The 132,252-nt window shown below is 54.2% G+C and overlaps 11 protein-coding genes across 27 annotated transcripts; 8 read left to right on the top strand and 3 right to left on the bottom strand.

Annotated features, from left to right (window-relative positions):
• Positions 1 to 6,425: 6,425 nt before the first annotated feature.
• On the top strand, positions 6,426 to 15,541 carry MANBAL (mannosidase beta like). 2 transcript variants are annotated; one of them, XM_069871661.1, is made up of 4 exons: positions 6,426 to 6,441; positions 9,913 to 9,969; positions 10,313 to 10,507; positions 13,062 to 15,541. In XM_069871661.1, the coding sequence occupies exons 3-4, from the start codon at positions 10,358 to 10,360 to the stop codon at positions 13,167 to 13,169; spliced, it is 258 nt and encodes an 85-aa protein (XP_069727762.1). In that variant the 5' UTR covers positions 6,426 to 6,441; positions 9,913 to 9,969; positions 10,313 to 10,357; the 3' UTR covers positions 13,170 to 15,541. The 2 variants fall into 2 exon arrangements, with proteins under 2 accessions (XP_069727762.1, XP_069727761.1); XM_069871660.1 differs by lacking the exon at positions 6,426 to 6,441 and having other exon boundaries at positions 8,468 to 9,969.
• An 8,065-nt stretch (positions 15,542 to 23,606) lies between these two features.
• On the top strand, positions 23,607 to 57,208 carry SRC (SRC proto-oncogene, non-receptor tyrosine kinase). 4 transcript variants are annotated; one of them, XM_069871469.1, is made up of 14 exons: positions 23,607 to 23,692; positions 40,308 to 40,382; positions 44,725 to 44,974; positions 45,228 to 45,327; positions 45,785 to 45,802; positions 49,036 to 49,134; positions 49,869 to 49,972; positions 51,287 to 51,436; positions 51,711 to 51,866; positions 52,023 to 52,202; positions 52,283 to 52,359; positions 52,716 to 52,869; positions 53,063 to 53,194; positions 54,039 to 57,208. In XM_069871469.1, exons 3-14 carry the CDS (start codon positions 44,734 to 44,736, stop codon positions 54,245 to 54,247), a joined length of 1,620 nt encoding a protein of 539 aa, XP_069727570.1. In that variant the 5' UTR covers positions 23,607 to 23,692; positions 40,308 to 40,382; positions 44,725 to 44,733; the 3' UTR covers positions 54,248 to 57,208. The 4 variants fall into 4 exon arrangements, with proteins under 4 accessions (XP_069727570.1, XP_069727573.1, XP_069727571.1 ...); XM_069871470.1 differs by lacking the exon at positions 23,607 to 23,692 and adding an exon at positions 33,950 to 33,972; XM_069871471.1 differs by lacking the exon at positions 23,607 to 23,692 and adding an exon at positions 37,966 to 37,989.
• A 4,706-nt stretch (positions 57,209 to 61,914) lies between these two features.
• Positions 61,915 to 70,037, bottom strand: BLCAP (BLCAP apoptosis inducing factor). 4 transcript variants are annotated; one of them, XM_069871806.1, is made up of 2 exons: positions 69,881 to 70,037; positions 61,915 to 63,595 (listed from the first exon to the last, which is right to left on the bottom strand). In XM_069871806.1, exons 1-2 carry the CDS (start codon positions 70,027 to 70,029, stop codon positions 63,235 to 63,237), a joined length of 510 nt encoding a protein of 169 aa, XP_069727907.1. In that variant the 5' UTR covers positions 70,030 to 70,037; the 3' UTR covers positions 61,915 to 63,234. The 4 variants fall into 4 exon arrangements, with proteins under 4 accessions (XP_069727907.1, XP_069727908.1, XP_069727910.1 ...); XM_069871807.1 differs by having other exon boundaries at positions 69,894 to 70,032; XM_069871809.1 differs by having other exon boundaries at positions 69,877 to 70,028.
• A 2,385-nt stretch (positions 70,038 to 72,422) lies between these two features.
• Positions 72,423 to 78,448, bottom strand: PIGT (phosphatidylinositol glycan anchor biosynthesis class T). The gene is made up of 12 exons (XM_069871843.1): positions 78,277 to 78,448; positions 77,042 to 77,219; positions 76,089 to 76,216; positions 75,509 to 75,609; positions 75,265 to 75,351; positions 74,915 to 75,002; positions 74,741 to 74,838; positions 74,295 to 74,460; positions 73,996 to 74,196; positions 73,320 to 73,485; positions 73,100 to 73,183; positions 72,423 to 72,965 (listed from the first exon to the last, which is right to left on the bottom strand). The coding sequence occupies exons 1-12, from the start codon at positions 78,446 to 78,448 to the stop codon at positions 72,713 to 72,715; spliced, it is 1,722 nt and encodes a 573-aa protein (XP_069727944.1). The 3' UTR covers positions 72,423 to 72,712.
• Positions 78,449 to 80,217: 1,769 nt separating this feature from the next.
• On the bottom strand, positions 80,218 to 87,212 carry DBNDD2 (dysbindin domain containing 2). The gene is made up of 4 exons (XM_069872127.1): positions 87,005 to 87,212; positions 82,146 to 82,301; positions 81,541 to 81,684; positions 80,218 to 80,808 (listed from the first exon to the last, which is right to left on the bottom strand). Exons 1-4 carry the CDS (start codon positions 87,210 to 87,212, stop codon positions 80,600 to 80,602), a joined length of 717 nt encoding a protein of 238 aa, XP_069728228.1. The 3' UTR covers positions 80,218 to 80,599.
• Positions 87,213 to 91,488: 4,276 nt separating this feature from the next.
• Positions 91,489 to 94,918, top strand: LOC138728360 (nucleolin-like). 3 transcript variants are annotated; one of them, XM_069871658.1, is made up of 6 exons: positions 91,491 to 92,661; positions 93,143 to 93,202; positions 93,539 to 93,604; positions 93,712 to 93,797; positions 93,991 to 94,168; positions 94,527 to 94,918. In XM_069871658.1, the coding sequence occupies exons 2-6, from the start codon at positions 93,161 to 93,163 to the stop codon at positions 94,854 to 94,856; spliced, it is 702 nt and encodes a 233-aa protein (XP_069727759.1). In that variant the 5' UTR covers positions 91,491 to 92,661; positions 93,143 to 93,160; the 3' UTR covers positions 94,857 to 94,918. The 3 variants fall into 3 exon arrangements, with proteins under 3 accessions (XP_069727758.1, XP_069727759.1, XP_069727760.1); XM_069871657.1 differs by having other exon boundaries at positions 91,489 to 93,202; XM_069871659.1 differs by lacking the exon at positions 93,143 to 93,202 and having other exon boundaries at positions 91,494 to 92,661.
• A 1,581-nt stretch (positions 94,919 to 96,499) lies between these two features.
• Positions 96,500 to 101,817, top strand: LOC138728495 (neuritin-like). 2 transcript variants are annotated; one of them, XM_069871902.1, is made up of 4 exons: positions 96,500 to 96,542; positions 97,797 to 97,944; positions 101,226 to 101,462; positions 101,733 to 101,817. In XM_069871902.1, exons 1-3 carry the CDS (start codon positions 96,503 to 96,505, stop codon positions 101,449 to 101,451), a joined length of 414 nt encoding a protein of 137 aa, XP_069728003.1. In that variant the 5' UTR covers positions 96,500 to 96,502; the 3' UTR covers positions 101,452 to 101,462; positions 101,733 to 101,817. The 2 variants fall into 2 exon arrangements, with proteins under 2 accessions (XP_069728003.1, XP_069728002.1); XM_069871901.1 differs by lacking the exon at positions 101,733 to 101,817 and having other exon boundaries at positions 101,226 to 101,658.
• Positions 101,818 to 101,842: 25 nt separating this feature from the next.
• Positions 101,843 to 107,841, top strand: LOC138728494 (nucleolin-like). Of its 4 annotated transcripts, none has more exons than XM_069871900.1 (5): positions 101,843 to 101,913; positions 106,480 to 106,545; positions 106,653 to 106,738; positions 106,932 to 107,109; positions 107,468 to 107,841. In XM_069871900.1, exons 2-5 carry the CDS (start codon positions 106,519 to 106,521, stop codon positions 107,777 to 107,779), a joined length of 603 nt encoding a protein of 200 aa, XP_069728001.1. In that variant the 5' UTR covers positions 101,843 to 101,913; positions 106,480 to 106,518; the 3' UTR covers positions 107,780 to 107,841. The 4 variants fall into 4 exon arrangements, with proteins under 4 accessions (XP_069728001.1, XP_069728000.1, XP_069727999.1 ...); XM_069871899.1 differs by lacking the exon at positions 101,843 to 101,913 and adding an exon at positions 105,281 to 105,602; XM_069871898.1 differs by lacking the exon at positions 101,843 to 101,913 and adding an exon at positions 105,281 to 106,143.
• A 1,581-nt stretch (positions 107,842 to 109,422) lies between these two features.
• Positions 109,423 to 115,447, top strand: LOC138728496 (neuritin-like). Its single transcript, XM_069871903.1, has 3 exons — positions 109,423 to 109,465; positions 110,446 to 110,593; positions 113,880 to 115,447. The coding sequence occupies exons 1-3, from the start codon at positions 109,426 to 109,428 to the stop codon at positions 114,103 to 114,105; spliced, it is 414 nt and encodes a 137-aa protein (XP_069728004.1). The 5' UTR covers positions 109,423 to 109,425; the 3' UTR covers positions 114,106 to 115,447.
• Positions 115,448 to 119,780: 4,333 nt separating this feature from the next.
• LOC138728387 (probable DNA-directed RNA polymerase subunit delta) lies at positions 119,781 to 122,936 on the top strand. Of its 3 annotated transcripts, XM_069871696.1 has the most exons (6): positions 119,783 to 120,649; positions 121,131 to 121,190; positions 121,527 to 121,592; positions 121,700 to 121,785; positions 121,979 to 122,156; positions 122,515 to 122,936. In XM_069871696.1, the coding sequence occupies exons 2-6, from the start codon at positions 121,149 to 121,151 to the stop codon at positions 122,872 to 122,874; spliced, it is 732 nt and encodes a 243-aa protein (XP_069727797.1). In that variant the 5' UTR covers positions 119,783 to 120,649; positions 121,131 to 121,148; the 3' UTR covers positions 122,875 to 122,936. The 3 variants fall into 3 exon arrangements, with proteins under 3 accessions (XP_069727796.1, XP_069727797.1, XP_069727799.1); XM_069871695.1 differs by having other exon boundaries at positions 119,781 to 121,190; XM_069871698.1 differs by lacking the exon at positions 121,131 to 121,190 and having other exon boundaries at positions 119,786 to 120,649.
• A 1,581-nt stretch (positions 122,937 to 124,517) lies between these two features.
• On the top strand, positions 124,518 to 130,149 carry LOC138728446 (neuritin-like). 2 transcript variants are annotated; one of them, XM_069871814.1, is made up of 4 exons: positions 124,518 to 124,560; positions 125,747 to 125,894; positions 129,182 to 129,418; positions 129,624 to 130,149. In XM_069871814.1, the coding sequence occupies exons 1-3, from the start codon at positions 124,521 to 124,523 to the stop codon at positions 129,405 to 129,407; spliced, it is 414 nt and encodes a 137-aa protein (XP_069727915.1). In that variant the 5' UTR covers positions 124,518 to 124,520; the 3' UTR covers positions 129,408 to 129,418; positions 129,624 to 130,149. The 2 variants fall into 2 exon arrangements, with proteins under 2 accessions (XP_069727915.1, XP_069727914.1); XM_069871813.1 differs by having other exon boundaries at positions 129,182 to 130,125.
• The last annotated feature ends 2,103 nt before the right edge of the window (positions 130,150 to 132,252 follow it).

The following is a 132,252-nucleotide window of genomic DNA, read 5'->3' as shown; positions in this document are numbered from 1 at the left end:
GTTTCAGCAGGCGAGATGACTCATGTCTGCCTGCTGCAGAATACCCTCACCTTGCACCAGAGCACTCATCGCAGCTATTGATGGCAGAGATGGATTGCAGGGAAGGACAGTGCATCTGGTGTACGTGGGGGTGAGTGTGTGTGTGCGGTGGGTCACAAGCATTCAGCTCTGGTTTGACTCTCTGCCTTTGTGCCTTTGTTTCTTGACAAGGTAAGAAATCAGCACTGATTATGGCTCACTTCTTAGTGAAGCAATATTCTCCTTCTAAACTGTGGGCCCTTGGTAGGCAGTACCCAAGCAGTCAGAAAGGCTTGAGTGAGCTCAGCACGCCAAATGGCTCTGTGGGATTAAATAACAGTGGCTCTATGCCTAGATGGATGTGCACTGATGCCTTTGGGCTCTCCCTGCTTTGAGGGCTCCAAGGGCTCACGCTCCCATTGGTATCAAATCAGGACCAGACCACTTCACAGAGAAATCATGAAAAAGGATTGAATGGACTAAAGCCAGAACTCAAGCAGCCCCTGAACTGAGCAGCTCACCAAAGGCGTTGTGGTGTGATCCAGAAACAGAACGATAACGTGAAGAGAAGTAAGAACTACTCCCCTCCTCCAGCATTACAAAGAAATGGCATCAGCCTGTTCCTGGGGAGAGGAGCTGCTGTGCAAATCGTGAAGGTATATCATGTGTATCATCTACTCACTGGAGAAGGGGATTTATGGGTAGCAGGTTTTCCATTTTGGAAAACACCATCTCTGCAAACTGGCAAGGGATTTTTGTTTCTTTTTTTGAAACAATCTGTGTTCTCTCATGTGTGAGGCCAGTTGCACCAATGTTGCAGGATGACTTATGTTTCTTCCACTGTCTTGGTGCTACACTGGCTGAACAGATGAATCAGACCATGTTGCTAAACCAGTCGAAAGCCAGCGCTCTATCAAGGTATTATCCAATAGTGCAGTTTTGATCTCATTCTCTACCCACCCAGCCCATCGCCTTACACAGAGCTGCTGGAAGATACTGGGAAATGTCACTCAGATCAAGGGGAATCAGCCTATAATTGACTTGTTTATAGTTGCCCGCTGCCCAGCCTGCATTATGAGGGCTGTGATCTGCACTCGTATCTCCAGTGAGCTGCTTTCAAAGAAGGCTTGTGTAAAGCCCCATCGTCCAAGGGGTTTCCTTGCTCTGCCTAGGCTGGGTTCCTGTCATGCACAGCTGGACCCAGCAGGACTCACGCAACAACAAGCTCTCTTTATGACTGCAGATTAATTGCAGGAGGCAGCAGCAATTTCTATACCCCCTCCAGGCTCTGTAGGATGTATACAGCTTAGGAACTCTGCAAGAGCATAAATAGAGCAGCTTTTCTGTCCCCGCGATTTCCTGTCCCAGCTTTAGTCAAAACTTTTGTATCTTCCCAGGACCCAGAAGGGTCATTTGTGGAGTTCCTCCACCAGGCTTCTTGAGCTCTCCCTCTGGCTATCGAGACCACTTCCCCTGTAGCAGGAATGGCTGTGATCCCCACGGCTGCCAGCAGTTCAGCCTCAGCTTAAGTCCCATAATGAGTGCCTGGCTGCTAATGTTCTGGACATAGATGCTACCAACTGTGAGAGGATGTTGTTCAAAGCCAGTTTTGCATCCATCTGTGTTGCAGTGTATATTTAAGCTGGAAACTATGGTCTGTGTTCTCCTGGCCATTTCTCCAGGAGCAAGATCACGCAGGTAGAGCTGGTATCTACAGATGCAGGAGGCGACATTGGCTGTTGTGCTCCACTTCTCGCAGCATGAGAGCTGCTCCATGTGGATCAGTGGCACTCAAAGTCTAAATGTACTGGTTGTATGACAGCAACTCTCACAGGAACTGCATTTTAGGGGTAGTATCAATAATAATTTGTCACAATAGATGAGAAACTTGCTTCACAAAATGAGAGGCTTTTTTTCTCATAAGAATATCTCTTTATTTGTCCCTAGAACTTTCCCTGTTTCTCCCCACCTCTCCTCCCTGCTGCAGCTAGTGTTGTCAGCATCTGCTGGCTTCCAAAACAGGTGTGTAACCCTCAAACTGCCTCCCACAGATCATCGCTGCAGGTTAACAGTGCACAGTGGGTAACTGTCAATTTGCCCCCAAACCCCAAATCTATAATAATGCAGCCCAATGGACTCTACAGCCAGGTACAAGCTGCCACAGGTACCTTCTGCAGCTGGAACTGCTGGATTTTGGAGTCACATCCATGCAGACCTAACCTCCTTAACTAAGGTCCTTGGTGAAATACATGCCAGCTAGTTTTATTTCGGTCCTCATCCTTCTCTGACAGAGTGATAGGATCCTGCAGCTGTTTTCCAGACACCGACTTCCTCTTAGCTTTACCTCCTCCGGTCTCCATGCCATACTTTAAAAAATTGTCCCTGTCTGTTCCAGCTCCACAACACATAGCTTCGGATAAGCCGAGCAGCATGTGAAATGGTCCTGCTCACCTTGTGAGGTTGAAACTAATGACAGCAAGAAGTAACTCATAAAATAGCTGAGAATACGGGATATTTGTTTTGCCATCAAAAGCTTTTCTCCACTTCTCCAAAGGCACAGACGGTGGCTGTTGGTCCTCAGCTTCTTCAGAACCTACCACTTCTGAGAAAGCCCATCACAACAGTTTCCTCTGGTTTGCTTTTACTTGTGAGATGTGGTGGTGACTACCTGATATATTTTTTGCCTAGGTTTGCCATCTTAGAGGTAGGATGGGACACATTTCAGCACAGATGTCTTATCGCAGGTGACAGAACTAAGGTACATTATAAATAAGTTGATCATCAATCACTTAACTACTTTGTGCATTACTGGTGTGTACACAGTAATGTTCATTTCTGAGTTCTCTGCAAAAATGCAGTCCTTTCTGTGAAAGGCAAGCAAACAAAAATGCGATGAGAAAGACAAGATTTGGCTGACGTTGCCGGCTTCTTCTGAGGACTCAAAACTTAAACCCAGCAGGTCTGGTGAGATTTGGTCTCCCCACCTTGGATGGATAAAGTGCTGGGATTTGGGTCTTCAGATCCTCCAGACTGAATCATTTGAACATCAATAGATTTCCTGGGAAGAGTTTTCCCTTGAGGGATTCAGACTGGGAGGAAGCTGAATACAAATATTTATCAAAATAATCTCAAAGAAGGAGTCCCTCTGGACAAGAGCATAGTTTGCACTGTGAGAATGAGTCTGAAGCAAGAGATCAGATTAAAAATAGACAAAATACATCAGTTATTCAATATGTGCAAGGAAGCACTATCAGAAAGAACTTTCGCATAGAGTTAAAAGCCTGCTAGAAAAGCCTACTTAATCTTCAAACATTAACGTATTGCCGAGATGACAATGGAACAAATGGCAGCAGCCTGCAAGATGTGTATGTGTCAGGAGGCCTGAGGAGCGCTGCGGGTGAGATCCATTTATAGACCCTGTACCTGTCTGGCTCTGTTTGTTTCCAAGCGGAGCTGCTGGAGTGTTTCAGCATCGCCCAAGTGAACTGCCAAGAGTTTCAGCCAGATGTCAGCATGTTACACTCTGTAGGCTTGAAGAGTTACTGGTTCCTGAATTTCTGGCTCCCTAAATACCATCTCCTTCCTCTTCCAACCCCAGCAGACACCTCTTGGGTGGCAGCACTGAATCTCAGTAATTGAGAAGTTCATCTTTGGTCTCACCACTCTCATTTCATCTTGGAAAGGAGCCTTGGCTAGGAGGTTACATGGCAGTTACAGCCAGATCAAAGAACGGGGTTTCAGTCCCAACCCTGCCGACTCGTGGTGACCAGGCTCACAAAGGTCTTTTAGCTGTCCTGCTCCTGGTTTTTGGAAGCACTGAGACCTTTATGCTCTGGGATGGAGAAGCAGTGTAGGAGAGGGTCTGCAGACACTCACCCACTGTTCAGAGGGCTCTAGTGACTCCCCAACAACACCTCATCCTCACAGGGCAGGCTGGGTGTGGGTTGATATATTTCTTGCAGCTTGGTTTCCCATCACAATCCAAACACTGCCATTCCTGCTTGCTTTGGGAAAGTGCTTTGAAAGCTCTGATAACAAAGAGAATTGGAGTGAGCTGTGTTACCACGTGTGGAAAGGGAGTGAGCAAGGCCATGGTCCAGTAAGCCCTGATAAACAAACCCAGTTATTACTAATTTTTCCTGGCTGAATAAGAATCTGCAACCTGAGAATGAGATCTTGATGTACAAGGATATGGCACATGCCCAAGGAATGGCAGCAAACAGGACTCACCACTGCGGCACGCAGGAAACACTGCAATGCAAACCATGGCAGGAATGCAGAAAGAGCTAAAAAAGCTACGGATGATTTGGATTTGGAGTCAGAATTCACGCCTCTGTTACTACTTAGAATCTGCTGCTGACAAAATAGCCATTTCCGCTTGTTGAACCAATTTTAGCTTTGAAACCCACTCACATCTCACAGGCTTTGGAAAAACGTTCCTTTTTTTTAGAAATAGCTTCCTTTTTATGGTTTCACCATCAGACAAAAGCAGTGGGTGCGTGGGTGCGGGGCTGTCAAAAGGCAGGCAGCCTGATAAATGAGGCGTGGATGAGGTGCTGAGGGACATGGTTTAGGGATTGATGGGAATGGTTGGACTCCATGATCCAATGGGTCTTTTCCAACCTAGTGATTCTGCGATCGCAGTTCCAAGGCCGAGTGCCTCTCCCGGGCAGCACCTGGCTTTGCTGTGGAAGTGTTGGGCAGCCTCTGGGGACCTGTCTTCCCACCCGCCTGTTTCTGCTGAGAACAAGCGGTGCTGATTCTGCTGGGGAGAGAAGGAGAAAGGAAGAAAGCAGACAGGACTGGTTGTGATTTACGCCTGCATTTTCACCTGCAAACAGAGCCCGTGGGAAGTGTGTGTGGACAGCAGCACCACCAAATCCAGCGTACTGGTACCACTTGGAAGAATTTAATCCATACTGGTGGAATCTCTCCTGGCATTCACTTTCCCAAAATTACTTGACCTTCTCAGTGTTTTTGTCCTAAATAGTCAGCATTTTGGAGTTGGAAAGTCTTCACTGCCTTCCTGAGCACCGGGTTTCCCCCTGAGCCACTGCAGCCACTCACCAGGGGCAGTGAAAGCTGTGCTCATTATTGAAGAGAAATGTTTTCCTTGGGATTTTTGTGCTAAAACAATGTATTTGTTCAAGTGTCTCTGCACTTCACAGCCATGCACATTCTCCAGTTGTCTGCAAAGCCTTCTGCACTAAGAAGATGAAACGTTTTTAAACCAATTGCTCAAAACCTTTGAAGTTGTTTTCATTAATACACATTTAATTCAAATGCTCAGTAACAGACTAGAAAATCCTTTCATTACAAATGCCAACCCTTACTCTCTCGGTCAATAAGTAACCGTTTGGGTTTTACCCAAAGTATTTAAGTTCTCCAATAAAAAAGCTTCACAGCAAAACTAACCTGGTACTGCTGATATTTTAGGGTTAGGAAAAGGGCAAAACAAATCAGATTCTTTAAATACCACAAAGCAGCAAAACAGAGCCATTTTTCCCTTTGCAGGTTATCTCATCGAGACATCTCCATTTCAGAGCTGGATAGTGAATCAGGGTGTTAAAAATAAAAATAAATCCCAACAAGAGCAAAGCCAGAAGTGCTGTTTACTGCCCGGAGCACTTATAGGGAGCAAATTAAAACCTCACACAGCAGAATCGTGAAACCATTGAGGTTGGAAAGGACCCCTGAGCTCCAACACTGCTGTGCCTGCTGAACCATGTCCTGAGGTGCCATGTCCACACGCTTTTTTGAACCCCTCCAGGGACGGGGTGTCCACCACTACCTTTTTTTCCTCTTTTTTTTCCCCAAATTTTCCTAACTTTTCCTATTTTTTGCCTATTTTAATCTATTTTTCCTATTTTTTCCTATTTCGTCCTATTATTCCTATTTTTTCTTTTCCTAATTTTTGCTTTTTTCCCTATTTTCCTATTTTTACTACTTTTTCCTATTTTTCCCTAATTTTTTCCTATTTCCTAATTTTTGCCTTTTTCCCCTATATTTTGCTTTTTTCCCTAATTTCTCCTATCTTTTCCCAATTTTTCCTATTCTTCCCTATTTTTTCCCTTTTCTTCTCTTTTTTTCCTGTTTTTCCCTTTTTCTTTTCTACTTTTCCCTACTTTTTTCCCTAACGTTTCCTAACACCCACACTAACCCTGCCCTGGTTCAACCTGAGGCCACCTCCTCTCGCCCTATCGCTCGCTCCCTGGGAGAAGGCAAAGAGGACCCCTCGGGGACCGAGGTCCGGCCGGGGGTCCCCACCCCGCGGAGCGAGGCCGAGGCGGCCCTCGCGGAGGAGAGGCCCGCAGGCCGCCCTTAGCAACGCGGCCACACGGGTGGTTGCTAGGGGCGGGGCGGGAGCGCTTCCGGCCGCGCGGGGAGCACTTCCGGTGCGGCGGGGCCAGGCGGAGCGGGGCGGTGAGCGGGGATGCGGCCCGGGGGGGCGGCGGCGGTTTCTCCGGTTCCTTCGGCTTCGCCGCGGGCGGCTCCGGGGTGGGAGGAGCGCGCGGGGCCGGGCCTGGACCTGGGGGCGGCAGCAGTAGCGGCCTCGCCGCCCCTGAGGCCGTGGCCGGGCTCCTCGGCCTCGCCCGCGGGCGTTTTCGGCGGCCGGGTGCCCCTCGGGGCGGTAGGAATTGGCCGCTCTGCATCCCAGCACCTCCTCGGGCACCTCAGAAACCCCGCGTGAGGTTTTTATAGAACCACAGAGTGGTTTGGACGTGAAGGGATCTCGAAACCCATCCACTTCCATCCCCGGTGCCGTGGGTCAGGGGCTCCCAGCCCCATTCAACCTGGCCTTGAACCCCTCCAGGGATGGGGCAGCCACAGCTTCTCTGGACAACCTGGGCCAGGGCCTCCCTACCCTCATGGGAAAATACTTCTTCCTAGTATCTCATCTCAGTCTCCCCTTTTCCAGCTTCAGACCGGTTCCCCTTGTCCTGTTCCTGCACTCCCTGATAAACAGCCCCTCCTCAACTTTCCTATAGCTCAGTACTGGGAAGCTGCTGTAAGATGTCCCTGGAACCTTCTCCAGGCTGAACAACCCCAACTGTGTGAACCTTGTCTTGTATGGAAGGTGCTCCAGCCATCTGGTCATCTTCATGGCCTCCTCTGGACTCGCTCTAACAGATCCATGTCCTTCCTGTGCCTTATCCTTTGACAGAAGCTTTCATGTTCTGCACCAATACTGTTGCTCTTTATTTCTACCACAGGAAGCAGCTCATATATATTACTTGAAGTGTTCTGTGGCTTTGTCCTGCTCTAATTACTTACATAGTGCTCAGTCTTGAAGATGCCTACTGGGAACCACAGGACAACAAGATAAAAGGTTTGAGTCTGTCCTGGATCTGCTGGGCTGGTTGGCTTATGGCCCTTGTCCTGAAAACACATGGTTATTTATCACAGGGCCTGATCCTGCACCAGGAGCAGAACCGCGTCGGCTTCCTGTCATGTCAGTGACCACAGAGCCCGAGTGGCCTCTCACAGGATCTGTGCTGCAGCTCTGGCCTTGCTACAGGATCAGATCCTCTCTCTGGGGGACCCAGCTTGCTGTAAAGACCCAAGAGAGGCAAGACTGAATGTTTTTAAACAGAGAGTGAAAATTAACTCCTGTAGTGCAGCACAACTGTTTGTGACTTATTTGTGCTTTAGGTTCCAGTGAGGCGGCCAGGCTTGTGGGGACAGGCAGTAGCTGCTGTTAGACCAGATGAGTAAGCTGGAATGATGGGGAGAAGCTTCCTCTCAGGGTCTGAAATAGGAGCACCAGTCTTCAAATGCAATTTAAGAACAGCTTCAAGCGTAGCCACATTAATAGGTGAGGGGTGTGAGGAAAAAGGTGTTTTATACCTGAGGAGGAGAAGAAATGTTAGCACAGGAAGAGGTGATGAAACTGTTAGCTTCTCAGGAACAGGGAGGAAGGCTTCATTATCACCCAGGTAACCTGTTGAATTAGCTGCAAGGTGGTGTGAAAGTAGTTGGTGCTCTCAGTGAGAAAACTCATTGCTGGGTTTGGGGCTGAGCCTTCCTTCCCCACTGTTCTACTTTGACCTGCTCATTTGTGTAAGGGTTCACCTCCTTGCTTGTGCAGGTTTCAGCTTTTGTTAATCACAGAGTGTTTTAAAACAGGGAAGGGTTTTGCTAATATTTGTTCAGATCCAGTGATAGCAGGAAAACAAACAGACCAAACTTGGTTTGCCTGCTGTGTAAGCGTGGACATACTGCCATGACTAGTTGGAGCACAATGTCAGTTTTTATCTGAGCATATTTCATGGGATGGTGATTAAAAAGGTAGTGGCAACTGCTGCCAGCCTGCATGAGAGCTCTTGATGCTGGTTTTACCACCTGGGATGTGTTAGAAAATTCAGAATGCCCTCGAGGGAGGCAAAATGGAAAGGGGAGGGGAGGGCAGACTTGGGGAACATGAGGATGGAGAGCTTTTGTTTTCATTGTTTCAGTTTCCTTTTCTGGTTTATTTTTCTGTGTTGTGTCTCAGGGGTATGAATCAGAATTATCAGTAGGAGTTTGTCTTGAGAAAACTCTGGGTTGGGAATGAAGCAACATCCCTTCCTGCTCTGTTTGAGGTGGGGGGAGGGCAAGGATAAGGTTTCCAAAAGATATCCTAGTTGAGATAAAATGCAGCTCAGAGGTGAAGTGTCTTATGATTTGGCGTCTTCCTTAGGAACCTTACTGGATGAGGGGAGAGGGCATTTTAAAAGTTGAAAGCAGGTGGGAAGGAGGCAGTTTCATGCGTGCTTTGTTGACACCTTTGTGTGTCTGGTGCAACCTTTGGGTCTCCATTGGGATCTGCTGAGCCTGAGTGGCCCAGCGACTATTCCAGCGTTGTTTGTAGGGCCTGTGTAGCTCTTGCTCATTGAATTTTAGTAAGAATTTGAAAAAATTTCTTTCACTAAAGTACAAGCCTGGAAAAGACCACGCGAGGTCACTTATTCTTAACTCCTGATTCAAAGATGGGATTAAATACACCCACACCCCATCCCAGGCAAATGCTTATCTGACCTGCTCTTCTGAGTCACCAGTAACAGGGATTTCTCTCTGTATTCCAGTGGCTGGCAGTCTGCACAGATGGGATTTTTTTCCTGTCTCTTAAAACTCAAATTAAGAACCCATACTTCAGCTGAATTAAAACAAAATAACTACTTCTTGTATTTTGTATGTCACGCCTTTTAGCTTGTCCTCAAACGAGATCTGCCTCTCATGCAACAGCACTGAGCTGTTGATTCGTTCTCAAATTTACCAGCTGTAACTTTACTCAAATTATACTCTGTTTTCCATCTTTCTGAAGTGGTCACATCTGCAGGTTCTAGAAATCTCCTTCTGGCCTGAGATATACAGAGCCTGGTTTGTGGACCTTTTCTAGGAGGGAGATTGCTGTCATTCAGCTGAGACATGCATGCAGCACAGTCTCACACCCAGGCTTCAGCTCTGTAGAGAGCTGTAGGTATTGATAAGCAGTGCCGATTCAATAAGTGCACACCAGGATCACGCGGGTCAGGAAAACTGAGCGAGACAGTAATCACAGCTGAGTTCTGATGGCATCTCAGACTAATTGGATTTCCCTTTTGGGACTTTCTGTGGCGTGCTCCAGCAATTCTGGCAGGAGAGTTCTCTGTTACTGTAGAAAGCCATTAGTCATTCATAGAATGAATTGACAACTCCATTAGCAAAAGATAAAGGAAGGAAGGAAGGATGGGCTGGTGGCTGAGGAACTGGCTTGGGACCCAGAGGATCGATACTTAACTCTGCCACAAACTACCTGTGTAACCGTCACGCAGGGTATGGGATGTAACCAGCCACTAAACCCATTCTCAGCTTTAAACACGTAACTCATTCCTCTGTCTTCAACAGATCTGCTTGTTGTGTGGTTTGTTTCAGGAGCAGTTGGTTTCGTTACAGCATCGCAAGCAACAAGGCTGTGGGCACAGATACAATGTAAGTGAAAATGAATAGTAGTCATCTTGCACTCACAATTGACTTCAGGGAGTAGTCCTGCTTATTAAGCCTTTCCCTTATTGTTTCATGACTATTGTTCATATTTCATTGCCTTCCCCTCACCTGAAAGTGGACTAACAGTGGCAGTTGAGGGCTGCTTTTGTAGGCAAGTGGTAAAGACAAGGATCCAAATAAGACAACTTTTATTTCCCTCTGTTATTGGTTCTGTAGATCAAGGATATCTGCAAAGTCCCACATGTGGTAGTCTGTCATTTTTTGGTAATGGAAAGTGAATACCAGGAATCATGATGCAAATTAATTGCTCTTTTTCACCTCCTTTTAGTAACCAGTCTTCTTGAGAGCGTTAGAGAAGAAGGAAGCACTCATAATGGCTGCAGAGCTGGATTTCTCCCCACCTGAAATCCCTGAGCCCACATTCATGGAGAACGTGCTACGCTACGGACTCTTCTTTGGAGCCATTTTCCAGCTTATCTGTGTGCTAGCCATAATCCTACCAGTTTCCAAGTCCCATAAGACAGTAAGCAGCACTATTAATATTGTTACAGATGGGCAGAGTCGGAGAAAATAGTATGGGAGGGAACTTTAAGTAGCTAATGGCGACACAGTGGTCTGCCGCTGAGATTAGTAACAGTTCCATTGTTTGTTTTCTTTCCTTCCTTCTAGCTTTCCCACCTCCCGCTTTTGTCTTGTGATTTACCTCCAGATTAGAAAGTCAGGAGCAAATACCTGAGCTGGGGTCTCCTTATATCAGGAAAAAACGTGACCTGAAGCACTGGCAAGGTGTGCTAAATGTACGTGCTGTTCCTGACCCCATGTTGTCAGCCTGCTGCTGATGTGCCAGGGAGGGTGGCCCCATTGCAGGGGAAATTATTTTGGGCTCTAGTTTGTTTCCAGTTTTTGGAAACAAGTTGCAAGTGAAATTCTTAGTATATTCTAATGTGAGGAACACCGTTTTCAGTGCTCGGTCATGCCTGTGGTGCTGAGGACAGATGTTACAGTGCTGGTCATCAGGCTGTGAGTGTGCTGGTTTGATACAGATTTTATCTGTATGGCTATGGTATATTTTCAGTAGCAGCTCAGCACGGGAAGATTTGTTTTCAGGCTGTCTTTATTGCTGTGATTCTTCCCTCTAGTGTGGAGGAAGCATGGAAATAATCAGCCTATCTGGAGAGGGGAATGAATAAGGGTGAGGTACGGTGGGAAGGATGCAGCTGGTGACCCACCTCATCCCTGTCAGTTTTAGCTGTTGGTGGGTGAGATGCACTGGGTTGGTGCTGCTGCCCCGGCACGGGCTCATCCTCCCTCCTGCTAGTCCTGCCTGGGAGCTGTGGCTGTCAGCAGGGACATGGAGCAGGTGGCTGCTGCTCATAATCAGAGCCATTGCAAGGCTTGCACCGTTATTCTGCAGCCCCATCTGTCAGAGTCCACAGGTTCCCCTAATAAATTTTTTAGAACTACTGAGTAGCCTGATTCTTCAAAGCTGAAAAATGTGAGAGCTTTAGTGGGAAACCAAAGACCAGGCTCACAATTAAAATTATAAAGCTAAAGAACCTGTTATTGTTAAAGTTTGCAAGCATGCTTTGATCTTTCCATGCCCTGCTTTTTATTTTCTCCATATTTTTACTGTCCTCTAGATTTACTGTCCATATAACTAATTTACAGGACTGTAAACACTAGAGGCTACCCCTCCAGGTCTTGGGAATGATGCTTGGGTAGGATATTGAGGAGCTCCTCTGTCTTGGAGGCTTCAGGCTTTGAAGTCTACCTTGGTTTGAACATTAGAAGGCAGCAGTGTTCACGGTACAACAGCAGCACACTGCATGCCCTGAGTAATAACTTCATAGTGCTCCATTTCTCCAGAGCCTGCCAGCTCCCCATGTGCCCATTACAGCCTTTGGAAAGCCAGCCAAGTCTCCTTCCTTGGAAAGCCACACAGATGTGAACTGTAATGGCCCAGTAAATTGGGAGACGTTTGAACCAAGCTCCTTGATTAAAAGGATACTGTCAGATGCTCGCCTCCCCCTCCATTATCTGGAGCGTTGTCTTGGAAGCTTGAAACTAGCATGTCTTGCTCAGCCATTTTTTGTGTGTCCTTTTCCAGTTGGCACGCTCTGACTGATAGAACCCAAGATGCGAAAGCAATATTTATACTCAAATGCATTTAATGAAAGGAGGCAATCTGCATGTGTGTGCTTTCTCAGATGAGACTGGCGCTGTTCCCTTGTGTTTTTACAAGACAACTAGGCTTTATTTCCCACGGCTGAAATATTATCTGTCATCTCCCCTGAAGGAAACAGGCAGGATATCTAAACTTTCCTTGTTAGTCCAGGTGAAGAAAGCTTTGCTTGCAGTTCCCTCCCTGGATTTTCAGCTTGGTTTAGAGGCTCTGAACTTTACGTTCTTACTGCTGGTTTGGGGTATATTTTTTTTGTTACCTGTAGAAGCATAGAATTGTGGAATGGTTTGGGTTGGAAGGGATATTAAAGATCATGCAGTTCCAACATCCCTGCCACGGGCACAGACACCTCCCACTGGATCAGGCTGCTCAAAGCCTCATCCAACCTGACCTTGAACACCTCCAAGGATGGAGCATCCACAGCTTCTCTGGGCAACTTGTTCCAGTGTTACAGATAACATGATATAATACGTGATAATGATTAATGTTTGGCAATATCTGCTGAATGTTTCCACGCACGCTGGTGATTACATGATATCTTCTCCTTTTCCTAATCTGAATAGTTCTCATTTAGTGTTGATTTTCTTCTTGCCTTTAAAATTGGCTTTGTTTTTCTTCTCCAAAGCCTGTTTTAAACACTTAAGCTTTTAACAGCTTCTCTGGTAACAAGCTGTTTCTGTGCATAAACTCACACTCATCAAAAAGCACATGCAGAAGAAGCAGAGATTGGTGCTGCTCAAGTCTCATTAAATGTGGACTCAGTTTGATATAGATGTGTTCCAACAGAGATACCCAGCATTTGCTTCCTTTGGGTTATACTCAAATTCCCAAAGTGAGCTGTCAGCAAATTGTAATAAAAAAATGTTACTGACTGTTTCTTAATTGATTCTTGTAGGACGCGGACAGTTTTGAGCCTAAGAATTCAGAGACAGTGAAGAAGCCAAAGGCAACTGCTCCACAGATAAGCAAGAAACCCAAGAAGGAAACAAAAAAGAAACGATAAAGCCATGACCGATGAGCCTCAAAGGACAAAATAATCAGCTATAATCATGCTTCCTCGGAGACTGCATCAAAGGCAACTAACTGTATTAACTGGTTTTCTGGCATTGCCATGCTTTACCTTTTGGGGACAAGGGAGAAGGAACTTAGAAGAGCAGAAGGGGCAGGGTTCTGCCATAGATTTCTTACAAGCAACGAGGACTTTCCATATACAGGACTTTATTTGACATGATTAATGTGTCAGTTACCACTGAAGTGACTTCTGTCATTTCTGACAGGTAGAGAGGGCTGTTGTCCTTGCTCCTTGTTGTCCATGCTGGCTAGGATTTGTAGTAAAGTCCCTGTGGAAGGTGGAGCGTGGGTTTGCTATTTTGGATACCGGTTTGTGTTGTATTTTTTGAAGGCAGAGGGATCAAATGGATCAAGGATACCACACTACACAGCTTTGTATTCATCTCTGTTGTCATCTAGTCTGAAATACATAGCTGCATATTATGGCTTAATAATAATGTCTTTGTCATATTCTTTAATTCTTTAGGTAATAACTCATCAGATTCCAGACTGCCGTAGATGAAAGCTTTCATTTCCCTAGCGTAGCTACCTCTTCCGTATTCCCCACCCATACGCTTTTCCTTTCTGTTCCCACCCTTGAAAGCTGGTCCGTTTCAGGGAGTTGAGGCTGTGGTGGGGACTGCAATGACTGCAAAGCTCGGGGACCAATTTCATTGTGGAAGGTGCAGAACTCAATACCTGTGCTAATGGGGTGTTCTTGGGAACACCAGGTACTGCATTTTGGAGAAAAGCTGCTCGGAGGCAGGAGTCTCGGAGTGCTACGTTGGTCGTGTATTGAACAGCACTGCCTCTCTGTACCTTCGATAAACCCTCCTGCCAGTGAGCTGAGTCTGGAGTGCTCTGTTTCAACACAGCTGGGGGTTGTTGCATTTGCAAACTCCCTCCCAGCCTTACCTGCTGTTGTCTGCCGCATCTCCTCTTGCTGAATTCTTCCTGAAGGGGAATATGATCTCAGCCTGAGGAGATGTGGTATTTTAAGATCCAAGGGGTGGCAGGCTGGCTGTGTAGCATGACTATATGGCAAGAGACATACGCACTGTGTTCCTTCAGGCTCCGGCTCTCCAGGCCCAGGGACAATCTGGTGCTAGATTTAAATATGGCTAGACAGGACTGGGAAGAGATAGGTGGTGACGTAGCCACAGAGTCTCTGTAGGGCAGCTCAAGCTTCCTGATGCCAGCTCACATCTTGGTTTGTTTGATCACGAATGAGTCAATGGGAGGAGAACCTGCTCTTTTAGGCGCACCCAGGGTTCAGAGCAGCTTTGAAGGAAAGGGTTCTCTGGCAGGACTGCAAGTCTGAGATCCTTTTTGCATATATAGACTCCCATCCTCAATTCACGAATGCCCTGTGAGCCCAGATACGGCAGCAGTGTTGTGCTGTGGCTTCCCTAACAGGAGTCGAGCAGCACGTTTACAGGAATCATCAGTGCTGAGAATGGCCACGTTTTCTGCACACTCTTGCTTTTGGTGGGTGAGACAGATGGATCCCGGTACCAGTTCGATTCTAACCTCTCACTGCTTCCCTGCTCTGGGCTCTCTGCTTCTCTTAACCAAAATGCTGACACCAAGTTGCACTGCTAAAGATCCAGCTTAGAGTTCTGCTTTAAATTAGCATTTTCTCATTCCTCTCTTTTTATTTTGAGCTACGTAAAAGCAATACTAGGAGGACAGAACAAAGCATGGGAGACAGGAGCACTCTGACGTCGCTCTGAGTTCTCAGTACAATTAAACATTAAAAAAATTTCCCACACATATAGCAAAGAACAACTTTGTCCTGTGAGTTTCCATTACAGACCTGTGCTCCTGTCTGTGTTGTGCAAGGGAAAGAAAAGCATTGCTACTGCCCTAGGTAGGTACAGCAGATCACTTCTTCCATTTTAATGAATGAGGATGGTAGTGGCTTTATCTAACAACTCTGGCTTTCTGCAAGTTACCTAAAGGAGGGATTTAGTGCTTTAGTGGAATTGAAACTATTGAAAGAGTAGCACACCCGTTACCCAAAATGCAGCAGTGCTTCTACAGCTGAGAACCAGTTGGCAGTGGGCACGGTGTGGTTGTCACCTGGAAAAGCAGGCTGCCACATCAACATCTACATCTGGAGATTTGCAGGCTGGCTTACTCATTGCTAAGTAGAAATTGTGGATATTGAGCTTTGTTTTTGTTGCAGGGGAAGAAAGATTAAGATAGATTTCCCAGTCTGTTCCTAACAGCTTTGTACCTATTTGAAAGCTTTTGTTACCTGGACTTAGAGTATGCTTTTAGAGATTACTGATATCCCATGTATTTTAGTTGCTCCTGAAGGCTGTAATAAAAGCAATTAGAAACTCTTTGTTTAAAAAGGATCTTTTTCAACTTGTGCTGCCTCTTTCCATGCATTCATTGAGAAAGCTGCCAGAGTTCTCAGACAGTAGGAACACAGGGACAGAAGTAACCTCTTCATAAAAATGATCCATTAAGGAAAAGCCTTTCAGATCCTTTAGTCTGTGAGAAATTGGTTAGTTATTACTGTCAGGCATGTGTGTATCTGACTTGGAAGTAGGAAACTATCTCCTGGCACAGCTTCATCTTCCTGGAGGAAGGAGGAAACAGTGTGATGACTAGATAAACTTGCCTCTCATGAGAGCTTTTGGCTCCATGAAGGCAGCAATAATAAAGGCATCATGTGTTCATAATACGAGTAGGGGATGAGAGGAGATGTGCAGTCAGTAGACTGATACTGGGGATTTTCAGTGGCCTTTCGGTATGTGATGGTAGCTCTGGTTTACGTGGCTGGAGCGTGGAGCTGTCTGGTGGCTCTTTGTGGCTTTGGCAAGACTGGTGTGGTAGCCAAGCTCTGGCAAGCTCTGTTGGTTCCCTCTCCAGAAAACCAAAACAAGAGGACTAGTGTGGTGACTCCTTTAATTGCCAAGCAATTTTCTCCAGGCTGTTTTGTGATTAACATCCCAAAGGGAGCTGAAGACTTCATTAAGTCACTGTTATTGAAGGGAAGATTTTCCAAGGCAGACCTCAGGATAACCAGCCAGCAGGCAGCACCTTGCTCTGCCACCCCAAGCTCAGGAGCTGGGCCCTGAGATGGGTTTCCTTTGCTTGTGTTTGTTAGAAAGTTCCTTCCTCTCAACAGGCCAAGCCTCAGTTCTGAAAATGAGGATTCCTTGCTTCATTTTTGATCATGCTCAGGTAGCTCTGCCTCTCTGGACACACTCAGCTCGAGAGCTGTGGCCATCACTGTTCCCTTGAGCTGTCCCACACTCACAATGCATCCTTGTGCCCCTCCAGTGCAAGCAGCGCAATCCCTTGAGACGGGCTAATAACTAGCTCATGACTGGAGTTCCAGTTCACATAGTTCAATTAAATCCCTGTTAATCTTGTTCAGACCTCATTTACTTTCATTCTTATACACACACTTCTCTCTACTTCAGAGAGGTTGTGGTGAGGTTCCCCACTGACAGGAACCGAAGAGCCCGAGGCCATCTTTGAAGAGGCCTGATGTTTGTAGAGCAGAGCCCTGGTCGAGTCAATAAGATAAGATTATCTCCCAGCCTGTCATGAGGAATGTGAAAATATTCCTTCAGTGACTGGATTTCAGGGTGGGTCAAGGCTAGATCTAACGATGCTTAAGGAGAAAAGAAAAAAGCTGTAGGAGGGGGGCCTGCTCAGTATCTGTGTTTCCCAGGGCACTGTAGACCTGTTCCCTTGTGTGCGTGTGTTACTTTTTGGGCAGCTGAGAGCTGCAGAGCTGGACTTCTCTCCTGGGAACCTCTCTCATACACTGATACTCCTTTCAGGCAGAAGTTATGTGGTTCACAGCCTGTGGCCTGCAGGGATCGAGATGACTGTATTGATTTAGTTGTTTGTTTATTAATCTCATGAGGCATCAGAGACTGACTGCAGCGAGAAAATGGGATGATGAATGGAGAGCGCTGGAGTACAGAGCATGGCTGCTTGTTTGGTGATTAGCTTGATTACCAGCTTTGGCAATGGGAAGAGATCTGACCCTCCTCCTCTTCCTCATCCAACCAGAAGGGATGGTTTGGTTGGGGAGCATTCCCTTTCTCTCTGGTAAGAGACATGGGCTGTAATCAAGGTTTGCATTTCTTCTTAAATTGGCAGTTTCTGCAGGTCCGAGGTCCTGCTCTTCTCCTTTGGGAGTTTGTGGCTTTTGAGCGGTTGGTTGTGGGGTGTTTGCTGGCTTTTGGTACCCAGGCCAGTGTGCAGCAGCTAGTCAAAATGTCTCGTGCTCAGAACAGGCAATTGCAGGGCAATGAAATCAGCTTCCTGCCTCTCCCTTGAAATTCAGCAGATTCTCCCAGTTCGTGTTGATTCTTCCCAATTTGTGGCTTTTCTGTCGCTGTAAATCACCCTCATGCCTCCTCTTGTTGCTTCCACCCTGTAGACTTGTGTCCACTGCGGTTCTTCTGTCCTTGCAATCAAATTCTCCTGCCAGTGAGAGACAATTGGCATCACTCGCTGTGACAAGGACTGATACAAAGAAAGAACACATGGATAAGTATCCAGGATGGAGAAAGTGTAATCAGCCCTGTCAGCATGTTTCTGTTCCATGATGATTACTTCAACCAGCAGATGTAAGTGCTGGGGAAGGACAGGTCTCCACATTGGGACCCCCAGGTATCCCCAGGAAGCTGTGCCGCGCACATCACTCTACCTCTGAGCCATGAGGAGTAAAAATTATTAAATATTACTCTTCAAGCTCTTGCAATAAGTGAGCGCTAAGGTGCTGTGCATGCTTCGCACCACCTGTTCAGATCCTGCTACTCCCCAGCACATTCGTCTTGTGCAATTCCAAACCTCTCACAGTGCTCTCTTCCCCCCTCCCATCTTCCCTGGTTTCATTTAGCACCTGGAGGCCCCAGTGTGGCTTTGATGTTCACCGTGCTTTGCTGGAGGCGTGAGGAGCCATCCCCCAGCAAACCACGGTCCCACCGAGGACCGCAGCAACGCAGCGCAGGTGGTTGGAGCAGGGAGGCTGACAGGTTCCTCCATGGCTTGAGTCCAGGCTTGTGGGCTGGTAGGTACAAGGTAAAGCTGCTGTGGATCACATCTGCTTTGCTTTTTAAAAACATCTGTCCTGTAGTTGATAGCTCTTGCCACACTTGAAGAGCTCAGCTCCCAAATAGAGGATGCTGTGGATGGAGGGCATTGAAGGGTTCTCACTTCTTCCTACCCTCAACTCTAGGCTATGTCCTCAGTACCATGCTCTACTGAAAGTCTCTTTATATGCTAAATGCAGCATTCCTTGCCTGTGAAACCTGCCTCTGGACCATCCCCTTGTTTCTGACAGAAGGCTCTCTGAGAGAGCCTTCTGCAAAAACCATCCCAACCTTGCAAATTCACCCTGCCAAAAGCCAAAGCCCAGAGTATGACAGGCACCAGCGAGGTCTCACAGGGCAAAGCCGCTCCCTTCACTCAGGGAATCAGCTTCAGACATTTCCTGCTGTTATTTGTGCCTCTGCTCCACCAGTGCAGGCAGGAGCCATGCTAAAGCCCTGCTCCCTTGGGTATCTGAAGCAGATATCCTGAGTGTCAGGGCTCTTTGGTGAAAGGAATCACAGGGGGAACAGGTTTTGAGAGAAGGGGAGAAGCTACAAACATTTCTACTTCTTACCTCCCCCCTTATTTAGTTCGCTTTAAACTGAGCACAGATCCAAACATCATATGGTTTAAATTTTTCAGATTCAGACTCTGGCCTCCTTAGCACATCCCTCACTCGAAGGACCAGGGCTGGATGATTAAGGGGAAACACCCTTGTGTCTGCTCTGGCTCCACTTGGTGCAGGCTGCAGCTGGGTGCTGGCTGGGAGGCTGCTAGAACTCTAGCGGAGGGAACGCCGTGGACCCCAGGGCAGGGTCGCCCGGATGTGGCTACCAGAGCTTTGCACTAGCCAGCCATCCCTCTGCTGCTCTCTGAGCAAAGCAAGTCAAAACCAGAGCTATAAATCTCCTCCGGATGAGTTTCTGTGGGGTTTTCTGAACTGCTCTTTTCTGCTGATGCTAAGACTGGCCAAAAAGCAGAATTTCCACCACTGGGAAATGCTAACATTTTGTGTGCAGCTTGTCTGCTGAGCTGAGTCAAGAAGCAGAAAGTGTCAGATTTTTGCTGGAACGAGCTATTCCAAGATACCTAATTGAGTTTGTATCAAAACATCATACTTTGTCAGTCAGAAACCTGACTGGAAATGCTGTGCCTCTATTGAACGCGCAGATAATTTCCTCTCTCAGCTGTTGGACTTGGTGCCTCCTTGTCAAACATCTGCACGTCACCCAAAGTCAGCGGTTTCCCCGCGGTCTTTTCTCCCAGGGAACTTTGCACTGACGCTTCCTGGCTGGGGCCAGCTCTGTGCTGGGGGTGAAAGTCCCTTTTGCACAGCAGATTGTCACTGCACTGAGGGACACGATGGGTCCTGAGCTGCCCTGAGCCCTGCTGGCGATTTCTTCTCGGCTGCCCCTTCTCATCCTCGCAGCCTGCAGGATCCTGGTGTTTGCTGCTCAACTCCTACAGCCCTGATGCTCAGTGTGGGAGACAATGTCCAGAATTAGCATTTCTACCATGAAATATTGCCAAATGGCTCGTGCTGTGGGAATGATTTGGTCAATTCCCCCCTAGTAAATCAGCTCATAGCCGTAGCTTCCCTAATGGGACTGGTGGTGCCAATCATTCGCCATCACACACTCCCTATTTGCAGGGCTATAAAGCTCAATGATCATCAAATCTCAGGGCAAAAGCCGTGGCTGCTTCAGCGTCTGTCCAGCATCTCAAACACAACCATTATGTTATTAATAGTAATAACTCGTGCAAATATATTTGGAACTCGCAGTGAACACAACGCAGCCTAAGGAACAGAATCCATTAGGCAAAATTTATTCACGCTTGCCAAGGGGATGCTTAAAAATAAATCTGGCTGGTGATGAATAGATGTTTTGTTGTAAATCCACAGTTACGTTAGAGAGGTCGGGACTCAGATCAATTACTGGACCCAAAAAGCACCCTCTTGCTTCACAGGAAGATTTCAGGAGCCTCATGGAGAAGTTTGCGCACCTGGAGGGGGAAGGAGCCACGTACTTACTTACTCATGCCAGCAGCAACTCTCTTTTTTCCTGATGAAACTTGCATAAAGGTCAGCAAGAAAGCACAGAAATACCTGAGCACGTCTTGAAATGATATTCTAACAAGAAATCAAGATATGTTGTAATAACTGAGCCACCAGAAATATTCAGTGCTACTGTGTTTAAATTTGAACACCTGGTTTTCTGTTTCTGTAACCCTTACCGGGGTGGATTTTTTCGCACTATTTAAAAGTGAAGAGAAAGAATCTTTGCAAGAGCAGGGAAGAAATCAAAATCCTAATAGGGTAAAACAAAATTTATCGTGGATTCGACTGCTTAAAGGTAAGAACTCAGAGTGGAGCAGGAGGGAAGGGAAAGCAGGTGGCTGGGGGTGTTGGCAGGCTGAGCACCTCACAGCTGAGTCAGGGACGCACTCAGGTGTGCTGGTTGCTTCAACTTAAATGGTCTTAATTCACATTCTCACCAGCGCTGCATGTTTAATGTCAGAGTCCTCTGAGGTCACATTCCTGAATCGGAGCCCAAAAGATAAGAGGCTGGGTTTAGAGAGGATCTATTTGCCATTTTAAATTTGCATGTTGCCACCTTCTTCGAAGAAGAGATTATGTCGTGGACTCAGTCTGGCGTGCTAAAAGCCTTTGCTGTTTGCCTTCCAGCACCAGGCTGGCACCGCCGGAGATGAAAACTGCGCTTGTAGGACAGGCTGTAGAAAAGGAGTTGATTGCAAAAGAGGAAAACAAAATTCAAATATTTATAAGTCGTAATTGCATCTTAGATTTGGGTCTGGATCCTGTAGAGGCTGAGTCATCCTAACCAGCTCACCCAGGGCCAGGTCCCCGTTCCCCCCAGGGTGCTCTCCCCTCCGGCAGCAGCTCCTGACGCCTGCTCCGGGACTGCGGAGTGAGTGCTCCTGGGATCCGGAGGGAGAGGAAAACATCGCTATGTCCCTGTGCAGGGATGATGAGGAGAAAATGTGTGAGGGACCCTAGGTTCTCCTCATCATCCTGTGATGTGACCGAAGTATCAGCCTATGAGCCAGCAGAGCGGTGCCCTGGGAATGCCCCGTGCCTTGTTGTTAATCCCTTAATCCCACTCCCTACATCACCCCACGCCAACCAGACAGTGGAGTGGGTGGCTGTGAATTAACACCCCCAGAGAGCCGCAGCACAAACCGAGCTGCGGTTTGATGCTGCAGCAAGAAACAAGCAGGGCTGCTACCCCCAAACCAGCAACTCTCCGGCACCAGCTGCACTTTGGGTGTGCGAGAAGCCCAGCCACTCTCTTCCAGCCCTGGGAGGAATCCAAGAAGCAGGAGGGAAAGCGTCAGCCTTGGCTGGCTCAGCTGTAGGGACCTTATCAGCAAGCAGCTCCTCCCAGGGAAGGGCCCCTGCGCGATGTGCTGGCCAGGGGTGATGGATCCGTGTGTGCGTGACTCCTCGTTCCTGGTGACTCATGGATTCGCTGGCCTTCGCCAGTGTCATGGGAAATATTTTTTTAATAACTCAAAAGAAGAAGGCGGGGGTGGTGGTGGTGGTGGGGGAAACAGAAAGAAAAACTCTGCCACTTCGTTCTCTGCAACTTGTTAACTTCCTAAATCGTTTCTGAAGTGTCAGGTCTTGCTCAGGGTTAATGGGGTTTTCAGAAACCCCCGCTGCGTGGCGGCAGGGGTTGGTTGAGGGATGGACAGGGGGTGATGGAGGAGATGCAGCCCCATAGGTCATCGCAGCCAGCCAGCAGCCAAGCGCACCTCATAAACCAGCTGAATGGGGGCTTAAGGAGCAGACTGCTTCACCCCATTTCTTCCTGGAGGGTAAAGTGACAGGGAACACCTTAGTGGATTGCTAATGGGGGAAGGTGGGAGGGCTGGAAGCGCCGCTGAGCTGGTCTGGCAGCCCTGACGGGCTTGGCGCAGGCGTCGGGGCGCCTGGCCGAGCCCTGAGCCCACGTCTGCACCCCAGCTCTGCTCTGGGTTGGGGGGAAAGCTGGGCATGTCCCAATGCTCCCAGCGCTGGAAAGAGAAAGTGCTGAGGAGTGGGAGGAGGGATGGCTGGAACTGTCCCCATGCGCTCACCTGCCTGAGCGAGACCTGGGGGACTTACGTCTCACCTGGTTCTACACGGGGTGATGCTGCCAGCCAGCAACACCCACAGCTCCCTTTGCTCGTTCTGGCTGCTGGGGGAATCTGGGGACGTATCAACCCAAAGATGGGGCAGAATCCCCAGCAGGGCACAGCCCCAGCTCCTCACCAGCGCTGCCTCCAGAGGGCCTCCCAGCTACCTGGGCTTCCCCGGGAACACGGTTTATCTTTCCCCACTTTTCCTCAAAGCTCAAGTTTTGCCTCCTTGTGACTTCAGAGATGGGAGGAATGAGGATTGCAGCCCCCTGCGACGTGGCCAGGTGTCCCTCCTGGGGGCCGAGATGCACAGGTCCAGGTGTGGAATCGGACAAAGCAGCGTTTCTCCCTGCTAGAATCAGACAAAACAGGGGTTCTCCCTGCTAGAATCCAGCACAACAGGGGTTCTCATTGCTAGAATCCAGCAAAACAGGATTCTCCCTGCTAGAATCTGGCAAAATAAGAGTTGTCCCTGCTAAAATCCAGCAAAACAGAGGTTATCCTTGCTAGAATCTGGCAAAACAGGGGTACTCCCTGCTATAATCAGACAGAGTAGGGGTTCTCCCTGCTAGAATCTGGCAAAACAAGGGTTTTCCCTGCTAGAATCCAGCAAAACAGGGGTTCTCATTGCTAGAATGTGGCAAAACAGGGGTTCTCCTTGCTGGAATCTGGCAAAACAAGGGTTCTCCCTGCTAGAATCCAGCAAAACAAGGGTTCTCCCTGCTATAATCAGACAGAATAGGGGTTCTCCCTGCTAGAATCCAGCAAAACAGGGGTTGTCCCTGCTAGAATCCGACAAAGCAGCGGTTCTCCCAGCCATCCCCCGTGGGTTCGATCACTTTAATAAACCAAACCCCCAACCAGTCGGGCTTTAACCTTCTGAAAACCCCTTTCCACGTTACCGGCCCCCAGTCCCCCCGGGGCCGCGGGGCTCGGCCCGGAGCCCCCCGGGCAGCGAGGGGGCCGGGCGGCCGCTCCCTTAAAAAAAAAAAACAACCCAACCCGAAACCCCCGGAGAGGAGGGGCCGCGGGTTTTTTTTCCGCCGTTTCCGGTTTGCTGCCATATGCCATATTCCCTTTTTTTTTTTTTTTTCCCCCCCCTCTCCCCTCCCCGCGGCTCCGGCCGGGGCTGCGCGGGGGCGGGCGCTGCGCGGGGCTGCGGGCGCAGCCCTGAGCGCCCGGGAGCGGGGAGGGGGCGGCCGCGCCCCCCGCACCGACACACCGAGACACCGAGACACCGAGACAAAGCCCCGAGCGGCGGAGGTGAGCGGCGGCGGCCGGGGGGCCGGGGGAGGGGGCTGGGGGGGGGCGCAGGGGGGGATGCGCGGGGACCGGCTGGGGGTCTAGTTATGGGGCTCGTAAGGGATGCTCAGGGGCCGGTTGTAGGGCGCAAGGGGGATGCGCGGGGGCTGGTTGGGGGGCTTGGGGGGGATGCTCAGCGTCCGGCTGTGGGGCTCAAGTGGATCTGGTTGGGGGGCGCAAGGGGGATGCGCGGGGGCTGGTTGGGGGGGATGCGTGGGGTCCGGCTCTGAGGCTCAAGGGGGTCTGGTTGGGGGGCTCGTGGGGGATGCTCAGAGTCCGGCTGTGGGGTCGGGCTGTGGGGCTCCTGGGGATGCTCAGGGTCTGGTAGTGGGGCTCAAGGGGGTCTGGCTGTGGGGCTCGTGGGGGATGCTCAGGGTCTGGTAGTGGGGCTCAAGGGGGTCTGGTTGTGGGGCTCGTGGGGGATGCTCAGAGTCCGGCTGTGGGATCTGGCTGTGGGGCTCCTGGGGATGCTCGGGGTCTGGTAGTGGGGCTCGTGGGGGATGCATGGGGTCCGGCTATGGGGTTCAAGGGGGTCCGTTTGTGGGGTGCAAGGGGGATGCGTAGGGTTCAGACGCAGGGTTCGTGGGGGATGCTCAGGGTCCGGTTGTGGGGCTCAAGGGGGTCCAGTTGTGGGGCTCAAGGGAGTCTGGTTGTGGGGCTCGTGGGGGATGCTCAGGGTCCGGTTGTGGGTCCGGTTGTGGGGTTAAGGTGGATACACGGGGTCTGGCTATGGGGCTCGTGGGGGATGCACAGGGTTCAGTCGTGGGGGATACTCAGAATCTGGTTGTGGGACTCAAGGGGCAGGGTTCAGACGCAGGGTTCATGGGGGACGTGCAAGGTCTGGTTGTGGGGCTCGTTGGGGATGCTCAGGGTCCGGCTATGGGGCTCAAGGGGGTCTGGTTGTGGGGCTCAAGGGGTATGCACGGGGTTCAGCCATGGGGTCCGATTGTGGGGCTCGTGGTGGATGCATCGGGTCCAGTTGTGGGTCCAGCCAGGGATGCGTAGGGTCCGGCTGTGGGGCTCGGGGGGGATACGCAGGGTTCAGCCATGGGGCTTGTGGGGGATGCTCAGGGTCCAGCTGTGGGGTTCAGTCATAGGGCCAGCGGAGGATGCGCGGGGTCTGGTTGTGGGGCTTGTTGGGGGGTGCTCAGAGTCTGGCTGTAGGGTTTGTGGGGGATGCGCGAGGGTCCACCTGTGGGGCTCGTGAGGGCTGGGATGCTCAGAGTCCGGCTGTGGGGTCTGGCTGTGGGGCTTCTGGGGAGTGCGCAGGGTTTAGCTGTGGGGTCCCGTTGTGGGGCTGGTGGAGGATGCTTAGGGTCCAGCTGTGGGGCTCAAGAAGGATGCACAGGGTTCAGCCACGGGGTCCACCCATGGGTCGGGTGGGGGATGCTCAGGGTTCAGCTGTGGGGTTTGCGGGGGATGCGCAGGGTCCACCCGTGGGGCTCGTGGGGGGTGCCTGAGGTTCAGCTGTGGATTCCGGTCGTGGGGCTTGAGGAGGTTGCTCAGGTTCCGGCTATGGGGCTGGCAGGAGATGCCTGGGGTTCAGCCATGGGGTCCAGCTGTGGGTCCAGCGGGGGATGCATGGAGTCTGGTTGTGGGACTCAAGGGGAATGCGTGGGGGTTCAGCCATGGGCTCTGGCTGTGGGGCAGGTGAGGGATGCTTGGGGTCCAGCCATGGGGCTGGTGAGGGATGCTCAGGGTCCAGCCGTGGAGCCTGACTGTGGGGCTGGTAGGAGAAGTGTGGGTCCAGCTGTGGGTCCAGCAGGAGTTGCCCAGGGTCTGGCCATGGGGCCAGTGGGGAACGCCTGGTGTCCGCCCCTGGCTCTGCCGGGCATGGCCCGTGGGGTCCAGCAGAGCAGCGGGGCGATGCCCGCAGTCCAGTGAGGTGGTTGTGGGTCCGGCCAGGGGTGCTGGCAGCTTGGTGAGGTGGCTGTGGGTCCAGACAACGATGCCTGGGGCACCGGTGGGACAGTTATAGGTCCAGCAGCAGGGGATGCCTGTAGTCCGGTGAGCTGGCTGTGGGTCCCGGCAGGGATGCTGATGGTCTGGCTGTGGGTTTCAGTGGGGTGGCTGTGGGTCCAGCAGTGGATGCGCATGGTTTGGTGGGTCAGCTATGGGTCTGGCCGGTGATGCCGCTGTTCAGCGGGGCAGATACGGGCCCGTGTGGGGATGCTGAGGGTCCAGCGGTGCGGCCGTGGGGTCTGGCGAGCGGCACCGCCTGCCCGCAACTCCCCTTTGTTGTGATCAGGGGCTGCGGGGACCCCCGGGAGCGCGGGGCGGGGAGAACCGGGCCGTATGTAGGCCAGGACATGAAATATTCATCGCCCCCCCTGCTTTGATGTCTCCTGTTCCGCTTCCCTTGTCGTGTTTGCTCACCGGTAATTCTGGGGCTCGTGTCCAGCCCTGGTGGGCTGTGTCCAGCCAGGCTTCTGGCTGGGGCTCCATCCTGCTGGGGGGCTGCAGAGCCCCACCTTGCCCGGTTGAAGGATTTTATCCATCCGGGAAGCTCCCCCATCGCAGCCCGAGTGATGCAGCCTCCGTGCGTGGCTGCGAGTGGTGGCACTGGCTTGTCCCACTGTCCCTGTCACGGAAGAACATCATGTGTTTTGCTTTGCGCCGCGCTAGGGCTGGGGTGGACTTTTATTTCCCTGCTTGCTGCTTGGAGACGGTGTCACAAGCTCCGCTGCATGCTGGTGCCGTTTGGGGTGGGCACGGGGGGCAGCCCGTGGGGCTGGGACCCATCGCACAGGAGTACAGGGGCTGGAGGAGGGCTGGCATCTTGCAGCACTGACCCTGGTGTGTTCCTGTCTCGTGCCGAGCATCGTCTCGAGGAGCTGCGCAGCTGGAAGTGAGAAGGTTTCTGCTACATCTCCTCATGTTTTGTTGGCCCCGTGCAGTGCGTGCCTCCCCCTGGCTCTTCCCCACCCTGCCCACTGCTGCTGAGACGTGCCAGGGCTCAGTCACGAAGATTTAGGAAAAAATTCTTCACAGAAAGGGTCATTGGGCACTGGCAGAGGCTGTCCAGGGAGGGGGTTGAGTCACCTTCCCTGGAGGGGTTTAAGGCACAGGTGGACGAGGTGCTGAGGGACATGGTTTAGTGATTGATGGGAATGGTTGGACTCGATGATCCGGTGGGTCTCTTCCAACCTGGTTATTCTGTGATTCTGTGATTTGGGGCTGGAGGGTGACTGTGGTCCTGCTCCTGGTCCCAATGCTGTTGAGCAGTAAAGGTCGTAGGTGGAAGGGAGTGGGTTGTGTTACCCTGGAGCGATGCGAAGGAAGGGATGCAATGTGGCTGCTCAGCACAGGAGACCCAAGGTGGGTCCCACCACCCCATGGCGTTAGGAGCTGGGGACAGTGGATGATGCTGAGCCTGGAGGGTTTCTGGGGTGAGTTCTTGCCTGGGGACAGGACAGCACAGCACGTTCCCAGCAGTGCTGTATGCAAACTGAGCTGCAGGAAGGTGGCAACAAAATACTTGATTTTTCTTCCTCGTGCCAGACTGGTGCTCCGGGGAGGAGGAGATGTATGGCAGGAGGGAGCTGGAGAGCTTTGTCTCTCTCCTCTCAGCCGAGGAGATACTCACTGCTAGCAGGCTCCAGTGTGTGGGTGGGAGAGCCCAGTCATGACAACGTCTCCCAAGGTCCAGGTGGTGGTGGTGGGAAGCTGTTGATCCCTGTTGGGCTCGGGAATAACCCCCCTCAACATCCGCAGGGATAACCCCCCTCAGCATCCGATGCTCAACATGCTTATGGTTGGACTCGATGATCCGGTGGGTCTTTTCCAGCCTGGTGATTCTATGATTCTATGCTCCCAGCCCCGCTGTGCAGCACGTGTTGGCCACACCAGGGTGGGGGGACTGGCAGAGCTCTCTGGGAAGGCGTGAGGATGGGGATGTGCAGGGGCACATGGGCAATCTTGTGCGTTAAAGCAATATCCTTTTGGGTGTTTCTGCTGTGGGGCTGCTCCTGGCACCTTCGCAGCCGGAGAGGCTGATCCTGGTGCGAAGCCAGCCGTTCTGCACCACTTGGTGCTGGCTCAGGATCCAATCCCTTAGTAGAACCTTGGCTGTTCGGTGTCTCTGAGCTGAGGCTCCTGTGCTGGCTCCCTGGGGAGCTGCAGCTCTGTAATCATTAGCCAGTTAGTGCTCGCTTGTCACAAGAAGGCACCTTTGCTTGAAAGATCGAGGGTCGGTTCCCGGTTCCAAGCTTTGACCCAGGCAGGCAGGGCAGAGGCTCCTCTGAACACCTCGTCCCGGCGGCTCTGCCAAAACGCAGCCCGAGGATTTAGTTATTTTTTTTTTTTTCTTTTGGAGACGGTGTTATTTATGGGCTGGCGCAGCAGCAGCTAAGGGAAGTCCAGTGTTGCCTGTCTCGATCGTTAGTGTCCTTGCTGTGTTCTCTGTGTGATAGAGGTGCCCGAACAGTAGCTCTGCCCTTTAATGACTTTGTGCTGGAGTGATGGAAAATCCTGGAGGTAGAGGGGAGGCAGAAAGGGCCATCCAAGCCCCCAGCCAGGGAGCAGAGGGACGAGACAAGGAAAAGAGTGTGGTTCATGGTGACTGACTAACGCGGAGGCCCTGCTGCTGAGACAAGAGGCTCCTTTGCTGCCTTGGTGGCACAGAGGGGACCTCAGCAGACCCCACAGCAGCGTGTGCAGCTCCTGGGAAGCAACAGCATTTTGCTGGGCTCGCCAAGGTGAGGAGGGGATGGACCATGGGGCTCCTGAGCCTCCAAAACCCCACCTGCCTCTCCCTGCCGCTGGTGCCAGGATCATTTATAGAGCTAAAACTGTTATCTAATGAGACCTGAAGGACGTGGCCCATAATGTCTCTTTTTAACGACCAGCAAATAACTTGAAAGAGAAAAGGCAGGAGCGAGGGAAAAGCCTGCGCCTCCTCCCAGCATGGGCAACCCCAGAGCATCACTGAGACAAAGCGCTGTGCTCTTGGCATCGCTGGGGGAAATATGAAAGCCTATCTGAAGCACTATTGTTTCCTGTACTGTCTATTTTGCAGCTCGGTTTCCAACTTGTTCTTTTATCTCTCGGAACAATTTCCCATCTGAGCTCACTTCCGCAGCGCTCCACATCTCGCCCCGGAGCCCGAGACGTGTCCAGCACGCATCCCGTCGGCTGCGGGAAGCGGCCTCGGCAGACAGCGGCGTGTTCCTGCAGCGCTCTGCGCAGGAGAGATCGCTTTAATCCGATGCCCCAAGAACAGCTCAGATCTTTGGATGGAAATAACCATCCTTGCGCAGCTCTTCCTGGGATAAGAGTGCGGATTGTTGCTGTTTCCAGTCCAAACTCCTCTTTTTGACCCCCTGTAGCTGGGGGTGGTGTGGACTAACTCCCCTGGGGCTCACATTTGACCTTCCCACCCATCGACAAACAATGTGCAGTGTGTTGCGAGGCTATTTCAGAGAAAAATAGGTCTTTTGGTCCTTCCTCTTTTAAATGGGCAGCAAGCTGTGAGATAGTCCGGTATTGCTCTCTCCAACTACCTGAAAGGAGGTTGTGGAGAGGAGGGAGCTGGGCTCTTCTCCCAAGGGACAGGGGACAGGATGAGAGGGAATGGCCTCAAGCTCTGCCAGGGGAGGTTCAGGCTGGACATTAGGAAAAAATTTTTCCCGGAAAGGGTCATTGGGCACTGGCAGAGGCTGCCCAGGGAGGGGGTTGAGTCCCCTTCCCTGGAGGGGTTTAAGGGACGGGTGGACGAGGTGCTGAGGGACATGGTTTAGTGTTTGAGAGGAATGGTTGGACTTGATGATCCGGTGGGTCTTTTCCAACCTGGTGATTCTATGATTCTATGATTGTGTGCTTAGGAGGGAAAAATATAATATAATGAATTGGCTGAGCACGGCTGCATTGGTGTAGGCTGCGGTTGGTGTTTAGGAGCACCCAAGCCCCTGTCTTGGCCTCATGTTGGCACAGGCGACCTCGGTGCTGGCTGCAGCAGGAGCCGGTGCTGCTTTGCACGTGCCTGTGCACATGCACACTTTCAAAATAAAGCCCTGAAACAGATTTCAGGAACAAATGTGGTTTGAACCTGGGCCAGGAACCAGGACCTGTAAATCTGCGTCTTGCACTGACTTCCCTTCAGGCTACGGATCTCCTGGCTGCCCTCGCTGCGGAGCGGGGAGGTGTTTGGGAGGGCAGAGGGCTGGCAGGGCTGCCATGGGACATGGACTGCTGGGCAAGGCAGGTACTGATTGTGGATTTTGATTCAAACCTTAAAGAAGTGTGCCCGAGCCCCTTGGCTCCAGGTGGTCTCAGCAGGGATGCAGTGGCTGAAGTATCTGTAGGGTGGTGTGAAGAGTCATCAGGGTCATCTGGAGGGAATTGGGGAATCATGGAATGGTTTGAGCTGGGAGAAACCTCAAAACCCATCCAGTTCCATCCCTGCCATGGGTAGGGACACCTCCCACTGGATCAGGTTGCTCCAAGCCCCATCCAACCTGGCCTTGAACACCTCCAGGGATGGGGCAGCCACGGCTTCTCTGGACAAATATATATTGAATGGGGCACGTGCGGAGTGACGTAGGTTTGGGCAGGGCATGTAGGCTTTGGTGTCCACGGCAAAGGGCGAGAGGGCTTTGCTGGGTCAGCGCCTCTGCCCACACGTGATCTAGGGACACTTGTGACTCGGGCTGCACTGCACTCCCTTCCCAGCACTGCAAGTCTCGGGGGCCGATTCTGAGTTTCCCAGCGCCAAGTTTCCCAGCCCCATCCCACGCTTGACCTGTTGCTGTCTCACTCCTGTGACTGTGAGGTTTCAGCTGGCCCCGAGCCTACCGTGCTAGGGCTGGATGAGCTGAGAAAAAACTGACTGCGTGCTGCAAAAATAGCTTCCACCTGGCATGGCTGCTCCTTCCCTGTGGTGTTTGGCAATCTTGGCCACCAAAAACCTGGGAAATGAGGGTAAAAGCTCGCTGGTGCATTGCCCCCTCTGCAGTGTGTGATGCTAACAAGTCCAACCTATCCCAAGCCACGTGCCCAGCTCCCACACAGTGTTCCCCATCCCACACTGTGCCCTGGTTTGGGGGCAGCATGATGGGGTTGGGGCTGTGCTAAATCGATCCTAGAAATGTCTCACCTTGGAACTGGAGCTTGGAGGTGTCAGGGTTTCACTACACCTCCTTACTTCCCCAGTTAGTAAGGAGCATCACATGGCTCAGTTTCCTACAGGAGGAACCGGGAAGCTGTTCTTTGTTGGAGGTTGGTGAGGCTTTACACCAAGTGTATGCCTCAGTTTCCCCTTCACCAGTCCCAGCTGCACTGCCCTGCGCTGTGCACAAGCGATGAGCAAAGCTTTTCTTTACATGGAGCAAATATGATGTATTCTTCATGAAGCACCACCGTCTTCCTCACCCACAGCCTCTGAAGTGGTGTTTTCCAGGGCTTCCTTCCCCAGACTATGGCTCAGCTGTGCACCAGCTTCCCCAGATGAAACCAGCCCTCTCAGCTTGGTGGTGTTTAGGCTGAACATTAGGAAAAAAATTTTCACGGAAAGGGTCATTGGGCACTGGCAGAGGCTGCCCAGGGAGGGGATTGAGTCCCCTTCCCTGGAGGGGTTTAAAGGCACGGGTGGACGAGGCGCTGAGGGACATGGTTTAGTGTTTGATAGGAATGGTTGGACTCAATGACCCAGTGGGTCTCTTCCAACCTGGTGATTCTATGATTCTATGGTTTCATGGTGCTGCCAGGCTGCAGCCAGTGCTGTCAGGGGCTCTGGATGCTCCCAGGGACGGAAATGCAGGCTTGCTCACTTCTGCAAAAAAACAAACACAGAAAGGCTGTTGGAGTCACTCCCTGCTCAGCCAGGCTCTTTCCTTCCCCTGCCCGTAGAGTGAGTGTTGCCAGGGCCGTGCTGTGCCGGGAAAGGCTCTGGGAAACTCCGCAGGGCTGGGGGGTGAATGCTGAGGAGGGAGGCTGTGGTGACACCTGGGAGAAGGAAGGATGCGTGTGCAGCTGCAGAAGTCACCGTGACTGGGGTGAGTTTCATGCTCTAGTATCATGGATGCTTGAGCTTGGGAGCGTGTGGGGTGGAAAGGCTCACGGTGCCAAGTGTTGGGGGTGTGTGGCTGTGACTGGACCAGGAGAGCCGCGCGTGGGGCAGCTGCAGGGAGCTGCCTGCTCCCCCCACCTGCCCGCACACCCCACACCACAGTGTGGATGTGCCTGTGTGTGTAAAGGGTAGTCTGAGCCCTTCTTGCCGCTTTGGGATGGGGATATGGATGGCGCTGGTGCCGTGGACCAGAGATGCTCTTCATCCCTTCATCCCATCCCCGCAGGTTCTGCCCAAGGTGGAGAGGGGGCAGCTCCATCCTGGGATGCTCATTTTGGGTAGGGAAAGCCTCACAAGCAAGGGCTGGAGAGATGTCACAGGAGGGTGCAAGGTCCATGTGCAGCTCGTTCCACACCTCTGGCTGGTGTCAGCAGCTCAGGGCAGGTCACATCTACCTCATCCACAGCCCATCTCTACTCCTCACCACTGCTGCAGCGAGCGGTGCGGGGACGGGAGGTGTGCGGAGCCTGGTTCTCCCCTCCAAGAGCAGCAGGGATAAAAGACACCAGCTCAGCGTTTTTCTTTGTTTTTTCATGTGCTCAGGCTGTTTGTAGTGAACACCGTCTGGGCTGCACCTTCCTGAAAGCTCCAGCAGAGCTGCTGAGCATCCCACTCACACCAGGAGCGGTTGGGGAATCCAACGCGGCTTTTTGGGTATGGAAATGCTGTCCAGGGCTAGCAGATGGATCCGTTTACCCCTCAAGACCCTCCCTGGTTTCTTCCTCTGACACATTCTGAGCGAGTTGCTTTGTTTTGGTGGTGCGGATAGGGGTGGCCGTGGGGACAGCATCTCTTGGGGCTCTCCAGGCACGCCTCGACGCTGGGACTGACAGTGCTGAGACCAGAGCCACAGTCCTGGGCTGTGCCTACTGCTGCAGGAACCACTCCCAGTCCCATCCATGCCAAAAGAGGCGAAAGCAGGAGTCGAGCTTGCGTTGCTGGAGGCTAATCCTGTCCTCATGGTCCCATCAGCCTTGACACTCAACCACCCACTGCCCCTGTTTCACGCATGCGGTCGGGCTGGTGGCCCCATGGTTCCTTGGAGCACATGGTTTGTCAGGCAGATGCCTCCGAGTCCCGAAGTAACCTGGGAAAATAAGTCAATAATCAGCATAAATTTGCTGCCTGGGGATACTGCTTATTCCTATGAAACTGTTCAGTAGTCTGCAAAGTGGGAAGTGTTGGAAATGAGCGATGGAAGATTGTTGGCCTCTGCTTGGCTTCTCCTTCATACCCTCCTCTTGCGTTGAGCCCCAGCACGTGTCCTGCCAAGTCCCCGTGCTCCAGCCCAGGAGCAGGGTGATGCCAGCCCCGCAGGGTTTGTGTTGAGGGTGCAAATGCCTCCCTTGCGTTTTCCCTTTTTTAGCAGTGAATGTTTCAGTTCTTGTTGCATGTTGGAGACTGTCGAGAGGGTTGGTGTGCTGTGGAGGTCCTGCAGGACCTCTCTGGTGGGCTGGCAGGACTGCAGCCTGTGCCAGAGGGACACTGGAGCCCCGGGAGCTCCTCTCCTCGCTGGACTGGATGGGCTGGTTTCTCTGAAAGTGGAAATGTTTTAGCAGTGACGCCACCACCGTGGCCAGGGGTGGTTGTAACTTGCTCACATCAGGAGCTTTTCTGCCTCCTGCGTGTTCCTTGCCCCCTTCCTCCCCCTGCCCCAGAGATCTGCCACCTGCCTGCGCTGCCATCCTCAGCCTGGAGTGAAATTGCTGCGGTGCTGGTGGATGCGGCCGCCCTCGAGCTGGGGCACGTGCTGGTGGCAGCACCGTTTTGGCCACTCTTGACTCACAGCAGCCTCTCAGTCCTACCAGCCCTTTTCCAGGAGCCAAGCACGGAGCAGGCTGGGTGCTGTGCCCTGGCCATCCCCAGCGAGCACCCGGACGGATGTCTCATTCCAGAAAGCAGAAGCAAACTCTGTTTCCTGGAGTCCGAGGCTGGCCACAAAGAGAGAGGCGCAGCTGAAATGGGGAACAGAAATCCTCCCTCCTCCTCAAGAGGCCAGCTCATGTCACTGCTTCTCCATCAGCCCTCCAGCAGAGCCCGTCCCTTATCGTGGTGCTTCACCTGGAAGAGGACAGGAGTGGTGTTGATGTGCTGGGGCTGTGGGAAACTGGAGAACTGGGTGGCAGGCACTGGGAGCCCATGGATGCCCGCGTGCCCAGGTGCTAATATTAAAAAAGTACATTCTAGGGGGCACTGAACTCCCCTTGCTGAGCTACAGGGCTCTTTTGGGGAAGCATCACCCCCTGGCTCCAGGCAGTCCCAGTGGCTAGGAGCTCCAGAGATCCTAGTGCCAACCTGGCTTGGTGCTTCCCAGCCCCATGGGCCCTCTCACCCTTGGAAGCCTTTTATTTCTGTTTCCTTCTCCTAGAGTTGTCAGGAGGGAGGGCATTGCCCTCATCACCTGTCTGGGAGAAGCCGGCTTCAGGTTAACGTAGGCCAAAGGCTTTGTGTGCCTTTGGAAAGCATTTGTTGGAGCTGTTTGGGCAATTCCTGGATTTGGCTGGTGTCCTGGTGGAGGTGCTGGAAGCACAGGCTGAGTCGGGCTGGGAGGCACCAGTCAGCATCCCTGCTCTGACCTGGAGCAAAGCCAGTGAGGTCAGGCTGCCCAGCACCCAGCCGGCTTTGAGCTCCTGCTGGAGATCCCACCACCTCTCCAGCCCCTGTTCCTGTGCTGGACCACCCTTGTGGTGAAAAAAGCTTATTTTTCCATCTCTAATCGCCAAGATGCCCTTGCAGTGCAGGAAGGGATGGGGGATGTGTGCTGACTGGGAAGCAAGGTGGCCCCTTGCCCCCGTGCCTCCCCTTTCCTCTGTGTGTGCAGGCAGCAGACTCAGGCTGGCTTTGCAGGACCTGCGTGTGTGTTCTCTCTGTCCCAAAAACACTCATACATGGGTATCAGGGGACAGAGTGGGCTCCAGGAGCCTTCAATCAACTTTCATTTCCTCTCTGACCCCAAACAGTTCCTGAATCTGGTGGGTTTCCTTTGGACCAGGGCACGAGGCTGGTGGAGCTGCAGGAACGCTGATTTTTGGGGTGTCTTTGTTGCTGCTCAGAGGTGGAAAGGGGTGATGGGCCACCGCTGTCTGCCTGTGCTCTCTTCTTGCAGCAGCTGCTCCCCGTGGAGCCCTTTGCAAGGGGCTGCAGCTCCCAGCACCCACCACACAGCACGACTCTGAGTGTAAAGTTGGATACTGGCGTGCCAGGTGCTCCTTAGTGACATGCTGGTCAGGAAAGGCGGCTACCAGCTCCATCCAGAGCCTTCCACACCACTCAGTGATGTACATTAACAACCCACTGCCTCGGAGGAAGCGTTGAGTGAGCAAAGTTTTGCTGGCTCCCAGGGACTCGTGCAGGGCTGTGGGTGAGCATCGTTGTGGGTGAGCCCAGGGTGCCTGCATCCGCATCCTGGGGCACCTGAAGATGCGTCCCTGAGGGTACCCAGGTCTGCTGCGGTGCGGTGATGGGGATGTGACGTGGCATGGCAATGGCCACCTTCCCTTCTCCCATCTCTTGGGGGAGAAAATGCCCTAAAACCTGGGGCTCAGGGCTCAGCACCAGTGAGCACAACATTCCACACACTCTGGGCAGCCACTTGAATTATTTCAGGGAGGTAAGGCCTGTAGCTTTTTCTTGCCAGCCTTAGGCAAGACAATGTTTATGAGGGAGCTCATCAGGTGTCCTCTGCCTTCGCCCAGCTCTGGGGGCAGCAGGGGCACCACAGCTCTGCAGCCTCTGGAGCTAGTGGAGCTGCTGCCCATCACCCTGACAAGCTGAAAACTCCCTTTTGAGGGGCCAGAGCTGTACAGCGGGGAGAGCTTGAGCTCCCTGTGCACCTCCCAATTTGTGTTTGGTGTTTCCTAGTTTCTTGGCCCATTCAGAACCTGCTTTTGTGCTTCTCAGAGCTTTGGTTTTTAAAATTCCTTGTTTTGACATGTCTTTTCAGAGTCGTTTTGCATCACTCCTGACCGTGACTCTCCCCCGTGCCTGGGTGGGTGATTTTGGATGGTTGATTTAATTATCCTTTCCCCTTTCGTGACCCACTGGCCCCTGCTTGCTTGGGCTGTGGAGCTTTAATTAAGATGGTTTTAAATTTAACGGGAGTTGACAGGGTTGTATGGGAGAGGCTGGGACTTACGTATGTGGGGAGCGTGTAGATGGGCCCCAGTGCAGCAGCCGTGCTTCCCTCCCCTCTCCTCCACCAGTGATTCCTTTCATCTGGGAGAGTTTTCCTTCAGCCAAGGGGAGCCAGGGAAGGACTAGGGTGCCTTAACTCAGGTGCCTTCAACATGCACTCGCTGGGTGAAGCTGACTTTGGCATTGGGGGCACCTGCTTACAGCTTTCCTGCTTCCCAAATTGGAGCCAAGAGACGAAGCGAGCATCTCCTCATCTCTCCTTGTTTTAGGAATTGGTGCAGGTGAGAAAGGAGTGTTCCTGCAGACAAGAAAGGCTGGAGGTGCAACCCAGGCATGCAAAGTGGTGTCAGCTAAGCAGGGAGAGGATCTGCAACGTCAAATCTTGTTTTGTGGGGCTGGGGGAGCAGCTCCCGCTTTCCAGCAGCACCTGGGATGCATTGGAGTGGGGCTGCTCCAGCCTGGCAGAGGTGTGTCTGTGTTCCCTCCTTGTACCAAGCAAAGCCTGATGGCACAGGGCAGGGGACAGGAATTGCTTTTCCCATGGGGGACACAGTGACCTGGTGTATTCAGGTGGCTGGCTGAGCTGGGCAGCAAGGCTCTCCCCAAAACCCTGGGGGCTGTTGCTGTCATTCGCTGCCCCCCAGCCCAGGGAAAAGGCAAAACTTCAGTAGCATCCCCTGGGCTGGAGGGGGAAATCACTGTGCGAGTGTGTCTAGGACTGTGTTTCCTACTAAAATACAGGAAGGGAGCAGGGGGTGATGCAGGGAAGGGGTCAGGGTGTCAGGGTGCTGGCTGTTTGGGTACCACCCTCCAGTGGTTATGGCAGCACTCACCAAACAGCAATTAATTCTTTGTGCCTGGGATGGGGGCTGCCGCCTCGCCGTGTGGTCAGCTGGACGCTGACCCTGCTCTCTGGGTGCTGTGATTGGGGCGGATCTGCCACCTTTTCACGCTACCTGCGCAGGGGAGAATGAGGGACAGCAACCTGCCCTTTGGCTCCTGCCTTCCTCCAGCCTGGGATCTCGTAGGTGGCTTCTGTTCGTCCTCCATGAACCTGCCCTGGCTGGACCCTGGTCCTGCTGGGAGAATCATAGAATCACCAGCTTGGAAAAGACCCATCGGATCATTGAGTCCAACCATTCCTATCAAACACTAAACCGTGCCCCTCAGTGCCTCGTCCACCCATCCCTTAAATACCTCCAGGGAAGGTGACTCAGCCTGTTCCAGTGCCCAATGACCCTTTCCATGAAATTTTTTTTCCTAATGTTCAGCCTGAGCCTCCCCTGGCAGAGCTTGAGGCCATTCCCTCTCGTCCTGTCCCCTGTCCCTTGGGAGAAGAGCCCAGCTCCCTCCTCTCCACAACCTCCTTTCAGGTAGTTGGAGAGAGCAATGAGGTCTCCCCTCAGCCTCCTCTTCTCCAGGCTAAACACCCCCAGCTCTCTCAGCTGCTTCTCATAAGGCCTGTTCTCCAGCCCCTTCACCAGCTTCGAGAGGGTCAGGCTGGGCGCCGCGAGGCTGCTTTGTCTCGCCTGCCGTCCCGCACGCTTCATTTTTCAGTCTGGCATGAGACAGTTGCTGTTATTAATCTCACCAGGGCTTTGCGAGCTGGGAATGCGGCTCGGCTCGCTCCGGCAACGGGCGGGCACTGGTGCCCCCGGCTCCTCACCCACCTCTCCCCCAGAACCCACCCCATCGCGACTCCTGGAGGGGCTGCTCGCCCACCCAGCTCCCTCGCAGCCCCAAGGTCGGAGCCTGTTTTGCAGGCCATGTCTCCCTCCCCAAGGCACGCTGTCTGGTGTCGGGCCCCGTCACGGCATTTCTCAAGGTTTCTGCTTCTGCCTCGTGCCGCTGTGTTTTGTCTGCTCCCAATCAGTGCCTTTTGTTAGTGTCTTTGAAAAGAAGATAAGATCATTTTCCCCTCTGCCGCCAGCCCCTCTCTCAGCCTGGCGCTACCACCGCCATTGTATCCTTGAGCGAGGAGCAGCCAGAGCCAGACTTGCCAGAGAGCAGCCGGTTCCCCTTGCTGTTGTCTTTCCGAGAGCATCTCTGCCTCGAGGAGGTAGGGCAGGGGATCGAGCCTTTCCCTGCATCCCAACTTGCCACTTCGTTTTGATGGGGGAGAATCCGCGGGCACGGGGACGCTGGGCAGGTCGGGCGGCATTTGCAGCGCCGGCGGGGGAGGACGGGGATGCCGCTGTCTCGCTCGCCGTGATCTGATCCGAGCTGAGTTGTGCAGCTGAGTGTGCTTCATTTTTAATTGCTTTTGGAGAGAGGAGGGCGGGGGTGGCCTCTCGCTGTGGATCTCTCCTTGCTGTGGCCTCTGCCCCGGGCAGGGTGTGCGGCTGGGCTCAGCCCCAGCATCCTCCCCTCCAGCTGTGGCTCTCGGGGGGGCTCAGAGGGATGGGAAGACCCTGGAATGGAGAACCCATCAGCACATGGGGGTGGGAGTGCAGGAGGGTACCCGAGCCCAGCCACAGCCGTCCCAGCATCGCTGGAGCAGCCACTTGCAGCCAGCAAATACCCAACGCTGGGAGCATGAGGGATGCAAGTGAATCCACCTGCCTGCGGCCACGCGAGGACCCATCCCTTCCCCTTTGGGGAGCTTGCACCTTGCTGCCCTGGAGCGTGGCTGATCTCACACTGAGGCACATTTAGGTTTCTCTGGTGGGTTTTTTGGCCCTTTTTTGTCTAAACACAGCCTCGCAGCGTGTGCCCAGGAGCCCAAGGGGCACAGCTTGCGCAGGCAAAGGGGACACAGGCACCGTGTGCGTACGTGGCGCAGCCTTATTTGTATGTGCTGCAGCCTGGAGTTGAGACTGCAGCCTCCCCCACCTTCCATCCCGCTGTGCAATTATTGCCAGTGAATATTAGTCAAGTACAAATTACAAACCATTCAAAGTCGTAAAGAACCGTCAATCAGCTGCTGCATATTATCCTAATCAAATGCACTAAAAATAGTGACAAAATTTATTGGCAGGGGGAAGGAGAGGTCATCAAAATAAACCTGCAGCGTGGCACATCCTCGGCGTGGCGGCCACTACCACGGGCGCCCACCCAGTGAAAGGAACGCAGGCTGGCTGCCTGCCCTTACGCAGACCCCACGGAGGCTTGCTCGCTGTTTTCCACCATCCTGCTATGGTGTTTGCAAATAGAACCAGCCCAGAGTGCCGTGCTGTGGGTCTGCGTGCCGTGCCCCTGGTGATGCACGTGCTGAGCGGGTAGGTGGGGCAGGGGAGGCCAGCAGCTCTTTCTACTTTGCTGCCATCTCTCTAGGAGCTCTCCCCTTGCTGCACCTTGGTGGCTGAGGGCTCTTGGATAAAGGCAGGAGGCTGTGGCTGGTCTCCCTCCCAAGCTCACAGGGTTAGATGGCAGCGCAACAAAAGCTTGCCTGCCCTGTCCCCATCCATGTGGGAGGTGTTCTCCTTGGATGAGATGTGAAAACTGGGCTCCAGCCTTGGAGCAAGACAGAGCCCCTTGGGGTGCTGCTCGGGGCTGTGAGGTTGAGGGTGCTGCTGGGGCTGAATCCCCTTCGTGCTGGGCAAGTAGGAGCCCCTCGTGGGGAACCTGAAGTCTCTGCCTGGCACTGGGTGAGCAGGGCTGGCTGAAGAGAGATTTTGCTTTCAGAAGGAGAATGGGGAGAATGGGCAGTCCCTGCAGAATTTGGGTGCAGGAGGGGATGGCAGAGCCAGGCGAGTGACTATTCAAGCTCTGCGGGCCCTGCTCTGCTTTCAGCCCAAAGCTCTGCCCCAAGCTGCCGCTGCTGACAAGTGTCCCCCTCACCACACACTTGCAGCAGGAAACTGTCCTTTTTGGAAAAATTTGCTATAATGTGCATTTCTGGCTGAGTTGGGGCTTGAGCAGCACAAAGCGCCTCCAAACCTTGTGCCTGGTTCGTGCTGTGGCAACTGTCTGTGCTGCTGGGGATGGAGAAGGCGACTCTCACCCCTGGGGACAAGGTCCGTGGTTGGTGGCTGACTCTCTCTGCCGTTGGTCCACGCGCTGATGGAACAGCAGGGCTGGAAACGCTGGTGTGTTCAGAGGAACCAATTCTGTTTCTCCCCTGAAAAGTCTCTTGGTGGGCTGGGGGTGCCTGTGCTCCCCTCTCGCCCTGGGGCATCATTCAGAGCAGCCCCAGCCACCTCCTCTCCTATCCCTGGGTGGGTTTGATGAAGTGGAGCAGAGAATCGTCCCCTCTTCACACATGAGAGATCAGAGCAAGCGGGAGGGAGCTGCTGCCCTCGCGCTGGAGGGATGGCGAGGAGGAGGAGGAAGAGAGCGGCAGCCCTGGGCGCTGGGCCGTGGCGTGGGGGGAGAGGGTGGCAGGGCACGGGGACGGCGGCGGCTGCTGCGGGTGCTGACGTCCCTTCTGTTTCGCAGACTGCGACGGGAGCTGAGCTGACTTCGCCGGCGGCCCCTCCCCACCTTGCAGCAAGGCTGTAGCTGAAAGCGCTGGTAAGACATCTCGGACGGCTCGGGGAGGGGGCACCAGGCTGCTTTGCTGAATGAACCCACCCAAGAAAAGGGAAACCCTCCCGTCCCCCTGGCGGGGGGCTCGTATCTCGGGTGCCATGTGCTCTGCAGCAGCCGGATCGGGCCCTTGCACATCCATGGGTGGGTGGGGTGCTGGGTGCAAGAGCAGAAGGCAGAGCCCTCGCTTTGTCCTTCCCACCCGGGGATGCTCCCCGCGGCGTGGCCGGCCCGTGGGTGCGGAGCTGAGGCCTTGCAACTCAGCACCGCGGTGGTTTGCCATTCGCTGCTGGCGCTGACCCCTCCGGAGCGGAAAGCAGAGGAGTTCCTGCAGGCTGCGACGTGCCCGGGGTGCTAATCCCCGCCGCAGGAAAGCTGATTCTGTACGCCGCCTCGCATCAGTCAGAGGTGAGCGCCGGGAACGCTGGCCACGCTCCAGCCTGCCGCCGCCGTACAAACCTTGGGAGGGGAAACCAAGCCCCGCTGGAAGCCGAGGCATCAACCAGAATGGGGAGCGATGCTGAGCCCCCCGCGCTGCCGGCTGCACAAAGCATGGGAGCAGGGAATGCGCTGCCAGGCATCAGGCAGGCTGCCCTGGCTTGGGTGTTGGTGGCTCTGAGCATGCCTGCCGCCTGTTACACGTAGAGATGCCATTCACTAGACATAAACACAGCGTAGCCGTAGGTGGTGGGGTATTTTTTTGCAATCTGGCCGCTGCGATGCTGCCCCACAGCTCGCAGTGATGCTGCTGGGCTGCTTCTCTGCCCCTTGGCTCCGGAGAGGTTTCGTTGCTGGCTTTGCCGGAGGCAGGGCGGTCTCTCCTCTCTTTCCCCTGGGGACCTGAGTGCACAGCACATTCCTGCCATCATTAATAACTCCTCTGCCAGGCTCTTGCACAACCCCCTCCGTCCTCCCTGGGGAAGCTGCACCCTTTCCTCACCGGCTGCCAAGGCAGCGATGTGGCGATTTCTTGGGGCCGCCGCTGCCCCTGGGTGCAGGTGGGGAACGCTCCCTCCGGGGCAGCTACAGAGCTAAAGCCACATGGCCACCTTGGCTGAGTTACCTGGGGCTCAGGGTGGTGCTACCAGTGCCTCAGGGCACATTTTGGGGTTGCGTCTACCTGTCGCGTTAGCCAAATCAAAGCAAGTGGGTGCAGGCGTTTAGGTGCAAAGGTGTTTGCAACAGGAGAGCTTGGGGTGGGACTCGCTGCTCTGCAGCCCCATCCCCAGAGGACTGCAGACTCTCGCCGCCTCCTCCGCTCCCATCAGAGCAGCAGGTCCTGGTGACCAGCACAGACCCAGCAAAGCCCTTGATGAGGAGGGTTTGCACCCAGGCACAAGCTGGGAGCTTGCCATGTGTGATGGAGAGCTCTCCCTCCCCAAAACCACTGCACAGGGAGGGATCAGCTCACGATCCTCAGCGTCTCTGGCTGGGATGTGCCTGGAAGATGCTAATGGGTGTGAAGGCGCAGACACCCCTCCTGCTCTGGGGACACTGGGGAAGTGCCTGGAGGATCAACTCTCCCCTTTCTGGCTCTGCTTCTGGCTAATCTCTAGGTGCATTGACTACTTTATACTCTGATTTTTCTCAGTGTGCTGATAATTAAGTTGCCAGCCTAGGCTGGCAGCCCCAGAGGGTGCTCATGGGGGACACTTGTGTCCTAAGTGCTGCTAAATTCACCGCCCTGGCTTGGGTGTTTTCCTGCCTGGGGAAGTGCTGCTTCCAGGGGAAACTCTGAGCGGCCGTGGCCCTTGCTCACGGTCGCGTGGGTAGTCACAAGCCACATGGTCACAGCCTTGCCATGCCCCCTCTTTCCTCCTCATGCTCCCACTGCCATCCTGGGAACGCCAGTGGGTGCCCCAGTTGGAGGTGAGTGCAGGGCTGGCTGGGAGATGGGGAGGTTCACTTTCCTTAGCGACGGGGGCTTTTTTGCGTTTCTAAGGTTCTGCTTTCCCCTGCAGTTCTGCTTGAGCATCTTCTGCACCAGACTTTTAAAAGTGCGTTTATTTATGGGGCAGGCCGTGGGTTCTGCCTCTGGATTGCCAGTGGTGATGATTTGCAAGCAGAAAGCTTGTATTTGACCTTCCTTTGCTCGAAGGCCCCCAAAGCCCGGCACAGGTACGCGTGGGCTGAGTCCCATGGCATGGAGAGGCACCGGTCCCTCCTTGTTGCTGCACGTGTAGGAGGGTGGACCGCTCTGCTCCCCGCTGGAGCTGCTGCTGTAGCCTTTCCCAGCCCAAGAAATCAGTTTATTTCGATTCCCAAGCGCTGTCAGGGTCTGATCCCACCAGCACAATTGCAGCTGGAGCAAACCTACATGGAAGCAGGGCAGGGGCTGCTGCTGGTCGTCTGTGCAGTTTGGGAGCTGGAAATTGGTAAATGGAAATGTGACCTTTTGAAAAAGAAGTTCCAGTTGTCAGACAAAGCTCTTGGTCTGGGGAGGGGAGCTGCAAGGGGAGCAGAGCTTGTGCCTGGCACCCCTAAGCTCACCTGTGGCACGAGCCGAGGGCTCTGCCCCACTGATTCCAGGGCTGTGTTGGCTGCTGTAGCGGCCCGTGGCTCTGGACCTGCTCATGGGGGCTCGGCCCGAGCTTCTCTCGAAAGCTGGGTTAGAAACAAACATCTGATGGGTGAGGCTGAGCCCTTGGCCGAGCCTGGCAGGTGGCTGCATCCAGGTCCGCACCCTGTGGGCAGTGGCTGCCTCCTGCTTATTTTTTCTTATCAGAGATACTCTCCTCCCTGGTTGTCTCCACCCCCCTTTTCCCTCCTGCCATGTGTGATCTAAAATATTTCCTTCCATAGCTCCAGGACACTGCTGGATATCCTGCCATCTTTGGAGACTGCAAATAATTCCCTTCCTTCATTTATATCATTACCTTGAAGGTATTTATAGAGCGTGATCTTGAGTGGAAAGGAAGGCGTGACTATATATAAAGCTGAGATCCCTTGGTCTTTACTTCTAACTGCCTGGAACTACTCCTCATTTAAACTTTTCTTGCATTTACTGCACGTTTTGGACTTCACAGAAATATCACGACCATTCAAATCCCCATCCTGAGCAAGGAGGGAGATGCAGCTATGGGTTCTCCAAATTTCTGCTGTCAGAGTAATCCAAACTTGGGAATATTTGTCTGGGTCTTGGCTTCTCCTGTCTGTGCCCTGGTAGAAACCCTTCTGTAGGAGGAAATATGACTCTGGAGGGCTGAGCTACATCCCAGGGCAGGTCCCTCGCCCTGGGACACCTACAGCCGCGCTCCTGAGCACCAGTCCAGGCTCTGTACTCAGCATCCTCACTCCACAATCCCACAGCTGAGTGTGCCTCCCTCTACTCCCATGCCCTGGCAGCTCTATCCCTAGCATTTCGCTGGCTGCTACGGCGAGGCGGGAGGTGGCTTGGTGTTAATGAGGGGCGATGCTATCCCAGGGCAAGGGCAGGATGGCCAGACTTCCCAGCAGCTGATGCTTGAATGGACTCCAGAGGTTGTTTTGTTTCCTGGTGGGCAGGCATCTGTCGTGCAAGCCCTGGGAAGCAGCTTAATAACAGCAACCGTCACCACTACCACTGCCACAAAAATAATAATAATCATAGAATCACCAGGTTGGAAAAGACCCATCAGATCATCAAGTCCAACCATTCCTATCAAATACTAAACCATGACCCTCAGCACCTCATCCACCCGTCCCTTAAACCCCTCCAGGGAAGGTGACTCAACCCCCTCCCTGGGCAGCCTGTTCCAGTGCCCAATGACCCTTTCCGTGAAATATTTTTTCCTAATGTCCAGCCTGAACCTCCCCTGGTGGAGCTTGAGGCCATTCCCTCTTGTCCTGTCCCCTGTCACTTGGGAGAAGAGCCCGGCTCCCTCCTCTCCACAACCTCCTTTCAGGTAGTTGTAGAGAGCAATGAGGTCTCCCCTCAGCCTCCTCTTCTCCAGGCTAAACACCCCCAGCTCTCTCAGCCGTTCCTCATAAGGCCTGTTCTCCAGCCCCCTCACCAGCTTCGTTGCTCTTCTCTGGACTCGCGCCAGAGCCTCAACATCCTTCTTGTGGTGAGGGGCCCGGAACTGAACACAGGATTCGAGGAGCGGTCTCACCAGTGCCAAGTCCAGAGGGAGAATAACCTCCCTGGACCTGCTGGTCACGCCGTTTCTGATACAAGCCAAGATGCCATTGGCCTTCTTGGCCACCTGGGCCACTACTGGCTCATGTTCAGACACTGTCAACCAACACCCCCAGGTCTTTCTCCTCCACGCTGCTGCTGCTGATAATAATAATAATAATAATAATAATAATAATAGAACCCCTATGCACCTGTGTCTGTCTCCTCCAGCCCAGGACCATGGGGAGCAGCAAGAGCAAGCCCAAAGACCCCAGCCAGCGCCGGCGCAGCCTGGAGCCCACGGACAACGCCCACCACGGGGGCTACCCAGCCTCACAGACGCCCAGCAAAGCGGCTGCTCCCGATGCCCATCGGACCCCCAGCCGCAACTTCGGGCCCATGGCTGCTGAGTCCAAGCTTTTCGGAGGCTTCAACAGCTCTGACACGGTCACCTCGCCGCAGCGGGCTGGCGCGCTTGCTGGTCAGTGTGGGCTGGGGCTCATCGGGGCAGAGAGGTCTTGGTTGGGTCTTTGTGGGTTTGTTTCCAGCTGCTTCCTGTGATGAGGGGGTCTCCTGCTTTTGAGGGACTGTTCTTTCAGCTGGAGGGGGAGCAGATCTGTGTCTTACTGGCTGGTGGGGGTGTGATGGGAAAGGAGGATCCCTCTGTGGGTCACCCTGCACTGTGCGAGGGCAGCACTGGCAGCCGTCCCTGTATTGAGTGGTCTCTGTCGCAGGTGGAGTCACCACCTTCGTGGCCCTCTACGACTACGAGTCCCGCACTGAAACAGACTTGTCCTTCAAGAAAGGAGAGCGGCTGCAGATCGTCAACAACACGTGAGTGTCCCTGTCCCTGCAGCCAAGCCTAGATGGGTGAGCTGACACCTTTGTCCCTCCTGCGGAGCCCCAAGCCCAGCTCTCCCCGGGGATGGGTGCTTGAGGAGGGATGCCCTGAGTGATCCCTGCCTGTGGTTGTGGAGCTGCTCTGCCCAGGCGCACAGGGGCTTGTCTGAGGGCACCAGTGCTGGATGCAATCATTAACCTGTTCTCAGCCCTGTTGCTGGTCACCCTTCCTTGCAGCCTTGTCCCCAAGCTACCTCCTCTCCTTGTGGGCCAGTCCGTGCCCTCCAACCCCGGGCCACATCCCTCCTGTCCATATTAGCACTCAGCTCCCTCTTTTGCCTGGGATCTCCTCAGCTTCGTGGGTGCTTTCCCCTGTGCTTGCACGGTGTCTGTGATCTCAGCTTCTCTCTTGACTCTTTTTTTCTTTCTTCCGTGCCATGCTGCCGTTTAGGAGAAAAGTGGACGTCAGGTGTGTATTGCAGATGATTGCTGTTATTAACATTAACAATCTTAAATGGTAAAAGCCCCCCTGCTGCCCACATTAGGGTGAAGTGGGACTGGGAGGAGATGGTTGCCCACCGGCTTTGTGGTCAGTTGGGTTTGTCCTCCCTGAGCAGCTGTGCCAGGAAACCGCTCCATCCAGAGCTGTGTCTGTACCCAGGAACCTGCTTTCCTTGTCTGCACCGCACACCCCTCCACAGTCCCATTTTGGCTGGCTCTCTGCTCCCTGGTGGCCTTCTTCGCATTTTTTAATCTAGTTTTTATTTTTTTGTGAGTGGCTCAGGGACTTGAGTGCTTCCTTAGGGTCCGGCTCCTGTTTGTTTGCTCTCCATCACGGTCGTAGCAGCACACCCATCCCCTGGTGCGTAGAGCAGGGCTGTATGACCAGCTGGAAGATGCTCCCAAACATGATCCTGGATTAAACCCACGTATGGTCTGTCCTGACGTGCGCGATCTGCATCATTCAGCTGCACTGCTGGAGGTCTGGCTGCCAGATCCGCTGTCCCCAGCGCTGCCATGGGGTCCCTGGGGTCTGCAGCTCCCTCTGGACCCTCCGGTGCTGCCTTCCAGCCTGGGCTTTGCAGAGTCAAAGGGTGGAAAGATGAGGGAATGTCCTGGGGCTGTTAATTCTCCTGCAAGGGTCAGGCAGTGTTGCACAAACGTGGTTTCAATTTGATCGTTGTTCTCCTTGTTCCAAAGCTGTTTATTAATTGTGGTTCATTTAATCCATGAAGTCCAGGATGTGCAGAGCTTCAATACTACTGGAAAAGCCTGAATTTGTGGGGCTTGGTGCTTCTTGCATTAGCAGTGTCCTGGCCCCAGGCTGGGGTTCTGGTCTGGGTTGTTAAAAAGTGAGCTCTCCCCACTGGGGATCCAGATTATGCCCATGTATGGGCACAGAATCACTAGGTTGGGAAGGACCTGCTGGATCATCGAGTCCAACCGTTCCCATCAATCACTAAACCATGGCCCTCAGCACCTCATCAACCCGTCTTTTAAACACCTCCAGGGAAAGTGACTCAACCACCTCCCTGGGCAGCCTCTGCCAGTGCCCAATGACCCTTTCTGTGAAATATTTTTTCCTGATGTTAAGTCTGAACCTCCCCTGGCGGAGCTTGAGGCCATTCCCTCTCGTCCTGTCCCCTGTCACTTGGGAGAAGAGCCCAGCTCCCTCCTCTCCACACGCTCCTTTCAGGTAGTTGGAGAGAGCAATGAGGTCTCCCCTCAGCCTCCTCTTCTCCAGGCTAAACACCCCCAGTGCTCTCAGCCGCCTTATTTTCTTTCTTATGCCTTATTTCACTTTTGGGGTTTCCATACTTTTATTTTTGCTCACGGTGCTGGGGTCATGCAGGGTGAGAGGAGAATCCTCCACATCACCCACCTCCTTGCCCCTCATCCTGGCAAAGCCCAGGCTGCCTGCGGTGACCTTCAGCCTCCAAGCCAGACCAAATCCATCCGCCCCAGTGCAGAAAGGCTCTCGGGTACCATTTCCAGCAGCAGGAGGTCTCCTCCCAGCCTGCTGGCAGTCAGCAGGGATGTGGTGGGGTATTTTGGGTAAGATTGTGCAGGGAATTGTTGAAATGCTTTGTTTTGATGATGATGATTATTATTATTATTCTCCCCACTGAGACATTTTTGAAATAGTTTGTTTTTGCTGAATTCCCAGCTTGCAGCCCAAGCTGGAGTAAAGCCACAAGGCAAAAGCTGGGCATTTCTCAAGTGGATGTTTTCTTTGGTCCCGTGGGAAAGGAGCCCGACCAGCCTCCTGTGCCTTTCAGTCGCCCCAGTAAAGGTGCCCAGGGTAGCAGCTCTGCCTGGGGAGCCCAACTTACCTACTATGAGATGCACGAGGACCTGGAGAAGTTAAAACGCTGTGTGCAGCTGCTGAAGGCTGGGAACGGGCTCTGGGCAGGCAGCAGGGCCTGGCTGTGTGATTGGGAGGAGAACCCTGGAGGGTCCCTGCATTCCCCAGCCCTGCTGGCACCAGTGCAGGGAGCTGGCAGCCGTGTCTGGCTTCTCCCAGCCACTTCAAAGCACTGCTGGCTTAGCTGGGACAAGCAAAAGTCACAAGCTGCTGGTGTGTCTGGAGCAAGGATGGAGGTTTACGTATCTGCAGGGGTCAGAGGTGGGTCTGGATGTGGTCTGAGCGGTGTTTTAGTGGTGACTGAGGTTATTAAGGTTTTTCTGTCAAGTGTTTGCGGACGTCATCCTGCTGAGTACTCGCATCCTTGCAGTGCTGTTCCCATGAATCTGCAGTTTTCCTGTAGCCTCATCTCCCGAGCGGTCAGGATAAATTCAGTGACTCCATCTCTGATGGGCAAGAAGATGCGGGTGGTAGGAGGAAGCCCTGCTGTCTGCAGGGAAGGGGAAGCCGCCTCCCGCTGTCCTCTTGTTCTCTCTATTTATTGTCCTTTCCTGCCCCGTCCAGGGAGGAGGATGGAGCAGTGAGAAGGCTCCTGCGCCCTGCCAGCTCCTGGGGCGCTGCTGGGGCCGCTGTGCCCGGGGCAGGAGGGACGGCGGGTCAGCCCTGGGTTTCTGGGGGCAGTGTGGAGGCAGAGCCGTGGGGCCAGCACAGTGGGTTTGCGTGGCCCCTACAGGGAAGCTCATAGTCAGGGGCTGTAGCCATGCAGGTTGCCCATCCCCAGGCTGGATGGACCCTGCTGCATCCAGGTCGGGCTTCCCTGCAGGGCGAGTCTCGCACCCCCTGCCCAAATCTCAGCCTCGTCCTGTTGCTTTTCTGCAGCCTGTGTTTAACAAATGCCGTCTCTTGGGGTTTCCTGGTGCTTTTTTGAATCCCTGCCATCATTCTGTTGCTTTCCCCTGCTTCCCCTCCCACCCCCTTGCCTGTTGCTCCCTGCTGCCTTGGATCCCCAATGCCCTTCACCCTCCAGCCAGACCCCGTTCACGTTCAGGTGGCTCAGAGGGTCGGGTGCCTCACTGCCTGCCTTGCTCAATTTAAGTTTCAAGCATCCCACATGTGGAAGGGTGGCTCCCATACCAAGAGCTCGCCCAAACAGAGCCACGGGCAGGGTTTGCTGGCAAGATCCCTGCTGGCTGGGGTCCGGCTGGGGGCTGCGGGGGCTGCACCCCTTCCTGCAGAGCTCTGCGCTGGCTCAGCCCCCCGATCCCAGCGCCTGCAGGCGGGTGAGGGGCTGGGTGGGCTCCTGGCTTCACACTGAGTGTGTTTTGGTTCTCTTGCAGGGAAGGTGACTGGTGGTTGGCTCATTCCCTCACTACAGGACAGACGGGCTACATCCCCAGTAACTATGTCGCGCCCTCAGACTCCATCCAGGCTGAAGAGTAATTGCCATCTTTCAGACAGTTTAAAGATGAGGGATAGCAAATGCACCCTGATCCCCTGCCTCTCTCCTGGGCAAAGCCTGCAAGGCCTCGGGTTTTTCCTTTTTTTGTTATTTTTCCCCTTGGAATTTGCAAACCCCGTAAACGTTTCCCAGCCTTTCTTTACGGCCCATCAAGTGTGGAGGTGTGACATGCTTGCACGGTGGAGGGGCGAGCGGTGGCGTGGCAGGGGCTGTGGTGGACTTGATGCTTTTGGTTTGGGTTTTATTCTTCTGCACAGATACACGGCCACGCGTAAGGATGCTGCTGGCTCTGCCTGTGTGGATCGGGCTGAGCACAGAAGCGCCAGTCACACAGGGAGAGCAGGCAGGGGCAAGGCTGGCCATAAATCCATGAGCAGTAGGTGCCAGCCACGTCCTCACAGCCCAGCCCCGGCCAGCAGCGTGGCACTGCCCCTCAGCAAGAGCTCAGGGGGCTTCATGGGTCTCCAGAGCCCCTCATCTCCAGAGGTTTTTGGAGTGGAAGTGTTTCATGGTCCATGGTGCAGGCTTGCTCTTGAGGAGATGCCCACCGCGGAGTGTGTGGGGCTCACCCTGGGTTGCCCAAGCCTGGAGACACAGCCCATGGTGTCCAAAACCTGCAGCAGGAGGGGGTGGGACTGAGCCCGCTGCTTGGATGGGCAACGGAGGGGCTGGGCGAGTGCTGGGCGCTGAGCTGCTGCCTTGTTTGTGCAGGTGGTATTTTGGGAAGATCACTCGCCGGGAGTCCGAGCGGCTGCTGCTCAACCCTGAAAACCCCCGAGGGACCTTCCTGGTTCGGGAGAGTGAGACAACAAAAGGTGAGTGGGGTTGGAGGGTGGGCAGCTTTGGGGAGCCTTTCTCCAGAGTTGAGGGACACCCACATGGGAACCTTAGTGCCCTCGGTCGCTCTGCGTGGTCCTGGTTCCCCCAGCTTAGGCATACAGGGTAGAGGAAAAGAGTTGTACCTTGCAGACAGGAGCTCGTGTGTGAGGTCGCAGCCTCCTACCATCCCCAGGGAGCCAGTGCTGATGCACCCATTAAATCACCAGTGACACCTCTATGCTGAACACACCGTTACACCAACGAGCCTCCCAACTCGTGCAGAGATGCGGCCGCTTCTCTCCTGTGCTCCCTGCTCAGCAGTCACCCTCCTAAACAATGGTTCAGCTCATGGCCGGGTGGGAGCCAGGTGCCCCACCAGCTCCAGCAGGACCACTAGGCACAAGGCTATTTTTCCTGGTTTGTTTTTTTTTACACCCCCAAGGAGATGTTTTTTCGGTTTTTCCTGATCCCTATATACTGGCAAAATCTTGAACCTGTGCTTCTGGGCAGCTAGGCAGAGGCAGTGATGAATCTCTTAAGTCTTTCCTCCAAGTCTAACAACGCTCTAGATTGATTTTGTGCCTCCCAAAAGTGTGAGTTGTGATCTTCAGCTTCCTGAGAATGCTGCTTCCTACCTAGAAATGTGGTTTAGTTTGGCTCCAAGTGCAACTTTGGGAAAAGCTCCTTGATGTTCTGTTCTGTTTTCACACCTCGAACTTGCCTCTTCTTATTTATTGTGGCGGAAACATTTCACTCAAGCAGCGGCATGAATCTTCCCTTTCATTATTTGTGGCCCCAGCAGTGCCGTGTTGCTCTCGTGTGGGCAGAGGAGAGATGGGCACTTGAAGCGATGCCAGTGGTGGGATTTTGTGGGGTGGAGAGATGGGCCCAGCAGCCCCTTGACTCCCCTCTGAGATGCCGAGAGGTTGGGGTTGTGGGTCAGCAGCTCCCCCCAAGCCTGCCTCCTATCTGGTCCTGTGCCCTGTCATCCTGTTTCCTGGCAGGATGCTGCAGGAATCACCCATCTGCAATGTATTTTAAGCTGAAAGAGCGGAGATTTAGATTAGATATTAGGAAGAAATTTTTTCCTGCGGGGGTGGTAAGGCCCTGGCCCAGGTTGCCCAGAGAATTTGTGGGTGCCCCAATCCCTGGAGGTGTTCTGGACCATGTTGGATGGGGCTTCGAGCAACCTGATCCAGTGGGAGGTGCCTCTGCCCAAGGCAGGGGGGTTGGAACTGGATGGGCTTTGAGATCCCTTCTAACTCAAACCATTCTGTGATTTCCCCCCAACCCCTCGGTCCTGCCCGCAGGTGCCTACTGCCTCTCCGTCTCCGACTTCGACAACGCCAAGGGGCTCAATGTGAAGCACTACAAGATCCGCAAGCTGGACAGTGGCGGCTTCTACATCACGTCCCGCACCCAGTTCAACAGCCTGCAGCAGCTGGTGGCCTATTACTCCAGTAGGTAGCCACTTGGGTCATCTTGGGGTCCAGGGGGCACCCTGGGTGCTATCCCTCCCTCGTGGCAGGACGGGTGCTGCTGGCAAGCCAATGAGGGGCTAGGGGACCCCAAACCAGTTCAGGGGGACCCTAGTGAAAAGCTGCTTTGTTTTTAGGGAAAAGGGTGAGGGTCTGGGGACAGGTCCCTGCGGTGTTTTGCAGGGAAGATGTGGGGCAAAGATCGTTGGATCTAAATGCCCAAGTGTCACCCTGGTGTTGTCCTCTCCCCTGCTAGAACACGCTGATGGCTTGTGCCACCGACTCACCAACGTCTGCCCCACGTCCAAGCCCCAGACCCAAGGTCTTGCCAAGGATGCCTGGGAAATCCCCCGGGAATCGCTGCGGCTGGAGGTCAAGCTGGGCCAGGGCTGCTTTGGAGAGGTGTGGATGGGTAAGGACTGCTCCCGCCCCGCTGTCCCCACTGTGTCACCACTGGCGTCCTCTCCGCAGCCATCTGCGGGTGCCCAGAGCCTGTGCTGGGATTGAGGAGCAGGCAAGGGACGCAGCCCCTTGCCCCTGTCCTGAGTGGACATGTCTTGTGCCACAGGGACCTGGAACGGCACCACCCGGGTGGCAATCAAGACATTGAAGCCCGGCACCATGTCCCCGGAGGCCTTCCTGCAAGAAGCCCAGGTCATGAAGAAGCTCCGGCACGAGAAGCTGGTTCAGCTCTATGCCGTGGTTTCGGAGGAGCCCATTTATATTGTCACCGAGTACATGAGCAAGGGTGAGCCCAGGAGGGATGGGGGGCGGTGGCCGAGAGGCTCTGCTCCTCTAGATCGCCCCTGACCGTGGTCTTCCTCACAGGGAGCCTCCTGGATTTCTTGAAGGGTGAGATGGGCAAGTACCTGCGGCTTCCCCAGCTTGTGGATATGGCAGCTCAGGTGGGTTTGTGCATCCCCAGGCCTCCCACATCCCTCTCCGAGGGCACAGGCTGCCCAAGCACGTCGTTGGGTTGTGGCTGGGGCCTGTTGGGTGGCAGGGTGGTGGGATGCTCCACAGCCTCACTCAGTTTGGGCCGGGTGCTCGGTGCTCAGCCTAGAGCTGGGTTGCAGTCGGGGACCATCATTTTGCCCGTTCCCTTTGCTGCTGGCTCTCCCTGGCCAGCAAACCTGTGTCTGTGTGGCTTTTCTTGAGCAACCGGCTGCTCCCACACCCTGGGTTGGGTCCCGCTGCGGAATCATTCCCCATGGTGGTGCCAGGCACTCTACCTCAGTGCCCCGTGTCCTTGTCGCTGCAGATCGCGTCTGGCATGGCCTACGTGGAGAGGATGAACTACGTCCACAGGGACCTCCGGGCAGCCAACATCCTCGTCGGGGAGAACCTGGTGTGCAAAGTAGCCGACTTCGGCTTGGCGCGCCTCATCGAAGACAACGAGTACACTGCTCGGCAAGGTGTGTGCTGGGGGCTGCTGGCTCAGTGCCCACGCAGGTGGCACTGGAGAAACGGCCGCTCTGTGGTCCCTGGTCCCCAAGGGTGCACGTTGCATCTCAAGCCAGCACGTGGCCCTGGCTGCACGGGGGTCCTGGAAGCACTCGCAGCCTGTGTGCCCTCAGGAGCAGCCCCTCACCCTGCTTCTCCATCCAGGTGCGAAGTTCCCCATCAAGTGGACAGCGCCTGAAGCTGCTCTGTACGGCAGGTTCACCATCAAGTCGGACGTCTGGTCCTTCGGCATCCTCTTGACCGAGCTAACCACCAAGGGCAGAGTGCCGTACCCAGGTGAGGGCTGGCACCCGCTGGCAGAAACTCCGTCCCCATCGGGGTGCCCAGCTGCATTCCACTGCCCCCAGAGCCGTCTTTGAGGAGCAAACTGGTGCAAAGTTTCTCCTGAGTTGCCTCTGCACTATTTGAGGCCCTGGAGCGAGTCCAGAGAAGAGCAATGAAGCTGGTGAGGGGGCTGGAGAACAGGCCTTATGAGGAACGGCTGAGAGAGCTGGGGGTGTTTAGCCTGGAGAAGAGGAGGCTGAGGGGAGACCTCATTGCTCTCTCCAACTACCTGAAAGGAGGTTGTGGAGAGGAGGGAGCTGGGCTCTTCTCCCAAGTGACAGGGGACAGGATGAGAGGGAATGGCCTCAAGCTCCACCAGGGGAGGTTTAGGCTGAACATTAGGAAAAAATATTTCACAGAAAGGGTCATTGGGCAGTGGCAGAGGCTGCCCAGGGAGGGAGTTGAGTCCCCTTCCCTGGAGGTGTTTAAGGGAGGATGAGGTGCTGAGGGACATGGTTTAGTGATTGATGGGAATAGTTGGACTGGATCATCCCATGGGTCTTTTCCAACCTGGTGATTCTATGATTCTATGATTTGGATCCTCTCCTACTGGGGCAGAGTGAGCAGAGCCCAGCTGGTATGCAGGGTCATAGCCACCCCATCCTGCTTTGGTCTCCAAGGCTGATGGGGACAAGTGCTGTTGGGCTGAGGGTCCCTCTTTTCCCAGGTCCCATCACTGGGGTTACCTGTAAGGCTTATCCCAGCGCTGTGCCCTCGGCATCCCTTCTGGGAAGGACGTGGGGCAGGGTCTGGCCGGGCTCTCACTCAACACTGTGTCTCCTCTGGCCACTCGCAGGGATGGTGAACCGGGAGGTGCTGGACCAGGTGGAGCGGGGGTACCGCATGCCCTGCCCGCCCGAGTGCCCCGAGTCCCTGCACGACCTCATGTGCCAGTGCTGGCGGAAGGACCCGGAGGAGCGACCCACCTTCGAGTACCTGCAGGCTTTCCTGGAGGACTACTTCACCTCGACAGAGCCCCAGTACCAACCCGGCGAGAACCTATAGACCCAGAGCTCCTCCGGGCACCAGGGAGGCTGCTGTCCTTGCTGCAGGGTGCCGAGGGCTGGCCTCCCCGCCGAGGGAGAGCCCTGGAGCGGGATGGGGCATCGCCTCCGGATGCGGCCAGGGGAGGTGCTGGGCTCCCCCGTCGCTCATTAAGACTTCTGGCCCATGTTTAACGAAGCAGTGTCGTCCCGCTGGCGAGAGGAGCCTGCGGGCATTGGTGGAGCCGGCTTGGGAAGGCAAGCGGAGCATCTCGTGCCGAGAGACTTGGCTTTTGGGAGACCTTTCAACCCCAGCAGCTCTGGGGTGAGCCCAGAGGAATTGGGAGGCAGCACCCCCCACCTCAGACATACGACCCTGGCCTCCTGCACACCCTAAATCAGCACAGATTTCCCTGCCCCTGCATCCCCCTCACCATCCCCACCTTGCCTCTGGTTTTCCTGAGGGTGCTGGCAGAGACATTTCACACGGGGAAGGCACAAGCCCTGGCTGGTTCGGATGGGATGATGTGCCGTGGCAGTGGTGGCAGTGGGATGCTGGCAGTCCCCCTTCCTCAGGCACCCCTCCAGCCTCGCTGCGGCAGGGCTCTGCGTCTGAGCTGTGCTAGCGGGTGCTGGGAGCGTGAAATACAGCTGTGTGTGGCTCTGGTTCCCATCACTATCCCCTGGGAGCAAACCAGGTGCACATTCAAGTCTTCCAGCTGCATCTTTTCCCCCAGGGGACCCATCACATCTCTCCTGGGAGCGGTGCCAAGCCCTGCCTGGGCTTTCTTCCACTGAACACTCCTGGTCTTCCAGTGCAGCACAGCCCCCAGCTCCCTCCCCATCCTCACTGCTGGCTCTCCTAGTGATCAGACTGGCCCTGTCACCAACCCCGGTGCTACCATGGGGCTCGGATACGTGGTGAGGGCAGCTGTTCAGGGTGTGGGAGTATTTTGGGGGAGATATTCACCTTTCATGGACGCTTTTGCCCACCTGGTATGTTTTTAGCTGCCTTCCCCTTATCCCTCGTGTCTCACCGTGGGCTGCAGTCCCCATGCAGCGGATGCGTCCCTGGCCATGGGCCACCAACCCAGAGGAGAGTCCCAGGAGGTGCCGTGCCACACATGAGACCTTTGCATCCTCATCTGCATCACCCAGAGACCTCAGCCCCATTTTGGAAGTGGGCAGCTACCTGTGCCCAGTTTCCACCCCGACATTCGGGGCTGAATCCCGAGGCTGGTGGGGCAGCACCCAGCCCCTGCCTTGTACATAGCAGCCCCCACACCCTCCCAAACATTGGCTTAGTTGCATATGTTGGTTTTTCCCACTCCTCTTGCAGCTGTACCCAGCTGGAAAACCTTTGCTGTGGTGGCTCGTGAGGCGTCATCCCCTCTTTTCTCATGTCTTGGACACCCTCGGTGCCCCTCAATTAGAAAGACCCCCGGGGCTCTTTGGGGGCTCTCCTGGACCAGGGGTGGAGGCTGCAGAGGATGCTGTGAGGCAGGGGGGTGCTGGACCCAGTGAGGGAGCCGGCGGCTTCACTCACCTCTGGGCCCTCCCCGTGGCTTGTGGGATGGGGTTTCGCTCCAGCATAGCCTCCTTGCAGGCAGCAGACCCACCTCTCACCACCCCGCTGTGCTGCTGGTGTCCCACGGAAGCCGGGCAGGAGCTGAATGTGGGCACAGGGGCAGCCAAAACCCCCTCCCCAAATCCCAGGTAGAGCAGGGTCTGGGCATTCTGCTGCCTCCTGCTCGCTTTTGCAGCTCCCCAGCCACTTATTTATGAACCAAGTGCTCGCTTGGTTGGTTGGTGGCTCCTTTTCAATGTGTAAAACCTTCAAAATGAGCTTGGACAGGCTTTTCAGTGGATGGGGAGATTCTGCCTTTGCTGGCTTGGAGAACAGTGACTGGTTTAATGGATTTTTTTAATCGTTTTGGGGCTTGGAGCCTTTCCTCCCCTCTTTCCTAGCAGATTTGCTGTGCCTGCATTCGGGCAGGTGCTCTCCAGACCTCGATGTTCTGGGTCTTTCCATGTTTGCATCCCTGGGATGAGCTGCATCCCTGTCAGAGAGCAGAGGAGCCCTGTTCCACAGCAGCTGGTCCAAGGGCTGTGCCATAGCTCTGCCAAATTCCTCAAGGTCCCCATCCCTGCGAGAAACCTCTTAAAACCATCACGTGTGGAAGCCAGATTTGATCTGGGAAGACAGAAGACAAGAGCACATGTTACGATGTGACCTTTGGGTATCTGCAGCACATAGAGGGTCGTGCACAGCGGGACAGGAATGGGATTAACCCAGTGGTTTCATCTTCTGGCTCTTCGTGGCAAGTGGCAGAGCAGGAATGCACCCTCGGTGCGAGGAACATCCTGGGCTGGCTTAATTCCCCCTGGATTTTGGGGAGCTCTGATGAAGAAGACAGTAAAGCGACCCCAGAGGAGACCCCCTGCACACAGATGTCTACGTGTCCGTGTGTCCATCTGTGTATCCATGCAGTGGTTTCAGCATCTCCAGCCTCGCCGCTGCAGCCGTCACGACTCTGAGGCCCCAGGGATCGAGAGCCTTTCCTCCAGCACCATTGTCATCTGCCAATTTATTTTTTAAGCCAATGAACTCCGGAGGGGAACTCCCACCTCAGGATGCTCCCTGGCTTCCTGGGGTCAATAACATCTACAAGTTATTCTCCTCTGCTGTTCTCATCTTTTTTTAAACAGTGTTTTGTAAGATCTCCAACTGACTATGCAGAGAACATATGGATCTGTGTCTCTTGCCCCAGCTCCCCTCTCCCCCCACCTGCCTTTTTCGGTGTCTAAGTCAAATATTTAGCCTTTTTTTTTTTTATAATAATAATAACTAAACTTTGGAAAAAAAAACCTGAAAAGGTCCAGCTTTGTGGGTGGCGGGGGGTGGAGATGCTTTGAAACCTAATGTTGATGTAAATACTTTGCAGTTTGATAATTAAATACAAACAGACCTCACAAAAAGAAAGCGTTGCTTGTGTCTATGAGAGGATTTCTTAGCATCCCTGTTACAGGGGCTGGTGGTTCCTGAAGTACGTGCAGTGCCTGCCTGTGGGTCCTAGTGCTTCAGATGCTTTTTCTGGCTGATGCTTCTGTGCCACTTGTGCTGCTGGAACCATTCCTGCCTCCCCACATGGGCTCATGGTCCAGTCCTAGTGTCTGATCCTGCAACAGGAGCCTCTTGCAATTTGTCCTTCCTGCTCCAAGGGCCAGGGACAACCAGCTGACGGTGATGGGTGAGCTCCACATGCCTGGACCACTCCAACAAGGAAGCACTGGCGTGGTGGGCAGGGAATCAGGCCAGTGTGCTCCGAGCTGAGCTGGGATGCAGCATGCATCACTGGTGGCATCCTAGCTGCAGGTACTGATGCTGAGCTGAGCTGGGATGCAGCCTGCAACACTGGTGGGATCCCAGTTGCAGCCGCTGATGCCGAGCAGAGGGCTGTGGGCACATGCTACTGGCACACGATGTTAGCCGTGAGGGACCCACGCGCTCCTCTGCTGTATCCATCGCTCTGCACATGGGGACATGCAGGTCCCTGCCCACACACAGGGAGTGCTGGTGCCCGCGGGGCTGTGAGTGACACGGTGACCCTGATGTGCCCATCGATCCGGCCAATGCAATGATCCAAGCTCAGCAGGCAGCAGACCTGGGGGCTGGGGGCACAGGACGGGGACAGCCCTCCCTTCAGTGGAGTTCGCTTCATCAGCTGCTGCAAGGAGCAGGCCTGCTTCATTAGGATAATTAGTGAGTGCTGATTGGGATGCTTCAATCGGTGATTAAGTAATTGATATATAGCACAGAGCTGGGGAAAGGCAGGTCCTGAAAGCAGGGGGGCTGCTGTTACTGGTGATGATTATGGTCTGGGGTGGTTTTACTGCCCAGAACCCCTGGCTCTGGCTCCTTTCTTCTCCTTGGGCTGGTAAGTTACTCAGTCTTATCGCTTAGCTGTGCAATACTTTGTTTTGCTTCTCTTTAAAGTAATTAGGTGATTAAGGGATTATCTCTTGTTGGAAAGTGCCTTGGTCTATGTGTGCCATGTGGGCTGGGGTGCGTCAGTGGGGTCCCCCCCTGGAGGGCAGCTGAGGTCGAGCTCCTCTACCCCTTGGTTTTGCCCCTTGGGAGAGGCGCCTATGGAGAAGGAGGCAGTTCTGGGGGAGGTGAGGCTGCTGCGAGGCAGCCCAGCCCTGGGCAGCGTGAGCACCTGTAGCGAGTGGCACCCAGGGCACCAGGGGACTGGATTTGGTGCTTCCAATCTCTGCCTGTGGTACCACTCGCTTCCTCCTCTTTCTGTCCCCTTTGCTCCATGTCCAGTCCTCAGCCTCAGTAGCAGCTGAGGTATCTTTAAAACATGATCAGGGTAGTTGGTAGTACCTGCAGCCCATACTGGCTCTGTTCCATGGCTGCTTTCCCGTGGACTCGCCGCCCCTTGGTGACATCTCTTTTGATTCCCAACTCCTCTGGAGAGGCCGGCATGGTGAGATGGGGTGGAAGGGGGTGACCTTAGCTTGGAAAGGGTAGAGGCTTGCTGGGCCAGGAGGTGTCAGATGGGAATTGCTGCCTGGGTCTGCTCAGACCAGCAGGACCCTGAGCCAGGCAGATGCTCCTGGGGATTACAGCACGCGCCTCCTTTAATGGACTTAATCTTGCTGTTTGCTTTGCGCTCGTGTTTTGCCCCGTAAGTCCTGGAGAGGATTGGGTGTTAGGGCAGGGGCTGTGCCTGCCCACGCAGCAGGGCTGGGTGAGAGGTGGGGGTCCTGGTCTGGGCAGCTTGTGCTGGCAGCGGGTTTCTAAAATAAATGGCAAGAGTGAGTTGTTGTTTGGCCTGAACATCCCCTTTGCTTCCCCTCAAAGTGTGTTGGGTCCTCGTTCTTGATCCGTGCTCGCAGAGGATAAATGCTTGTGAGCGTGTGAGGGGCAGACCTGAACTGCTCCAAGTGCTGAGGATCCCCCAGCGCAGATCCCGGGCTGGGCTGTGGGTCTGGGGTCTCTCCCACAGCTCAGACCCAGCAGAGGGGCTCCTGGGGCAGGAGCAAAGTACGTTATAGGGCTTGGCTCACGGCGTGGCTGTGCCCCAGCGCCAGGCACTTGGCTCTCGCTGGCTGTGCCACTGCAGCCCCCACTACACCTGCTGCTCGATGACAGTAAAGGGTGAATGGGAGGCTGCTGGCACACGTAGATTCAGAGAACAAAGCCTGTCTCTGTCTACTATGGACTCTACCACTTGGATCTCATCCCCCCATCACCTGAGCCCTCCATCCTCCCTTGCACTGCTTCCAGTGGATTTGCATTTGCCTGGAGGAGCAGCAAAACCCTGGGATAACCTCCAGCCTCTGCAAGGAAGGGCTGAAGTTCTTACCTGCCTGTAGCTTACCTCCCATCCTGGCAAGAAGCAAGAGACAGACAAGAGGCAGAAGGCACTAATCATCCAGCAAGATCCAGGGGTCAACTGGCACATACTGGGAGAGCAGGGTGGTGGCTGGTACCCAAGAGGTGTCAGGGAGCTCAAATCCCAACCATCAGCCCCTGAGATGAGATGCACTAACAGGGATGTCTGACAGGCCTAGGGTTTGAAAAGCCGTAGCAGCCTGGTAGTCGTGGCCAAACCTGCTCTTTGGGAAGCCTTGTGGTGTCCCAGTTGCTCGTCCTGGGGATGCTGCCCCCTCCCTGACAAGCGGTGAGGAGGGGAGTGATAAGCTACTGGACCCTGAGGCTGCAGTAAGAAGCCCGAGGTCTGCCTGAGCTAAGCTACTTCTCTGTTTCATAGGATCTGAGCCTGGGTTTGGGCTTGTTTTTTTCCTTTTTTCTGACCCTCCTGTGTCACTGATCTGTTACATGACCCAGAAAAATTCTCTCTCCTTCAAATAGAAAGACAAAGGAACAGCTTAAGGGTCTAGTTCCATATTTCTAGGGGGAGCACCAGGCAGATGGATGCTTTATAATACAGCAAGGTGATGAGATTCACTTTGTGCCAAAGCCCTTGCGGGCAGTGTGCAGGCTTGACGGGACCTGGCACAACACAGCGGTTGTGTCAGACCCCACTGCTTTCAGTGTCACAAGTGGAGCTACCCTCCTGCTCTTCTGGCAGAGAAGCTCCTCGAGACCAGGGCAAAACATCTCCTCTGAGCTTTCTTCTGTGTAGCCACCAAACACCTGCTTAGGAGAACAGGGCCTGCATCTGTACAGGCTCATCCTGTACAATTTGCGGTGCACAACCAGGGAAGCTCTGGGGATGCTTTTCAAAAGCCATCGGGTTTGACCTGTTCTGCAGTCGCAGGCTGGTTTTTCATGGTCTCTTTACAAAGAAGGATGAGCAGGGCATTAGCATGGGACATGAGACCTGGTTGGGTTCCTCACTCTGCCTGGGGCTTTCTGTCTGACCATGATGAAGTTGATTTAATTTTCTGTCTTTTAAAATGAAGATGGTATCTCAGTGCCTGAAAGAGGGCAGGAGTGTGCTGGTGAGGGCTGCAGGCATATCAAAGAGTGCTCTTTATCTACATTTGGGGTGGGAGGGCTGCGGGAAGTAGGCTTCTTACCCATCAGTCTGCTAAGATAGCTCCTGTCGCTACACTGGCACCCTCCCTCTTTTGAAGTGCCTTTTAGCTCCAAGTTGGGTCTCACAGAAGGGAAAGCCTGCAGCCACGTCTTGTCTTGAACCCCACGTACAGAGCCAGGGTTTGCTCTCGATCTGAAAGGCTGTCTGGCTTTGTGGCTAGGATTTATTTAAATTGCTGCACAGTTCAACTTCCAGTTAGCAACAGAAAGTACTCTTAAGAACTGGCTGCATCAGCTTACATTTAAACTTAAGAAGTTGCTCAGAGTGTGGACAACAGTTCCGACACGGTTCATGAATGAGATGCCTTTCCCTCTCCTTTCGATTTGTTATTTATGCTGTAGCTGACGACAGCTACTGGAGTTTCTCTCGGCCTGACAAGTGACACAGCTGCCGTATCTGTTCTTGGTGACGTGGCAGACACCATGTAAACACTGACCCTGAACCCCTTCCAACTTGGACTTGATCTTCAGGGCTTTGGAGCAAGCAGAGAGGAAGCTGGTTTTTGCTCCAGCTGCACAGCTCCTACACCCTTTAACCAAGGCGCTCCTGGTGCTGTTGGACCTGATAATCCCATCTCTGGCTGTAGTGTGTCCTCCTTCTCCCCCTGATACTACGTGGGGTTGTTGGCAAAGCTGGAGAAGGACCTACACAACTAAAACTCCCTGTCTTGAGTCAGTTAGGTGGCAGCCCGGTCTCTGCCCACAGCAGATGGAGGGGTCGGGAAGATGCAGTGTTGTGGGATGCGCTGACACCGTGTAGGAGCCTGCCAGATCACACTTTTACTGCTGGCATTGGAGATTAGCAGCTTTCAGGACATGGCTCTGTGGTTTAATTTCGTTAAGTGGTAAGGAAAGGGGGGATCTGTCATGTAAGTAGAGAGAGAACTAGAAGCGACCTCTGTGTTGTGTGCAAGATCAGCTTAGGAATTGCCAGTATGGTTCTTGGGTTAAACAACTAATGAGAAGAGTCAGTATGGGAAGCAGCAGGATAAAAGGGTTCTACCTCTTGTTCTGGGGTTACTGAGCTGGAAACAGAACCAGACAGACATGGGATTGCTGGGCTAAGGTACCCGCAATGAGAGGACAATGCATCATGCTGGGCAGGAGGCCACAGACCAAATTTATAAAGCTTTATTAAACGTTTTGAACAGCTGTGCAATGAACAAACAATACTCTGGAAGTTTCACAACCTCATCGCTTGAACTTCCTTGGGACAGCAACAGCCACTTCTGCTGCTCTCCACCACCAGATTGAAGACAAATAGATGGCAAAGGGCAGGAAACCCTTTAAAGTTTAGACAGTATTTTGTGTTAAAGTTTCCCACTAACAAACTTCTGCCCTAGGCCGGGCTCCCCAAGAGCCATGGCTGCAGAGAATAATGTATGCAGGATGGAGCTCTGCACAGCTGTGGCTGTAGGCCTGACCCACCACCACAGCTTCTTGACATCCTTCTGCCAGGGGAGACAGAGACACCAGGCACTCCTCTTGCTGCCTCTGTTCTCCAGCCAGTAGCACCAGCACCTTCCGTCACCCCTGGTCTGAAAACACCACCACTGAATGCAGCTGAAGCATTTAATGCTTCAGGCCATGCCTTTGCCTCAAGATCCTCTCCTGCCCTGCCCACACCTGGCCTTCTGTGCTAGCAGGAGTTTTATAGGGCAAAGTTCACAGTGGCTTTCACAACCCCACAACTTGCAGCATACCATTTCTTTATTCCAACAGTCCAATACCTTGGTAAACCCTGGAAATCTAGGAGGAGGGTAAAAAACCCAGTCTCCACTACCTGTGAGGCTTTATAAAAGCAGCAGCATAACTGAGGCTCTCAGGCTATGATCTCAGAGTAGAAGTAGTTCAGAAAGCACTTCGGCAGTGCACGCATCTCTTTGGCAGGCTGAGCAGGAGGAGATGACTTGACTGCCTCTGGCTCCAGCAGCTTTTGGCCGAGTGCATCTGTGAGCTGTAGCGCTTTCCCTTGATCGGCAAGGTGGGAAGGCTGGCTCCCCACAAAGAGGAAGGTGAAAAGAATCTTGAAGCTACCCGAGCAGAATCAGTGGGCCGAGTGCCCTGAGTTAGACCACTGTGGCCTAATGCAGATAAGTGAGTGCCATGCAACACTGCTCCACAGCAGATGGGTAGAGGCCGGCAGGTTGGTCCTCCACCAGTTCTCAGGAGGGCTGGTGTCCCTTCCCATCGATATGGGAAGGAAAAAGAAGATTTCTGCTTCTAAAAAAGCAGGCGGTGCTGCCAGAGTTCACACAGTAAACAAGTTGAATTTCACAGGCAGAGTGGGAGGAATTTACCACTGTAGTCCACACACAGCTAGAGGAAACAGGCTGTTTTACTCCAGGCACATGCCTAACGCACCCTCCCTCCTCCCTAGCCCCCACCCCCTTTTAAAAGCAAAATGAGCCCTCAGCAGCCTGGAAGATTGTTTTCTAGGTGCCCACTATGCTGGGATCGTGAGCTGATTCTGGCAGCTGGGATCCTGTGCAGTGATACAAGAAGCAGTTCCCCCAGCAGCTGTAGCAGATGAGGAATAGAGCTGCCAGGAAGACCAAGGCACAAATCGTGCAAGGTTTCCGTTCCAGGAGGAAACTGAGCAGGTAGAAGCCCATGAACATTGAGTGACTGAACCACAGTGCTGGGTTGAGGGGCTTGGGTATTAGCAGGACAGGTAGCAGCCACTGAAGGCAGTACATGGTGGCTGGCTGGCTGGGGCTTGGTGGCAGCAGCAATCGGATGCGCTCCAGAACAGTCTCAGCAACTCCTCTGGCAGGCAGGTGGTCAGGCTGTGTTCTGTAGGGAGGGGTAAAACAGACTGTCAGAGAAACACAGCAAAAAAATCAACAGACATTCTTCTCGTCCAGCTTCATTTACTCCCAAGTATCGTATGCAGATGCTTGAACTTCCAGTACTAAATTCTGATGTGTCTTGGAGCTGGTGGAAAGATTCCTGCCTTCTGAACCACTTGGCTGGGGACACCTATTGCTAGTGTACAAGTGTATCCCTTGCGCTCTCTGTTTCTCAGCCTTTTACTCAACCTAACAACTGTGAGACCCTTTTCTCTACCAGAGTGCAGGAACAGAAAGGGAAAGGGGGAACAGAAAGGAAAACAAGCCTTCCCTACACACACATTTATCCAAGACCATCCAAAGACCTGAGTGATGGTATAAAGAAATGCAGCTGAGGTGCTACAAAGAAGTGTTAAGGAAGTGTTAGTGCAGGAAGTGTCTCGAAGTGCTAAGCACACAAACTGCTTCCTCCCCAGGCACAGACCCATTATAAAGCCTTCCAGTGGGACAGCATAAAATTCAAGCTATATATGTAGCTACCCAGGAGAGCCCCAATGGTGTCCAGGCTGCAAAACAAAGGGAATGACAGTCCCTGCTTAAGGGATTTATAATCCTTGCCAATCAGCTGAAGTCATATAAGATAAAGTATGTGAATAGATCAAAGAGGAGACAGTCTCAAAACAGCAATTTTCATAAGTGCTGTAAACACGTGATTTCCTTACTTGGATTATTATAAAACCCTGTGGAAACAGTGAGCTTTAAGAGCTTCTCTAACCAGGGGTCACAACACACTACTAACCCAGAAAACATGCTTCTACCTTTAGCAACCACATAAACTACACTGAGTGTGTGGGGTGTTTTTCTTTCTAAGCAGCTCAATCATCTTCATCCACTACATTCAGATAGCTTTAAAAATAATAAACGCCTTATGGGTGTTTTTACAGGGCCAGAACTGTTGAAAGGGGACAGCAGTTTAGCATCTCGGATAGCAACAGCAGGTCAGGCTAGAAGATATCAGCGTTGTCACGAGGGAATAACTGGAAGATTTCCTTCAGTAGGGAAATAAGGAGTGGGTGTACCTAGCTTATTACATCAAGAAGGCAAAACCACACAGGAGAATGCTGGAAAAGGGAAAAGCTTGGGAAGCATGCTCTTTCCTGCTATCCTGTAGCACATCATGATGACACATGGCAATGCTGAACGAAGCAGCTGCCAGCCAGGGCACACAGAAAGGCAGGCAAGAGGAGAGCCTGAGCCTCACAGGCAGCCAAGGCCTCACCCCCACCTTGCAGAGCTCAGGCAGCTCCTGGCAGCAATCCCTTCATCTGAAAACAGCCAGCTGAGCAGTACCCGGTCAGAAGGAGGAAGGGCTGAGCTGAGCCGGTTAGGATTACCACTGGGGGGTGGGAAGGTTAGTGGGATGAAGGAGTGAGAAGGTAAACAAACAGCACATTCTGCTGGCTCCTGTTGGCAGGAGAAGGGATTTCCTGGCAAAGGGAGGGAGAATGAGGGATTGCACAGAAAAGCCAAGAGAAAACCACACATGGTTCTCTTCCAAAAAACTGCTGAGGTCAGACTTGCCTTACAGCTCTGTAAGCTTGTAGGCACCAACCAGCTTTGTTGTCAGAAGCAAGCAGCACGCTGCCATCCACTGCATTCTTAGCAGCAGGATTCTATTTTAGTGTTAGTGAGGGAGAATGCAGGCCAAGATCTCCACCGGGGCAAATGGATTAAGAGTATCTGGGGAAAGTATGTTGTGCTGGTGCTCCTGGGAGAGAGTGTTCTCCAGCAGAGAGGGCAGCTGGGGTTCAATTAGTAAAACAAAGCCGCAGTTAGGCAGCGTAAGAATAAGGAAGGAGTTGTTATATGTTGCAATGTGGATGAAGTCAAGTCAAAGGAATAAAATTCCCAATGTGAGTCCTGTCTTATGCAGCTCGCTCACTCATTTCTCTAGGAGCAAGTCTAGTTACAACCCCATTTCCATCATCTCCTTATCCTGGAGATAAGGATTGCATATTTCAGAACTAAGCATGTTGTCCACAAGCCTTTGGAAATTGCTTACGTGCTTCTGGAGCATCAGATAAATCTTTTCTCCCCATTCTTCTCCTTAGAAAAAAGTTAACAACAAATACCTGAACAGAAAGGTAAATAAACCCTGCCACCCAACTTTTTACTTCAGATTGTATTGCGTACAACAAAGTTGTACCTAATCAATGACCTGCAGCCACTTTAATCCTCCTGAAATGTTCCTTCCTTGTTATTTCCTACAGTCTCTCTCCCAGGTGCTCTCAACACAGAGCAGTATAATCCCCATGTAAACATCATGCCATACTTTTGCTAGATCCAGCCCTGAAATCACAGCAGCTTGACTCCAGCTGGATGTGTGTGGCAGTCCTTGGGTCACCCATTCCCGCGGCTTTGAAGTGACAGACTCTAACAAACACAGGTGTTAGAGCAGTTAGTCTGACAGCTGCAGTCAGTTTGCTCATATTTTCATGTGCCCCTTTGCTCTCTACCAGTTAAAGGTCGAAACCTCGTTATCCACCATCTCCCACAGCGGATCCTACATAAGATACTTGAGACTTACACAGCTCTGCCTTCCTCAAGGGGCTTTCCAGTTGTGAGATACACAGTCTTCCTAGCTCTTCACTGGAGATGCCTTTATATAGCTGGCGATGAGAGCGAGTTCTCTTGCCACGCTACTGATCAAAGAGAAATGATGTCTCCTGCTATCAACTCTGTACCTAGCAGGGAACCATCGCTCTTCTTGCTGCCCAGGACTGGCAGTCCCTTCTTGAAGCCGGAACAATATTCAGTTTTGCCCACGTTCTCAAGCAAGGTGAAACTTGCAAATGAGAAATTCCTACTTTGTTTTTTGTCCCCTCCTCGTGATCCAAGCTAAAGATTACCACGTCCCAGAGCAAATAATACCATGTCACCCAACAGTATTTCTACCAGCTCTCTTTCACAACCTCATCCTGCTTTTCCTCAACCAGTTGCTCTAGTTCTCTCCTGCCTGACTCATCTCTTTCCTGGTGTCCTGCTATTCTCAAGACTGCTTTCATGTTCCTGGTCAAGTCATCTGACTTGGTGACCACTCCTGTTTACTGGATAGCTCCTTTTTATCACACCACCTGCCTCCTCTTGCTCCTTGACAGCTCTTGGAGCCACTTGAACTTGCTTCAAAGCCTTTGGCAGCAGGGAGCCAGTGATGTTCCCCCTGCTCACCCCACAGCCAGCACTCAGCAGCTCCCTCTGATCCCCACGTGCTGCTGGAGCTGCCTCCTTGGCAGTTCCCGCAGGCAGAGGAGCAGCCTGGGGAGGTTCCCTGTGCATCCCATTAGTAAGCAAACACCAATGCTTTTCCACATGCCTATTAATCGGCTTCCATCGTGTTTGCGGCCCATCCTTCTGTCATCTTCCCTCCCAAGACCATTTAAAACCAGCAGGTCCTACCAGCATGTACTTGTGAGAAGGATTTTCAAATTCCACTGTGAGAGCAGCAGCACACCTTTCCCAGCCAGAAACAAAACATTAATTATGACAAAAGTGAGCAGCACAGCCCACATTTGTAGTGCTTCGCAGTGGATTGGTCACATTTTAGAATAAATGCATCTGAGGAGCTAGCAAGCTGCTCCTTGATATTCTACAAGTCAATTCAGCAACTAAGAGGCAGAGAGGTGTTCCTACACTGTAGGTTTTATACATGAGTGCATTAAAACTCTGCACCCTGTTAAAGAATGTCTTAATTCCTTAGAAGCCCATTTACCCTGTCAGGGAGAATAAACAACTGGCTTTCACTAGGCACTTAAAAGGTAAGCTTGTTCAGAGCTTACCTAGGCAGCTATTAAGCCAGTACCAGCCGCAAGGAACTTCCCCAGCAGATACTAGAGAAACAGCCACCCAGGCTGGCAGCTGAAAGCTCTGCAATAAAGGACTGAGTAATGTTTTTACTGGGGGGGGTGATGGTGCTAATCTTACCCTTTACCAGAAGCCAAAGTTTCTGCTTGGGAATGAAAAGCCATAGATAAAAATCTCATGCAAAGTATTTCCACTAAGAGTAAGCCTTGGGGACTGGCAATGAGTTTCTTACCTATGCAGCACACCTGTAGTACAGTTCCACGAAAACTGTTTAAATAACAATCCGGTCACAGCCACGTAACTTGAACTGATGCATGCAGCCACTGCTGTTTGCTGCCAGCTTCAACAAGCACCTCTCAAACACCAGGTAGCACCCAAAACGGTTGCTAGAAATATGCAACATCCAAAGCACTGGGAGGTGGGGGAGGAAAGAGGCAAAATTGCTATTAAGTGACAAGTTTGAGGAGTTCAGCTAAGAAAAGCAACAGCAGATCAGCTTTCTAGATGCCAACCTTCTCACTTAAAAAAATCCAAGAACCATATTTCTTCAAACTCTAAGACCTATTTGCAGTATCAGGGATTTCATTTCAAGGGGGTTGGCCTTGCTGCTATTTTTTCTCTATTTTTTAAGAGCTTCATCTGACAGTGTGACTCAGCTGGAAAAAGTGAGTCTTCAATTTTTGGCAAAGGCCTTACTCCAGTCCTTGATAAGTTCATGCCTCGAGCACTTGATGTAGGCTCAGAAATGGTGCGATATAATCACAATCTCCAAAAGAGCAGCATGTCCTTGACTGACCAAGCCTCAGGGTTATGAAGTGTTGTGATTTCTCAAGCTACGCATAAGGCAAAGTGGCTCATTTCACAAAAAGCAGAGGCTGTTAAGCTCTTCTTTTCCTAGCTCCCATAGCTGCTCTCCGAGGTTCACTGCTGACTGGTGGATTGTTTAGCTTCTATCCAGTAGTGGATTGCCCACTCCATCTACACTGCAGTGTGTTTGCAGCACCACCAGGGCTAACAAACCTCCTCCACCTGGGAGAAGGCAGGTAGCAGCACTATCTGTGTTTCTTGACACAATAAATTGCAGGAGCAGATCCTTAAGTCAGCCAGCTCCATGGTGGGAAAAGATGTCAATATCGATAGTTGTCGTCTGAATTATTGCTATTGTCATCTATACTGATTTATTAATTCTCAGTGGTCCTCCCTGCCAATGCCAAAGATTGTGAATTCTGGGCCCATTTCAAGCACCCTGAGAAACACAAATATTTTTAGCTTTAATTTGGATCTCTTCTCTACCTTTTTATGCCTTCAGAAATCTGAATACAGACTGATGGAGGCTAGCTTCTGTGTCTTGGGTAGATGCAAACCAGCAGCACTGGCAAAGGGTTCTGGGGAGTCTGACACACAGGCTGGATGGGCAAGAGTCCCTCCCCTAGGACAGTGTGAGTGAGATCAGTTGCAATGTCTCAGTGCAGGGTTAAGGAAGTGTAGGAGAGCTTGGTGTGTTGTGAGATGGTGTTTAAGAGCTCTGGGGTTTGTCTTCTCTTGGACTTGTGTGTTCGGGATGTGAGGAGCAACGTGGATCCCACAGAACTCGCAGAATGACCTGAGTTGGAAGAGACCCACAAAGGACCATTGAGTCCAACTCTTATCCCTGCATACGACAACTCAAAAATTTATACAGTGTCTGAGTGTGTTGTCCAAATGCTTTTTGAATATTGCCAGGGGCTTGGTGCAGTGACTGCTTCCCTGGGGAGCTGTTCCAGTGCTCCACCACCCTCAGCAAAGAACTTTTTCCTAATCATATAATAGTTTGGGTTGGAAGGGATCTTAAAGATTGTCCAGTACCTGTGATGGGCAGGGACACCTCCCAATGGGTCAGGCTGCCTGAAGCCCCATCCAACCTGGCCTTGAACACCTCCAGGGATGGGGCAGCCACAACTTCACTGGGCAACCTGTTCCCGTGCCTCATCACTCTGAGTGAAGAAATTCCTCCTCGTGTCTAGCCTAAACGTGCCCTTCTCCAGTTTATACCCGTCACACCTCGTCCTATCACTCCAAGCCTTTGTACACAGTCCCTCTTCACCTTCCTTCTAGCCCCCCTATTATCCAACCTAACCTTCTCTGGCACACCTTCTGTCGCCCCTCGGCTCCTGTCACTGGTCCCCAGAGAGAGCAGGTCTGCTCCTCCTGCCAGCTCGCTCTGCAGCCGCCTCCAAGCGCTCGTAGGGGCTCCGGGAGGCCGGCTGCCCGTGCCCCGGCTGGACAGGAGCCCGTGCGAGCCGCCTCTCGCCCTGGGCTCTGCCTTGGGAAGCTGCGAGAGGGGAACGCGCTGCTGCTGCTCCCGCGCCCGGCCCGAGCGGCGACCACGGCCAGAGCGCCTCCCCCCGCCGCGCTTCCCCCCGCTCCCCACCCCCCGGCCCGTACTCACGGCGCCGCCTCACGCCGCCGCCTCACGCCGCCATCGCGGGGCCGGGGCCGCCGCCGCGCCCTGAGAAGGGAAAGGGAGAGGCCCGGCCCAGGGAAACCCGCTCCGTCAGGCGGCGCCGCGGGCAGCCCCACGCGGCGGGCACTGCGCATGCGCAGAGCGAGAGAGTGCGCAGCGGGGAGGGAGACTGCGCATGCGCAGAGTGAAAGGGCACGGCGCGGGGTACTGCACATGCGCAGTATGGGCGGGCAGTGCGTGGCGAGGCAATGCGCATGCGCAGAGTGAGAGGGCGCTGCGCCGGGAGGAACTGCGCATGCGCAGAAGGGAGTGGGCCCTGCTTGAGGGGCGGGAATGAGGTAGAAATAGTAGGAATGAGGCGTTGGTGAGTTTGTTGTTAGAGAGAATGTGCTTCTACCAGGAGCTTCGCTGGTTTGCGAGCTGAAACAAGGAACAACTCACGTATACAAAGGCTGCTTACAAAGCTGGTAGCGATGGGACGAGGGGCAGTGGGTATAAGCAGATGAAGGGCAAATTTAGAATAGACATGAGGAGGAATTTTTTCACGTTGAGGGTGGTGAGGCACTGGCACAGGTTGCCCAGGGAAGTTGTGGCTGCCCCATCCCTGAAGGTGTTCGAGGCCAGGTTGGATGGGGCCTTGAGCTGCCTGAGCTAGTGGGAGGTGGAACTGGATGATCTTTAAGGTCCCTTCCGACCCAACCCATTGTGTGATTCTGTTTAAAGGACAGACCTGAGCTCACCAAGACACAATGACAAAGGAGATAAGATAAAAACCATCAGAGGCTTCAGAATATACAAAGAAACCGTGATGCGCATATAAGAGTGGGTGATAAACTACAATAAGAGGTTCCTGGAAAAACAGCGGGCATATAGCATGTTTCCAGGAATCGATATTGAACGGTTGGACTCGATGATCCGGTGGGTCTCTTCCAACCTGGTTGTTCTATGATTCTATGATATGAATATGTATGTTTAACCAGTATAAAAGTCATGTAATCAGTCTCAAAAGTGGGACACATGAGGTAGGTTACCCACTGTGTACCTCAGTGTCATTAATTAAAAGAATACCTGCTCAATAATCAAATTGGCGTTGATTATTGAGTTTGGCTTTTTCATGGCATCATTTTCCTGCAGAAGTTACACTGTGTTTACAGCTCTTGTCATGTTTCTCATGCTGTTTTTGACTGGTTTGGCTTGAGGTTCCAGTTGTATCTGTGGGTGCTGGCCTCAGGACTTGAGGGTCTTTGCTGGATCATACCTAATGCCTGCAGCAAACAGGCTTTGCCCCAGGAGCTGAGATGGGAACCTGGGCACTCTGAGCAGCTCTGGCATGTGCTGATAGTTGTGCTGTGCAGGATTTATCCTGACCCCAACCTCAAATAATTTGCGGTCTCCAAATCTTCTTACAAATGGCAACATGGATCCTTGTACCCGAGACTCCTGGCTGCGTCCCTCTGCGCTGCTGAGGGAGCGGTGCACTCTCTTGGGTTTTTTTTGGTTATAGTTGTAGTTTTCTATAAAGAAATTCCGTTTTGCACTTGAGGCTTGGCTGTCGGAGCTGTAGCAGCAGTCCAGTGGCTGAGCTCCCAACCCCATGGCGTCCTCAGCAAGCAAGGACAGAGGGGTGTCCCAAACTCAGGTACTTCGGCAGCTCTGCAGGCGGCATGGAGCCATCCAGTGGAGCTGATCTGTAAGGAGCTGCAGAGAGAAGGGCGTCCCAGGTAATCCCAGGCCAGCAGGAACAGACTGTTCTATGCAGGACAGGCTTTTATGGCCTTTCTCTTCATTCAGAAGCTTTTAAAGGACCTCTGGCTGTGCTCTTCTTTGACTCTGGGGAATATTTCTTCAAATTTTTCGAAGAAAATCTTCTTCCTTTTGCTTTGGCTAGCTGCTTGTAGCCAGTTGTCTGTTCCCACCACAAAAGGCACATCCGAGATGCACAGGACGTACCCTTGAAAATAGTACTACTGGAGGCAGAGCATCCTGTTGCTGCTCTGTGTGAACCACAAAGTGACACCTGGTATTGTATACAAATAATTCAAGAGTGCAGTGGTGCTGCTGTTCCTGCATTCCGGGCTCTGGGAGGGCTGAGGCTGTTGCCCACCAGCAGAGTCCAGCTTGGCTGCAGCTCCGCACTTGGGGTCTCCTAAGCTCCTCGAAGCTCTGGGGATGCTGTGGGAGCAGAGAAGCTGTCAGGTAGAGGTGGATAGGTGAGTGGGTGGTGGGGTTTCAAAATGCTGCAAAGAGAAGCTGGGAGCAAGAAAAGCTTTTTCTTGAGAAAGAAAATAAACCCTTGCTACGCCCCCAAATTAATTTGCAAACTGGCTCAAATGTGGTTAAGTGTGGCAGGAGGGTACTGTGCAACTTGGCAGAGTGGAAGGTGAGCTGGGAGAGCAGATGAACCCCTTTCCTATGTCTGAGTCTCCTCCCAGCTGACTCGGCAGCGTGGTAGAGATGTTGCAGCTCATGCCTTTACAGGGTCAGACTGTGGGGTTGAGAAAATAAAACCAACCAGGAGCAGCCCAAATATACAAAACAGCTCAAGTTTACTTTCAGCATCATTCCCAGCACATAAGTTACCCACCTCCCAGACAGAAGTCTTCGACCTTTTCCAGTCCCAGAGCAGTGCAGCAGTCAATGGGTTTAGAGCCATTTCCCATCTTAACAACGGAAGCAAGCTCTCAGCTTGCCGGATCCCAAAGAGAGACTCAGGCAGCAAAATGGAGCAGGCTGCTGCCAGCAAAGGCAACAGGCAGCAGCACTCTGCTCCCTGGGTCTCCCCACGGAGAGAGGCCAGTGCCAGCTGTCCTGGGTCTGTCAGAGAAGGGGCACCCCCCTGAATTTGCGGATGATGTTGGCCAGCCGCTTAGCCAGCCCGCCCCGGCTCGGCTCTTCCACGTGAAACGTTCTGGTCAGCAGGTTGTAGAAGGAGCCGTAGCACACTGCCACCACAGTGCAGGTCAGGCAGATGACATTATAGGGCATGCTGAAGTCTGGCGTTGGCAAATTCACCAGCAGCGGCTCCGTGTACAGGCGTACAAAATAGCTGGAGCCGTCAGAGGAAGGAAACCTGGAGAGCAGAAGAGGGAAGGGAGCGTCAGCTTGCACAGCATCACTGCTCTGTGCTCACCACATGGGACAATAGCGGCCAGCAGCCCACAGACACTGCAGTACAGCCCCAATTCCCAGCACAGGAACACTCACAGTGAGGTAAAGAGAGGGCTCTGCTCCACATCCACATTCTTCATTGCAAAGATGCTGGGCACCAGGGCGCTAAGCACAGATGAACTAAGGAGACAAACGACATGCTAGTGTCAGTTCTGCCAGCAAAGAGACAGCCAGAGTTCTTCCTCTCCTCAGAGACCTGAACAGCAAGTCCTACATGAGGCCCAGAAGAGGAAAAGGAGTTGAGGTATGTTGTTACCCGACATAAAATCCATGATTAGGGTCAGGCGGGTACTCTGTCCACTTCAGTAAGGCCCTCTCAAACTGGATTGTGATCTTGGTGACAGAGTTGGCTGGCAGCTGGATCAGCATTTCCAAGAGGTGAGGCCGTCGCCGGTCCTGGGCTGGCTGGTAATGGATGTAACCTAACCCCAAAGACATGTGTCAGTGGCACTGGGGGAACCTTGTCCAATCCCACACTGCCTGGATATCTCCTACAGGGTGGCTGCTTTTGCTGTACCGGGAAAGGTTTTCTGGGCAAGTGAAGATGCGGAAGTAGAGAAAAGTGTGTGATAAAGCTGAATCTGGCTGGTCTTTAGAGCTCTAAAGACCAGTGAAAGTCATGTGTTCATAAGGGAAGGTACAAATGTAAAACAGGACCCAGTCATCAGTTTTAAATCAAGACTCCTGTACTACAAAAATCAATTCAGTTTGGTTTAGTCCCTTGTTGGATTATGAAACTGTCCCTATGCCTCTTAAAAGACAGACTTAGTCTCCTCTGCTGTGAGTGCTGAGCTGAAGGCTTAGAAAACATTCTAAGATGTTTTGTTTCCCAGTGATCACTGGAGTCTGAGGAAGGGACTAAACCATCTCTGGAATTAGCTCCTTGTGCCAAGGGAACTGGGTGGAAGGTGCTCTCGGGAGGGTTTACTCACTTGGCTTGTTTTCCTTCCCCTTCGTGGTGATGGTCAGGGTGTGCACATAGAGTCGCAGATACCATGGCACAGTCTCCAGCAGGATCACAGGGAAGGCCCGGTATGGGTGAGTGTTGTAGATGAGCGTGCTGATCTCTCCGGTCTGCAGCCCGTATCCACTCACGTAGCGGTGAGCGTGGAGCACGGGAGTGGGCAGCTCTGCTGCAAAAGAGAACAGGACACAGGAATGGGGGGCTGTGCCAGGGGAATTTTAGGCCTGGAGCCCTGACCCAGCAGTGCATGAGGTTCTGGTCACTCACAGCTGTCTTCAGGCCGCTTCCACTTCAACTGTACGTTGAGGCTGCGAGATGTGTTGAAGAGCGAGGGGCTTAGCAGGTCATAGACAGCATAGGTTCTCTTGTCTCCCTGGACAATAGCTTCGTGTACAAATGTCGGAGGGGGAGTCACTTCAAGCAACTCCTTTTCCTGAGAAAGCAAATGGAGCATAAAAGGAAAAGTGCCTCTTCAAGTGACTGGCAGAGCTGGGCAAAGCTCCCCCTGGCTGGCTCTGAGCTCTCCCACCCAAGGGCCAGCTCAGCGCTCAGCGCTGCAGCCCTGCTCAGAGGAAGGAAACCACCTCCCTCCACCAGCCCTGGGGAACTCCTTGGGAGCCCGGCCATGCAGCGGGGAGGTGAAGATTCTTCAGGGCCACATAAAGTGGCTGAACTGAGGAAGCGGGAGGTGTTCTTTTGTTCACGAGTGTTACCTTGTTCTTAGGGGAGATGTCAACATAGACTTTGCTCTCTGATGCCAGAGGACAGGCGTCAGTTAGTGTGCGAGAGAACATCTTAAAGAGGGACCAGTCTGCAGGAGGCAAAGTCAGTGGCAGGTGAAGTGTTGTGGGCACTTGAGGACCACAGCACGTTGCTGCTGAGCTTACCTTTCTTTCCTTGGCCACTGGAAAACGCGTCAAAGACCACAGTGAGGGTCTGTCTGAGCTCCCAGGACACGGCCAGGCAGGAGGCATCCTGGACAAGAGGAAGAGAGACAGCTCTGATCACACCTTCTGGACAGGTAGAACACCAGGAGGAAGCTGCACTCCACCAGGACTGCAAGAATCCCATGGGGACGAAGGTAAGACCAGAAAAGCAGCATGACAGCTGTTAAGAGACAGTGAACCCACCGCAGAGGAGCTGGGCAAACTTGTGCGCCACCCTGCAGTGTTTCAAGAAGGTTTCAGATTTTCTCTTGAGATTGTTAAAAGGACGGAGCCCTGAGCCTCACGCTTACCCTGCAGACGGGGCGGATGTGCACTGCCTGCGAGTGGTAGCTGCTGTGGAACAGGCGCTCGGCCTTCAGCAGCACGGCAAGCCCAGCCTGCGGGAAGAGGAGGAGAAACTCAGCCCCAGGTCTGCTCTCTGCTCCCACTGAGAGAAAAGCCCCAGTGAGACTTCCCAGTCTGTGTTCCCAGACTGCTGTCAGGAACCCAGTTCCACTGGGAGTAGCACAGTGAGGCAGCAGGACTTGCTGTTACCTTTGAGCCACATGGGAGCAGCTTCTTCCAAGGCGTGAGGTTCTCTGTGCAGACGACCTCCCGGGGCAGGACAGCATATCGCAGGAGATGGTGATCTGTCCCTGGGCAAGGAGGTGGAGGGTCAGCAGGCTGGGCACGAGAGTAGAAGCAGACCAGTTCCACCCTGCAGCGTACCCCACAGCCCAACCACCCTCTCAATATCCCTGAAATGCCACGAGCTCCACTGGGACTAGATCTCACTCTGTTCAGAGTGATTTGGAAAGAACAGGATAGGGCATATTCTAGCAGATTGTTTTCATGAGTGCCTTATATCCTCTAGTCCTTGCTGTTTCATAAAACACATTTCTGAGAAACAGACAAGGGTCTGGGAACACCTGCGTGTCCTGCTTGTGGGTTTCCTCTGCTCAAATCCAAGTCTTGTTGGGAGAGGAAATCCTTCCAGAAGGAGGTTAATGGACCCTGTTGTACACATCCAGACCCAGAGTCATTGCAGAACCTGCGCTCAGACTCCCCACGGTGGCACAGGGGCAGAACTAAAGCTGGAGGTGAGAGTGAGAGGGCAGAGTGGGGCTGGGCTCACCGTTGGCTAAGCCGAGGGGTTTGAATGATGCCGTTGGGGTGACTGTGTTAGTCGAATCAATGAAGTTGAGAGAAGCACAGAATATTCCTGAGAGGATGTTACTGAGTTCTTTCCAGGCTTTGTCAACACTATAGGAACAGATATCAGAGATTACTCAGCAGCTTGAATCCTCATACAAGTATTAAGTCAGTACCATTCAATAAATATATGGGGGTGACCCCACTGGCTTTCAAGAGCTGCAAGGAGTGGGCAGGCAGAGGCTGCTGGTCATGCGCTCTCCAGCTGTCTTGGTATTTTACTCTAACATGTGAGATCTAGGGGAAACTCCCCACAGGGGCAGCCCCATGGCTGGCAGAGCTCCGCACAGCTAGGGATGCAGCACGGGGTGCAGCTGGGATGTGAGAAGAGCAGCTGGAGGAGCAGAGAGCATGTGGGAGCTGACATGCAGTGTACAGGCAAGGGGCTGCGACGCCTAAAGCAGCACCTTGGTACAGCTCTGAAAGCTGACCTGACCATCAGACCCAGAATGGGTCACCTTTGAGCTCACACAGAGCTGCTGCAGCTCCAACAGGGGCTGTGCTAAGGCAGATGGTGACAGGTATTGGACAGGAGTCAAAGGAAGTGAGTCACAGGTCTGAGAGATCAAGATATAACCCTGTTTTATTAGCACAGAGGGTTTGTCATCACAGAGGCCATAAGGAAATTACTTGTTCCCTTAGTGAACAAAGGTTTGCCCTCAGCACCACATCCTGCCCACGCACTGAGTGGGGCTATGTTCTGCTTTTCCTTAGAACTCCTCCTGGCACTGCAGATTCTTTAGTCCAGTGGACATTTTCCATCCCAGAAGACCCCTGCACATGCCACAGCCGCCTTGTGTGAGAAGGGCAATGACTCCCAGGAGTGGTGGCTGCACACGGGACCCAGAGGGACAGACCTGCAGCTGAGGTACCTACTTGGTAACGGTGGGCTGGAACCAGACCCAAAGCTCAGCTCCGGCCGGAGCCTGGAGGGGCGGCTGCCCCCAGGTCCGGGTGCGCCAGAAGCCCTGGGTGAGGGCGAGGTGGAGCTCCCGCACGCCCAACGCTGCCACCAGCTGCCCCAGTGCCTTTGGGAAGAGCCTGTAGTGAGAGACTGTGCACAGTGTTAGCCCCTGCCCTGCCAATCCCACCCCCGCTTCAGTCCCTGATGTTACGCAGGGCGAGGCCACACATGATGTCATCCTTTCCCATGTTCATATGCAGCCCGCTTGCATCACCGTGCCAAACCCCCTCACGCTGATGTCACCACAACCCTCAGTCTCCGCCTCCAGCCTCGCAGAATCACTAACGTTGGAAGGGAGCTCTAAGATCATCCAGTCCAACCACCAGCCCAACACCGCTCTGCCTGCCATACCATGCAATGAAAACCCACTGGTACGGGATTTTTGAACAGAGATGGTGACTCCACCACTTCCCTGGGCAGCTAGTTCAAATGCTTCTCCACTCTTTCAGTAGAGAAATTTTTCCTAATATCCAATCCACACCTTCCCTGGCACAACTTGAGGCCATTTCTTTTTCTCCTATTGCTTGTAACTTAGGAGAAGAGTCCAGCACCTGCTTAGCTACAACCTCCTTTCAGGTAGCTGCGGAGAGTGATGAGGTCTCCCCTCAGCCTCCCCTTCTTCAGACTAAATAGCCCCAAGTCCTTCAGCTGCTCCCCGCAACCCCCAGGCTCCAGACCCTTCACCAGCTCCACTGTCCTACCCTGGACTGCAGCAGCTTTATGTCTTTCTTATAGTGAAGGACCCAAAACTGAACCCGGGATTGGAAGTGCGGCCTCACCAGTGCTGAGCGCAGGGGGACAACCCCTGCCCTGCTCCCGCTGTTCACACCACGGCTGATCCAAGCCAGGATACTGTTGGCCTTCTTGGTCACCTGGGCCACTGCTGGCTCACGTTCAGCCACTGTCAACCAACACCTCCCAGTCCTTTTCCACCGGGCAGCTTCGCAGTCGCTATTCCCCGAGCCCGGCGCGCTGCACGGGGTTGTTGTGACCCAAGCGCAGGACCCGGTGCTTGCCCTTGTACCTCGTACAACTGGGCCCAGCCCATCGACCCAGGTCCCTCCGCAGAGCCTCCCCGCGCCGCTCCTGCTCGCCGCAGCGCCCCCGCCTCTGACGCCGCTCCCTACGCCCCCCATCCCGCCCGTACCGGCGCCGCTCGGCAGGTCGGCGTCCCAGCGCGTGCGGAACTGGAACGTGGCGGCCACATCGCCGGCGGGAAGCGGGCTGAGCAGCAGCTCCTCCCGCAGCGCGTCCCGCCGCGCCCGCCCCGGCGCCGCCAGCAGCGGCAGCAGCAGCACCGCCAGCGCCAGGGCCGCCATCGCCCCGCGCCGCTTCCGCTTCCGGCGCCGCTTCCGCTTCCGGCGCCGCTTCCGGCTCCGAGGCCGCTTCCGACCCCGCGCAGAAGGGAGTCGCTACCGGGGTCGCCATAGGGACGCTGCTCCACGCAGCGAGGTGGCGGCGGCCCTGGGGAGTGGGGAACCCTTTCCCCTGCCCCTTCCCCTGCTTCTGCCCCTGCCTCAGGAGAGCGCCCTCAGCAGCCTCAGGCTTTGGGGATCTGTCGTGTGGGGCTCCCGCAGGGTTCCCGGCTTGTAAAACGGGCTCCAGGGGAGGCTCCGTGGGGTCCGAGTGCGAGTGGGTCGCTGTGAGCCCAGGCTGAGCAGGAGTATTTACAGGGATTCCTTAGGGCAACGGAGCTGGGGAAGGGGCTGGAGGGTAAAGCCTTATGAGAGATGGCTTAGCCTTATGAGAGATGTTTACCCTGGAGAGAAGGAGGCTGAGGGGAAATCTTATTGCTGTGTACAACTGCTTGAAAGGAGGTTGTAGCAAGATGGATGTTTCTCTCTTTTCCCAAGTAGCAAGCGCTAGATCGGGAGGAAATGGCCTCAAGTTACATCAGGGGAAGTTCAGATTAGACCTTACTGAAAGGGTTATCAGGCACTGGAACTGGCTGCCCAGGAAGTCAGGGAGTCACCATCCCTGGAGGTATTTAATACACGGGTAGATGAGGTGCTCAGGGATATGGTTTAGTATTGGACAGGTATAGTTAGACTCGGTGACCTCAAAAGTCTTTTCCAATTGAATAATTCTATGATTCTGCCTATCTCTGCAGTGTCTGCCTCTTAGCTCTTCCCACTGTTGTCTCCTGTCTCCAGGGCAGAGCTGTCCAGAAGTGCCCTGCTTCCACCAGCCTAGGGCCCCCCGAGAAGGAAGGAAATGCTGCTGCAGTTTGGGAATGCCCGACCGACAGAGCTCACAACACCTCCCGCTCTGGCCTGTCGTGCCCAAATAACCTTGGCACTCCAGCTGGTCTCACAAAGGGCTGGCTGACATGGGATTCCTGGATAACCTGGGTGCGCCAGCTGGTCTTGTGAAGGGCTGGCTGATACAGGAGGGAGTGCAGCAAGGTCTGAACACCACCAGGAAGCAGCTGGAACATGGAGAGTTCCCTGGCTCTTGTCACTTATCTCCCAGGCTGGTTTCCTGGTGGGGATAACCGCAGCTGTGCTGATGCAGCCGGAACAGGGATAGGGCTTTCCTGGCCTGCAGCCACTGATAGAGGCAGCAGGCCTCTGGCTGGCTTTGTGCCTGACTCTCTCCTGCACCGAGCAAGCATAGCAGGCTGCAAAATGGCTACGTTTTGATGGCTGTTCCTTCACTTCTCTGAATCAGCCTCCAGCCAGTGCTGCTGCTATGGTGCCATGCTGGGGCAGCAGCGGCTGCTGCTTGTGTGCACTGCTCTTCTCTGCAGAGCTGATTTGTGTGGGGATCCCCCGTGGACTCCTGTCAGGCAGTTACAGGTCACCAGCGGCCCTGCTCAGGGCGGCTGTGTCTGTGCTGCAGCCACTGGCTCTCTCCCTTCTGGAGGCATCACCTGAGCTGCTTGTTGTGGTGAGCTGCTCTGCTAACAGCCGCCCGTCTCTGCTGAAGTCCGTGCTGCTCCCACCCCAGGCACAGGAATCATCCCTGGGCTTTGTTTGCTCCTGCAACACACCCTTGGCCCACTGGCTTCACAGGACTCCTTCCTGCAGTCCCCACCTAACCCTCATCCCCAGTGCCGTTTTCTCCCAGTAACGCACACACCCATTGCTTGTTTAGATCCTTGTTATTTCTCTGTACGCCATTGTTAAACGCTTGTCTGGACAGCACCTTTGTCAGCAGGACAGGGGAGCCGGGATCCCAAGGGATGGCTTTCTGGGAATGGTGGGGCTGTGGGATGCTGAGCGTTTTGGGGGAGTCAAGCAGGGAGTGTTAGCAGCAAAGCCTGAAGAGTTAATTTTGGGAGTCTACAACACCCCTTTCCTTCTCCCTTGGCTGCCAGGAGAACCTGCAGAGTGAGAGGAGGGGAAAACCTTCTCTTCCCTCCTGCAGGGCAGCAGTCCAGGATAGGGTTTACTAAGTGCCAGCAGCTTCCCTTCCTCCGGGCTGGCAAGTCCGTGTGGAGGAGGCTGGGAGCAGGGCAAAGCTGGCTGCTAGCTTCTTGCCTCCTGCTCTTTGGGACTGTCCTCCTGCAGGTCCTCCTCATCTGACTGCACCACGGGGGTCTCAGCCCCCTCCTCGCTGGTGTCCAGGCTGTTGGGATCCGTCGAGACGGAGGATGTGGAGGAGATGCGTGACTTGCTTTCAGCTGCACTGGGCACTTGCAGGGTGATTTCCTCTGGGCACTGTTTGGCATCTGCTCCTGGAGGAGAGAGCAATAAGGAAGAAAAATGCTTCTAGGGGTTTTCCCTCCCCAGGCTTCATGGTTGGCCACCCCCCAACACTTATTCTTCAGCAGGCTACGCTTCCCCAGCTGCTCCCGGCTGCTCCTGATGTGGCTGCCTTGGCCGTTCCCCACCTTGCACCCCCAACTTGGCTCTGGGCAGTGCCGCACATTCCTTCCCCGTTTTTGGCAGTGGAGGCTCTTCCGTCTCGTGTGAAACACGGCTCGGAGCCATGCTGCATGAGGCCATCAACTGCAGCAGGCAAGGAGATGTTTGGCTTGGCCTCAGTGAATCAGCACAGCGTGTGTGTGGTGAGGAAGGTGCTGGCAGCCCAGGCTTTCCCTGCAGGATCCAAGCCCAACTCCCTGGGGTCTGGCTGGGAGATGAAGGGGTCCTGCAGCCTTTCTGCTCCACACACTGAGCTCTGCAGTGCGGTGGGGAACTGATTTTGCTCAAGAGGGACTTAAGGATAAGAGAATTTGTTTACAGATTCTGGGAAGTGCCCGAGTTCCCTTGACTTCTGCAGTGTAAGGTATTTCCAGGGGTCTGCGCCTCTGGGCTATGGAGGCAAATACTGGGATGGTCCCTCCAGCCTCACAGAGCCCAGCACTGAGTGCCTGTCCTTGTACAGGTGTGTGTGGATCTGCACAGGTGGACAGGGAAAAGGCAGTCTGGGAGCTGGGGGCAGGAAAGGCTTAGGCTGCACGTACCTGGCAGGGGCCCAGCAATGCTGCTCTCCTCTGTCCCACAGCCCAGAAACACATCCACGGTGTCCTGGTCTGACAGGTCCATCATGTCCATCTGCTCCAGCATGTCCACATTCACCTCCATGGAGGAAATGCTGCCTAAGGGGGCTGCAGAGAGAGGCCAGTGGAAAGGTGTGATGAACCAGCAAAGGCCCCTGTGAGCCCTTTGCAGGCAGGACCCTGAGGAGGGGCTGGCCTTGCTGTGGGAAACTAAATTCCAGTTGCTGGTAAGAGTTCCCTAGGAGAATCACGCTTCCTGAAAACACTCCTTTGGAAGCCCCTGCTGCCTCACTCCAGCCGTGGTTCATGCTGTAAACTGCTACCTGGAGGAGCCTGTCCGAAGCCAGTGACTACACAGGGTGCCAGCCTGGGTACCCATGTGCGGTGACTTCAGTTAAGCAGTGCGAGTAGTCCACAGCAAGCCCACACACAGCGTGTGTGTGATCCTGTCAGCACAGGACACATGTCCCTAGCTGCCTTTAAACTGTGCATGTCCCACTGATCTCTAGCACCCGTGTCATTATTCCCTGAAACGCCCACACCTCTGTACCGGTGCCTGCAGCACTTACGTCTCCGATGCTCTATCTGCAGGTGAGACATAGGGAAGAAGAAATCCACATCATGCTGGAAAACCTCCTCAAAAAACTTCTGCCGGTCCCGTAGTTTTAGCTGCTGCTGCTGCATCTGCTCTGCATCCAAGCTCCGCTGTGCCTGCTCCATGTCGGCTGGGGAGAAAGGTGAGGAGGCTCGGACTAAGCAGGGCTCTCCAGGCCCTTCTGTCTGTCCCAGCTCACGTGGTTCAGCCATGCTTTACTAGTACATATTGATTTAGTCACTATGAATAGATGTTACACACCAGAATGGCAGCGTCACCAGCACTTGCTGTGCTGCAACCTCAGATATCTCTTCTAAGATGCAGGGAGCCAGGAGCCGGGAGCTCATATGCTGTGTTTGTGGCTGCTGAAGTGAGTTATCAAGGGGTAAAGGGCATTTTTATGAGATAAGCCATGGTTTGCACATATTCAAGTTTCAGTTTCCACACTACAAAGCACAGGGTTGTGCACGAACGCTAATAAGCAGGGGAAACTCCAAGGAGAAGAACTGGCATTAGTGCTCTAGGCTTTCTGGGCTGAGGGATGCATAAAGAACAAAAGGCATCTCAACCCTGTCACCCCTGCACACACGTGCACTCCAGCCGCCACCGCCGCTATAAATACAGCTGCACCCACACTCACAAGCTCCCCTGTTCACATCCCCCGCATGCATAGCCAGCTTGGCTTCTGCCTGCACAAACATTATCATTCCTGTAATTCCTCCTGCAGTTCAACGTCAGTGTGGTGCCTGTGTCCCTGGCTCACGCAGGAGGGAGCAATGAGAGCCCTCGGGCTGTTACTGAAGGAGCTTGTTGCTGCATCCCTGGGCCTGGTACCTCCCTTTCGAGTCAGGTACTTGCAACAGTAAGGACTCAGGTGGCACAGAGGGGCTGTGGCTGGTGGCTCCAGCTGTTCCCAGGCTGGTGTTTGACCTCAGCCATTCCAGATTTCCTCTCTGCTGTTCTTGGCCCAGCCGGCACAAGGAAAATGTGATTACTGGGGCAGGCAGTGCAGTAACCAAGGAAACCAAACAAACATCCTCTGCTTTGCCTGAGCACGGCCCAAACTCTCCACTCCTCCAGGCTGGGAAGGAGGGAACAGAACAAGAAGCATCCCCACCCTGTCTGTCAGGAACAGGGCTGATGATACTGGGAGGCAGCAATATAGAGCGGCATAGGGCCCAAATGGGAGAGAGGCTGTGGGGCCTGGACATCGATATCCCATCTTCCCAAGAGCTACTCTGCCAGGGCTATTCTGCACCCTGTTTCTGGGTCATCCTTCAGCTAAACCCCATCATCTGCAGGTCCCTGCCCAAGGAAGCTGGGCTCTGCCTGCAGCAAAGCGTGGGGATGCAGTGTGACTCAGGGCCAGTCACCACATGCTTTCTGGAAGGGACTGGTCCTCTTCCAGCTGCTCCGTGTTTTCCTGTGATGCCTGGGGCACTGATCCTCACTGCCTGAAGGGGCTTTTCCTTGGTATGTCTGACCTATGCCTGCTCTGGTGCAAAGGCTTGGTGTGCTGTGCAGTGCTCAGCCTGACAGCTGCGATAGTGGACACACTGTGCCGGTGAAGCTTTCCTTGCAAGGCTCACTGGCGGCTACAGCCCGGTTCTGCTGGCCTAAGGCAAAAACCTCCTGCCTCTTGCACTAGTTGCGAAAGAGAATGAAGCCAGGAATGAGGAGGAGGTGTCCGGGGCAATGATTATGGAGCTGGCTCCCTCCAGCAGCTGGAGCCAGCCCTTTCCTCCCTGTTCCAGGCAAAGCTCTGCCCCTCAGCCCAGCTGTGCCGAATCCATGGCAAACTGCCACAGCTGACAACGAGGAGAGCCCATCGGGCTTCAGCTGTAGGGAGCCTGGGTCAGGGCAGAGGCTGTGCTGGTTCCCAGGTTCAAGGTGACAGATCAGATCTCCGTGCGGCATCTTGCCAAAGGGACCCCAGCGTGGAGGTAAGAAGAGTCTCTAAAACCTCCTGCAGTGCAAATACAAAATAAACCAAAATGCTAGTGGGCACTGCCCTGAAAGCTGTGAGTGTGGCTGATCTGTGCCATGAATCCACTCACTGCCCATCTCTGGCCGGCACGTGACCGATACTTGGGCTAAGGGTGCTTGAGGAGAGTCGGGGTGGGTGCTGGTGGCGGCATTCCTGTGGGCGCCGGGATTTCTCTTGAGGGAGGAATTAGCAGGACCTGTTTATGAACTTGTTTTTAAGCTCTCGCTGGGGAGTTGGGCACGAGCACTGAGATCCCATTATGTAAGGAACGCCGGCAGCGGGTGACAGCAGCTGGGCTGTGCTCAGCCCTGCGTGACCCGTGACCGCGGTGAGAGTCGGGGATGGAGCCTTCCCCCCTTCCCGGGGCTCTTCCGGGCCTGGGGGGAATGAACAACCCTATTACTGTAGCTGCCTCTCAGCAACCCTCATGGGGAAATAAAGGAGAGCTGCGTTCCCTGCCGCGGCCCTTCCCCATGTGACGGCCGGTCACACTCCCTGGCTGTCAGTCGCGGGGATTGTCTCATCCGGCTGGCATGTTCCCACCGCGGGACACGTTCACACACACAATGCGGCCCCTGTGCACCGTGGGGGATCTGTCGGTACCTGCTGGTGGCCTGGCTTTTATTACTATTGTCATGGTTATTACTAAAGACCGCTCAGCCAAGGGGCTGGAGGCTTATCAGCATTCAGAGCCAGTTCTTCCCCACTGGCTGAACCACCCAGCGTGGCTACGATGGCACCGAGCGCCCCGCTGCCTTCAGATCCTTCCGGCTCTCACGGCTTATTGGCCAGTGCGGTTTGGAGAGGAACCGGGGCCAAACCCTGGTGCAGAGGCTGAGTGGGCAGGGCAGATTTCCCCCAAGGAGGTGCAGGCAGGGGTTTCCTTGTCTGCTCCCATGCAGCTGCCCACGGGCTGGGTTGTGGGCAAGGATGCCAGCCCTGCTGGTCCGTGGTCCCTGCCGGGGCATGCTGAGGAGCCAGCCCTCGCGCGGTGTGGGCTTGTGGCCGCTGCTGTGGTGGGGAAAGGTGCGGGAGGGCTGGCTGTGAACCAAACCGCTGCGAGCTCTCCCATCCGCGCCCTTGCCAAAGCAGGCTGGGAGAGGAGCGATTCCTGGGCTGCAGTTAGCATGGGGTGAAGGCCAGACAGGGCTTGAGGGTGCTGGGACCACCACCGAAGAGTGCTCTGGGACCCAGAGCCTGGGCCAGGAGTGGAGCACAGTTCAGTGGTCTGGCTGTATTTCTGCTGGGAGGGGAGGCATTTTTCATTCCTCCTCGGCCCGTGGGATCCCAACACACCCCTGCCTCTGTGCTGGTGAACAGGGTCTGAGAGGGGTCGCTCCAGGCACAGGTTCTGTGCTGAATCAAAGAGCTGGGGCTGGCTGACCCAGCCACATTTTGCTCTTCTCCCTGCACTTTCCCAGAGCCTGAATCCCTGACTCTGCTCCCTTAGAGAGGCTTGGGACACCCTGCTGCTGCCCGGCTTGCCAGACTGAGCCTTGCCCTCCTGGTCCCTGTGTGCACTGCTGCGAGGAGATCGGGTGGGGGGAAACAGCTCCTCGGCTGCCACAACAGCTTCCAGGAGACCCTGCAGAAACCACAACCCTTTCCTTATCAACCTGCCCCAGAAAAACTGCTGTGGGACAAGGGTAAATCCCAAGGGCTTTCAGCTTCGTTAGCCTTGGGAGAAGCAGCAGGCATGGAGAGCTGGGAAAGCCCCACAGAATTGTGCAGTGTGAGGCTGTACGGAGATGGGATGCCTGGACACGCCGGCTGCCTGAGCGTTAATTCCCTGCATGGTCTTTTCTCGATCGGCACGTCTGACCTCGTGTTGCAGCACAGCAAAAATAACCATAGCCCTGGTAAAAGGAAAAGCACCAGGCAAGAACTAGGGAGGCAGAGCCACTTGCTGAGAAGAGCAGGGTAGGGAGGAACAGGAGAGGGAGGACATGGCACCTCGTAACCCCGGTCTGTGCCGCTGTTTCATCGCCTGCGCTCCTCCAAGCCATCTCCAAATCCCCTGCGTCTCAGAACTAAAAATATCCCTGCCGCCCAGCGCTCCTTCCCCAGCAGAGGCTGTGTCATAAGACCCTGCTATTTACGGGGCCCTGCTTCGATTCGTGCAGAAAGCAGCGTGAGGACAAGAAAGCCAGGAGGGCAGCGTGGTGCCCGGGGAACAGCGAGGCATGGAACAGCATCCTCAGGCGTGGATCCCTGGCAGGCTGTCCCCCTGCAGCCCTCCTGCCACCCCGGGCACTGCTCACTGATATGGTTGCTCCGCTCAGCCTCCTCTTCCCCTAAACCCCACGGGTGTGGGGGAATCAACTCCTCTTGGAGCCTTTGGGGCTCCGAGGGACACCGATGCCACTCCGCAGCAAGCCTGTGGCCCAACAGGTCCCCGAGCTCAGCCGCTTCCCAGGCAGGTGCTGCCCCCGCCAGCGTCTCCCCATCCCAGCACGGAGCCCCTGGCACAGCAACCGGGGAGTGGGGCCAGAGCAGCGGGGGGAGAGGGGGGCTTGGGGTGAGTGTTGAGGGGAGGGAGGCGAGGGGCCGCAGGGAGGGATGAGAGGGGATGGGGAGGTGAGGAGAGAGAGGAGGGATGCGAGGGGATGGGGGTGCGGGGAGGGATAAGAAGGGATGCGGGGGGATGCGATGGGATGCGAGGAGGGAGGCGAGGGGGATGCAGGGGGGATGCGAGGAGCGAAGAGAGGGGGATGCGAGGAGAGGGGGATGCGAGGAGGGATGCGGGGAGCTGCGGAGGGGGAGGCAGGGGAGCTGCGAGGGTCGGCGAGCAGCCCGAGCCCCGTCCCCGCGGTGCGGTGCCCGCTCCCCCCCCGGCCGGCACTTACCGGGCAGCCGCCGGCTGCGGCTCTGCGCCCCGGGCCCCGACATGCGGCGGCTGCGGGCGGCACCGGGCCGGGCTGGGGCCGGGGCGGCGGAGCTCACCCCCCCGCCGCTCCATTCCGCGCTGCGGGGCGGGGACAGCGCGGGGCGGGGACGGGGCGCCCATCCCGCGGCATCGCGGCGGCGCCCGCCCGGCACTGCTCCCGGCGGCATCGGCTGCGGGGGGGCCCTGCAGAGTGTCCCCGTGCACCGTACGCGGTCCTCACGGAGCGTCTCTGCCTTCCCGGGACCCGCGGAGTCTCCATGCGAAGCGGGATGCGAGGGGATGCGCGGGGGGGGATGCAAGGAGGGAAGCGAGGGGATGCGTAGATCCCCACGCGGGGTCCCTGCAGAGGGTCCCCGTGCAGGGTCCCTGCCCCCGTGGAGAACAAGGTCCCCTCGCACCGTACCCAGACCTCACGGAGGTTCTCTGCCTTCCCGGGACCTGCAGAGAGTCCCCATCGGGGGTTCCTGGTCCCCAAGGAAAGCTCCTGGCCCCCGTGGAGAGCAGGGTCCCTGTGGTCCTCTCAGAGGGTCTCTGCACTCCTGGCATCCATAGAGTCCCCATGTGGTATTCCTAGTCCCCGGGGAGGGTTCCTGTAAGCAGTCCCCACACACGCTACCCAGTCCTCATGGAGGGTCTCTGCCTTCCAGGGACCCATATGGAGTCCCCATGCAGCATCCCTGGTTCCCATGGAGGGTCCTTGCAGAGATTCCCCGTGCAGAGTCCCCCTGTGCACAGTATCCAGTCCTCATGGAGGGTCTCTGCATTCCCAGGACCAGCAGAAACCCACCATGTGGAGTCCCTGGTCCCAAGGAGGGTCTCTACAGAGCATCCCCCATCCACCGCTGTGCCAGGCAGAGCTGTGAGCCCCCTGTGCCGGGGTGCAGGTGTCCAGAGGACTCTGCGGGGCAGGGAGCACAGTTATCATTCATGCTGTCTTTTTTTTTTTTTTCCTGTTTTTTTTCCCCCTCTAACTCCCCAGCTCACATGCTCACACTGGAGAAAGTTTGGCACGCCATGTGGATGGCCTGTGGGCCCCCTCCCCACCTCACCCCTGGCCCAAGACCCTCATTCTCCAGCAGATCCCACTCCGGGGAGTTTTCTGCCCTGTTCATCCTTGCACATCAGGGATGATCCCTGGCAGAGAAGTGAACTTGGCCGCCTGCCTCCTTCCTGTATCTCAGCAGGGTGAGTCAGTGCCTCGCCGTGCCCAGCGCCAGCACCAGCCCGGACGGGGGAATGTCCACTCTGCCCTTTTCTCTGGCTGAGAGGGAGTTTCCAGTCTCTGTGGCGAGTCCCGCCTGCCCCGTTCCCAGTGTGTTTTTCTCACTGTCTGGATGACTAAAGATAACTGGGTATTGTTCGTGTCCCAGCTCTGTTTTGGCTACTGTTGCTTTGCTGTGTCCCCCTTGCCTCCTGGGAGCTTCTGCTGAGGACCCGGTGTCCACACCCTGTGCACTTGCCCGTGGCTGCCGGCTTCATCCCACACACATGGCAGTGGTTCTGAGGGATGAGCTTTGCCCACGTGGATGTTTATCCTTATCCGAAAAGCACACTGAGTCCTGCCTGACCGTTTCCACCTAAGCGTAGGAGGCCAGCGCTGTGGCTTGGCCCTGGGGCGGGGGCAGCATGGTGTAGCATGAAGGGGAGCTCGTGGTTGGACTTGATGATCCGGTGGGTCTTTTCCAACCTGGTGATTCTATGAAATGTCAGCTCTAGGTGGTCTGGCATGGCCTCTGGGCAGCATCAGCCATTCACCACCATCCTTACTGACTCCCTGCCCTCCCAGCGGGAAGGGGAGGAGGCAAAGCTGGGGAATTAGCTCAGGTCTCTGCTATGTGACACGTCTGTGTTGACTGGCACCAGCTAGTGCTGCGAGGCATGGAGACTGTGCAAGGTCCCCTCAGAGCACCCCGGGTTCCCTAGATCTTGCCCCAGTCTGAGTCCCCACAGTGGGGATAGTGCTCGTGGGTGCTGCACACGGGGAGTGACACAGATGCAGGGCCCCTGCTGCTGTGACCCCTGTGTCCTGCCTTACTGGGAAGGGGTTGGAATAGCAGTGATATCATCGGCAGGGAGCCTGACTCATCCTGGCTCTTCAGCACAAGCTGTGCTGCTCAGCAGGGCACCCATTTTATTCCAATTAAATGAGTGCAGGCAAGCCAGCTCCACAGAATGACTTTTTTTTTTTTTTCGCTTGTGCCTAAGCATGCTTGCCCCTGGCCAAAAGGCAAGAGGGGACAGAGGGGAAGCTGAAGTCAGTGGAGAATTTCCACTTCTGATAGAGAGCCCTAAGAATAAGCCTCACCGGATACCTGCAGGGTATCATCGGATACCGCAGCATCCCCATGGCCGTTGTGCCTCCAGTGAAGGCTGACGGCACCATATTGTGTCAACAGCCCTCGCCCTAACCACAAATACTCGTGTCCTTGGGAGGCGTCCCCTGGAGATCCAGGTCGCAAACTCAAGTAGGAATGACTTCTCTTCTCCTTTCCAGGACACAGAGCTCAGCTCCGGCCAGAAGTCCCGAGGGGAGGCAGCACCAAAGCGCCCCGGTCATCAGGAGAAAATGTAACATGACTTGTTCCTCCAGCCATTCCCGCTCAGGTGGGTTTGGGAGGTGAGTCGGAGCTGTGGACTGCGGATGGAGCCGAGAAGGAGTTGGTGCTCAGGGAAAGGTGAGCCAGTGTCAGGCAGGTGAATCACTGGTGAAAACAGATCTTGTTCTCTAGGAGGCGTGCATGGCCAGGGCTGGGAGTGAGCTGCAGTTTGCCTCCATCAGTGAACTGTGGAGTGAAGAGCAAAACAAGGCAAGGCTGCTTTCCCAGTAAATGAGGTGATACACTGCAAGGGAGTAGCTTGCAGCCAGCAGCAGGCAAGGCTCCAGCGACCCGTGGTCCTGCAGCTCCCTTAAAAGGGGTGATTTTAGCCTGGGACAGCAGGAAGACAGAAAAGCCATAAACACCCTGGAAGGAATATGGGCTGCTGAGAAACGAGCATCTCTGCAGGGCTGGGGAGGGGGGTGAGCTGGAGGGAGCTGGGCTGCGTGAAGATTCTGTCTGGCCAGGGTTCAGCTCTGTGACAGGAGCTGACAGGCTCCTTGGCCGTGCCCTACCCCGGATCAGGGTGGTTGGCTCCCAGGACTGGCTCTCCAGGGATGCAGCCAGCAGGCACCCTGCCTCCATCTCTGTCGTCAATGCACTTGCTGGCCTTTCTTCCTACTGCCCCGAGAGCCACAGGCCATCGCTGTGAGTCACTTTGGCCACATCCCAGGGTGCTCATAGTACAGCAGCCCAAGGAGGTAGGAAAGACCCTGCCATGAGCCAGGCTGGAGGGATTTACCGCTCCCTGCAAACTGCAGACAAACCAGCTTTGGGGTTCAGCAAGAAGAGCAGATGCCTCTGCCCTTGCTCGGGTGCCCCTGAAGTGGCTCGCACCACCAGAAGGGGTAGGGTTGCAGCTCTATGGCAGGATAGGTTTGCTCCAATTTTAACTTGTTCAGTTATTTCTCTCTTCTCAGCATTTTTTGGGAAGGGGATGAGAGCAGCAGAACACTTTAATGAAGTCACAGAGCTAAAGACTTTATCATTAAAATATTGGTGTAGCTGAAGATACAGCTAAGACAGAAGAAGGAAAGTAAAGACTTTTGAATAGGATTACCTTTATTTTAGTGCTATGTATCAATTTAACATTTGTATAATTCATCTACCTTTTTATTTAATCCAGTCATTGCATAGCTTGACCACTCAGGGACTTTAATTTTTTCAGAAACTAAGGTGTAATTGACTGACACTTGCTAACACAGTACTGTTCAAATGCTTAAATCTTAATCATTGAAGACCTGCAAATGTGATTTCTTCTGGTTTTAAATAGTTTATTTTTTTTTTAAATATTGAAAGGCTTTCTACACAGAGCTGGAAGAATCTTTACCAGAGCCCCTCATCGGAGTCTGTCCCTCCCTGAAAGAAGGATCCTGCGGCTCCCTTCAGGTCTCTCAGAGCTGGAAGGTGCCTGACCAGGCACTGGGAATTCCTGATGCTGCACCCATGGGCGAGGGCTGCTCAGCGGGACCTGTGCTGCCTAGCGGCAAAGGGTCTCACCGTCTTCAGAGCCAATGCAGAGGGCATCGCCTGTCCCAGCAGAACTGGATGCTCTGCAGTAGTTGTCTTGGAACCAATGTCACCAGAAAGACAAGCTCCAGCCTTGCAAACAGACTGTGTTACCCCAACCTTGCAGTTTGACAGTGGGTGGTGTTCAGACCCACCAGCTCTGGCAGCCGCTGAGTTAGTGAGAGGGCCCTGCTCCACTGGTCTATCTCCCTCTCACATTCCCTGATGGTCCTCAGCCTCTTTACCTCTTCCCTTAGCTCCTCCACCATACGAAGGAGTTCCCCCACTTGAGTGCAGCTTTCACAAGTGGAACCAGGACCAGAGGCACGAGCAGGTGCCTCAAAATGTCCGCCCCACCCCAGAACTCACTGTCCTGCTGCCGGGAGCTGCCGAGGAAGCCCACTGACTGACACTTGCTAACACAGTACTGTTCAAATGCTTAAATCTTAATCATTGAAGACCTGCAAATGTGATTTCTTCTGCTTTTAAATAGTTTATTTTTTTTTTTAAATATTGAAAGGCTCTCTGCACAGAGCTGTAAGAATCTTTACCGGAGCCCCTCATTGGAGTCTATCCCTCCCTGAAAGAAGGATCCTGCGGCTCCCTTCAGGTCTCTCAGAGCTGGAAGGTGCCTGACCAGGCACAGGGAATTCCTGATGCTGCACCCATGGGCGAGGGCTGCTCAGCGGGACCCGCGCTGCCTAGCGGCAAAGGGTCTCACCGTCTTCAGAGCCAATGCAGAGGGCATCGCCTGTCCCAGCAGAACTGGATGCTCTGCAGTAGTTGTCTTGGAACCAATGTCACCAGAGAGACAAGCTCCAGCCTTGCAAACAGGCTGCGATGGCCCTGTCGGTATCACCTGAACCTGTTGAGCGCTTGCAGGAATTGCAGCTGGAGTTTTGCCTTGGGGTTGCTCTTATGACTGCTCAGCCACTAACCCCTATCAGATGAGACCTTGAGGAACAGAAGACGTTGAGCGGTGCATGGCTCTAAGGCCCCAGAGGTGCTTCCAGTGACTGGACTGGCTCTGGTGTGTGAGGATGAGCTGGGTTTTTCCTTGGTGTTTCAACACATCCACATCTCTTCTGGAAGGATGGACACAACCTGTCCCAGCATCCCAAAGGAAGCCTGAGCAAAACCGCCTTGTTAAATATCTGACAGCCCAGCTCCCACCAGATTCAATGAGCATTCCTGCCCTGGCTGGGGCGACAGGATTGGCAAGAGCTGTTGTCAATAGATCTGCTGCCCTGGCAGAGATGGGCGATGCAATTCTAGCCCTACAGCTGGAGGGAAAACGAGCATCCAAGATAGGCCTGCACCACAGGACGGCCTTCAATGCTGTGCCCGTCACTGGAGAAAGGTCCCTGTGTCCTCGAAGCTGTACACATGCAGGTCCAGATCAGAGACTATGAAGGACCATCCATAAAATATCACGTAAACTTCAGCTCTTGCCTGAAACACCTGGAGAAAAACCTTTTGGGGGGCTGCGAATGGCTGCCAGGCATGACAGGTCAGAAAGAAGCTCTTGAGGCAGCAGTGACTGCCTCGATTTGGTGGGATTATTCATTTTGAGGGGGTGCAGCTTAATACATCCATAGCCACCAATAAGGGGGGGTGTCCCCATTACCCAAGGCGCAGTTGGCCCCAGAGCTCCCCTGTCTCAGAGGTGTGATGGTACGGCCCGTGGTCCGGTAGACCTGCCAGTACCCGGCAACGAGCACAACACAGTGGTTCTGCCCTGCTGTTGATGCACTTCTCCTCTCATCTCAGCACTTCTTTGCCCCCAGATAGCATTTCTGCCCTGATCCTGTCCCAGACCAACTTCCCTACGCCCAACGTAGCCCTTCTCTGCTCCCAAAACATCCCTTTTGCCCTATTCTTGAGGTTCCCCTGCTCCCAGCCCCATCCTTCTCTCCTGCTCCCAGCCCTGTCTTTCTCCTCTGCTCCCAATGCCCTTGATGCGAGACTTTCACCTTTCCACCTGCTCCCAGCGCCTCCGTCCCCATCAGATGATGAAGGCCTGGAGGAAGAGGATGCTGATCCTCAAGGAGGTACAAGCCCTGCTCCACGGAGGACGACACCCCCTGCACTGAGCGGGGAGCAGGCGCTGTGGGGATGGTGTGGGTTTGTGCCCTGCTCTGGGGAGCGCAGGGGACCGGGAGCTGTGCTCACCCTTTCCAGCCACCTTGCAAGGTGGTGAGAAGCCACCTAGGATGGGAGAAGCCCTTGTGGGTTGCTCAGCCCTGGCTGAAACCGAGCATCCCCACGTGGCGGGACGTGTCCCCAGGGGACACCTGGGTGCCCTGGGCTTGTGTGGGAGGGATGCTTGCTGGGAGCAGCTGGGGGATACGCGCAGCCTGAGCTGGTCCCTCCTCTCCCCTCTCCAGGTTGGACCGCTGGCAGCTCAGCCCTACCCACAGAGTGAGATGGAGCCAAAAAGACATCTGAGGAGGGTAAGGAGCTTCTGGGCGCCGAGGCGGGTTGGGGGCCAGGGTGTGTGCCCAAGGCCCCACGGGGCAGGGAGCAGGGCTGCTCACTCCTATGCTCTCTGCTCTGCCAGATCCACAAGGCTATGCCAGCTGCCAAAATTGTGAAGGAAAGCAAGTGTAGGATCCTCCAGATGAAGGCACTGCTCCGTGGGTTCTGGTGGGTGCTGGCGTCGAAGGAGCCGCTCAGCCTGCAGCTGGCTCCTGGCTGAGGATGTGCCCGGGGGTCCCAGTGCCCCACGGTTCTCCCCAGGCAGCAAGAGGGGGCAGGGTTGCCAAGACCCGTCCCCCACAGGTTGCCTTGTCTGGCCAGGGTCAGACTAATGCACTTTTCTGCTTGGCTTTTGGCTCAGGCTGTTTAACATCATGCTGGAAGCTGTCAAGATGGCTGCCACCAAAGCGGGTTGGAGGAAGGATTTAGATGAGGATGAGGCAATGGATAAAGACGTAGAGATGACCATGGATGTGGAGATGGAGGAGGTGGAGGAGAAGGAAGAGGAAATGTGGATAGACCCACCACCACCAGAACAGGCACGTGCTCCTCACCCGCTGCCCACAGCCAGGCTGAGTTGCCTGCTGCGGGAACACAGCACCCGGTCTCCTTGTCCTGGTGACACAAGAGCCACCAGGCACTTGCCCTGAGCACCCATCCGCTTTGGGAAGGGTGGGATTTCTTAGGCAACCCTAGTCTAACCCTAAACCCAGGTGGGGCGTAGCGCTGGTGGCAGGGTCCTGCTCTCCCCAGCGTGTCCCAGAGCTGTGGCAAATGGAATGCCCATCAGGATGAACCCCAGCCTGCTGCTGCCACTGAGCCAGCTTGGGAACCCCAGCTCTGCTGGACGAGGTGTTTCTCGTTAGTCAGAGGTCGTACCTCCTGCTTCCTTTCCAGGCTTTGCAGAGGTGTGGTGCTTGGTTGAGAGTGGATGAGAGTGAAGAAGGTGAAAGATATGGTGAGGATGAAGAAGATGATGAGGACGAAGATTATGGGGACGAGGACGATGAGGATGAGTATGATGAGGATGAAGGTTATGAGACCGAAGATTTTGAGGACATGGATGATGAGGATGAAGATGATGAGGACGAGGATGATGAGGATGATGAGGATGATGAGGATGATGAGGATGAAGGATATGATAACGAAGATGATGAGGACGAGGATGATGAGGACGAGGATGATGAGGACGAAGATGATGAGGACGAGGATGAAGAAGACGTGTAGAATGGTAGAATGTTATTTTAAGTTGTTTTCCTGTAAATAAAATTGATTGTTGTTTGTTCAGACCTAAGCTCTCTCTCTTAACCCTGCATTTGCTGTAGACACACGAGGTGCTTGCAGAGCTGAGGTTTCCACTTGCTCTGCATTCCCCAGGCTGGAGGTGGCTGTGGGTGCTGGCACTGCCACCCCAGGGGCAGGAGGTCCCTGTGCACAGAGCAGGTGCTGCTTATGGAGGGGGTTGGTACTGGGAACCAGTGGGGTTCATGGGCTGTTGGAGAGTGGTGTCCCCAGCAGCAAAGCTGTTGCCAACAGAGAGCGAGCTCTGATGCGACCATCAGACCTGCAGTGAAGCCATCAGAGCAGCCAGGAAACCTGCTCCCCTTCCTGCTGGAAGAAAAGGAAAGCAGCTCATGGAACGAGAGCCAGGATCAGGCCGTAAAGATGCAAAATCCTGACTGGTGCCCCAGAGGACAGCGCAGCCTTGGGAATGGCGGGTGCCAGGGTCAGGGCAGAAAGTTTTGCAGCTGCAGGTGCTGAGATTTATGGCTTTGAACCTACATGCACCCAGGGATTTGCTTTGCGTCCTGTGTGGATTTACCCCACATTCGCACAGGAGCCTCAACCCGAAGCAAAGCAAATCTCGCCCTGCCGTGATTCCTGCCACTGGCAGGGTGGAGGTAAATGGAGTTAACTCCAGCTGGAGGCCAGTTACAAGTGGTGTCCCCCAGGGCTCAGTGCTGGGTCCAGCCCTGTTCAATGTCTTTATCAATGACCTGGATGAGGGGATCAAATACACCCTTAGCAAGTTTGCAGATGACACTAAGCTGGGTGGAAGTGTCGATCTGCGGGAGGGTCGGGAGGCTCCAAAGGGATCTGAACAGGCTGAACCGCTGGGCTGAGACCAGTGGGATGAGGTTTAACAAGGCCAAATGCCGGGTCCTGCACTTGGGGCACAACAACCCTGAGCAGCTACAGACTGGGAGAAGTCTGAGCAACGAAGAGCAACAAAGCTGGTGAAGGGGCTGGAGAACAGGCCTTATGAGGAACGGCTGAGAGAGCTGGGGGTGTTTAGCCTGGAGAAGAGGAGGCTGAGGGGAGACCTCATTGCTCTCTACAACTCCCTGAAAGGAGGTTGTGGAGAGGAGGGAGCTGGGCTCTTCTCCCAAGTGACAGGGGACAGGACGAGAGGGAATGGCCTCAAGCTCCACCAGGGGAGGTTCAGGCTGGACATTAGGAAAAAATATTTCACGAGAAGGGTCATTGTGCACTGGAACAGGCTGCCCAGGGAGGGGGTTGAGTCCCCTTCCCTGGAGGGGTTTAAGGGACGGGTGGACGAGGCGCTGAGGGACATGGTTTAGTGATTGATGGGAATGGTTGGACTCGATGATCCGGTGGGTCCTTTCCAGCCTGGTGATTCTGTGACAGGCGGCGTGTGGGGGTGCAGGGGAGGGGGTGTCCCGGGGTGCGGGGTTGGAGCCGCGGGGGCTGCGATCCCGGGGCCGCCCCCAGCTGCTCGTTAGCCGCTCTCCCTCATTAACGAGCCGCTCATTAGCAGCAGCCGGGGCCGGGCGCTCTCCCCGTGGGGGCGGGGGCGCTGCGGGCCGTGGGGAGAGGGCAGCGGCGGGGCTGGAGCCCTCCCGGGCGGAGCGATGGGGCAGCGGGGCACGGCCGTGCTGCTGCTCGCCCTCGGTGAGGATCGTCTCTGCCCCCTTCTCTCCCTCCCTTTCCTCCCTCCCTTTCTCCCCCTCGGGTGTCTGGGCCGGGGGGACGATGCGGGGTCCCTTTCTTCCCCCTTGTCCCCTTCTCCTTCTCCCTCCTCTGTCCCCTTCTTCTTCTTCTCCTTCTCCCCTCTCTGTCCCCTTCTTTTTCTTCTTCTCCTTCTCCCCTCTCTGTCCCCTCCTTTTTCTTCTTCTCCTTCTCCCCTCTCTGTCCCCTCCTTTTTCTTCTTCTCCTTCTCCCCTCTCTGTCCCCTCCTTTTTCTTCTTCTCCTTCTCCCCTCTCTGTCCCCTCCTTTTTCTTCTTCTCCTTCTCCCCTCTCTGTCCCCTCCTTTTTCTTCTTCTCCTTCTCCCCTCTCTGTGCCCTCCTTTTTCTTCTTCTCCTTCTCCCCCTTCTGTCCCCTCCTTTTTCTTCTTCTCCTTCTCCCCCTTCTGTCCCCTCCTTTTTCTTCTTCTCCTTCTCCCCCTTCTGTCCCCTCCTTTTTCTTCTTCTCCTTCTCCCCCTTCTGTCCCCTCCTTTTTCTTCTTCTCCTTCTCCCCCTTCTGTCCCCTCCTTTTTCTTCTTCTCCTTCTCCCCTCTCTGTCCCCTCCTTTTTCTTCTTCTGCTTCTCCCCCTTCTGTCCCCTCCTTTTTCTTCTTCTGCTTCTCCCCCCTCTGTCCCCTTCTTCTTCTGCTGCTTCTCCCCCCTCTGTCCCCTTCTTCTTCTTCTGCTTCTCCCCCCTCTGTCCCCTTCTTCTTCTTCTGCTTCTCCCCCCTCTGTCCCCTTCTTCTTCTTCTGCTTCTCCCCACTCTGTCCCCTTCTTCTCCCCCTGTCTCGGTGCTGCACATCTCTCCCCGATGGGCTCTTGGGTGCCTGCGCAGGGAGTGGGTGATGCAGGGTCCCCTCTCTCTCTCTGTCTCTCCCTCCTCCTGGCTCGGTGCTGTGTCTCTCCTGGGTGGGTCCTGGCTGCCGGTGCCCTCCCTGTCCCTGCCCTCCGTGGGTGCTGGGGGCAGTGGGGTGCCCCGACTCTCCCTGGCAGAGCGGCTCTTTCAGGCTCTCTGCAAATGCAGGCAGGGCTGGGGACAGGAGAGGGACCTCGTGGGCCACCTGCGTGGAAAGGGGAGCTCATGGTGCCTGGGTGGCACCGGTGCTGTGACAGCCCAGGGATGCCTGCGTCCCCCCAGGAGGGACGTGGGCTCTGTCTCCAAGGGTCTGGGTGCTCCCTCTGACCCCTCGGTGGCTGGCAGGGCACCTGGCTGGGCTGCAGGCGTCGGGCACTGCCTGTGCCAACATTTACCAAGGCTTCTCGGACTGCGTCCTCAAGCTGGGGGAGAACATGGCCACGTATGGGGAGGTGGATGGCCTCGAGCTGCAGGAGTTGCCCCGAGTATGTGGGTGAGTACGGGACCCCACGGGGACCCCCTGCATGTTCCTCTGTCAGGTTGGTCCTCAGAGGAGGGTGTGTTGGGGGGTGTCCAGGGGGCTTTTTGGCACTGTCCTGTGCTGGGTGCTGCTGTCTGAACTCTTCTGCACTCCTGGATGCTGCTGGGGTGTGCACACACACGTGCTCCCCACCTTGCTTGGATTTCCCACAGTCCCAGTGAGCCCCCTCCTGCCATTCCTCCATCTGTCTGTCTGTCTGCTGCTCGGCTCGAGCCAGGATTCCGCACCCTTGGGCCTCGCACCATCACGTCCCCGCGGAGCTTTGCCAGCTGGAGTTTGCATCCCCAGCCCTTAGCAGTAGCTCCAACAGCCAGAACTCATTCCACCAGCTCCTGCACACCCGCAGCAGGGAGGAGCAGGGCTGGTGGGACTCAGACCCTTCTGCCCTGCAGGGAAGTCTTCTCTGGACACCAGGAATTCATCCAGGGACTCACGTGCGGCTGGACTGTCCCAGGTAGCAGCCTGCAACCCGCTGAAAGCTGGATCCTGCTGCCCAAACCAAGTCTCCTCCCTCCTTCCCTACCTGCTAAGATCCTTCATCCTTCTGGCTTGAATTTGCCCCAGCCCTGTTTTTTGTGAGGTTGTTGCGATGGTGTTTTGAGGATGTTACCTTCAGCAAAATGGATAAAGTAGTAAAAGAGTTGGGTAATCAGGGCAGGTTTGGGGAAACGTCTGCTTAAAAAGCAAATGAGCAGAAATACTGATGTGTGGGTGGCAAGAGGAGTGTTGAAATGGAACGTTTAGACAGATAGATGGAAGCAGCTCTGTGTCCCCAGCAGTGAGTTGTGGGGCATGAAAAGGATTTGTAAGGAAATGCAGACAAGTAATTAAGGGAAAATCCCCATCCTTTAGGGCAGTGGAAGCCTGTCAGGGCAAGGAATTGTTTGCCTTTAACCCTCAGTGTTCTCCACTGCCGTCTGCTTTCCTCTCTGGGTCCCCTCTCTGGGAGCACGGGTTGAGGGATGGATGTGGAGCTGGGACCTGGCATCTTGGCTCGCGGTGCTGCCCTGGAGCTGGCATGGGCAGGCTGCTGAGAGCACCTGCCTGGCTGAGCAGATGGAGACTGTGAAGGGTGGAACACTGGGAATTGCCTTCCCAGCTGAAAGCAGAACCAGGCATCATCCCCCTCTGCCTTCCCTGGCCAACCTTTGCCCGAAGACATGGGCCAGGTTTAACCCTCAGCTGGCAGAGCTGCCTTCCACTGCAGCTCAAGAGTGAGGGAGGGAGGTTACGTGGGTGGGCACCAGCTTTTCTCATTATCTGGGGACATTTATTCTGCCACAGTGACTCGGTTTAATGAACTCCCTCACAGCTGGTGTTCTGATGCAAGCCCTGGTAGGAGAAGCAAGTGGAGTGCTCAGGTCCACCTCCCTGTGCAAGAGTTGTCTCCAGAGAAAACAAAGCACTTGGACAAAATCAAGAAGTCATGGGGAAATGTTAGTGGGAAGTGTGGCAAAGAGCCTTACCTGTCCCTTTGGGAAGTTTTTGTTTTGGAGAGGCACCAGTTCCAGTTTAGCGGATGGCCTGTGGCATTTGCTGAGACTTTTGAGCCCCTGCTGTTTTATTTGGTGGGTTTGTACCTACAGAACGGAGACCTCGCCTGTGAATTCAGCTGAGTCGGGACTTAACAGGCATGATAATGTGCATGCAGCATGGAGAGAGTCCAGAGAAGAGCAATGAAGCTGGTGAAGGGGCTGGAGAACAGGCCTTATGAGGAACGGCTGAGAGAGCTGGGGGTGTTTAGCTTGGAGAAGAGGAGGCTGAGGGGAGACCTCATTGCTCTCTTCAACTACCTGAAAGGAGGTTGTGGAGAGGAGGGAGCTGGGCTCTTCTCCCAGGTGACAGGGGACAGGATGAGAGGGAATGGCCTCAAGCTCCACCAGGGGAGGTTCAGGCTGGACATTAGGAAAAAATATTTCACGGGAAGGGTCATTGGTCACTGGCAGAGGCTGCCCAGGGAGGGGGTTGAGTCCCCTTCCCTGGAGGGGTTTAAGGGACGGGTGGACGAGGTGCTGAGGGACATGGTTTAGTGTTTGATAGGAATGGTTGGACTCGATGATCCAGTGGGTCTTTTCCAGCCTGGTGATTCTATGATTCTAACCACTGGACATTGGGTGCCCTCCCTGTCATTTGATAAGGAGCCGAATGCCCCAGTGTCCTCAGAGAGCAGCTGAAATAAATCAGGCAGGGGTGCTCATTCTTGTCCTCCCTCTCTTGCTGTGTGTGGGACACAGCCCAGCCTGGTTCCTGCTGTCCTGGTCCTCGAACAGCTAGAGCCCATCCCTGCCTGCTGAGTTTGACACCTGGGGTAGGGAGCTTGTTGGTACTGGGTGTAACCCAGCTTCTTCAGAGCCACTGTGCTTCTTCACCAGAGGTAAGGAAAGAGCTCAGGGAAGGGATAAAGCCTTGGCAGGCTGGATACTGCTCTGAACAAATGAAACATGGGGTCATCCCGTGTGATCTTGGCCCCAGTGCGCTGGCATCCACTACACCCCTCCTTGGAAAACCTTCTTGAGAGCTGTGGTTTTCAGCTCTGTTTCTGCTGGGTTTTTTTTCCCTGCATGGTTCTAGCTCTGGACTGGGAAAGAAAAAAAAATCCAAGTCTCTGTGCTCACAGGAGGCAGCCAAGGGGTCTTCAGTAAGCAGCAGCTGGTTTGTTCACGCAGGATTGAGAGTTATCTTTGCCTGTCTTGTTTTTCCCTAGTGCTCCCCAAGAGCCTTTTTCCATTGAAAGGCTTCTACTTGCGCAGGTTAATACCTAGCAGATAAATGGAGATTTATCTAATGAGAACGCAGTTAATAACTGTGCCTGCCCCCCTTACCTTTGTTGTAAAGCTGTGACAGTCTGTGGGAGCCCTTGTCCTTCCTTTGTGCTCGTGTTTTGCCCTTGACTCAGCTTGGAGAAAGCTATGAATGAAACCCGCTGGGTCTTCTGTTTGCAGCCAGTTTCTAGGTACTCGGGGTGCTTGGTGCCAAAGGGGAGCATTTGTTAATGGAAAATAATGGATTTTATTGACTTTCGGAGTAAGAAAACAAAAAAAGGATGAAATAATTTCAGTGTGTTTTGGTGTTTGGAGTTTTAGCCAAGGTGCTCTGGGAGATGATGGAGGTAGTGCCAAAATGCCAATGTTGTCTCTGCTCAAAGGGCAGGCTCGGGGCAGCAGGGCTCTGCCCGGCTCCTTGGTGTTGTGCTACCGCAAAGGACTGATGGTGGGTGTCTCCCCTGGCTGCAGGTACTGGGATGAATTTCACACGTGCGCACTGGCAGCACTCTGGGAGTGCCAGAAGGAAGCAGCAGCCATCTGGGAGATGCTGAGAAAAGAGTCTCGAAAAATCAAATTTCAAGGCAGCTTGTTCGACCTCTGCAGCCCCAGCACAGCCCAAAGCTTTGCCTGGACCCATGTTCCCAATATTTCCATCCTCAGCATCCCCCTCATCGTCACTTGGCTGAACTTATGAACTGCAGCTCTGTAAGTATCACAACAATGGTGGTGTCAGCGTGTGTTGTGGCATCTTTCCAATCGTTTTCCCAAACCCTTGAGGAATACTGTGTGGTGCTCAGTGAACACTTGGCTCCATGCTGCACCCATGAGACATGGAAAAGCTCAGCAGCATCTCCTGGGTTATGCTGTTTCTCTGTAATTTGGACTAACACCTGCCTCCTTCTGCCTCGAGGCAGATCTCCCCTGGAGATCCAGGTCGCAAACTCAGGTAGGAATGACTTCTCTTCTCCTTTCCAGGACACAGAGCTCAGCTCCGGCCAGAAGTCCCGAGGGGAGGCAGCACCAAAGCGCCCCGGTCATCAGGAGAAAATGTAACATGACTTGTTCCTCCAGCCATTCCCGCTCAGGTGGGTTTGGGAGGTGAGTCGGAGCTGTGGACTGCGGATGGAGCCGAGAAGGAGTTGGTGCTCAGGGAAAGGTGAGCCAGTGTCAGGCAGGTGAATCACTGGTGAAAACAGATCTTGTTCTCTAGGAGGCGTGCATGGCCAGGGCTGGGAGTGAGCTGCAGTTTGCCTCCATCAGTGAACTGTGGAGTGAAGAGCAAAACAAGGCAAGGCTGCTTTCCCAGTAAATGAGGTGATACACTGCAAGGGAGTAGCTTGCAGCCAGCAGCAGGCAAGGCTCCAGCGACCCGTGGTCCTGCAGCTCCCTTAAAAGGGGTGATTTTAGCCTGGGACAGCAGGAAGACAGAAAAGCCATAAACACCCTGGAAGGAATATGGGCTGCTGAGAAACGAGCATCTCTGCAGGGCTGGGGAGGGGGGTGAGCTGGAGGGAGCTGGGCTGCGTGAAGATTCTGTCTGGCCAGGGTTCAGCTCTGTGACAGGAGCTGACAGGCTCCTTGGCCGTGCCCTACCCCGGATCAGGGTGGTTGGCTCCCAGGACTGGCTCTCCAGGGATGCAGCCAGCAGGCACCCTGCCTCCATCTCTGTCGTCAATGCACTTGCTGGCCTTTCTTCCTACTGCCCCGAGAGCCACAGGCCATCGCTGTGAGTCACTTTGGCCACATTCCAGGGTGCTCATAGTACAGCAGCCCAAGGAGGTAGGAAAGACCCTGCCATGAGCCAGGCTGGAGGGATTTACCGCTCCCTGCAAACTGCAGACAAACCAGCTTTGGGGTTCAGCAAGAAGAGCAGATGCCTCTGCCCTTGCTCGGGTGCCCCTGAAGTGGCTCGCACCACCAGAAGGGGTAGGGTTGCAGCTCTATGGCAGGATAGGTTTGCTCCAATTTTAACTTGTTCAGTTATTTCTCTCTTCTCAGCATTTTTTGGGAAGGGGATGAGAGCAGCAGAACACTTTAATGAAGTCACAGAGCTAAAGACTTTATCATTAAAATATTGGTGTAGCTGAAGATACAGCTAAGACAGAAGAAGGAAAGTAAAGACTTTTGAATAGGATTACCTTTATTTTAGTGCTATGTATCAATTTAACATTTGTATAATTCATCTACCTTTTTATTTAATCCAGTCATTGCATAGCTTGACCACTCAGGGACTTTAATTTTTTCAGAAACTAAGGTGTAATTGACTGACACTTGCTAACACAGTACTGTTCAAATGCTTAAATCTTAATCATTGAAGACCTGCAAACGTGATTTCTTCTGGTTTTAAATAGTTTATTTTTTTTTTAAATATTTAAAGACTTTCTACACAGAGCTGGAAGAATCTTTACCAGAGGCCCCATCAAAGTCTGTCCCTCCCTGAAAGAAGGATCCTGCCTCTCCCTTGAGGTCTCTCAGAGCTGGAAGGTGCCTGACCAGGCACAGGGAATTCCTGATGCTGCACCCATGGGCGAGGGCTGCTCAGCAGGACCCGCGCTGCCTAGCGGCAAAGGGTCCTACCATCTTCAGAGCCAATGCAGAGGGCATTGCCTGTCCCAGCAGAGCTGGATGCTCTGCAGTAGTTGTCTTGGAACCACTGTCACCAGAAAGACACACTCCAGCCTTGCAAACAGACTGTGTTACCCCAACCTTGCAGTTTGACAGTGCGTGGTGTTCAGACCCACCAGCTCCAGCAGCTGCTGAGTTAGTGAGAGGGCCCTGCTCCACTGGTCTATCTCCCTCTCACATTCCCTGATGGTCCTCAGCCTCTTTACCTCTTCCCTTAGCTCCTCCACCATACGAAGGAGTTCCCCCACTCGAGCGCAGCTTTCACAAGTGGAACCAGTACCAGAGGCACGAGGAGGTGCCTCAAAATGTCCGCCCCACCTCAAAATGTCCGCCCCACCCCAGAACTCACTGTCCTGCTGCCGGGAGCTGCCGAGGAAGCCCACTGACTGACACTTGCTAACACAGTACTGTTCAAATGCTTAAATCTTAATCATTGAAGACCTGCAAACGTGATTTCTTCTGGTTTTAAATAGTTTATTTTTTTTTTTAAATATTGAAAGGCTCTCTGCACAGAGCTGTAAGAATCTTTACCGGAGCCCCTCATTGGAGTCTGTCCCTCCCTGAAAGAAGGACCCTGCGGCTCCCTTCAGGTCTCTCAGAGCTGGAAGGTGCCTGACCAGGCACAGGGAATTCCTGATGCTGCACCCATGGGCGAGGGCTGCTCAGCGGGACCTGTGCTGCCTAGCGGCAAAGGGTCCTACCATCTTCAGAGCCAATGCAGAGGGCATCGCCTGTCCCAGCAGAGCTGGATGCTCTGCAGTAGTTGTCTTGGAACCACTGTCACCAGAAAGACAAGCTCCAGCCTTGCAAACAGACTGTGTTACCCCAACCTTGCAGTTTGCCGGTGGGTGGTGTTCAGACCCACCAGCTCCAGCAGCTGCTGAGTTAGTGAGAGGGCCCTGCTCCACTGGTCTATCTCCCTCTCACATTCCCTGATGGTCCTCAGCCTCTTTACCTCCTCCCTTAGCTCCTCCACCATACGAAGGAGTTCCCCCACTCGAGCGCAGCTTTCACAAGTGGAACCAGGACCAGAGGCACGAGAAGGTGCCTCAAAATGTCCGCCCCGCCCAGAACTCACTGTCCTGCTGCCGGGAGCTGCCGAGGAAGCCCACTGACTGGCACTTGCTAACACAGTACTGTTCAAATGCTTAAATCTTAATCATTGAAGACCTGCAAACATAATTTCTTCTGCTTTTAAAATGTTTAATATTTTTTTTTAAATATTGAAAGGCTTTCTACACAGAGCTGGAAGAATCTTTACCAGAGCCCCTCATCGGAGTCTGTCCTTCCCTGAAAGAAGGATCCTGCGGCTCCCTTCAGGTCTCTCAGAGCTGGAAGGTGCCTGACCAGGCACAGGGAATTCCTGATGCTGCACCCATGGGCGAGGGCTGCTCAGCGGGACCCGCGCTGCCTAGCGGCAAAGGGTCTCACCGTCTTCAGAGCCAATGCAGAGGGCATCGCCTGTCCCAGCAGAACTGGATGCTCTGCAGTAGTTGTCTTGGAACCAATGTCACCAGAGAGACAAGCTCCAGCCTTGCAAACAGGCTGCAATGGCCCTGTCGGTATCACCTGAACCTGTTGAGCGCTTGCAGGAATTGCAGCTGGAGTTTTGCCTTGGGGTTGCTCTTATGACTGCTCAGCCACTAACCCCTATCAGATGAGACCTTGAGGAACAGAAGACGTTGAGCGGTGCATGGCTCTAAGGCCCCAGAGGTGCTTCCAGTGACTGGACTGGCTCTGGTGTGTGAGGATGAGCTGGGTTTTTCCTTGGTGTTTCAACACATCCACATCTCTTCTGGAAGGATGGACACAACCTGTCCCAGCATCCCAAAGGAAGCCTGAGCAAAACCGCCTTGTTAAATATCTGACAGCCCAGCTCCCACCAGTTTCCATGAGCATTCCTGCCCTGGCTGGGGCGACAGGATTGGCAAGAGCTGTTGTCAATAGATCTGCTGCCCTGGCAGAGATGGGCGATGCAATTCTAGCCCTACAGCTGGAGGGAAAACGAGCATCCAAGATAGGCCTGCACCACAGGACGGCCTTCAATGCTGTGCCCGTCACTGGAGAAAGGTCCCTGTGTCCTCGAAGCTGTACACATGCAGGTCCAGATCAGAGACTATGAAGGACCATCCATAAAATATCACGTAAACTTCAGCTCTTGCCTGAAACACCTGGAGAAAAACCTTTTGGGGGGCTGCGAATGGCTGCCAGGCATGACAGGTCAGAAAGAAGCTCTTGAGGCAGCAGTGACTGCCTCGATTTGGTGGGATTATTCATTTTGAGGGGGTGCAGCTTAATACATCCATAGCCACCAATAAGGGGGGGTGTCCCCATTACCCAAGGTGCAGTTGGCCCCAGAGCTCCCCTGTCTCAGAGGTGTGATGGTACGGCCCGTGGTCCGGTAGACCTGCCAGTACCCGGCAACGAGCACAACACAGTGGTTCTGCCCTGCTGTTGACGCACTTCTCCTCTCATCTCAGCACTTCTTTGCCCCCAGATAGCATTTCTGCCCTGATCCTGTCCCAGACCAACTTCCCTACGCCCAACGTAGCCCTTCTCTGCTCCCAAAACATCCCTTTTGCCCTATTCTTGAGGTTCCCCTGCTCCCAGCCCCATCCTTCTCTCCTGCTCCCAGCCCTGTCTTTCTCCTCTGCTCCCAATGCCCTTGATGCGAGACTTTCACCTTTCCACCTGCTCCCAGCGCCTCCGTCCCCATCAGATGATGAAGGCGTGGAGGAAGAGGATGCTGATCCTCAAGGAGGTACAAGCCCTGCTCCACGGAGGACGACACCCCCTGCACTGAGCGGGGAGCAGGCGCTGTGGGGATGGTGTGGGTTTGCGCCCTGCTCTGGGGAGCGCAGGGGACCGGGAGCTGTGCTCACCCTTTCCAGCCACCTTGCAAGGTGGTGAGAAGCCACCTAGGATGGGAGAAGCCCTTGTGGGTTGCTCAGCCCTGGCTGAAACCGAGCATCCCCACGTGGCGGGACGTGTCCCCAGGGGACACCTGGGTGCCCTGGGCTTGTGTGGGAGGGATGCTTGCTGGGAGCAGCTGGGGGATACGCGCAGCCTGAGCTGGTCCCTCCTCTCCCCTCTCCAGGTTGGACCGCTGGCAGCTCAGCCCTACCCACAGAGTGAGATGGAGCCAAAAAGACATCTGAGGAGGGTAAGGAGCTTCTGGGCGCCGAGGCGGGTTGGGGGCCAGGGTGTGTGCCCAAGGCCCCACGGGGCAGGGAGCAGGGCTGCTCACTCCTATGCTCTCTGCTCTGCCAGATCCACAAGGCTATGCCAGCTGCCAAAATTGTGAAGGAAAGCAAGTGTAGGATCCTCCAGATGAAGGCACTGCTCCGTGGGTTCTGGTGGGTGCTGGCGTCGAAGGAGCCGCTCAGCCTGCAGCTGGCTCCTGGCTGAGGATGTGCCCGGGGGTCCCAGTGCCCCACGGTTCTCCCCAGGCAGCAAGAGGGGGCAGGGTTGCCAAGACCCGTCCCCCACAGGTTGCCTTGTCTGGCCAGGGTCAGACTAATGCACTTTTCTGCTTGGCTTTTGGCTCAGGCTGTTTAACATCATGCTGGAAGCTGTCAAGATGGCTGCCACCAAAGCGGGTTGGAGGAAGGATTTAGATGAGGATGAGGCAATGGATAAAGACGTAGAGATGACCATGGATGTGGAGATGGAGGAGGTGGAGGAGAAGGAAGAGGAAATGTGGATAGACCCACCACCACCAGAACAGGCACGTGCTCCTCACCCGCTGCCCACAGCCAGGCTGAGTTGCCTGCTGCGGGAACACAGCACCCGGTCTCCTTGTCCTGGTGACACAAGAGCCACCAGGCACTTGCCCTGAGCACCCATCCGCTTTGGGAAGGGTGGGATTTCTTAGGCAACCCTAGTCTAACCCTAAACCCAGGTGGGGCGTAGCGCTGGTGGCAGGGTCCTGCTCTCCCCAGCGTGTCCCAGAGCTGTGGCAAATGGAATGCCCATCAGGATGAACCCCAGCCTGCTGCTGCCACTGAGCCAGCTTGGGAACCCCAGCTCTGCTGGACGAGGTGTTTCTCGTTAGTCAGAGGTCGTACCTCCTGCTTCCTTTCCAGGCTTTGCAGAGGTGTGGTGCTTGGTTGAGAGTGGATGAGAGTGAAGAAGGTGAAAGATATGGTGAGGATGAAGAAGATGATGAGGACGAAGATTATGGGGACGAGGACGATGAGGATGAGGATGATGAGGATGAAGGTTATGAGACCGAAGATTTTGAGGACATGGATGATGAGGATGAAGATGATGAGGACGAGGATGATGAGGATGATGAGGATGAAGGATATGATAACGAGGATGATGAGGACGAGGATGATGAGGACGAGGATGATGAGGACGAAGATGATGAGGACGAAGATGAAGAAGACGTGTAGAATGGTAGAATGTTATTTTAAGTTGTTTTCCTGTAAATAAAATTGATTGTTGTTTGTTCAGACCTAAGCTCTCTCTCTTAACCCTGCATTTGCTGTAGACACACGAGGTGCTTGCAGAGCTGAGGTTTCCACTTGCTCTGCATTCCCCAGGCTGGAGGTGGCTGTGGGTGCTGGCACTGCCACCCCAGGGGCAGGAGGTCCCTGTGCACAGAGCAGGTGCTGCTTATGGAGGGGGTTGGTACTGGGAACCAGTGGGGTTCATGGGCTGTTGGAGAGTGGTGTCCCCAGCAGCACAGCTGTTGCCAACAGAGAGCGAGCTCTGATGCGACCATCAGACCTGCAGTGAAGCCATCAGAGCAGCCAGGAAACCTGCTCCCCTTCCTGCTGGAAGAAAAGGAAAGCAGCTCATGGAACGAGAGCCAGGATCAGGCCGTAAAGATGCAAAATCCTGACTGGTGCCCCAGAGGACAGCGCAGCCTTGGGAATGGCGGGTGCCAGGGTCAGGGCAGAAAGTTTTGCAGCTGCAGGTGCTGAGATTTATGGCTTTGAACCTACATGCACCCAGGGATTTGCTTTGCGTCCTGTGTGGATTTACCCCACATTCGCACAGGAGCCTCAACCCGAAGCAAAGCAAATCTCGCCCTGCCGTGATTCCTGCCACTGGCAGGGTGGAGGTAAATGGAGTTAACTCCAGCTGGAGGCCAGTTACAAGTGGTGTCCCCCAGGGCTCAGTGCTGGGTCCAGCCCTGTTCAATGTCTTTATCAATGACCTGGATGAGGGGATCAAATACACCCTTAGCAAGTTTGCAGATGACACTAAGCTGGGTGGAAGTGTCGATCTGTGGGAGGGTCGGGAGGCTCCAAAGGGATCTGAACAGGCTGAACCGCTGGGCTGAGACCAGTGGGATGAGGTTTAACAAGGCCAAATGCCGGGTCCTGCACTTGGGGCACAACAACCCTGAGCAGCTACAGACTGGGAGAAGTCTGAGCAACGAAGAGCAACAAAGCTGGTGAAGGGGCTGGAGAACAGGCCTTATGAGGAACGGCTGAGAGAGCTGGGGGTGTTTAGCCTGGAGAAGAGGAGGCTGAGGGGAGACCTCATTGCTCTCTACAACTCCCTGAAAGGAGGTTGTGGAGAGGAGGGAGCTGGGCTCTTCTCCCAAGTGACAGGGGACAGGACGAGAGGGAATGGCCTCAAGCTCCACCAGGGGAGGTTCAGGCTGGACATTAGGAAAGAATTTTTCATGGAAAGGGTCATTGGGCAGTGGCAGAGGCTGCCCAGGGAGGGGGTTGAGTCCCCTTCCCTGGAGGGGTTTAAGGGACGGGTGGACGAGGCGCTGAGGGACATGGTTTAGTGATTGATGGGAATGGTTGGACTCGATGATCCGGTGGGTCCTTTCCAGCCTGGTGATTCTGTGACAGGCGGCGTGTGGGGGTGCAGGGGAGGGGGTGTCCCGGGGTGCGGGGTTGGAGCCGCGGGGGCTGCGATCCCGGGGCCGCCCCCAGCTGCTCGTTAGCCGCTCTCCCTCATTAACGAGCCGCTCATTAGCAGCAGCCGGGGCCGGGCGCTCTCCCCGTGGGGGCGGGGGCGCTGCGGGCCGTGGGGAGAGGGCAGCGGCGGGGCTGGAGCCCTCCCGGGCGGAGCGATGGGGCAGCGGGGCACGGCCGTGCTGCTGCTCGCCCTCGGTGAGGATCGTCTCTGCCCCCTTCTCTCCCTCCCTTTCCTCCCTCCCTTTCTCCCCCTCGGGTGTCTGGGCCGGGGGGACGATGCGGGGTCCCTTTCTTCCCCCTTGTCCCCTTCTCCTTCTCCCCCCTCTGTCCCCTTCTTCTTCTTCTCCTTCTCCCCCCGCTGTCCCCTTCTTCTTCTTCTCCCCCCTCTGTCCCCTTCTTCTTTTTCTTCTGCTTCTCCCCTCTCTGCCCCCCCTGTTCCCTTCTTCTGCCTCTCCCCCCTCTGTCCCCTTTTTCTGCTTCTCCCCACTCTGTCCCCTTCTTCTTCTTCTCCTTCTCCCCCCTTTGTCCCCTTCTTCTTCTTCTTCTTCTTCTGCTTCTCCCCTCTCTGCCCCCCCTGTTCCCTTCTTCTGCCTCTCCCCCCTCTGTCCCCTTTTTCTGCTTCTCCCCTCTCTCTCCCCTCCTTTTTCTTCTTCTCCTTCTCCCCTCTCTGTCCCCTCCTTTTTCTTCTTCTGCTTCTCCCCCTTCTGTCCCCTTCTTCTTCTTCTGCTTCTCCCCCCTCTGTCCCCTTCTTCTCCCCCTGTCTCGGTGCTGCACATCTCTCCCCGATGGGCTCTTGGGTGCCTGCGCAGGGAGTGGGTGATGCGGGGTCCCCTCTCTCTCTCTGTCTCTCCCTCCTCCTGGCTCGGTGCTGTGTCTCTCCTGGGTGGGTCCTGGCTGCCGGTGCCCCCCCTGTCCCTGCCCTCCGTGGGTGCTGGGGGCAGTGGGGTGCCCCGACTCTCCCTGGCAGAGCGGCTCTTTCAGGCTCTCTGCAAATGCAGGCAGGGCTGGGGACAGGAGAGGGACCTCGTGGGCCACCTGCGTGGAAAGGGGAGCTCATGGTGCCTGGGTGGCACCGGTGCTGTGACAGCCCAGGGGTGCCTGCGTCCCCCCAGGAGGGACGTGGGCTCTGTCTCCAAGGGTCTGGGTGCTCCCTCTGACCCCTCGGTGGCTGGCAGGGCACCTGGCTGGGCTGCAGGCGTCGGGCACTGCCTGTGCCAACATTTACCAAGGCTTCTCGGACTGCGTCCTCAAGCTGGGGGAGAACATGGCCACGTATGGGGAGGTGGATGGCCTCGAGCTGCAGGAGTTGCCCCGAGTATGTGGGTGAGTACGGGACCCCACGGGGACCCCCTGCATGTTCCTCTGTCAGGTTGGTCCTCAGAGGAGGGTGTGTTGGGGGGTGTCCAGGGGGCTTTTTGGCACTGTCCTGTGCTGGGTGCTGCTGTCTGAACTCTTCTGCACTCCTGGATGCTGCTGGGGTGTGCACACACACGTGCTCCCCACCTTGCTTGGATTTCCCACAGTCCCAGTGAGCCCCCTCCTGCCATTCCTCCATCTGTCTGTCTGTCTGCTGCTCGGCTCGAGCCAGGATTCCGCACCCTTGGGCCTCGCACCATCACGTCCCCACGGAGCTTTGCCAGCTGGAGTTTGCATCCCCAGCCCTTAGCAGTAGCTCCAACAGCCAGAACTCATTCCACCAGCTCCTGCACACCCGCAGCAGGGAGGAGCAGGGCTGGTGGGACTCAGACCCTTCTGCCCTGCAGGGAAGCCTTCTCTGGACACCAGGAATTCATCCAGGGACTCACGTGCGGCTGGACTGTCCCAGGTAGCAGCCTGCAACCCGCTGAAAGCTGGATCCTGCTGCCCAAACCAAGTCTCCTCCCTCCTTCCCTACCTGCTAAGATCCTTCATCCTTCTGGCTTGAATTTGCCCCAGCCCTGTTTTTTGTGAGGTTGTTGCGATGGTGTTTTGAGGATGTTACCTTCAGCAAAATGGATAAAGTAGTAAAAGAGTTGGGTAATCAGGGCAGGTTTGGGGAAACGTCTGCTTAAAAAGCAAAGGAGCAGAAATACTGATGTGTGGGTGGCAAGAGGAGTGTTGAAATGGAACGTTTAGACAGATAGATGGAAGCAGCTCTGTGTCCCCAGCAGTGAGTTGTGGGGCGTGAAAAGGATTTGTAAGGAAATGCAGACAAGTAATTAAGGGAAAATCCCCATCCTTTAGGGCAGTGGAAGCCTGTCAGGGCAAGGAATTGTTTGCCTTTAACCCTCAGTGTTCTCCACTGCCGTCTGCTTTCCTCTCTGGGTCCCCTCTCTGGGAGCACGGGTTGAGGGATGGATGTGGAGCTGGGACCTGGCATCTTGGCTCGCGGTGCTGCCCTGGAGCTGGCATGGGCAGGCTGCTGAGAGCACCTGCCTGGCTGAGCAGATGGAGACTGTGAAGGGTGGAACACTGGGAATTGCCTTCCCAGCTGAAAGCAGAACCAGGCAGGAGCTCATCCCCCTCTGCCTTCCCTGGCCAACCTTTGCCCGAAGACATGGGCCAGGTTTAACCCTCAGCTGGCAGAGCTGCCTTCCACTGCAGCTCAAGAGTGAGGGAGGGAGGTTACGTGGGTGGGCACCAGCTTTTCTCATTATCTGGGGACATTTATTCTGCCACAGTGACTCGGTTTAATGAACTCCCTCACAGCTGGTGTTCTGATGCAAGCCCTGGTAGGAGAAGCAAGTGGAGTGCTCAGGTCCACCTCCCTGTGCAAGAGTTGTCTCCAGAGAAAACAAAGCACTTGGACAAAATCAAGAAGTCATGGGGAAATGTTAGTGGGAAGTGTGGCAAAGAGCCTTACCTGTCCCTTTGGGAAGTTTTTGTTTTGGAGAGGCACCAGTTCCAGTTTAGCGGATGGCCTGTGGCATTTGCTGAGACTTTTGAGCCCCTGCTGTTTTATTTGGTGGGTTTGTACCTACAGAACGGAGACCTCGCCTGTGAATTCAGCTGAGTCGGGCCTTAACAGGCATGATAATGTGCATGCAGCATGGAGAGAGTCCAGAGAAGAGCAATGAAGCTGGTGAAGGGGCTGGAGAACAGGCCTTATGAGGAACGGCTGAGAGAGCTGGGGGTGTTTAGCCTGGAGAAGAGGAGGCTGAGGGGAGACCTCATTGCTCTCTACAACTACCTGAAAGGAGGTTGTGGAGAGGAGGGAGCTGGGCTCTTCTCCCAGGTGACAGGGGACAGGATGAGAGGGAATGGCCTCAAGCTCCACCAGGGGAGGTTCAGGCTGGACATTAGGAAAAAATATTTCACGGGAAGGGTCATTGGTCACTGGCAGAGGCTGCCCAGGGAGGGGGTTGAGTCCCCTTCCCTGGAGGGGTTTAAGGGACGGGTGGACGAGGTGCTGAGGGACATGGTTTAGTGATGGATAGAAATGGTTGGACTCGATGATCCGGTGGGTCTTTTCCAGCCTGGTGATTCTATGATTATAACCACTGGACTGTGGGTGCCCTCCCTGTCATTTGATAAGGAGCCAAATGCCCCAGTGTCCTCAGAGAGCAGCTGAAATAAATCAGGCAGGGGTGCTCATTCTTGTCCTCCCTCTCTTGCTGTGTGTGGGACACAGCCCAGCCTGGTTCCTGCTGTCCTGGTCCTCGAACAGCTAGAGCCCATCCCTGCCTGCTGAGTTTGACACCTGGGGTAGGGAGCTTGTTGGTACTGGGTGTAACCCAGCTTCTTCAGAGCCACCGTGCTTCTTCACCAGAGGTAAGGAAAGAGCTCAGGGAAGGGATAAAGCCTTGGCAGGCTGGATACTGCTCTGAACAAATGAAACATGGGGTCATCCCGTGTGATCTTGGCCCCAGTGCGCTGGCATCCACTACACCCCTCCTTGGAAAACCTTCTTGAGAGCTGTGGTTTTCAGCTCTGTTTCTGCTGGGTTTTTTTTCCCTGCATGGTTCTAGCTCTGGACTGGGAAAGAAAAAAAAATCCAAGTCTCTGTGCTCACAGGAGGCAGCCAAGGGGTCTTCAGTAAGCAGCAGCTGGTTTGTTCACGCAGGATTGGGAGTTATCTTTGCCTGTCTTGTTTTTCCCTAGTGCTCCCCAAGAGCCTTTTTCCATTGAAAGGCTTCTACTTGCGCAGGTTAATACCTAGCAGATAAATGGAGATTTATCTAATGAGAACGCAGTTAATAACTGTGCCTGCCCCCCTTACCTTTGTTGTAAAGCTGTGACAGTCTGTGGGAGCCCTTGTTCTCCCTTTGTGCTCGTGTTTTGCCCTTGACTCAGCTTGGAGAAAGCTATGAATGAAACCCGCTGGGTCTTCTGTTTGCAGCCAGTTTCTAGGTACTCGGGGTGCTTGGTGCCAAAGGGGAGCATTTGTTAATGGAAAATAATGGATTTTATTGACTTTCGGAGTAAGAAAACAAAAAAAGGATGAAATAATTTCAGTGTGTTTTGGTGTTTGGAGTTTTAGCCAAGGTGCTCTGGGAGATGATGGAGGTAGTGCCAAAATGCCAATGTTGTCTCTGCTCAAAGGGCAGGCTCGGGGCAGCAGGGCTCTGCCCGGCTCCTTGGTGTTGTGCTACCGCAAAGGACTGATGGTGGGTGTCTCCCCTGGCTGCAGGTACTGGGATGAATTTCACACGTGCGCACTGGCAGCACTCTGGGAGTGCCAGAAGGAAGCAGCAGCCATCTGGGAGATGCTGAGAAAAGAGTCTCGAAAAATCAAATTTCAAGGCAGCTTGTTCGACCTCTGCAGCCCCAGCACAGCCCAAAGCTTTGCCTGGACCCATGTTCCCAGTATTTCCATCCTCGGCATCCCCCTCATCGTCACTTGGCTGAACTTATGAACTGCAGCTCTGTAAGTATCACAACAATGGTGGTGTCAGCGTGTGTTGTGGCATCTTTCCAATCGTTTTCCCAAACCCTTGAGGAATACTGTGCGGTGCTCAGTGAACACTTGGCTCCATGCTGCACCCATGAGACATGGAAAAGCTCAGCAGCATCTCCTGGGTTATGCTGTTTCTCTGTAATTTGGACTAACACCTGCCTCCTTCTGCCTCGAGGCACCAGTGCAGATCTGGCTGACTGCAGAATTTGGGAGCTTGTAGATACAGGGCAGAGGATTTGTGGAAAAATGATAAATTCCTTGTGAACGCTGGATTCTTTTGTGCTCTTCTATGGCTACTGGAAGGGAAGATGTTTACTTTGCTGACTCTTTCCACCAGATGAAATCTCCAGGTTTTTGCTTTGGGCACTGAAAACAACATGAGCACTTTTACTGCTGCCTGGTGAGGTGCAGGGGATGGCATCTTTGCTGTCAAAGGCAGAAAGGAGGTCTTACTGTACTCGCCTTTTTTCTTTGAGGATGTGATGAAACCCCTGCTGAAGAGTAATCACAGGTGCATGACCTCTCCTCTTGCACCCATCTGGATTCCTGAGTAACTCCAGTGTTATGTGTAAAACCCTTTTCTAAGGAAATAATGGGCAAAAATACTTTGGGCGAGGAGTGTCAAGCTAGCACAACAAAAAGGATTTATTAGCCACTCATTTGCATTAAAGCTTTCTCCAAAGGTACCTGTAAACAGTTGTATGGGTGGCAGTGTCTAATTCCAGAGTATTAAAGTTTGTTGTAGAGCCTATAACATGGTACAAGTTTTGTCTTACCTCCTGTTTGACAGCACAGTCTCTTCTTGGTTCCTTCGTGGCTCAGAGCATTGTTAATTTTGCAGCTTCAGTAGAAAAATGAAAGTATTTGCAATGCAAAGGTGCTGTAAAGCTATTTCTGGCTATGTTAGAAAAACTTAGTAGTATTTTTAGGTAGTATCATGTAAATCTGTGTATTAAGGACACCAAATAAGCCCTGCGCCCTGCCTGGCTGTGCAGGGCTGTAGGATCTGTTGTGGGTCTGTAACCTGTTCCTGTGAGGGTCTCGGGGTGTTCCCTCATTAATAGGGAGCACAGTGAGTCCTGATAGGACTTTCTAGCTCTTCCAATGCATTCCCTATGTGGTGCTGCCACTTCAGAAGGGGGAAGGAGTTGCTTCCATCATACGCAAAGTCAGGGCTGAAGAGCTGGATGTAGTGGTGAGCTCCATGCTCAAATTATGTGACTCAACTGTCTTTAGTCAGATCTGAAATTTCCATGTTTAACTAGCAGGATACTTCAGCCTGACTCCCTAGATGTGTCACACCTCATGTTGGCAGTTTCACAGCAGGGATAGTGCTCGTGGGTGCTGCACACAGGGAGTGACAGATGCAGGGCCCCTGCTGCTGTGACCCCTGTGTCCTGCCTTACTGGGAAGGGGTTGGAATAGCAGTGATATCATCGGCAGGGAGCCCGACTCATCCTGGCTCTTCAGCACAAGCTGTGCTGCTCAGCAGGGCACCCATTTTATTCCAATTAAATGAGTGCAGGCAAGCCAGCTCCACAGAATGACTTTTTTTTTTTTTTCGCTTGTGCCTAAGCATGCTTGCCCCTGGCCAAAAGGCAAGAGGGGACAGAGGGGAAGCTGAAGACAGTGGAGAATTTCCACTTCTGATAGAGAGCCCTAAGAATAAGCCTCACCGGATACCTGCAGGGTATCATCGGATACCGCAGGATCCCCATGGCCGTTGTGCCTCCAGTGAAGGCTGATGGCACCATATTGTGTCAACAGCCCTCGCCCTAACCACAAATACTCGCGTCCTTGGGAGGCATCCCCTGGAGATCCAGGTCGCAAACTCAGGTAGGAATGACTTCTCTTCTCCTTTCCAGGACACAGAGCTCAGCTCCGGCCAGAAGTCCCGAGGGGAGGCAGCACCAAAGCGCCCCGGTCATCAGGAGAAAATGTAACATGACTTGTTCCTCCAGCCATTCCCGCTCAGGTGGGTTTGGGAGGTGAGTCGGAGCTGTGGACTGCGGATGGAGCCGAGAAGGAGTTGGTGCTCAGGGAAAGGTGAGCCAGTGTCAGGCAGGTGAATCACTGGTGAAAACAGATCTTGTTCTCTAGGAGGCGTGCATGGCCAGGGCTGGGAGTGAGCTGCAGTTTGCCTCCATCAGTGAACTGTGGAGTGAAGAGCAAAACAAGGCAAGGCTGCTTTCCCAGTAAATGAGGTGATACACTGCAAGGGAGCAGCTTGCAGCCAGCAGCAGGCAAGGCTCCAGCGACCCGTGGTCCTGCAGCTCCCTTAAAAGGGGTGATTTTAGCCTGGGACAGCAGGAAGACAGAAAAGCCATAAACACCTGGAAGGAATATGGGCTGCTGAGAAACGAGCATCTCTGCAGGGCTGGGGAGGGGGGTGAGCTGGAGGAAGCTGGGCTGCGTGAAGATTCTGTCTGGCCAGGGTTCAGCTCTGTGACAGGAGCTGACAGGCTCCTTGGCCGTGCCCTACCCCGGATCAGGGTGGTTGGCTCCCAGGACTGGCTCTCCAGGGATGCAGCCAGCAGGCACCCTGCCTCCATCTCTGTCGTCAATGCACTTGCTGGCCTTTCTTCCTACTGCCCCGAGAGCCACAGGCCATCGCTGTGAGTCACTTTGGCCACATTCCAGGGTGCTCATGGTACAGCAGCCCAAGGAGGTAGGAAAGACCCTGCCATGAGCCAGGCTGGAGGGATTTACCGCTCCCTGCAAACTGCAGACAAACCAGCTTTGGGGTTCAGCAAGAAGAGCAGATGCCTCTGCCCTTGCTCGGGTGCCCCTGAAGTGGCTCGCACCACCAGAAGGGGTAGGGTTGCAGCTCTATGGCAGGATAGGTTTGCTCCAATTTTAACTTGTTCAGTTATTTCTCTCTTCTCAGCATTTTTTGGGAAGGGGATGAGAGCAGCAGAACACTTTAATGAAGTCACAGAGCTAAAGACTTTATCATTAAAATATTGGTGTAGCTGAAGATACAGCTAAGACGGAAGAAGGAAAGTAAAGACTTTTGAATAGGATTACCTTTATTTTAGTGCTATGTATCAATTTAACATTTGTATAATTCATCTACCTTTTTATTTAATCCAGTCATTGCATAGCTTGACCACTCAGGGACTTTAATTTTTTCAGAAACTAAGGTGTAATTGACTGACACTTGCTAACACAGTACTGTTCAAATGCTTAAATCTTAATCATTGAAGACCTGCAAACGTGATTTCTTCTGGTTTTAAATAGTTTATTTTTTTTTTAAATATTTAAAGACTTTCTACACAGAGCTGGAAGAAATTTTACCAGAGGCCCCATCAAAGTCTGTCCCTCCCTGAAAGAAGGATCCTGCCTCTCCCTTGAGGTCTCTCAGAGCTGGAAGGTGCCTGACCAGGCACAGGGAATTCCTGATGCTGCACCCATGGGCGAGGGCTGCTCAGCGGGACCCGCGCTGCCTAGCGGCAAAGGGTCCTACCATCTTCAGAGCCAATGCAGAGGGCATCGCCTGTCCCAGCAGAGCTGGATGCTCTGCAGTAGTTGTCTTGGAACCACTGTCACCAGAAAGACACACTCCAGCCTTGCAAACAGACTGTGTTACCCCAACCTTGCAGTTTGACAGTGGGTGGTGTTCAGACCCACCAGCTCTGGCAGCCGCTGAGTTAGTGAGAGGGCCCTGCTCCACTGGTCTATCTCCCTCTCACATTCCCTGATGGTCCTCAGCTTCTTTACCTCTTCCCTTAGCTCCTCCACCATACGAAGGAGTTCCCCCACTCGAGCGCAGCTTTCACAAGTGGAACCAGTACCAGAGGCACGAGGAGGTGCCTCAAAATGTCCGCCCCGCCTCAAAATGTCCACCCCACCCCAGAACTCACTGTCCTGCTGCCGGGAGCTGCCGAGGAAGCCCACTGACTGACACTTGCTAACACAGTACTGTTCAAATGCTTAAATCTTAATCATTGAAGACCTGCAAACGTGATTTCTTCTGCTTTTAAAAAGTTTAATATTTTTTTTTAAATATTGAAAGGCTCTCTGCACAGAGCTGTAAGAATCTTTACTGGAGCCCCTCATTGGAGTCTGTCCCTCCCTGAAAGAAGGACCCTGCGGCTCCCTTCAGGTCTCTCAGAGCTGGAAGGTGCCTGACCAGGCACAGGGAATTCCTGATGCTGCACCCATGGGCGAGGGCTGCTCAGCGGGACCCGCGCTGCCTAGCGGCAAAGGGTCTCACCGTCTTCAGAGCCAATGCAGAGGGCATCGCCTGTCCCAGCAGAGCTGGATGCTCTGCAGTAGTTGTCTTGGAACCACTGTCACCAGAAAGACACACTCCAGCCTTGCAAACAGACTGTGTTACCCCAACCTTGCAGTTTGCCGGTGGGTGGTGTTCAGACCCACCAGCTCCAGCAGCTGCTGAGTTAGTGAGAGGGCCCTGCTCCACTGGTCTATCTCCCTCTCACATTCCCTGATGGTCCTCAGCCTCTTTACCTCCTCCCTTAGCTCCTCCACCATCCGAAGGAGTTCCCCCACTCGAGCGCAGCTTTCACAAGTGGAACCAGGACCAGAGGCACGAGGAGGTGCCTCAAAATGTCCGCCCCACCTCAAAATGTCCGCCCCGCCCAGAACTCACTGTCCTGCTGCCGGGAGCTGCCGAGGAAGCCCACTGACTGACACTTGCTAACACAGTACTGTTCAAATGCTTAAATCTTAATCATTGAAGACCTGCAAACATAATTTCTTCTGCTTTTAAAAAGTTTAATATTTTTTTTTAAATATTGAAAGGCTTTCTACACAGAGCTGGAAGAATCTTTACCAGAGCCCCTCATCGGAGTCTGTCCTTCCCTGAAAGAAGGACCCTGCGGCTCCCTTCAGGTCTCTCAGAGCTGGAAGGTGCCTGACCAGGCACTGGGAATTCCTGATGCTGCACCCATGGGCGAGGGCTGCTCAGCGGGACCCGCGCTGCCTAGCGGCAAAGGGTCTCACCGTCTTCAGAGCCAATGCAGAGGGCATCGCCTGTCCCAGCAGAGCTGGATGCTCTGCAGTAGTTGTCTTGGAACCACTGTCACCAGAAAGACACACTCCAGCCTTGCAAACAGACTGTGTTACCCCAACCTTGCAGTTTGCCGGTGGGTGGTGTTCAGACCCACCAGCTCCAGCAGCTGCTGAGTTAGTGAGAGGGCCCTGCTCCACTGGTCTATCTCCCTCTCACATTCCCTGATGGTCCTCAGCCTCTTTACCTCCTCCCTTAGCTCCTCCACCATACGAAGGAGTTCCCCCACTCGAGCGCAGCTTTCACAAGTGGAACCAGGACCAGAGGCACGAGGAGGTGCCTCAAAATGTCCGCCCCACCTCAAAATGTCCGCCCCGCCCAGAACTCACTGTCCTGCTGCCGGGAGCTGCCGAGGAAGCCCACTGACTGACACTTGCTAACACAGTACTGTTCAAATGCTTAAATCTTAATCATTGAAGACCTGCAAACATAATTTCTTCTGCTTTTAAAAAGTTTAATATTTTTTTTTAAATATTGAAAGGCTTTCTACACAGAGCTGGAAGAATCTTTACGGGAGCCCCTCATCGGAGTCTGTCCTTCCCTGAAAGAAGGATCCTGCCTCTCCCTTCAGGTCTCTCAGAGCTGGAAGGTGCCTGACCAGGCACTGGGAATTCCTGATGCTGCACCCATGGGCGAGGGCTGCTCAGCGGGACCCGCGCTGCCTAGCGGCAAAGGGTCTCACCGTCTTCAGAGCCAATGCAGACGGCATCGCCTGTCCCAGCAGAACTGGATGCTCTGCAGTAGTTGTCTTGGAACCAATGTCACCAGAGAGACAAGCTCCAGCCTTGCAAACAGGCTGCGATGGCCCTGTCGGTATCACCTGAACCTGTTGAGCGCTTGCAGGAATTGCAGCTGGAGTTTTGCCTTGGGGTTGCTCTTATGACTGCTCAGCCACTAACCCCTATCAGATGAGACCTTGAGGAACAGAAGACGTTGAGCGGTGCATGGCTCTAAGGCCCCAGAGGTGCTTCCAGTGACTGGACTGGCTCTGGTGTGTGAGGATGAGCTGGGTTTTTCCTTGGTGTTTCAACACATCCACATCTCTTCTGGAAGGATGGACACAACCTGTCCCAGCATCCCAAAGGAAGCCTGAGCAAAACCGCCTTGTTAAATATCTGACAGCCCAGCTCCCACCAGATTCAATGAGCATTCCTGCCCTGGCTGGGGCGACAGGATTGGCAAGAGCTGTTGTCAATAGATCTGCTGCCCTGGCAGAGATGGGCGATGCAATTCTAGCCCTACAGCTGGAGGGAAAACGAGCATCCAAGATAGGCCTGCACCACAGGACAGCCTTCAATGCTGTGCCCGTCACTGGAGAAAGGTCCCTGTGTCCTCGAAGCTGTACAGATGCAGGTCCAGATCAGAGACTATGAAGGACCATCCATAAAATATCACGTAAACTTCAGCTCTTGCCTGAAACACCTGGAGAAAAACCTTTTGGGGGGCTGCGAATGGCTGCCAGGCATGACAGGTCAGAAAGAAGCTCTTGAGGCAGCAGTGACTGCCTCGATTTGGTGGGATTATTCATTTTGAGGGGGTGCAGCTTAATACATCCATAGCCACCAATAAGGGGGGGTGTCCCCATTACCCAAGGCGCAGTTGGCCCCAGAGCTCCCCTGTCTCAGAGGTGTGATGGTACGGCCCGTGGTCCGGTAGACCTGCCAGTACCCGGCAACGAGCACAACACAGTGGTTCTGCCCTGCTGTTGATGCACTTCTCCTCTCATCTCAGCACTTCTTTGCCCCCAGATAGCATTTCTGCCCTGATCCTGTCCCAGACCAACTTCCCTACGCCCAACGTAGCCCTTCTCTGCTCCCAAAACATCCCTTTTGCCCTATTCTTGAGGTTCCCCTGCTCCCAGCCCCATCCTTCTCTCCTGCTCCCAGCCCTGTCTTTCTCCTCTGCTCCCAATGCCCTTGATGCGAGACTTTCACCTTTCCACCTGCTCCCAGCGCCTCCGTCCCCATCAGATGATGAAGGCCTGGAGGAAGAGGATGCTGATCCTCAAGGAGGTACAAGCCCTGCTCCACGGAGGACGACACCCCCTGCACTGAGCGGGGAGCAGGCGCTGTGGGGATGGTGTGGGTTTGTGCCCTGCTCTGGGGAGCGCAGGGGACCGGGAGCTGTGCTCACCCTTTCCAGCCACCTTGCAAGGTGGTGAGAAGCCACCTAGGATGGGAGAAGCCCTTGTGGGTTGCTCAGCCCTGGCTGAAACCGAGCATCCCCACGTGGCGGGACGTGTCCCCAGGGGACACCTGGGTGCCCTGGGCTTGTGTGGGAGGGATGCTTGCTGGGAGCAGCTGGGGGATACGCGCAGCCTGAGCTGGTCCCTCCTCTCCCCTCTCCAGGTTGGACCGCTGGCAGCTCAGCCCTACCCACAGAGTGAGATGGAGCCAAAAAGACATCTGAGGAGGGTAAGGAGCTTCTGGGCGCCGAGGCGGGTTGGGGGCCAGGGTGTGTGCCCAAGGCCCCACGGGGCAGGGAGCAGGGCTGCTCACTCCTATGCTCTCTGCTCTGCCAGATCCACAAGGCTATGCCAGCTGCCAAAATTGTGAAGGAAAGCAAGTGTAGGATCCTCCAGATGAAGGCACTGCTCCGTGGGTTCTGGTGGGTGCTGGCGTCGAAGGAGCCGCTCAGCCTGCAGCTGGCTCCTGGCTGAGGATGTGCCCGGGGGTCCCAGTGCCCCACGGTTCTCCCCAGGCAGCAAGAGGGGGCAGGGTTGCCAAGACCCGTCCCCCACAGGTTGCCTTGTCTGGCCAGGGTCAGACTAATGCACTTTTCTGCTTGGCTTTTGGCTCAGGCTGTTTAACATCATGCTGGAAGCTGTCAAGATGGCTGCCACCAAAGCGGGTTGGAGGAAGGATTTAGATGAGGATGAGGCAATGGATAAAGACGTAGAGATGACCATGGATGTGGAGATGGAGGAGGTGGAGGAGAAGGAGGAGGAAATGTGGATAGACCCACCACCACCAGAACAGGCACGTGCTCCTCACCCGCTGCCCACAGCCAGGCTGAGTTGCCTGCTGCGGGAACACAGCACCCGGTCTCCTTGTCCTGGTGACACAAGAGCCACCAGGCACTTGCCCTGAGCACCCATCCGCTTTGGGAAGGGTGGGATTTCTTAGGCAACCCTAGTCTAACCCTAAACCCAGGTGGGGCGTAGCGCTGGTGGCAGGGTCCTGCTCTCCCCAGCGTGTCCCAGAGCTGTGGCAAATGGAATGCCCATCAGGATGAACCCCAGCCTGCTGCTGCCACTGAGCCAGCTTGGGAACCCCAGCTCTGCTGGACGAGGTGTTTCTCGTTAGTCAGAGGTCGTACCTCCTGCTTCCTTTCCAGGCTTTGCAGAGGTGTGGTGCTTGGTTGAGAGTGGATGAGAGTGAAGAAGGTGAAAGATATGGTGAGGATGAAGAAGATGATGAGGACGAAGATTCTGGGGACGAGGACGATGAGGATGAGTATGATGAGGATGAAGGTTATGAGACCGAAGATTTTGAGGACATGGATGATGAGGATGAAGATGATGAGGACGAGGATGATGAGGATGATGAGGATGATGAGGATGATGAGGATGAAGGATATGATAACGAAGATGATGAGGACGAGGATGATGAGGACGAAGATGATGAGGACGAAGATGATGAGGACGAGGATGATGAGGACGAAGATGATGAGGACGAGGATGAAGAAGACGTGTAGAATGGTAGAATGTTATTTTAAGTTGTTTTCCTGTAAATAAAATTGATTGTTGTTTGTTCAGACCTAAGCTCTCTCTCTTAACCCTGCATTTGCTGTAGACACACGAGGTGCTTGCAGAGCTGAGGTTTCCACTTGCTCTGCATTCCCCAGGCTGGAGGTGGCTGTGGGTGCTGGCACTGCCACCCCAGGGGCAGGAGGTCCCTGTGCACAGAGCAGGTGCTGCTTATGGAGGGGGTTGGTACTGGGAACCAGTGGGGTTCATGGGCTGTTGGAGAGTGGTGTCCCCAGCAGCAAAGCTGTTGCCAACAGAGAGCGAGCTCTGATGCGACCATCAGACCTGCAGTGAAGCCATCAGAGCAGCCAGGAAACCTGCTCCCCTTCCTGCTGGAAGAAAAGGAAAGCAGCTCATGGAACGAGAGCCAGGATCAGGCCGTAAAGATGCAAAATCCTGACTGGTGCCCCAGAGGACAGCGCAGCCTTGGGAATGGCGGGTGCCAGGGTCAGGGCAGAAAGTTTTGCAGCTGCAGGTGCTGAGATTTATGGCTTTGAACCTACATGCACCCAGGGATTTCCTTTGCGTCCTGCGTGGATTTACCCCACATTCGCACAGGAGCCTCAACCCGAAGCAAAGCAAATCTCGCCCTGCCGTGATTCCTGCCACTGGCAGGGTGGAGGTAAATGGAGTTAACTCCAGCTGGAGGCCAGTTACAAGTGGTGTCCCCCAGGGCTCAGTGCTGGGTCCAGCCCTGTTCAATGTCTTTATCAATGACCTGGATGAGGGGATCAAATACACCCTTAGCAAGTTTGCAGATGACACTAAGCTGGGTGGAAGTGTCGATCTGTGGGAGGGTCGGGAGGCTCCAAAGGGATCTGAACAGGCTGAACCGCTGGGCTGAGACCAGTGGGATGAGGTTTAACAAGGCCAAATGCCGGGTCCTGCACTTGGGGCACAACAACCCTGAGCAGCTACAGACTGGGAGAAGTCTGAGCAACGAAGAGCAACAAAGCTGGTGAGGGGGCTGGAGAACAGGCCTTATGAGGAACGGCTGAGAGAGCTGGGGGTGTTTAGCCTGGAGAAGAGGAGGCTGAGGGGAGACCTCATTGCTCTCTACAACTACCTGAAAGGAGGTTGTGGAGAGGAGGGAGCTGGGCTCTTCTCCCAAGTGACAGGGGACAGGACGAGAGGGAATGGCCTCAAGCTCCACCAGGGGAGGGTCAGGCTGGACATTAGGAAAAAATATTTCACGAGAAGGGTCATCGGGCAGTGGCAGAGGCTGCCCAGGGAGGGGGTTGAGTCCCCTTCCCTGGAGGGGTTTAAGGGACGGGTGGACGAGGCGCTGAGGGACATGGGTTAGTGATTGATGGGAATGGTTGGACTCGATGATCCGGTGGGTCCTTTCCAGCCTGGTGATTCTGTGACAGGCGGCGTGTGGGGGTGCAGGGGAGGGGGTGTCCCGGGGTGCGGGGTTGGAGCCGCGGGGGCTGCGATCCCGGGGCCGCCCCCAGCTGCTCGTTAGCCGCTCTCCCTCATTAACGAGCCGCTCATTAGCAGCAGCCGGGGCCGGGCGCTCTCCCCGTGGGGGCGGGGGCGCTGCGGGCCGTGGGGAGAGGGCAGCGGCGGGGCTGGAGCCCTCCCGGGCGGAGCGATGGGGCAGCGGGGCACGGCCGTGCTGCTGCTCGCCCTCGGTGAGGATCGTCTCTGCCCCCTTCTCTCCCTCCCTTTCCTCCCTCCCTTTCTCCCCCTCGGGTGTCTGGGCCGGGGGGACGATGCGGGGTCCCTTTCTTCCCCCTTGTCCCCTTCTCCTTCTCCCCCCTCTGTCCCCTTCTTCTTCTTCTCCTTCTCCCCCCTCTGTCCCCTTCTTCTTCTTCTTCTGCTTCTCCCCTCTCTGCCCCCCTCTGTCCCCTTCTTCTGCCTCTGTCCCCTTCTTCTGCTTCTCCCCACTCTGTCCCCTTCTTCTTCTTCTTCTGCTTCTCTCCTGTCCCCTCCTTTTTCTTCTTCTCCCCTCTCTGTCCCCTCCTTTTTCTTCTTCTCCTTCTCCCCCCTCTGTCCCCTTCTTCTTCTTCTTCTGCTTCTCTCCTCTCTGCCCCCCCTGTTCCCTTCTTCTGCCTCTCCCCCCTCTGTCCCCTTTTTCTGCTTCTCCCCACTCTGTCCCCTTCTTCTTCTTCTTCTCCTTCTCCCCTCTCTGTCCCCTTCTTTTTCTTCTTCTCCTTCTCCCCTCTCTGTCCCCTCCTTTTTCTTCTTCTCCTTCTCCCCTCTCTGTCCCCTCCTTTTTCTTCTTCTCCTTCTCCCCTCTCTGTGCCCTCCTTTTTCTTCTTCTCCTTCTCCCCCTTCTGTCCCCTCCTTTTTCTTCTTCTGCTTCTCCCCCTTCTGTCCCCTTCTTCTTCTTCTGCTTCTCCCCCCTCTGTCCCCTTCTTCTTCTTCTGCTTCTCCCCACTCTGTCCCCTTCTTCTCCCCCTGTCTCGGTGCTGCACATCTCTCCCCGATGGGCTCTTGGGTGCCTGCGCAGGGAGTGGGTGATGCAGGGTCCCCTCTCTCTCTCTGTCTCTCCCTCCTCCTGGCTCGGTGCTGTGTCTCTCCTGGGTGGGTCCTGGCTGCCGGTGCCCTCCCTGTCCCTGCCCTCCGTGGGTGCTGGGGGCAGTGGGGTGCCCCGACTCTCCCTGGCAGAGCGGCTCTTTCAGGCTCTCTGCAAATGCAGGCAGGGCTGGGGACAGGAGAGGGACCTCGTGGGCCACCTGCGTGGAAAGGGGAGCTCATGGTGCCTGGGTGGCACCGGTGCTGTGACAGCCCAGGGGTGCCTGCGTCCCCCCAGGAGGACGTGGGCTCTGTCTCCAAGGGTCTGGGTGCTCCCTCTGACCCCTCGGTGGCTGGCAGGGCACCTGGCTGGGCTGCAGGCGTCGGGCACTGCCTGTGCCAACATTTACCAAGGCTTCTCGGACTGCGTCCTCAAGCTGGGGGAGAACATGGCCACGTATGGGGAGGTGGATGGCCTCGAGCTGCAGGAGTTGCCCCGAGTATGTGGGTGAGTACGGGACCCCACGGGGACCCCCTGCATGTTCCTCTGTCAGGTTGGTCCTCAGAGGAGGGTGTGTTGGGGGGTGTCCAGGGGGCTTTTTGGCACTGTCCTGTGCTGGGTGCTGCTGTCTGAACTCTTCTGCACTCCTGGATGCTGCTGGGGTGTGCACACACACGTGCTCCCCACCTTGCTTGGATTTCCCACAGTCCCAGTGAGCCCCCTCCTGCCATTCCTCCATCTGTCTGTCTGTCTGCTGCTCGGCTCGAGCCAGGATTCCGCACCCTTGGGCCTCGCACCATCACGTCCCCACGGAGCTTTGCCAGCTGGAGTTTGCATCCCCAGCCCTTAGCAGTAGCTCCAACAGCCAGAACTCATTCCACCAGCTCCTGCACACCCGCAGCAGGGAGGAGCAGGGCTGGTGGGACTCAGACCCTTCTGCCCTGCAGGGAAGCCTTCTCTGGACACCAGGAATTCATCCAGGGACTCACGTGCGGCTGGACTGTCCCAGGTAGCAGCCTGCAACCCGCTGAAAGCTGGATCCTGCTGCCCAAACCAAGTCTCCTCCCTCCTTCCCTACCTGCTAAGATCCTTCATCCTTCTGGCTTGAATTTGCCCCAGCCCTGTTTTTTGTGAGGTTGTTGCGATGGTGTTTTGAGGATGTTACCTTCAGCAAAATGGATAAAGTAGTAAAAGAGTTGGGTAATCAGGGCAGGTTTGGGGAAACGTCTGCTTAAAAAGCAAAGGAGCAGAAATACTGATGTGTGGGTGGCAAGAGGAGTGTTGAAATGGAACGTTTAGACAGATAGATGGAAGCAGCTCTGTGTCCCCAGCAGTGAGTTGTGGGGCGTGAAAAGGATTTGTAAGGAAATGCAGACAAGTAATTAAGGGAAAATCCCCATCCTTTAGGGCAGTGGAAGCCTGTCAGGGCAAGGAATTGTTTGCCTTTAACCCTCAGTGTTCTCCACTGCCGTCTGCTTTCCTCTCTGGGTCCCCTCTCTGGGAGCACGGGTTGAGGGATGGATGTGGAGCTGGGACCTGGCATCTTGGCTCGCGGTGCTGCCCTGGAGCTGGCATGGGCAGGCTGCTGAGAGCACCTGCCTGGCTGAGCAGATGGAGACTGTGAAGGGTGGAACACTGGGAATTGCCTTCCCAGCTGAAAGCAGAACCAGGCAGGAGCTCATCCCCCTCTGCCTTCCCTGGCCAACCTTTGCCCGAAGACATGGGCCAGGTTTAACCCTCAGCTGGCAGAGCTGCCTTCCACTGCAGCTCAAGAGTGAGGGAGGGAGGTTACGTGGGTGGGCACCAGCTTTTCTCATTATCTGGGGACATTTATTCTGCCACAGTGACTCGGTTTAATGAACTCCCTCACAGCTGGTGTTCTGATGCAAGCCCTGGTAGGAGAAGCAAGTGGAGTGCTCAGGTCCACCTCCCTGTGCAAGAGTTGTCTCCAGAGAAAACAAAGCACTTGGACAAAATCAAGAAGTCATGGGGAAATGTTAGTGGGAAGTGTGGCAAAGAGCCTTACCTGTCCCTTTGGGAAGTTTTTGTTTTGGAGAGGCACCAGTTCCAGTTTAGCGGATGGCCTGTGGCATTTGCTGAGACTTTTGAGCCCCTGCTGTTTTATTTGGTGGGTTTGTACCTACAGAACGGAGACCTCGCCTGTGAATTCAGCTGAGTCGGGCCTTAACAGGCATGATAATGTGCATGCAGCATGGAGAGAGTCCAGAGAAGAGCAATGAAGCTGGTGAAGGGGCTGGAGAACAGGCCTTATGAGGAACGGCTGAGAGAGCTGGGGGTGTTTAGCCTGGAGAAGAGGAGGCTGAGGGGAGACCTCATTGCTCTCTACAACTACCTGAAAGGAGGTTGTGGAGAGGAGGGAGCTGGGCTCTTCTCCCAGGTGACAGGGGACAGGATGAGAGGGAATGGCCTCAAGCTCCACCAGGGGAGGTTCAGGCTGGACATTAGGAAAAAATATTTCACGGGAAGGGTCATTGGTCACTGGCAGAGGCTGCCCAGGGAGGGGGTTGAGTCACCTTCCCTGGAGGGGTTTAAGGGACGGGTGGACGAGGTGCTGAGGGACATGGTTTAGTGTTTGATAGGAATGGTTGGACTCGATGATCCGGTGGGTCTTTTCCAGCCTGGTGATTCTATGATTCTAACCACTGGACTGTGGGTGCCCTCCCTGTCATTTGATAAGGAGCCGAATGCCCCAGTGTCCTCAGAGAGCAGCTGAAATAAATCAGGCAGGGGTGCTCATTCTTGTCCTCCCTCTCTTGCTGTGTGGGGGACACAGCCCAGCCTGGTTCCTGCTGTCCTGGTCCTCGAACAGCTAGAGCCCATCCCTGCCTGCTGAGTTTGACACCTGGGGTAGGGAGCTTGTTGGTACTGGGTGTAACCCAGCTTCTTCAGAGCCACCGTGCTTCTTCACCAGAGGTAAGGAAAGAGCTCAGGGAAGGGATAAAGCCTTGGCAGGCTGGATACTGCTCTGAACAAATGAAACATGGGGTCATCCCGTGTGATCTTGGCCCCAGTGCGCTGGCATCCACTACACCCCTCCTTGGAAAACCTTCTTGAGAGCTGTGGTTTTCAGCTCTGTTTCTGCTGGGTTTTTTTTTCCCTGCATGGTTCTAGCTCTGGACTGGGAAAGAAAAAAAAATCCAAGTCTCTGTGCTCACAGGAGGCAGCCAAGGGGTCTTCAGTAAGCAGCAGCTGGTTTGTTCACGCAGGATTGGGAGTTATCTTTGCCTGTCTTGTTTTTCCCTAGTGCTCCCCAAGAGCCTTTTTCCATTGAAAGGCTTCTACTTGCGCAGGTTAATACCTAGCAGATAAATGGAGATTTATCTAATGAGAACGCAGTTAATAACTGTGCCTGCCCCCCTTACCTTTGTTGTAAAGCTGTGACAGTCTGTGGGAGCCCTTGTCCTTCCTTTGTGCTCGTGTTTTGCCCTTGACTCAGCTTGGAGAAAGCTATGAATGAAACCCGCTGGGTCTTCTGTTTGCAGCCAGTTTCTAGGTACTCGGGGTGCTTGGTGCCAAAGGGGAGCATTTGTTAATGGAAAATAATGGATTTTATTGACTTTCGGAGTAAGAAAACAAAAAAAGGATGAAATAATTTCAGTGTGTTTTGGTGTTTGGAGTTTTAGCCAAGGTGCTCTGGGAGATGATGGAGGTAGTGCCAAAATGCCAATGTTGTCTCTGCTCAAAGGGCAGGCTCGGGGCAGCAGGGCTCTGCCCGGCTTCTTGGTGTTGTGCTACTGCAAAGGACTGATGGTGGGTGTCTCCCCTGGCTGCAGGTACTGGGATGAATTTCACACGTGCGCACTGGCAGCACTCTGGGAGTGCCAGAAGGAAGCAGCAGCCATCTGGGAGATGCTGAGAAAAGAGTCTCGAAAAATCAAATTTCAAGGCAGCTTGTTCGACCTCTGCAGCCCCAGCACAGCCCAAAGCTTTGCCTGGACCCATGTTCCCAATATTTCCATCCTCGGCATCCCCCTCATCGTCACTTGGCTGAACTTATGAACTGCAGCTCTGTAAGTATCACAGCAATGGTGGTGTCAGCGTGTGTTGTGGCATCTTTCCAATCGTTTTCCCAAACCCTTGAGGAATACTGTGTGGTGCTCAGTGAACACTTGGCTCCATGCTGCACCCATGAGACATGGGAAAGCTCAGCAGCATCTCCTGGGTTATGCTGTTTCTCTGTAATTTGGACTAACACCTGCCTCCTTCTGCCTCGAGGCACCAGTGCAGATCTGGCTGACTGCAGAATTTGGGAGCTTGTAGATACAGGGCAGAGGATTTGTGGAAAAATGATAAATTCCTTGTGAACGCTGGATTCTTTTGTGCTCTTCTATGGCTACTGGAAGGGAAGATGTTTACTTTGCTGACTCTTTCCACCAGATGAAATCTCCAGGTTTTTGCTTTGGGCACTGAAAACAACATGAGCACTTTTACTGCTGCCTGGTGAGGTGCAGGGGATGGCATCTTTGCTGTCAAAGGCAGAAAGGAGGTCTTACTGTACTCGCCTTTTTTCTTTGAGGATGTGATGAAACCCCTGCTGAAGAGTAATCACAGGTGCATGACCTCTCCTCTTGCACCCATCTGGATTCCTGAGTAACTCCAGTGTTATGTGTAAAACCCTTTTCTAAGGAAATAATGGGCAAAAATACTTTGGGCGAGGAGTGTCAAGCTAGCACAACAAAAAGGATTTATTAGCCACTCATTTGGATTAAAGCTTTCTCCAAAGGTACCTGTAAACAGTTGTATGGGTGGCAGTGTCTAATTCCAGAGTATTAAAGTTTGTTGTAGAGCCTATAACATGGTACAAGTTTTGTCTTACCTCCTGTTTGACAGCACAGTCTCTTCTTGGTTCCTTCGTGGCTCAGAGCATTGTTAATTTTGCAGCTTCAGTAGAAAAATGAAAGTATTTGCAATGCAAAGGTGCTGTAAAGCTATTTCTGGCTATGTTAGAAAAACTTAGTAGTATTTTTAGGTAGTATCATGTAAATCTGTGTATTAAGGACACCAAATAAGCCCTGCGCCCTGCCTGGCTGTGCAGGGCTGTAGGATCTGTTGTGGGTCTGTAACCTGTTCCTGTGAGGGTCTCGGGGTGTTCCCTCATTAATAGGGAGCACAGTGAGTCCTGATAGGACTTTCTAGCTCTTCCAATGCATTCCCTATGTGGTGCTGCCACTTCAGAAGGGGGAAGGAGTTGCTTCCATCATACACAAAGTCAGGGCTGAAGAGCTGGATGTAGTGGTGTGAGCTTCATGCTCAAATTATGTGACTCAACTGTCTTTAGTCAGATCTGAAATTTCCATGTTTAACTAGCAGGGTACTTCAGCCTGACTCCCTAGATGTGTCACACCTCATGTTGGCAGTTTCACAGGCTGTTTGGCCCGTTACCAGGACACTTGCCCTGTCTTCAGTAGGGGCAGGCAGCTTCTGACAGTGGAGAACAGTTCTGGGTAAGCTTCGTGGCTCCTCATGGTCCTGAGAGAAGTTGGATGAGGACCTTGCCCTAGTGGTTTAAGCGCTGTCTGCCCTGGGAGTGGGCAGACACCTCCAAGCAATAAATGGATCGGGATGTGCTGAAGCTGTATCCCCAAATCTGAAAACGTGCTTTACAGTGTGAGCAGGGAATGTGGGGCCCTGCTAGCCCCAGAGATCCTTCTGGATGCATCATAGGTGTGTGTGCAAGCTTCTACAGCAAAAGATCTTTTTTACCAATGCTGGTGTCGGGCTTTTTAATGCTGGGTCATGCTGCTTTTTGCTGGCATTCACATGTTCTTCCTCTTACCTTCCCTATCACTTAACACACTGCTCCTGCAGCAGCAGGAGGGAGTGAATAAATTGAGGCAAAAATCCAAGAAATAAGTCAGGGAGGAGCAGCTGGCGTTCAGACATCACTTCAGCGTGAGGCAGCTAGGCTTTCTACAGACAACAGAGTCGTTACTCACGTACTCAGCATCTCAGGCACAAAGCCTTAAGATAAGTAGTGCAGAAAGGGTAAACCCAAGCACTGCAGAACCAAAAGAGAACCACTCAGCTGCTTTGGATTTATTTCTTACTCTGCTCCAACAGGAGCATATGCTGTTTCATCCTGTTCCCCCCTCCCTCTGTTCTCTCTTCTCCTGCCTGTGCTTTGTAGCTGGGGAAAGCTGAAGCAGGTAGGTATTGTGTACAACCGAGGCTGGAGTCCTTGGGATCCAAATCTTGTCCTTGATATTTGTTTAGAATAGGTGTTTAATGCCTTTAGGACAACAAATAAGCACAGCACCCCAAGCCTCTAGAACCTTTAGCTTCTTGTTGGATTTGGCAACTTCCTCTGTTAAAATTTTCTACTTCTAAAGAGCCTTGGGGAAGAGGAGTGCAAAAGTCTCAGCAGAGATCTCAAAGAAGCCTTCTTTTTTGTAAAATCATGGATGCAAACAGCTAGCTGACACTGCTGCTGTCTCTAAGAAGAGCAGGTGTTGGGGCATATCTTCCCTGGAAGCAAATCCCTCAACTCTACTGCACACAAAAAATAGAGGTTCATTAAGAAACAAAGACCATCTGCCACCATTCAGGTATGGAGCAGCAGATTTTTTTTAAAGCCAGATGCGCTCCTAAATCTGACTGAAAGCATGTGAGTGAAAATTAGGTCTCACAGTATGGGGGTGATGAGTTTCAGAGGTTCCCTCTTCAATCAGTATTTCACTTTTAGCAGCACTTCCTCTATGTTGAGGGCAATTACAGAAGATTTTTTGTTAAAAAAAAAGGCAATACACTGATTCAGTCTTCAAGGACGAAGTCAGCAGACTTTCAAAAAGAATTTCTACTCCTACAGCACGCTTCACGCTGATGCAGTGCAGCTTGTTGGGTGCCC

This window comes from Phaenicophaeus curvirostris, chromosome 18 (genome assembly GCF_032191515.1).
Source record: "Phaenicophaeus curvirostris isolate KB17595 chromosome 18, BPBGC_Pcur_1.0, whole genome shotgun sequence".
In the NCBI taxonomy this organism is placed as follows: domain Eukaryota; kingdom Metazoa; phylum Chordata; class Aves; order Cuculiformes; family Cuculidae; genus Phaenicophaeus; species Phaenicophaeus curvirostris.
This window is presented reverse-complemented; position numbering and strand designations above follow the sequence as displayed.

What these genes read in the sequence shown, in the direction of transcription:
- MANBAL (XM_069871661.1), top strand. Translation starts at nt 10,358, where the DNA reads ATGGCTGCAGAGCTGGATTTCTCCCCACCTGAAATCCCTGAGCCCACA. An exon ending in TTTCCAAGTCCCATAAGACA is followed by an intron (nt 10,508 to 13,061) that starts GTAAGCAGCACT and finishes TGATTCTTGTAG; the next exon opens with GACGCGGACAGTTTTGAGCC.
- SRC (XM_069871469.1), top strand. Translation starts at nt 44,734, where the DNA reads ATGGGGAGCAGCAAGAGCAAGCCCAAAGACCCCAGCCAGCGCCGGCGC. An exon ending in CTTTGGAGAGGTGTGGATGG is followed by an intron (nt 51,867 to 52,022) that starts GTAAGGACTGCT and finishes CTTGTGCCACAG; the next exon opens with GGACCTGGAACGGCACCACC. An exon ending in TTGTGGATATGGCAGCTCAG is followed by an intron (nt 52,360 to 52,715) that starts GTGGGTTTGTGC and finishes TTGTCGCTGCAG; the next exon opens with ATCGCGTCTGGCATGGCCTA.
- BLCAP (XM_069871806.1), bottom strand. Translation starts at nt 70,029, where the DNA reads ATGCGCAGTGCCCGCCGCGTGGGGCTGCCCGCGGCGCCGCCTGACGGA. An exon ending in CGGCGGCGTGAGGCGGCGCC is followed by an intron (nt 63,596 to 69,880) that starts GTGAGTACGGGC and finishes CCCTCCCTACAG; the next exon opens with AACACAGCCTGACCACCTGC.
- PIGT (XM_069871843.1), bottom strand. Translation starts at nt 78,448, where the DNA reads ATGGCGGCCCTGGCGCTGGCGGTGCTGCTGCTGCCGCTGCTGGCGGCG. An exon ending in ACATCCGCCCCGTCTGCAGG is followed by an intron (nt 75,003 to 75,264) that starts GTAAGCGTGAGG and finishes CCTCTTGTCCAG; the next exon opens with GATGCCTCCTGCCTGGCCGT. An exon ending in GGGGAAGGAAAACAAGCCAA is followed by an intron (nt 73,486 to 73,995) that starts GTGAGTAAACCC and finishes CTTTGGGGTTAG; the next exon opens with GTTACATCCATTACCAGCCA.
- DBNDD2 (XM_069872127.1), bottom strand. Translation starts at nt 87,212, where the DNA reads ATGCCGCCGGGAGCAGTGCCGGGCGGGCGCCGCCGCGATGCCGCGGGA. An exon ending in GCAGATAGAGCATCGGAGAC is followed by an intron (nt 81,685 to 82,145) that starts GTAAGTGCTGCA and finishes CTCTCTCTGCAG; the next exon opens with CCCCCTTAGGCAGCATTTCC. An exon ending in CATTGCTGGGCCCCTGCCAG is followed by an intron (nt 80,809 to 81,540) that starts GTACGTGCAGCC and finishes TCTCTCCTCCAG; the next exon opens with GAGCAGATGCCAAACAGTGC.
- LOC138728360 (XM_069871657.1), top strand. Translation starts at nt 93,101, where the DNA reads ATGCCCTTGATGCGAGACTTTCACCTTTCCACCTGCTCCCAGCGCCTC. An exon ending in GGATGCTGATCCTCAAGGAG is followed by an intron (nt 93,203 to 93,538) that starts GTACAAGCCCTG and finishes TCCCCTCTCCAG; the next exon opens with GTTGGACCGCTGGCAGCTCA. An exon ending in CAAAAAGACATCTGAGGAGG is followed by an intron (nt 93,605 to 93,711) that starts GTAAGGAGCTTC and finishes CTGCTCTGCCAG; the next exon opens with ATCCACAAGGCTATGCCAGC.
- LOC138728495 (XM_069871902.1), top strand. Translation starts at nt 96,503, where the DNA reads ATGGGGCAGCGGGGCACGGCCGTGCTGCTGCTCGCCCTCG. An exon ending in CGTGCTGCTGCTCGCCCTCG is followed by an intron (nt 96,543 to 97,796) that starts GTGAGGATCGTC and finishes GGTGGCTGGCAG; the next exon opens with GGCACCTGGCTGGGCTGCAG. An exon ending in GAGTTGCCCCGAGTATGTGG is followed by an intron (nt 97,945 to 101,225) that starts GTGAGTACGGGA and finishes CCCTGGCTGCAG; the next exon opens with GTACTGGGATGAATTTCACA.
- LOC138728494 (XM_069871897.1), top strand. Translation starts at nt 106,306, where the DNA reads ATGGGAGAAGCCCTTGTGGGTTGCTCAGCCCTGGCTGAAACCGAGCAT. An exon ending in CAAAAAGACATCTGAGGAGG is followed by an intron (nt 106,546 to 106,652) that starts GTAAGGAGCTTC and finishes CTGCTCTGCCAG; the next exon opens with ATCCACAAGGCTATGCCAGC. An exon ending in GCACTGCTCCGTGGGTTCTG is followed by an intron (nt 106,739 to 106,931) that starts GTGGGTGCTGGC and finishes CTTTTGGCTCAG; the next exon opens with GCTGTTTAACATCATGCTGG.
- LOC138728496 (XM_069871903.1), top strand. Translation starts at nt 109,426, where the DNA reads ATGGGGCAGCGGGGCACGGCCGTGCTGCTGCTCGCCCTCG. An exon ending in CGTGCTGCTGCTCGCCCTCG is followed by an intron (nt 109,466 to 110,445) that starts GTGAGGATCGTC and finishes GGTGGCTGGCAG; the next exon opens with GGCACCTGGCTGGGCTGCAG. An exon ending in GAGTTGCCCCGAGTATGTGG is followed by an intron (nt 110,594 to 113,879) that starts GTGAGTACGGGA and finishes CCCTGGCTGCAG; the next exon opens with GTACTGGGATGAATTTCACA.
- LOC138728387 (XM_069871695.1), top strand. Translation starts at nt 121,089, where the DNA reads ATGCCCTTGATGCGAGACTTTCACCTTTCCACCTGCTCCCAGCGCCTC. An exon ending in GGATGCTGATCCTCAAGGAG is followed by an intron (nt 121,191 to 121,526) that starts GTACAAGCCCTG and finishes TCCCCTCTCCAG; the next exon opens with GTTGGACCGCTGGCAGCTCA. An exon ending in GCACTGCTCCGTGGGTTCTG is followed by an intron (nt 121,786 to 121,978) that starts GTGGGTGCTGGC and finishes CTTTTGGCTCAG; the next exon opens with GCTGTTTAACATCATGCTGG.
- LOC138728446 (XM_069871814.1), top strand. Translation starts at nt 124,521, where the DNA reads ATGGGGCAGCGGGGCACGGCCGTGCTGCTGCTCGCCCTCG. An exon ending in CGTGCTGCTGCTCGCCCTCG is followed by an intron (nt 124,561 to 125,746) that starts GTGAGGATCGTC and finishes GGTGGCTGGCAG; the next exon opens with GGCACCTGGCTGGGCTGCAG. An exon ending in GAGTTGCCCCGAGTATGTGG is followed by an intron (nt 125,895 to 129,181) that starts GTGAGTACGGGA and finishes CCCTGGCTGCAG; the next exon opens with GTACTGGGATGAATTTCACA.